Genomic DNA, 144,179 nt, shown 5'->3' with positions numbered 1-144,179 from the left:
GGAAAGACAGAGAGAGACTGTATATATACATAATATGACATTGTAATGTCCTTATTCTTTTGGGACTTCTGTGAGTTTTATGTTTACTGTTCATTTTTATTGTTTATTTAACTTTTGTATATTATCTACGACAGACAGACAGAGAGACAGACAGACAGAGAGAGAGAGAGAGAGACAGAAAGACACAGGGAGAGAGAGACAGACAGAGAGAGAGAGGCAGAGACAGACAGAAAGAGAGACAGAGAGATACACAGAGAGAGCAATAGATACAGAGAGAGAGGCAGAGATACACAGAGACACAGAGAGAGTCAGAGAGAGACAGATAGACACAGAGATGGAGGCAGAGAGAGGGTGAAAGAGCAATATGGAAAGAGAGAGAGCAATAGAGGCTGAGAGGCAGAGAGAGACAGAGAGAGAATTTAATGTAATTCAATTGACAGAGAAAGAGAGCAATAGAGACAGAGAGTGAGGCAGAGAGACACAGAGAGAGAGGCAGAGAGCGAGAGACACAGAAAGAGTCAGAGAGACACAACCAACAACAAAGAGACCCAGAAAACCTGAGTCTACGCCTTCACTATGGTGAATCACTAAAACAATACAGAAATACACTACGGAAAAAGAAGGAACAGCACGTCAGAAATCAGCTCAATGTAATTGAAGAATCCATAGACTCTAACCACTTCTGGGAAAACACTAAACAAACAACAAGATGAATAATTATCTTTTCAAAATGTAGATGTCTGGGTAAACCACTTCTCTGTTTGGCTCTATAACAAAGAACAAACAGCAAAAACATATACATGATCAAATACAAATCTTAGAATCAACTATTAAAGACGACCAGAACCTACTGGATTCTCCAATTACCTTGAATAAACTACAGGACAAAATAAAAACCCTCCAACCCAAAAAGGCTTGTGGTGTTGATGGTCTTCTCAATGAAATTATCAAATATACAGACAACAAATTGCAATTGGTGATACTAAAACTCTTTAACATCATCTTTAGCTCTGGCATCTTCCCCAAAATTTGGAACCAAGGACTGATCACCCCAATCCACAAAAGTGGGGACAAAATTGACCCCAATAACTACCGTGGGATATGCGTCAACAGCAACCTTGGGAAAATCCTCTGCATTATCATTAACAGCAGATGTGTACATTTCCTCAGTGAAAACAATGTACTGAGCAAATGTCAAATTGGCTTTTTTCCACACCCTAATTGACAAACAAACAAACCAAAACAAAGGCAAAGTCTTCTCATGCTTTCCACCTGGCTACCCCTACCCCAGTCATCAGCTCTGCACCCCCCACAGCAACTTGCCCAAGCCTCCCCCATTTCTCCTTCACCCAAATCCAGATAGCTGATGTTCTGAAAGAGCTGCAAAATCTGGACCCCTACAAATCAGCTGAGCCCAGCAATCTGGACCCTCTCTTTCTAAAATTATTACTAGCCTGTTCAACCTCTCTTTCATATCGTCTGAGATCCCCAAAGATTGGAAAGCTGCCGCGGTCATCCCCCTCTTCCAAGATGGAGACACCTTAGACCCAAACTGTTACAGACCTATATCTATCCTACCCTGCCTTTCTACGGTCTTCGAAAGCCAAGTTATTAACAAACAGATCACTGACCATTTCGAATCCCACCGTACCTTCTCCGCTATGCAATCTGGTTTCAGAGCTGGTCATGGGTGCACCTCAGCCACACTCAAGGTCCTAAACGACATCATAACCGCCATCGATAAAAGACAATACTATGCAGCCGTATTCATCAACCTGGCCAAGGCTTTCAACTCTGTCAATCACCCCATTCTTATCAGCAGACTCAACAGCCTTGGTTTCTCAAATCACTGCCTCACCTAGTTCACCAACTACTTCTCAGAAATAGTTCAGTGTGTTAAATCAGAGGGCCTGTTGTTCGGACCTCTGGCAGTCTCTATGTGGGTGCCACAGGGTTCAATTCTCGTGCTGACTCTTTTCTCTGTATACATCAATGATGTCGCTCTTGCTGCTGGTGATTATCTGATCCACCTCTATGCAGACAACACCATTTCGTATACTTCTGGCCCTTCTTTGGACACTGTGATAACACACCTCCAGACGAGCTTCAATGCCATACAACACTCCTTCTGTGGCCTCCAACTGCTCTTAAATGCAAGTAAAACTAAATGCATGCTCTTCAACCCATCGCTGCCTGCACCTGCCCGACCCTCATCACTACTCTGGACGGATCTGACTTAGAATATGTGGACAACTATAAATACCTAGGTGTCTGGTTAGACTGTAAACTCTCCTTCCAGACTCACATTAAGCATCTCCGATCCAAAATTAAATCTTGAATCGGCTTCCCATTTCGCAACAAAGCATCCTTCACTCATGCTGACAAACATACCCTCGTAAAACGGACCTTCCTACCGATCCTCGACGATGTCATTTACAAAATAGCTTCCAACACTCTACTCAGCAAATTGGATGCAGTCTATCACAGTGCCATCCGTTTTGTCACCAAAGGCAGAGAGACACAGAGAGAGAGCAATAGAGGCAGAAAGACACAGAGAGAGAGAGAGTCAGAGAGAGACATAGTGAAAGCAATAGAGAGACAGAGCCCCATGTCATGTACTGTAGGCCATGCTTGACTGTCCTCCCCAGCAGCAGACAGGCTGGTGGCCCCTGGGGGTCTGTTGGACTGGCTGGGCTGGAGCAGCGGGCAGCGGGCAGCAGGCAGGGTGCGGAGCCCCAACACCAGAGGGCCCCCACAGCACAGCCATGGCTAAAGCCCTACATAACGAATGGAGCACTAATGATCAGCCTGGAGACTAGGAGATTCTGGGTTTTACCCAGCAAGAGACTCAGAATACAGACTAAAGACATTACAATATACTGTATCCACAGAATGAACCGGAACACTGTTATCCTGTATTAAAATATATGGTGGTATCTCAATGGACTTCACAGGGATAATCTGCGGCGCTAGGCTGTTGTGCTGATCTCAGATCTCAGCTGCATCCTCTGTGATTACGCCATAGAGATAGATAAAGGACTCATCTCTGTATCAGTGCCATTATAGCTTCTGTGAGAGCATGGGCAGCGCAAGCATTCTGGGTGTGGTATGTTATTAAATGTCTCCCTAGTTAGGAAGCAAGCAGAGTGAAGAACTACAGTACAGGGCTGAGCCCTTATTGTGACTCAATTGGCCTGCTGATCCATTTCAATAAGTAGAGTTTATTGATATCTGACTGTCTGCCACTGAATCATGATCTTTCACACACACCCAGCTGCCCTCACATACACAGAGGAACGGAGGCGTTATCGACCAAATTATGTAACGTGCTGAATATTGATGAACATCACACACTGAGAGTGTTACATGTAACATTGTCCCAGTGTTTAAACGTGTCCACACTTTTCAGTGTTAAATTAACACTTTGCTTAGTGCTGATGCTGTTCAACTTTCTCAGTGTAAGAAATTAACACCTGTAGTGTTAGAGTAACTAATCATTGGGTGTTGTTTTAACACAGTATGATGTAAAGCCTTGCCTTTTCGACTTGATTTTAGAGTAACCACCCATGACTGTATTTCTAAGTGGCAGAGACATGGTTGTCGAATTTGTTCATTTTTAAGTCATGTGGCCTTCACCAAGTGAGTTCCTCTGCAAATGTTATAATTCAAATGAAACTTTATGACAATACATGACGTATACTGTATCATAAGGCCTTACTTTGATTGCCTAGTTTAACCCTAACATGGAACCCAAACCGGCTGCGCGCGTGCGCCATCGTGCAATATTGTGCATGAATGTATTTTGCCCCCCCCCACACCAAACACGATCACGACATGCAGGTTAAAATATAAAAACAAACTCTGAATCAATGACATTAATTTGGGGACAGGTCGAAACATGTATGGCAATTTAGCTAGTTAGCTTGCACTTGCTAGCTAACGTTAATTTGTCCTATTTAGCTAGCTTGCTGTTGCTAGCTAATTTGTCCTGGGATATAAACATTGAGTTGTTATTTTACCTGAAATGCACAAGGACCTCTACTCTGACAATTAATCCACACATAAAACGGTCAACCGAATCTTTTCTAGTCATCTCTCCTCCTTCCAGGCATTTTCATCTTTGAACTTATATGGTGATTGTACCTAAACTTTCATTGTATTACCACGACAACCGGCAACAAAATGTGTCTTTCAATCACCCACGTGGGTATAACCAATAGGGAGATGGCACGTGGGTACCTGTTTCTATAAACCAATGAGGAGATGGGAGACTTGCGTGATCTGCATCAGAAATAGGAATGACTTCTATTTTAGCCCTTGACGTCACAGACGCTCGTTGGCGCACGCGAGCAGTGTGGGTGCAATAATTGAATAACATGGTTTTCTAAATGTATTTTACGACGCTCGCGCACGCGATGTGTCCGGTCTGGTCAGCATGTAACACAGTGGTGCTAGGAAACCCCTGGTTTACAGGCCACATCAGGCCTGCAAGTCACATAAATCTGGTTTGCAAAGAGATGTGCAATTTCTATTGGAATCGAGCCAGTGTTATGATATCTAGCAGTTAGAATTGTATTCACCTTCAATCTGCATTCAGAATGACTGTCAGGATTAGGAACATTGATAAAGGAGAGTACCTAAACCATTTAAACTGAAACAACCAATAAACAACCAATACATCTAATTAACTGATTGAATTAGTTTAGATAAATGTATGTTATTAATCTTTGTATATCATAAGATTCATCAATCATTACACAGTGCATTCAGAATGTATTCAGACCCCTTGTCACGCCCTGACCATAGAGATCCGTATTATTCTCCATGTTTGGTTAGGTCAGAGTGTGACTCGGGTGGGAAAGTCTATGTTTTCTATTTCTTTGTTTTTTGCAGAGTGTGGTTCCCAATCAGAGGCAACTGTTTATCGTTGTCTCTGATTGGGGATCATATATACTGTAAGTTGTCATTTTCCTTTTGGGTTTTGTGGGGTCTTGTTTTCTGTTTAGTTTCGTTACCTGACAGAACTGTTCGCTTTTGTTTTCGCTTTGTTATTTTGTTGGCGTGTTTTTGATAATAAAATTCATGAACACTTTCCACGCTGCGCTTTGGTCCACTCATTTCGACGAGAGCCGTTACACTCCTTGAATTTTTCCACATTTTGTTACAGCCTTATTCTAAAAATCTTATCAAATTTTATTTGTCACATACACATGGTTAGCAGATGTTAATGCGAGTGTAGCGAAATGCTTGTGCTTCTAGTTCCGACAATGCAGTAATAACCAACAAGTAATCTAACTAACAATTCCAAAACTACTGTCTTATACACAGTGTAAGGGGATAAAGAATATGTACATAAGGATATATGAATGAGTGATGGTACAGAGCAGCATAGGCAAGATACAGTAGATGATATCGAGTACAGTATATACATATGAGATGAGTATGTAAACAAAGTGGCATAGTTAAAGTGGCTAGTGATACATGTATTACATAAGGATGCAGTCGATGATATAGAGTACAGTATATACGTATGCATATGAGATGAATAATGTAGGGTAAGTAACATTATATAAGGTAGCATTGTTTAAAGTGGCTAGTGATATATTTACATCATTTCCCATCAATTCCCATTATTAAAGTGGCTGGAGTTGAGTCAGTGTCATTGTCAGTGTGTTGGCAGCAGCCACTCAATGTTAGTGGTGGCTGTTTAACAGTCTGATGGCCTTGAGATAGAAGCTGTTTTTCAGTCTCTCGGTCCCAGCTTTGATGCACCTGTACTGACCTCGCCTTCTGGATGATAGCGGGGTGAACAGGCAGTGGCTCGGGTGGTTGATGTCCTTGATGATCTTTATGGCCTTCCTGTAACATCGGGTGGTGTAGGTGTCCTGGAGGGCAGGTAGTTTGCCCCCGGTGATGCGTTGTGCAGACCTCACTACCCTCTGGAGAGCCTTACGGTTGAGGGCGGAGCAGTTGCCGTACCAGGCGGTGATACAGCCCGCCAGGATGCTCTCGATTGTGCATCTGTAGAAGTTTGTGAGTGCTTTGTGAGCCGAAGTTTGTGAGCCGAATTTCTTCAGCCTCCTGAGGTTGAAGAGGCGCTGCTGCGCCTTCTTCACGATGCTGTCGGTGTGAGTGGACCAATTCAGTTTGTCTGTGATGTGTATGCCGAGGAACTTAAAACTTGCTACCCTCTCCACTACTGTTCCATCGATGTGGATAGGGGGGTGTTCCCTCTGCTGTTTCCTGAAGTCCACAATCATCTCCTTAGTTTTGTTGACGTTGAGTGTGAGGTTATTTTCCTGACACCACACTCCGAGGGCCCTCACCTCCTCCCTGTAGGCCGTCTCGTCGTTGTTGGTAATCAAGCCTACCACTGTTGTGTGCAGAGAAACCCAAAATGTATTAAATAAACGTTTCCCTCATCAATCTACACACATGAATTAATTCATAATGTCAAATCGAAAACAGGTTTTTAGAAATGTTTGCAAATGTATTAAAAATAAAACACAGAAATACCTTATTTACATAAGTATTCAGACCCTTTGCTACGATACTCAAAATTGAGTTCAGGTGCATCCTGTTTCCATGGATCATCCTTGAGATGTTTCTACAACTTTGATTGGAGTCCACCTGTGGTAAATGCAATTGATTGGACATGACTTGGAAAGGCACACACCACTCTACATAAGGTTCCATGGTTGACAGTGTATGTCAGAGCAAAAAACAAGCCATGAGGTTGAAGGAATTGTCCATAGAGCTCTGAGACAGATCTGGGAAGGGTACCAACAAATTTCTGCTCCATTGTTGGTCCCCAAGAACACAGCGGCCTCCGTCACTCTTAAATGGAAGCAATTTGGAACCACCAAGACACTTCCTAGAGCTGGCTGGGCAGCAAAACTGAGCAATTGGGGGAGAAGGGCCTTTTTTCAGGGAGGTGACCAAGAACCCGATGGTCACTCTGTCAGAGCCCCGGAGTTCCTCTGTGGAGATGGGAGAAACTTCCAGAAGGATATTCATCTCTGCAGCACTCCAACAATCAGGCCTTTATGGTAGAGTGGCCAGACGGAAGCCACTCCTCAGTAAAAGGGACATGACAGCCCGCTTGGAGTTTGCCAAAAGGCACAGAAAGGACTCTCAGACCATGAGAATCAACACTTTTCCCTAAATGCCAAGCATCACGTCTGGAGGAAACCTGGCACCATTCCTACTGTGAAGCACGGTGGTGGCAGCATCATGTTTTTCAGCGGCAGGGACTGGGGACTTGTCAGGATTGAGGGAAAGATGAACGGAGCAAAGTACAAAAAGATCCTTGATAGGAACCTGCTCCAGAGCGCTCAGGACCTCAGACTAGGGTGAAGGTTCACCTTCCAACAGGACAACAACCCTAAGTACACAGCCTAGACAACACAGGAGTTGCTTCGGGACAAGTCTCTCAATGTCCTTGAGTGGCCCAGTCAGAGCCAATCAAGGGGTCTGAATACTTTCCGAATGCATTGTACATGACAAAATACAGATAAAAAAATATATATTTCAAAAATAACTGCAGTAGTGCATGCTGAGACATGATAATGATGGTCGTTGTTTGGATGGAATGGTTTACTCTCCAAAGAGTAAGAATGGTAGAATCACACTCTCATACTCAACTCTGGTTATTAACTCTGGTTATTAACCCAAACACTAGAGTTATTTTACACCACTGAGTGTATACAGTATGTATATAATGTAAATGTATATACAGTAGAAATGTAATACTGAAAAATCAACACTATGCAACACTGGCCAATTTGCTATGCAGCTATTGAATAGAGTATGTTCAGTGTTCTTCTTATACTCTAGAACTAGAAAGATAGGATTTGATGAAACATTATTACAGACAAGTATGAATTAGATGGATATAAAATGGAATGAAAAGCCATTAACTGCATAATTAAAATTACACTCTATCATGAGTGTTAAAATTGTACTTTTCTTTGAGTTCAGATTGAAATAGCCTCCCCCCTCTGGGAAAACCATTATAATTCATCTCAAGACCAATTATTTTGTTTAGATGAATAGAAACTTTAAATGAAAATAAACACATTATGTTAAAAGCAAAAAGCAATACAATTTTCTGTAAAATAGTTGGATAACAACATCAAAGGTGACACATATGTCTGTGTGTAGTGCGAATTAGCATCAATCAATGTTAGAATTAAAAAAACTAATGTATTTTGGTTGCTAAATTATCTCCATGTTCTCTGCCGACAGGTCATAAGAGGAATTACAATTTTGAACTGGTTTCTAAACCAGCAGAGGGCCTGCAAAGTAAATGTGTTGAAATGTGTTTAGACCCAATCAGGAAGTAGAGACTTAACTGCGTCTTTAAATGTCTTTAAATGGTATATGTCTAAAGTTAATGTCCTATCTCTGGAGACAGAGCTGTCAATAAATGTAGAACTTGACAAAATCACATTAAAATATGAATTTAAAACTATTGTATCTTTACCAAGTCACCTTCTGTCAGATTAGGACGATAACAAAATTACAAATCATACTTAGGAGTGAGATCCAAAGCTCACCCACTGCTTGTGCAAATAAGATGTGAATAATTCAATTATTTGTAAACCCAATGTGTGGGGTTCTAAGTTCGTAGGCCACCTATTGAAGGATATAAGACGCCCCTCTCCTCTTGAACACACACATCAAGGTGGATGTGGTCAACCAGAAGATTTAAAAATATGCATAATATACAAATAAATTGGTCCCTTGCACATCCACAGAAGCCATTTTGCCTAGCATTGTGTGTGACAACAAAGGGATTTAACGTGGTCACCTAAAACAAGACATGTTATCTGTGTGTTAGTAAGCGTGTCAGTATATCTTTTGAGCAACACGTGAGGTTATTCTCAAGACAGGACAGAAAAATTCAACATATAACAATAGATAGAACATATAACGTGGACAAACCTAGGCCGATATCTGGGACAAAGTGAAGGAGTTGCCTTGGCGAAGGACTTCTATCAAAGTCAGCTCAAAAGTGGGAGAATCATAATCTCCTATTAAAAATGCATTAAACTCTACTGTTTCATATTGAGAGCTGAGTTTGGTATGGAGAACCAGACAGGCCAACATAATTCCCTTTTATAGGGCACATAAAAGGGGTGTCGAGCCGAAGCAAAGAAACTCATCCAAGGACACAGCTTTCCATAGTGTCAGTGATTAGCTAAAATGCTACAAAAATACAAAATAGGTTGAGTCAGAAAAAGTTACAATTTGAAATCAAAGCAATCTTTGCTTCTTTGCCATTTAAGGGAAATAAGTCAATCATCATTTTAACAACAAGTAAACAAATGTAAACATAGGAAACTCCTATCTTCTTCTTTTAGTTTTTATTGGCGGATTGCAACCAACTAACAGGTGCATACACCGCCACCTACTGTATTGGAGTGTGAGGCCGGTAACGACCTGTCTATATTATATTGTCTTAATCTCTTAATAACCGACCCTGAATTTAGAACAAAAACAACAAACTGTACTCTTTCAGTCAGATTTAAATGTCTATTCAGATCCACAGGCTCAGGAACTTGGGAGGGGGGAACCTCTTTATTCAGTGTTCCCTGTAATATCTCTGCTGTAAAGTCCTGGAGATCCAGAAACTATTTTCCGCCTTCACAATGATGTTTAATTTCTTAGATTTGTTATTAGTTTGACTAGTGCAATTTATCACTTGCGCAAAAAGTGGAGAAGTCCACCTTCTCCACTTGTAGTGTGTGGGGATCCTTCTCCTGTGTGTCACTGTAGACTGTGGGAGATCCACTACCATCTCATCTCTACTTTGGCTATTTTCACTGCCTTCACATAGGAGACCTGGTGGATTGACCTGATCTTAGCTACTGCGACCTCCTTCATCTTTACAGGGCACTCCTGGAACTCGGGAACATGATTCCCATCACAGTTACATCAACATGCTTCATCTGACTCTTCAACTGTGACATATTTATTACTTTGACCAGCACTTGCCACGTGTTCAAACTTTTTACAATTGTAACACTGCAGCAGCTTCTGTACATACAGTTTTATCTCATATCTCATATACCCAAATTTTACATGTCAGGAGAACCACTTCATCAAACCACAGTAAAACCTTCAGTACATACAGTTTTATATCATATCTCACATACCCAAGTTTTACATGTCAGGAGAACCACTTCATCAGTGAAACCAATAGACTTTGCTCCTTCTATCCTTCTATCATTCCATTCAATTGACGTACGTCTACCACTCCTGGCATGTTATCTCTAAACCACACAGCCTCCATGTCCAATGACATGCCAGAGATGACACCTTTAACCGGTGCCCTACTCTGAAAATTATAGCTTTCCACATCATGTAGTGCCACAGAGTTTTCTCCTTTTTGCCATCTTCGAGACCGAAGAACGGGTCACCCCAAAAAACATCCTTGCCAGTGAATCGCTCTCTAACCATAAACTGCTGTTCATTTGCAACTTTAGCCCTTTTCACTGCACTCTTCTTCCCCATCGTTCCCTCATTCTATTCAACTGTACTCATGCTTACAGAATCACACAAGTCTTCCAGAGGAAGGCCCTAAAATTGTCAAGATTTTCTATGGGGTTGAGATCTGGAGACTGGCTAGGCCACTCCAGGACTTTGAAATGCTTCTTACGAAGCCACTCCTTCGTTGCCCGGGCGGTGTGTTTGGGATCATGCTGAAAGACCCAGCCACGTTTCATCTTCAATGCCCTTGCTGATGGAAGGAGGTTTTCACTCAAAATCTCACAATACATGGCCCCATTCATTCTTTCCTTTACACGGATCAGTCGTCCTGGTCCCTTTGCAGAAAAACAGCCCCAAAGCATGATGTTTCCACCCCATGCTTCACAGTAGGTATGGGGTTCTTTGGATGCAACTCAGCGTTCTTTGTCCTCCAAATACGACGAGTTGAGTTTTTACCAAAAAGTTCTATTTTGGTTTCATCTGACCATATGACATTCTCCCAATCTTCTTCTGGATCATCCAAATGCTCTCTAGCAAACTTCAGACGGGCCTGGACATGTACTGGCTTAAGCAGGGGGACACGTCTGGCACTGCAGGATTTGAGTCCCTGGCGGCGTAATGTGTTACTGATGGTAGGCTTTGTTACTTTGGTCCCAACTCTCTGCAGGTCATTCACTAGGTCCCCCCGTGTGGTTCTGGGATTTTTGCTCACCGTTCTTGTGATCATTTTGACCCCACGGGGTGAGATCTTGCGTGGAGCCCCAGATCGAGGGAGATTATAAGTGGTCTTGTGTGTCTTCCATTTCCTAATAATTGCTCCCACAGTTGATTTCTTCAAACCAAGCTGCTTACCTATTGCAGATTCAGTCTTCCCAGCCTGGTGCAGGTCTACAATTTTGTTTCTGGTGTCCTTTGACAGCTCTTTGGTCTTGGCCATAGTGGAGTTTGGAGTGTGACTGTTTGAGGTTGTGGACAGGTGTCTTTTATACTGATTAAAAGTTCAAACAGCTGCCATTAATACAGGTAACGAGTGGAGGACAGAGGAGCCTCTTAAAGAAGAAGTTACAGGTCTGTGAGAGCCAGAAATCTTGCTTGTTTGTAGGTGACCAAATACTTATTTTCCACGAGAATTTGCAAATAAATTCATTAAAAATCCTACAATGTGATTTTCTGGATTTTCTTTCTCATTTTGTCTGTCATAGTTGAAGTGTACCTATGATGAAAATTACAGGCCTCTCTCATCTTTTTAAGTGGGAGAACTTGCACAATTGGTGGCTGACTAAATACTTTTTTGCCCCACTGTATATGTTACGTTTATGGGGGGTCAATTAAGGAAGACATCCTCTTCTGCAAACCACTGGAAACCAGGACAACATGAGAGGATATTTTTAAAGTACTGGACAGCTTTGTGACATCAAATGGACTTTGGTGGTCAAGATGTGTTGGTATCTGTACTGATGGCGCAAAATCCATGACAGGGAGACATAGTGGAGTGGTAACGCTCCCGACACCACTTGGGTACACTGCAGCATCCACCAAGAGGCTCTTGCTGAAAAAGGAATGCCTGACAGCTTGAAAGATGTTTTGGACACTACAGTGAAAATGGTTAACTTTGTTAAAGCAAGGCCTCTGAACTCTTGTGTATTTTCTGCATTATGCAATGATATGGGCAGCGACCATGTAACACTTGTGCAACATACTGAAGTGTGCTGGTTATCACGGGGGAAAGGTGTTGACACATTTTTTTAAATTGAGAGACGAGTTTAAAGTTTTCATTACTGACCATAATTTTCACTTGTCTGACCGATTGCATGATGACGAGTTTCTCACACGACTGGCCAATCTGGGTGATGTTTGTTCTCGCCTAAATTATCTGAATCTAGGATTACAGGGACTCTCCGCAAATATATTCAACGTGCGAGACAAAATTGAGGCTATGATTAAGAAGTCGGAGATCTGCTCTGTCTGCATTAACAAGGACCTCACACGGGTCTTTCCATCATTGGATGATGTTTTTGTGTGCAAATGAACTCAAGCTTACAGGAAATGTCAAATGTGATATAGCGAAGCACCTGAGTGAGTTGGGTGTGCAATTACGCAGGTACTTTCCCGAAACTGATGACCCAAACAACTGTATTCGTTATCTCTTTTATGCCCTGCCTCCAGTCTACTTACTGATATCTGAACAAGAGTGCCACATCGAAATTGCAGCAAGCAGTTCTGTGAAAATGGAATTTAATCACAAGCCACTGCCAGATTTCTGGATTAGGCTGCACTCAGAGTATCCTGCTTTGGCAAATCGCACTGTTAAGACACGGATGCCCTTTGCAACCATGTACCTACTGTATGTGAGAGTGGATTCTTGGCCCTCACTAGCATGAAAACGAATTACAGGCACAGACTGTGTGTGGAAAATGATTTAAGACTGAGAATCTATCCAATACAAACCAACATTTCTGAGTATAAATCATTGGGGTTGCGTCTGCACCGTTTCTCAAACAAGTCAGGATATTTATGAAATTGGATTTGCAGGATCATTTGCTCTACAATTACCAGCTCACAACATGCATTGAGAGGATGCCTATACATTGTAATTGCTAAAGTTGAAACCTGTCCTACGCGTAACCAAGACAACCACAGCATAATAAACCTCCAGTTTCCCAAAAATACACTACGGTGTGTTCGCATTGTCGGTTAAAACTTGCTATTCATGTTAAAAAAACAAGGAACGCTTCACGAATTAGCGTTTGAATTCATAGAAAAAAATGCTTAGCTCTGTAGCTTGGTTTGTTTGGTTGCTGGAGTGAGACACAAACAGACGAATCCTATTCAAGTCCACCTGTTTCCACTATGGTGTGAAGAACATTTCACTGAGAGTTGTCCAATATTATTTTGGTGAGAGGTGGCTTTACTGTTTGTTTACCGGCTGCACCTGCATTGTCTGTCCTTGTCTTAATGGCTGAAACATGACCTTCTGCTGCCCTAAATGGACTCGCTAGTATGAGAAGTGCGACAGTGGCTGGGAGTTTGAATATGGCGAAGGCAAAATGTGTGTTTTGGAGTGCGGCTTGGTTCTCCACACCACTATCGGTGTCACATCACCAGTACCTGTATGGTTGACCTCAAAGCACAGCTGTGGGCCCGGTGCTCCAATGTCTGGACAATCTTTTTCTAGTGCTTTACATTGCTGCTTCAAAAGTGTCCCCTCTCGTTCTGAGGAGGAAACATTCTCAACATTAAGCTCATGTTTCCTTTTTGCAACGGATCTCGTCGGAGAGATTTGCAAAACGTGTATCGCTTCCTTCTCCGCCTCCTTTTTATGCCAATTGTTTGCCAGCCATTGAGTATTTAATCGCTTGTCTAATTAATGTTAAGACCGTGTCTTTGTTGTTCAGCTTTGAGACAAATCATGAATACGAGATTCCCAGAACTGAAAAATATTTGTTGCCTGCATGTTCTCCATCATACATGTGTTCGTTATATATCGGGGAATCAATCTAAAATAAGTCATCAAAACTTCCTACATTAACACACCTGTCAATAAAACTCTAAATGATCTGTAAGATACAACAAGTTGAAGGTTGCCATTTACTGAACTGGGGTAATATTTGATGTGTATGCAAATGATATACACCTCACGTGACCCATAATAAGACAATGCAATTAATATGATTAAAGTCTATTAAACTGAATATCTGACTTACTTTAACATTATAGTAAAACCATGTGCAATCAAATATTATGTGTTTAAGTTGACTAAGATGAAGGAATGGTCATGAGAAGCAAACATCAAAGCAAATATTATTGAATAAAAAGAATTGATTCACATACAAGGCATAAAGCTTCAGTTACAAGCCAATACTGACATTAAAGCAATATTCTAGGCATATAGATCCTAGGTTAATTTACAAGAACAAAGAGATGAACCAAGAGATGCCAACTAGGCCAGATGCCTAAAAACCTAGGAAATTAGAATTGATAATACATCCTTCCTCCATGGACTGGATACAAGATAAGAGACAGAACAACGGAATCTCATTCCATTTAGAACAGCTGAAAACCAACCAGCATTGACCAATCAAACGATACCACGTTTACAGTAACCTGATCACCCAGGCCTCATATCTCCACAGGATGTCACAGAATCTAAAGGCCTGTGTGGGGGATGAGACCAATGGAAATAGACAATAAAACCCCCTTTGCATCGAGTAATTTACAGTTCACCCTGTACAGATACAAGTTACCACAGAGATCATACATCCATATCTTCAGAGTTTCAGATAGCTACCGAACATGGATACTGTAGTATTATTCTGTCTCGGGCCATTTGCCATTTGGTGACAGAGAGCATATAATGTAGGGCAGAGCCCAGAACAACTAGAAAAATAGGCTGACATTTTTGTAGTCCAAAAAGTGCCATAAACTTCCTTGTAATATGGCAATGTGATCTAATTTGAAACTTTTCTTCAGTGAAGTTAGTAGGAGACCATTAAACTAGACTTTAGTAAACTGAGAAATGCATAACTAGTTGCGTCCTCATAACATTGTAGACTATGATGAGGTTTCTGGTATTTTTTTGCCATGATCTGTGTTATTCTTTACTGTGTAAATGTGCCCACAGTAGCCTGTTGCTTGTATGCCATAGTGACTGTTTACTACCATAGTGCGGGAAGTCATTTAGGGGTGGTGGTGGTGCCACAGGTTTTTCTTGCCCACGTTACAGACGGATATATTGCTCTGCTAATACAGGACTGGTAAAGTCCCAGTGCTCTACCTTTGTGAAAAAATATTCTTTTCAATGTTTTATTTTGTATTATTATTTGCAGAACCCTCAGTGCCCCTACTACAGTAGTATCCTTCGGTCCTTTTCTGAGTCAAGATCACTTTCTGAGTCAAAATGCAAGCCAATATCTACAGCTAAAAATGGTTTTATGTAAGCCTATGCAACAAAAAAATGACTTTAAAGAAATGTAAGCCTATGTAACATTAACCAATAACAAACAGTTCTGGAGCAATGAGGTTGGTACAGTAGGGTATAGACCCAATAATAGACCCAATACATTATTACTGCATTTTGGCTATATGATCACACTGGTAAATAATGTGTTGTATTACTTATGAGGCACAGCTAAGTGAGTAAAATCATTTGTTATATTACTTGTGAGGCCTCTTTTTTTGGAGGACTGATGGCCTGCATCAGATGGTCAGTCTGAGGGGAGGGAGCAGCTGCGAGGCTGTCTCTCATCCGACTCCCCCCTCCCTCTGCCCTCCTTCCCTCCACTGAGAGAAAGGGACAAAGTCGTCCAGCTGATTGCGCACTGCATTACTTATAAAAGGCTTTACCGTAGTTTTTTTTACAGAAATGTTTGGTGATCGACTAGGAATGTCTTTGAAATCAACCAGTCTATCGCCATCGACCGATTGGTGACCACTGCTTTAGTCTATGTGTCTCCAACTCACATTTCATCCCATTATTCCCTCTCTCTCTCTCTCTCTCTCTCTCTCTCTCTCTCTCTCTCTCTCTCTCTCTCTCTCTCCCTCCTCCTCTCTCTCTCTCTCTCTCTCTCTCTCTCTCTCTCCCTCCCTCCCTCCCTCCCTCCCTCCCTCCCTCCCTCCCTCCCTCTCCCTCTCTCCCCCCCTCTCTCTCTCTCTCTCTCCCTCCCTCCCTCTCCCTCTCTCTCTCTCTCTCTCTCTCTCTCTCTCTCTCCCTCCCTCCCTCTCCCTCTCTCCCCCTCTCTCCCTCTCTCTCTCTCTCTCTCCCTCTCTCTCTCTCTCTCTCTCCCTCCTCCTCTCCCTCTCTCCCCCTCTCTCTCTCTCTCTCTCTCTCTCCCTCTCTCTCTCTCTCCCCCCTCTCTCTCTCTCTCCCCCTCTCCCTCTCTCCCCCTCTCTCTCTCTCTCCCCCTCTCCCTCTCTCCCCCTCTCTCTCTCTCTCTCTCTCTCTCTCCCTCTCTCTCTCTCTCTCTCTCCCTCCTCCTCTCCCTCTCTCTCAATATACTGGGCTTTATTGGCATGGGAAACATTGTCAAAACAAGTGAAATAGATAATAAGTGAAATTAATAATAAAACATGTGCAGTCAACATCACAACATTTCCAAAAGACATTTCAAATGTCATATTATGTTTATATACAGTGTTGTAATGATGTGCAAATAGTTAAAGTACAAAAGGGAAAATAAATCAACATAAATCTAGGTTTTTATTTACGATGGTGTTTGTTCTTCACTGGTTGCCCTTTTCTTGTGGCAACAGGTCACAAATCTTGCTGCTGTGATGGAACACTGTGGTATTTCACCCAATAGATATGGGCGTTTATCAAAATGTGATTTGTTTTCAAATTCTTTGTGGGTCTGTGTAATTTGAGGAAAATATGTGTGTCTAATATGGTCATATATTTGGCAGGAGGTTAGGAAGTGCTTCTCAGTTTCCTCCTCATTTTGTGGGCAGTGTGCACATAGCCTGTCTTCTCTTGAGATCCAAGTATGCCTTCGGCTGCCTTTATCAATAACAAGGCTATGCTCACTGAGTCTGTACATAGTCAAATATTTCCTTAGTTGTGGGCCAGTCACAGTTAATTGTGAGTCAGTCACAGTGGTCAGTAGACATGTGACTGCACGAGGATGCACTGCACCATTAGTGTCCCAGACTTATAGAGGTCGACAGAGGTTGGTTCAATTTCCTCAATGTCTAGTATTCTGGGCTTCAATTGGATGTTTGTCCCACATTTTAAAGTCCAGTTTATTGAGTGGCCCCCAAACCTCACTTCCGTAAAGAGCTATTGATAGGATTAAACTGTCAAATATTTTGGTCCAAATTCTAATTGGGGTGTTGATTTGGAATAATTTCATTTTTATTGCATACATAGCTCTGCAGGCTTTTTCTTTGAGTGGATTCATATTAAAGTTTCCCGATGCAGATATGGTCAGACCAAGGTATGAGTCATTTTTAGTGTGTCCAATTATGGTGTTGATCAGGGTGAATTTGTGTTTCTGAATTTGTGTTTCTGACATCTGTTTTTTTTGGGGTGGGGGGGGGGTGGAGAAATCATGATTTAAAAAATATATATGTTTTACTGCCAGGGCCCAATTATGGAAATAATGCTCTGGAATGTTACGGTCCTGTTGAAAACCGTCTTTGGTTGGTGATAGAAGTACCAAATCTTCAGCATATAGTTGTCACGCTCTGACCTTAGAGAGCTTGTTTATTTCTCTATTTGGTTTGGTCAGGGTGTGATTTGGGTGCGCATTCTAGTTTTCTATTTCTTTGTTGGCCGGGTATGGTTCCCAGTCAGAGGCAGCTGTCTATCATTGTCTCTGATTGGGAATCATACTTAGGCAGCCTGTTTTCCACCCGAGTTGGGATCTTGTTGGGATCTTGTTTTTGCACTGTAGCTGTAGAGCCCTGCAGAACTTTACGTTCGTTGGTCTTTTGTTGTTTTTTTGTTTTTCATTCTAAAATAAATGAAGAAGTACACTTTCCAAGCTGCGCTTTTGTCTCATGCCGACGACGGACGTAACAATAGTATTTTACCTCTGTGTCAAATAGAGTGAGTCCTGTGGCTGGAGAATGGTCCAACATGTCTGCTAACTCATTGATATAAATGTTGAAAAGACTTGGACTCAAACTGCAGCCTTGTCTCGCACCTCGACGTTGTGAAAATAATTTTGTTCTTTGGTTTTTGATATTTATTGCACACTTGTTTTCTGTGTACATACATTTTATTAAGTCATACACTTTACCACCAAGCCCACTTTGGAGAATTTAGTAGAATAGCCCTTCGTGCCAAATAGAATAAAATGCTTTTTTAAAGTCAATAAAACAATCAAAGATTTTGCCCACTTTTTTTTTTTTTGGGTGGACGTGCTTATTGATTAGTGTATGTAAGGTGTATATGTCACGACTTCCTCTGAAGTGGGTCCCTCTCCTTGTTCGGGCAACGTTCGGCGGTCGACGTCACCGGTCTTCTAGCCATCACCGATCCACCTTTCATTTTCCTTTGTTTTGTCTTGTCTTGTGACCCCTCAATGCGAGACGCATTGTCTCGGCTGTATGACACAGAGGAGCGGCCCATAGACCCCACCCCCATACTCCCCGCCTCCTAGCTGGACACGGACATTGAGCAGGCATTACGTGCAGAGCCCGCTCCCGTCCAGTGTCCGCTCCCGTCCAGTGTCCCGCTGGGTGTCTGTTCGTCCCGTCTGCTGTTTGTGACAAATTGATCTATTGGGTCCATATGTCACCCTCCTCTGGTCATCCTGGGATTGGTCGTACAGTGCTCTGTTTGAGCGGGAGGTACTGGTGGCCTACCTTGGCTAAGGACATGAGGGTTTATGTTTCCTCCTGTTCGGTGTGCGCCCAGTGTAAGGCTCCTAGGCACCTGCCCAGAGGTAAGCTACTCCCCTTACCCGTTCCACAACGGCCTTGGTCGCACCTGTCGGTGGATTTTCTGACTGATCACAGGGTAACACCGAGATCCTTGTCTTTGTGGATCGTTTATCAAAGTCCTGTCATCTCCTCCCTCTGCCCGATCTCCCTACGGCCCTACAGACTGCGGAGCCCTTGTTTACGCATGTCTTCCAGCACTACGGGGTGCCTGAGGATATAGTGTCTGATCGGGGTCCCCAGTTCACGTCTAGGGTCTGGAAGGCGTTCATGGAATGTCTGGGGCTCTCGATCAGCCTTACTTCAGGGTTTCACTCCGAGAGTAATGGTCAGGTGGAGAGAATAAACCAGGATGTGGGCAGGTTTCTGCAGTCCTATTTGAAAATAAAGGAGAGCCGCACACTCTATGTCACGGTTCATGAATCCACTGCCTCTCTCTCTCTCTCTCTCTCTCTCTCTCTCTCTCTCTCTCTCCCGTGTTTGTGTGGGCGTGGTTCCCAATCTCGGCCTGATTGTCTGTGCCAGCTGGAATCACTTATCTTCCCTTTATATGTTCTGTAACCAGTGTTTCTTGTTGTCAGATCGTTGTTACTTCTCTGAGTTTGTGTCGTGTGTCCGTACTCATCTCTCACCGCCCTTGTGTGGATTATCTGCTGTGCTCCCTCCTACACATCCGGACACACTCCCCTGGATTTCTCAGCACGCTATCATCGGAAGATGCGCCCTAGTCCCTGGGTCGGATTCCGTCTGAGTACAGTCAGTCTGTCCTGTTGCTGCTGTAAACTGTATTCATTAAACCATCGTTGCTTGCATCTTGCATCCGCCTCTGTATTGTCACAGAACGATCTGACCAGACCATGGATGCAGCGAGTTCAACGAGTCTGACCGAATTCATTTCCCGCAGTATCACGAGAATGGATCAACAAGAGGAGAACATCTCCAGCACAGGTCAGGCAGTACAAGCCCTTGTGACGCAGGTATCCCAGCTGACCCAACAATTACAACATCTGAGGGGTCTCGCTGCGCCACCTACACCGGCAGTTCAACCCGCCCCGCCAGAGCCGGATTCCCAGCTAGAGCCACGGCTACCGACACCAGAGGGTTATTCAGGTGATCCTGACTATTGCAGAGCTTTTCTTACGAGATGTTCCATGCAATTCTCGTTGCAGCCACGGACCTTCAACCGTGAACAGTCTAAGGTTGCATTCGTACTCACACTGCTATCAGGCAAAGCGGCTCTTTGGGGAACGGCGGTGTGGGCGAACCAGGACCCATGCTGCACCTCTTTCCAGACACTCTCCGAAGAGATGAGAAGGGTCTTCGATCGGGCCGTGGCGGGTAGGGAGGCGGCCAGACTACTCGCTGACCTTCGCCAAGGAGACCGTTCAGTATCGGAATACTCCATCCAATTCCGCACTCTGGCCGCAGAGTGTCAGTGGAACGAGGAGGCGCAGTGGGACATGTTCCTGCATGGGCTGGAGGACCGGATCCAGAAGGAGATTTATGTTCTGGACCTTCCCAGGAATTTAAATGGACTAGTGGAACTAGCCTTGAGGGTCGACGCTCGTCTGAGTCGTATTGGCCACCGAGCATGCCCTAACAGACCGTATAACGACACGGAGGGCTGGCATGCCAGCGGCGGGAACACGGCCAGTTCAGCTTCCGCTCACGAACCCATGCAGCTGGGGAGAGCTCGCCTCTCCCGGGAAGAGAGGGAGAGGCGGAGATCCCAAGGACTCTGTCTCTACTGTGGTAGAGCGGGCCACTTTATCCACTCCTGCCCGGTAAAAGATCAGGCCCGGTAGTAAGCATGAGGCTACTATCGGGTGGTGTCACCACAGAGAAGACCTCATCATCTACTCTCCTCCCGGTAAGACTAAGATGGGCCACCCACACGCACGACACCCAAGCCTTACTGGATTCAGGAGCAGAGGGTAATTTCATGGACTTCAAGCTCGCTCACAAACTCCAGATTCCTATCACCTCACTCTCGCACAAGATATCCGTCAACGCTCTCAATGGTCAAGAACTCCCTAACATTTCTCACACCACTGAACCTATCACACTCATCACTTCTGGCAATCACACTGAGACACTATCATTTCTACTCATGGACTCACCCCTTGCACCATTAGTTCTCGGCCACCCTTGGCTCACCCAACACAACCCCAGAGTTGACTGGGGTCATAACTCTATATCCATGTGGAGTAACAAGTGCCTTGAGTCCTGTTTGGTGTCTGCTTGTTCGTCTGTGTCTGATTCTGTGTTTCTAGAGGAGGCAGTGGATTTGTCTAACGTGCCCGTTGAATACCTCGACCTGAAGGAGGTTTTCAGTAAGTCCCGTGCTGCTTCTCTTCCTCCGCATCGTCCCTATGACTGTGCAATAGAATTATTGCCAGGTGAGTCTCCGCCTAAAGGCAAGTTATATTCACTCTCTGTTCCTGAGAGGGAGGCTATGGAGAGATACATCTCTGATTCTCTGGCATCTGGATTCATTCGTCCTTCCTCTTCTCCAGCGGGGGCCGGGTTCTTCTTTGTGGGGAAGAAGGACGGTTCTCTGCGTCCTTGCATTGATTACCGTGGGTTGAATAACATCACAGTGAAGAATACCTATCCCTTACCGTTGATGTCCTCAGCCTTTGAAAGGTTACAGGGAGCATCCGTGTTCACTAAGTTGGATTTACGGAATGCATATCATTTGGTTCGCATAAGGGGGGGGGACGAATGGAAGACCGCGTTTAACACCCCCAGAGGGCACTTCGAATATTTGGTCATGCCTTTTGGGCTATCCAACTCCCCAGCGGTTTTCCAGGCACTCGTCAATGACGTGCTGAGAGATATGATTGATCAGTTCATATATGTTTACCTGGATGACATACTGATTTTTTCTTCTTCTCTCCAGGAACACGTTCAGCACGTCAGACGAGTGCTTCAGAGGTTGTTGGAGAACGGACTTTTTGTCAAGGCGGAGAAATGCATTTTTCATGCACAATCCGTTCCATTCCTAGGTTACATCGTCTCGACTGAAGGTATTCGCATGGATCCTGACAAGGTTAAGGCTGTGGTGGATTGGCCAAGCCCAGATTCCCGTAAGGCCCTACAGAGGTTTCTGGGATTCGCCAATTTCTACCGGCGTTTCGTTCGCAACTTTAGCCAGATAGTCGCTCCTCTTACCGCCTTAACCTCCCCCAGAGTGACGTTCAGGTGGTCCGATACAGCCGAGGCTGCATTCACCAAACTCAAGAGCCGCTTTGTTTCGGCTCCCATCCTCATAGCTCCCGATCCCTCGCGTCAGTTCGTGGTGGAGGTGGACGCTTCAGAGGTGGGGGTAGGTGCGGTACTTTCCCAACGTTCCTCTTCTGACGACAAGATGCACCCTTGCGCGTTCCTTTCCCATCGGTTATCACCTGCGGAACGCAACTACGACATTGGCAACAGAGAGTTGTTGGCAGTGAAGTTAGCACTGGAGGAGTGGCGCCATTGGTTAGAGGGTTCGGGGGTACCTTTTATAGTTTGGACCGATCACAAGAATTTAGAATATATCAGAACCGCCAAGCGACTCAACTCCAGGCAGGCGCGGTGGGCACTCTTTTTCGGACGTTTTGACTTCTCTCTCTCGTATCGCCCGGGTTCCAAGAATGTCAAACCCGATTCCCTTTCTCGCATTTTTGACCATTCCGAACGCCCATCCACTCCCGAGTGCATCCTACCCGGGACCCTAGTGGTCTCCACACTCACATGGGAGGTTGAATCGAGGGTCAAAACGGCCTTAGAAGGGGTAACGCCTCCGCCCGGTTGCCCGCCTAATCGGTTGTTTGTGCCGGAGGGGTGTCGGTCCGATGTTATTCGGTGGGGACATTGCTCCAACGTAGCGTGTCATCCAGGAGTCAGCCGCACTAGCTTTTTGGTTAAGCAACGCTTTTGGTGGCCACTGATGGCTCGTGACATTCACAGTTTTGTCTTGGCTTGCTCGGTTTGTGCCACTGGGAAGACTTCTAATCGACCCCCAGATGGGTTACTCCAACCGCTGTCGGTCCCTTCGAGACCCTGGTCCCACATCGCGCTAGATTTTGTTACCGCCCTCCCGCCCTCCCAGGGCAAGACGGTTGTTTTGACCGTGGTGGACCGGTTCTCGAAGGCGGCTCATTTTATTCCCTTGCCTAAATTACCATCTGCCAAGGAGACAGCGGTAACTGTCGTGGATCACGTCTTTCGCTTACATGGCCTGCCGATGGACGTAGTTTCTGACAGGGGGCCCCAATTTGTGTCCAAGTTTTGGCAAGAGTTTTGTAGGTTACTGGGAGCGAGTGTCACCCTGTCTTCAGGGTTTCATCCCCAGAGCAACGGTCAAACGGAGAGGGCCAACCAAGATTTGGAGAGAGTGTTGCGATGTTTGGTTTCTAAGAATCCCTCTTCCTGGAGTCAACAACTCTCTATGGTTGAGTACGCTCACAATTCGTTGCCAGTGGCAGCCACGGGTCTCTCTCCGTTTGAGTGTAGTTTAGGTTACCAGCCACCTATCTTTCCCAGTACGGAGTCCGAGGTCACTGTTCCCTCCGCTCACGCTTTCATCCAGAGGTGCCGTCACGCATGGAGCAGAGCCCGTGAGACTCTTCTCCGGGTGGGGGCGCGCACCAAGGCTAAGGCCGATCGCCACCGGTATACGTCGTTGGCCAAAGAGTGTGGCTTTCTACTAAGAACATTCCACTCCGATCCGTTTCGAACAAGCTTGCCCCCAAATTTATCGGCCCGTTCAAAGTCACCAGGATCATTAGTCCGGTGGCGGTCCGGCTCAAGCTTCCTCCGGCGTATAGGAGAATTCATCCTACCTTTCATGTGTCTAAAATAAAACCTGTGTTTCAGGCACGCATTAACCCGCCGGTCCCGGTTCCCCCGCCGCCACGACTTGTTGATGGGGAACCCACCTTTTCTGTCAATCGTATTTTGGACTCTAGAAGGAGGGGACGCGGATTCCAGTACCTGGTGGACTGGGAGGGTTACGGCCCGGAGGAGAGAAGTTGGGTACCTGCTAGGGACATTCTGGATCACTCCCTTATCGATGATTTCAATCGACAGGTAAATTCGCCTGGGAACGCCAAGAGGCGTTCCTAGGGGGGGGGGTATTGTCACGGTTCATGAATCCACTGCCTCTCTCTCTCTCTCTCTCTCTCTCTCTGTCTCTCTCTCTCTCTCTCTCTCCCGTGTTTGTGTGGGCGTGGTTCCCAATCTCGGCCTGATTGTCTGTGCCAGCTGGAATCACTTATCTTCCCTTTATATGTTCTGTAACCAGTGTTTCTTGTTGTCAGATCGTTGTTACTTCTCTGAGTTTGTGTCGTGTGTCCGTACTCATCTCTCACCGCCCTTGTGTGGATTATCTGCTGTGCTCCCTCCTACACATCCGGACACACTCCCCTGGATTTCTCAGCACGCTATCATCGGAAGATGCGCCCTAGTCCCTGGGTCGGATTCCGTCTGAGTACAGTCAGTCTGTCCTGTTGCTGCTGTAAACTGTATTCATTAAACCATCGTTGCTTGCATCTTGCATCCGCCTCTGTATTGTCACACTCTAGGAGATCAGATGCAAAAATGTAATGTCCAATGTTTGGACAGCCAAGCTGTCTTCATCAGGGTGTGATCAAACACAGCGGTATGACTCCTTTATATAGTGTCAAAAGACACAGGTGTCTGTAATCATGGCCAAGTGTGGCCTAATATCATTGGTTAATTATCAAATATTAAAATAGCATACAAAGAACAGCATACAAAAAAACTAATGGATAGCATACCATCATAGATTCATTTTAGACCACACAAGCTTACAAACAATTACAATGGCAAAGTCACAATAATCACAAGAATGGCTGCAGATCTGCGGTCCTATTGCCAGGCCGGGGGAGTGGGCGGCGTTCATGTCCCGGGCTGAGATGGCACAGAACTCGCTTCGCAACTCCTCCACTAACCTCTCTCCCTTCCAGTGAGTACTGGGGTACCAGCCGGTTCTGGTGCTTTGGCATCAGAGTCAGACCGAGGTTCCTGCGGTGGACGACTGGTTCAGGCGCGCGGAGGAGACATTGGAGGCTGTCCGTGTTCACCTTCAGCAGGCTGTGACTTGGCAAAAGGAGAACGCAGATCGCCACCCGCAGTAAGGCTCCGGTGTTCGGCTCTCGACTCAAAACCTGCCCCTCCGCCTGCCCTGCCGGAAGCTGGGTCCGCGGTTTGTAGGGCCATTTAAAGTCCTGAGGAGAGTGAACAAGGTTTGTTAAAGGTTACAACTTCCACCAGATTACCGTATTAACCCCTTGTTCCATGTGTCTCTCCTCAGGCCGGTGGTGGCTGGTCCGCTCCAGGATTCTGAGGTGCGGGAGGTTCCTCCGCCTCCTCTGGACAACGAGGGGGCCCCGGCTTACTCCGTTTGCTCCATACTGGATCCGAGGTGCCGGGGCGAGGGGCCTTCAGTATCTTGTGGAGTGGGAGGGGTACGGTCCGGAGGAGAGGTGCTTGGTTCCGGTCAAGGACGTGTTGGACCCTTCAATGCTGCAGGAGTTCCACCATCTTCATCTGGATCGCCCTGCGCCTCGCCCTCCGGGTCGTCCACGAGGCCGGTGTCAGGGTGCTGCTTGAGCCGTGCGTCGAAGGTGGGTGGGTCCCTCTCCTTGTTCGGGCAACGTTTGGCTGTCGACGTCACCGGTCTTCTAGCCATCGCTGATCCACATTTAATTTTCCATTTGTTTTCTCTTGTCTTCCGTCACACCTGTTTCAATCCCATCAATTACATGTTGTGTATTCAACCCTCTGTTCCATGTCCCTGTCCGGTATTGTTGAGTTTAAGAGTTTGTGCATGTTATGTCTGGCGTGCGAAGGGTTTTGTCCCTTTGTATTTATTTATTGTTTTTGTTCACTGTGATTTTATTATTTACCTGCACCGTTGTAACATAGTCTTTGCTCTCCTGCGCCTGACTTCTCTGCCGCCAGTACGCACGCATTACAGTCTATATGGTCCTTAGTGGGATGGTTGGGGAGAAAGCTAATTTGACATTTACTTATTACATTTTTTTTCTTGAAGAAAGGTTTGAATTTTTTAATTCAAAATGCTACAGAAACCCTTTCTCAAGTTGCTGTTTACACAAATCCACTTGTAAATATTGGGTTGTGATTTGTCTACACTTTTGTGGATAGGGGAGATGAGATCCTGCTTCCAGACATCAGGAAGCAGCCAGAAGTTTATACCATGTTGAAAAATTTAAGCACAGCATTTTGCAACTCAGCTGTGCTGTTTTTCAACATTTAATTTCTGATGTTATCTAGACCACAAGCCTTCTTTGATTTTATTGATTTGAGCTTTTCATTTCGTTCTTGTTGTGTTATTGGGTAATCTAATGGATTTTGGTTGTTTTTAATGACTAATTCAAGGATGTTAAATTTTTCTTGAGTTTGAGTTTATTTTATTTTTACAGGGACAGTGCACATTAATCAACGTTTCTTGAATTTCTAATTGGTTATGTTGTGGGACGTTTTGTTGTGGGAATTTTTCCAAATTCCTTCCTATAATTCTTGTGGCTTTGTTGTGCTTAAAATGTTCCATATGTCCCAGAACAAGATTTTGGTCAATTGTGTTTTCAATTTCATGAAGTGTCTTATTAGCATATTTCAATTTCTTGCGTTTCAGTGCATGTTTCTACTGTTTCAGAGTTTCAACTCATTCATAGTGTAGCCCTGGGTTGCTGCTTATGTTTTTCATTTGACATTTGTCTTAGGTGTTTTCTAATTGTCTTACATTCATTATCAAACCATTTTTCAGAAACATTTTGTTTTTGTTTCTGATGTTGCATTTCTTTGGTTTGCTCAAATTTGCTTTTGATTTTTGGAATATGCTATTGATGTTTTGAGTAGCCGAATTGACACCTTCTTTATTGTTTTGGTATTCTAAGTTATTGAAGAACTGCATAGAGTTCATCATTTCATTTGAGTTCAATGTTTCGCTGAATCTCTCTGCACTGGAGCCCATCTGTACGATTGGTTTATGTTGTAGAGTTTATTGGGCTGTTTAATTTATGAATATTGCCGGTTCATTTCTTCAGAAACACGTTGATCTGACTGTGATCTGACAACGGTGACTGTGGTCTGAAAGTGAATGCACTAATGGAGGAGGGGTCGATGTCAGTGTAGGCATAATCGAATACACTTGTCCCAAGAGCTGAGCAGTAAGTAAACTGGCCTAAAAAGTCCCCTCTGATTCTACCATTAAGCATGTACAGGCCTAAGGCTCGACAGAGATGTACTAACTCCTTCCCATTCTTGTTCAGTATTTGGTCAGGAATGTTTCTATTATTGATAATAGGGCTACTGTACAAGGAGGGGTGTCCAAATATGTGGTGGTTACCTCCCATATCAGTGTAGTCAGGCTCAGAACCTGTTATTGCATTGAAATCTCCACAAAGAAGCACTTTACCCTCTGCCTGAAATTGAATGATTTCTATATGGAGATATGAAAACTGATCATCGTAATATGAAGAATCTGAAGGAGGAGCATAAGCTGCACATATGTATACATCATTGTCAAAATAGATTGTACATTTGTTAAGTTTTAGCCAAATGTGGACAGCACCTTTTTTAATTTAATTTTGTGCTAAGTCTTGATTATGCCTGACCCCATTTAACATTGTTATGTTTGATTGAAGGCGCGGTCGTCATAAAGAGGAGAACAAGCCTGGTGAGCGAACATAACTCTTTAATAAAGAGAGAACACTGAACAGAACTAAACAAAACAACAAAACGAACCGTGAAGCAATATGGCAACTAAACATAGAATAACAACCCACAAAATAACCAAGGAATTTGGCTACCTAAATATAGTTCCCAATCAGAGACAACGATAAACAGCTGCCTAGATTGAGACCCAATCTAGGCAACCATAGACATATAAACACTTAGACTAGATAAACCCTAGACATACAAAAAACCCTAGACAATCCAAAACTAAACAAACCACCCTTGTCACACCCTGACCTAACCAAATATTATAGAAAACAAAGATAACTAAGGTCAGGGCGTGACAGGGACACTGAGTATCTATGTCTCCACGACACCATGTTTCCAGTAGGATTATGATGTCCTGTCCCTTTATGTTTTTAAGAAATGTTGGATTTGTCTCAGACAGTCTGTCTGTCTCTGTCTCTGTCTCTGTCTCTGTCTCTGTCTCTGTCTCTCTCTCTCTCTCTCTCTCTCTCTCTCTCTCTCGATCTCTCTTTCTGTCTCTCTCTCACTCTCTCTGTCTCCTGGACTCTCTCCCTCTCGTTTCTGTCTCTCTCGTCTTTCTGTCTCTCTGTCTCTGTCTCTGTCTCTGTCTCTGTCTCGTCTCTGATCCTCTGTCTCTGTCTCTGTCTCTGTCCGCGTGGTACTCTCTCTCTCTCTCTCTCTGTTTCTCTCACTCTCTCTCGTCTCTCTCTCTCTACTGTCTTCTGTCTCTGTCTCTCTCCCTGTCTCTCTGTCTCTGTCTCTCTGTGTTCTCTCTCACTCTCTCTTGTCTCTCTATCACTCTCTCTCGTGTCTCTCTATCTCTTCGTTTATGTCCTCTCCTCTGTCTCTGTCTTGTCTCTCTCTGTTCTCTGTCTCTCTCTCTCTCTCTCTCTCCCTGTCCCTTCTCTGTCTCCTCTCTCTTTATCTCTCTTTCTGTCTCTCTTCTCTCTCTTATCTTAGTCTCTCTCTCTCTTCTCTCTCTCTCCTCTCTCTCTCTCTGTTCTCTCTCGTCTCTCTGTCTCTCTCTCTCTCTCTCTCTCTCTCTCTCTCTCTCTCCCTGTCTCTCTCTCCCGTGCCCTCTCATCGCTGTCTTCGCCCTCTGTCTCTCTCTCTTCTCTCTTCTCTCTCCCTCTGGTCTCTCTACTTCTCTCTCTCTCCCTGTCTCTGCTCTCTCCCTCGTCCTTCTCTGTCTCTCTCTCTCCCTCTCTCTCTCTCTGTCTCTCTCTCTCCCTGTCTCTCTGTCTCTCTCTCTCTCTCTTCTCCTCTCTCTCTCTCTCTCTCCTCTCTCTCTCTCTCTCTCCCTGTCTCTCTCTCCCTGTCTCTCTGTCTCTCTCCCTGTCTCTCTCTCTCTCTCTTCTCTCTCTCTCCCTGTCTCTCTCTCTCTTCTCTCTCTCTCCCTGTCTCTCTCTCTCTCTCTCTCTCTTTCTCTCTCTCTCCCTGTCTCTCTCTCTCTCTCTTCTCTCTCCTTGTCTCTCTGTCTCTCTCTCTCTCCCTGTTCTCTCTGTCTCTGTCTGTCAGATGCCACGTGTTTCTAAATGAGATCAATGCCCTGTTGCAGCCACTGACCTGAAAAGGCAGAAAAAGCCTCATTGGCCCCACTGTTATCAATAGATGTCTAATTAAGGACCTGATACTTCCTAAGAACTAAACCTACATATTCTACTGCTACTGATTTCCTGAGATAATATTAGAGGAAACTGAATTGTTGCTTTTTTGCTGTAATTCTGGTTTCAGCCTTTTGAGGTGGATTTGTGATAGTAAATAACACATATTTCAGTTTAGCCTGGCTGTTACAGGGGGGATGGGGATTGTATTATGTGGACCACATATTAAGGCTAGAGTGCTCATTTTGTCAGATTGGCATGAACGGGCAATGTGGCACCCCGCACAGGGGGTCCTAGTTTAATATCCGATTTGGGATGGTCCTGGGACAGATTGCCATGGTAGGGGGCCACTCATTTGGCCTGGATTGTTAACGAACTAGACTGGCTCTAGGTCAACCTGACTGGCAGAAGAGGACAGAATTGGGGATGAACACTCTAAAATCAGTGACGTGCACTGAGCAATGGTTCAGTCATTAATGCCAATTGAGAGAGTGAGGGAGTGCTGCAACATTTCCCCAATCTGTCTAGGTAGTAGCTACCATGCAGAGGAGCTCCAAGCTGACTGACCGGACAGGGACACCCTGCTCTCCCAGGAGGCTGGGCAGGCCATCCCCAGGCTTCTGGGCCTCCTCCACCACCTCTGGCTCCTGCCCTACATTCATGCATTTCTGTTTGGAGGAATCTGATGTTTCAGCCTCCTCTTCCAGCAGGTCCTCCCCATGCAGCCTGACATCCAGCCCCAGCCCTAGCAGTGCTCAGAACAGCAGCAGCCGGATCAGCAGCAGCAGTGAGGCTTACGACAGCATAGACAGCTGGAGCTCCGGGTCCACCTGCCTGCTCCACAGCTCCATCAGTAATCACAGCCAGGAGACCTTGCAGGCCAGACTCAGCAGCCCCAGCTCAGCCAGAGGGCCTCACGGCAGAACTTGTGCAGACAGACTCCAGGGAGGGGCATACTGCCTCGTGGGGCTACATGAGGGGGCAGCACAGGCAGCACTGGGAGGGGGAGCATGGCTGGGGAGAGGGAGGGGGAGGAGGGCTGGTTCTGTGCACAGCCTGACCTCCAGTAGCCAGTACACCACAACAGCCACCAGCATTAGCAGCAGTTGTAACACGATCAACGCGTCAGTGTGTTATTGTTGGCTGGAGCAAAAGTTTGAAGCCAAACTTAAGTTCTCACAGTTCCTGGACGACGTGAGCGGAAGAGTGCTGGTCCCAGGCAACCTGGAGGCTTTAAGGAAACTACCGCCGCCCCCTCCTCCCCAGAGATCCAGCTCCCTCAGCCCCAGAACCAGCCTCAGCACCACCACAGAGTCCAGAGATGTGATCCAAGTAGAGCGCCAGTGGAGCAGCAGTCCACCATGCTCGGTAGCCCAGCAGCGGAGCACCCGGCCTGGCGAGAGGAGGCAGGAAGAGCAGGGTTTCATTGAGACGCCCGTGGAGAAAACCTACCTGGAGACGGACATTGATAGCGTCCGTAGGGAGGATGAGCTGAAGGACATTAAGATCAAGAAGGAGAAAACGTTGTCAACGCTGGAGAGGGAGAGGAGAATGGGTGTGGGGGGAATAGCACCTCCTCCAGAATTCCGTCAGGACACATTGGGAAGGTGTAGAAATCCCAGTCCAGTTTTGTGGGATGAGGGATTGGTGATGAGATATCCCAACTGCTCTAACTCTCTCCCCAGAGGGATCAACATGGTGAGTGCCACATCAGAAATGTTATACCCCGTTGTGGTGTGCCATTTCTTTATACATATCTCGTATGTCTACTGAGCATGCTCAGTACATTACAGTGATTGCGCAATAGTGCATAGTACAAAGTGTGTCATTACAAAAATCCATAAATACATTTTCAAAAAGCTTGATGCACAATAATGTCAGATTGTCTTCAACTAAATTATGTCTGAAGCGAATAAAGGATAATATTTTATATGACATGCACTGGCAAAAGTTATGAATATACTGAAACAAATGATAAAATATGCGTGATTAATCTACTATTTTCATTGATGGACTATACATGTTTTTATTACACTGATTAACGGCAATGGGAAATGAGAGTAATGATATCTATCACCAAAGATAACTGAGCATGATGAAGTGTGTCTCATGCTATTAGAAGCTTTCGCCCATGGACAGCTACGAACCAATCGTATTAGACAGGGGCGTCATGCACTGTGGGGGCACAAAGTATGTGAGGATGGCTAGGGGGGTGGTCCGGGGGGGGGGGGCGTGCTAAGGTGGAGCATTTTGCCTTGTTGAAACACCTGAAACAGGTGGTTCCTGCAACCTAGAGCCATAATCAATATCCTTAATTCTATGTAAAAAATCTGTCTAATTTTTTGCATATCTAAGCATATCTCTTGAGCTGTCTGTATCCTGATGGTGATTTTTTTTAAAGAAACTACATTTGCTTCTATGCATCTCTGCTAAAGTCTGTGTGAAAGTTTTAAAGGAATGTGAGTCTTACTCAGTACATCTTTTATTGCTTACTTTGTAAAGTCTAGCAACAATGCCAGCAGGCATGCCAACTGAGATAAGCTAGCTACTCTATCTTCACTGATAGCCTGAAATGGCTTCTTGGTGGCTAGGTATTTATTTCATCTTTATTTAACTTGGCAAGTCAGTTAAGAACAAATTCTTATTTACGATAACAGCCTACCCCGGCCAAACCCGTGCCGATGCTGGATCAATTGTGCGCCTATGAGACTCCTATGAGCCTTAGACCACTGCGCCACTCGGGAACACTATATTATGAGGTTGGGAGATTGGGAAGCTATCTGGGCCAGCGAAAGACAACCTCATTAAATGCTTGGTGGTTAGTAGTTTTACAGAGAAAATATATATATTTATATATATATATATTCCATTTGTATTTTTTAACTGCACAAATCTGACTGGACACATGCCCCTCTGTCCCCTATGGGCATTATGCCTGTCATATTACAATTATATTTGTGCGTTTAATTATGGATACCACTAGCCATATTCATCACACTATTGAACCATAGAACCATCTAGTCACTTACTAATTACACAAACTACTGAACCATAGAACCATCTTGTCACTTACTAATTACATAAACTATTGAACCATAGAACCATCTAGTCACTTACTAATTACACAAACTATTGAACCATAGAACCATCTAGTCACTTACTAATTACATAAACTATTGAACCATAGAACCATCTAGTCACGTACTAATTACACAAACTACTGAACCATAGAACCATCTAGTCACTTACTAATTACATAAACTATTGAACCATAGAACCATCTAGTCACTTACTAATTACACAAACTACTGAACCATAGAACCATCTAGTCACTTACACATTTGCTAATTACATCCCTATGTATGTCGACTATCATTTGTGACTGGATAGAGCATGGCGCTTGCAGGGTCAGAATTGTAGGTTTGATTCCCCCTGGATTCTCACTTACCTTGGCACTTGCAGGGTCAGAATTGTAGGTTTGATTCCCCCTGGATTCTCGCTTACCTTGGCCTTGCAGGGTCAGAATTGTGGGTTTGATTCCCGCTGGGTCGCTTTAGATGAAAGCTTCTGCTAAATGGTATATATTGTTATTATTATTACCACTATTATAATTATTATTAGTACTATTATTATTAATACTATTATGAATACTATTATTACAATTGTAATTATTACTATTATTTGAATTATTAATATTATTATTATTACTATTATAATAATATTATTATTACTATTATTACGATGAATATTATTACTAGTATTATAATTATAATTATTACTATTATTACGATTATTATTATTACTAGTATTATAAAAATGACTCTTATTATCATTACTATTATAATAATATCATTATTACTATTATTTGTATTACTATTTTTTATTATTACTATTATGTTGTACTATAATTATTTATTATTATTATTATTAATATTTGTATTCTTGTTGTTACAATTAGTATTGCTATTATTATTGTTATTACTATTATTAGTATTACTACTATTATTTGTATTATTATTTGTATTATTACTATTATTATTATTACTACCATACTTGCTATTATTTGTATTGTTATTTTTATTATTAATATTATTATTACTATTACATTTACTAGTATTTTTACATTATTATTAATATTATTTTGCAATTATTTGTATTACTATTATTACTATTATTATTACTATTGCTATTTTTATTACCTTGACTATTATTTGTATTATTAATATTATTGCTATTATTATTACTATTATTCTTATTACTATTAATATTACTATTATTTCATTATTATGGTTATTATTACTATTATTACTATTAATTCATTATTATTGTTATTATTATTACTAGTGCTGTTACTATTATTATTAGTAGTATTACTACTAGTATTACTATTACTATTATTTCTATCAATATTGTATTATTATTACTATTATTACTGTTATTGTTACTATTATATTTACTATTATTATTATAATTACTATTATTGTTCCTATTATATTTACTATTATTATTATTATTATTATTATTATTATTATTGTTCCTATTATATTTACTATTACTATTATATTTACTATTATTATTATTATTATTATTGTTACTATTATATTTACTATTATTATTATTATTATTATTATTGTTACTATTATATTTACTATTATTATTATTATTATTACTATTTTTGTTACTATTATATTTACAATTATTATTACTTCAATTATTATTATTACAATTATTTTTCAATATTACTAATGTTATTATTACTATTACCATTATTGTTTTTATTACTGTTATCATTACTATTATTTGTACTACTATTTGTATTATTACTTGTATTATCGTTATTATTACAATTGTTATTATTATTAATACTATTAATATTATTATTATTGTTATTGTTACAACTGTTATTACTTTTGTTATTATTATTGTTATTACTGTTGTTATTACTATTATTATTACTGTTGTTTTAATTATTACTATTATTGTTGTTATTTTTACTATTATTTTTATTGTTGTTATTATTACTCTCAGCATGTAGGCTAATGTAGGAAGGAATGGCTTTGTAAATACTCACAGAACCAATTTAAACTGGCTGATATTTACTCCAACAACACAACACAGTGGTCTCCTCAAAGCTACTTTGATACTATATCTAATTACGAATTAAAACACCAGAACATGCATATCTATATATATATTATCTAATATTATACTAAATTTACCAAAAAGTTTAGCCAATCACTAAAACAACATGGAATGTCATGCGTTTGCAGCTTCCACCCCATGCTGCTAACCCCTTTCCGGAGAGTTATCAATATTAGCAAATTAACGATAATGCATTTTCTCTCTTGTGATTGTTAGCCTTTTTGCTATGAGTTGTGTAGCCACTCAGAGTGGCCCATTGTTTAGTCTGTGTCCTGTTAATGACACTCTCAATTGTTACACATTCATAATTAGACATTATTATAACATTAGACATAAGAATGTGCATATCTGTTATCCAACAGGTATAATCTCCAACCCCCAGAACTAGAATCTTGAAGTAATTGCGTCGGATGCTTGATTAGGTTCTGGGGGAGACATGTTAGAAAATATACTAACAAAATTAGCGAAGTATCCACTTCGTGAACAGAAATTCTCAGCCAGTTTCGGGCCAGTCCATGGGCCAAACGACCCTTGCCCTTCCAAAATTTCGAAGGTCTCAAGTGTAGTACGCGGTCCTTTACAGAACACCTGAAAAATCGTGATTTGTCTGAATGATCAATCAGTGACGAAAAGTCATCATACGACTATGGTGCTGCTATTTATGTTACACATCTGTCCATGAGAGTACAACACATCTGTCCATGAGAGTACAACACATCTGTCCATGAGAGTACAACACATCTGTCCATGAGAGTACAACACATCTGTCCATGAGAGTACAACACATCTGTCCATGAGAGTACAACACATCTGTCCATGAGAGTACAACACATCTGTCCATGAGAGTACAACAGATATTGCTGCTGTTGCTAGGTGCTTTATAATCAGAATTTCAGTGTTATCATGGGTTTAATTGGCAACAAGGGAAATATGAAATGTCTTATTCTGCAGTTATGCAGTAAGGATCATATGACATTTGCCTTTAAAGCGGCAATCAGCTGTTGAAACAATAACAATGCATGTTTCGGTAAGTTGTTTCGGTAACAAACATGGGCTGGAGAAATGTAACCACTCTAAAATTCATAGACAGATCTATGTGTGCAGGGACTGACCTTCCATTACATAAAAATGATAGTTTCAACCATGTTTTGAGGCTATATAGTGCATGTATATATTCACTTTGTTTACAAATATTGGACTAAAACAAACTTATATTCTGGGTTATGATAGGGTATGACAGTTGAACACAGCTAATGAGGCATTCATAAGTTATTTTCTTCAAGAATAAATGGGTCCAGATCGTTAATTGAATAAGTCCAAACATGGATGTAGCAACTGCAGGTTGCCCCTTTAAGGCAACCTGCAGTTGACATCATCTCACCATAGGTATCACAGACATTCAGTAATGAAAGAGAAAATAACATTGCCTTCATTTATTGTCTGATTAAAATTCAGTCTTTGCCGTCACCTTAGCAACTGCTTTAAAAAAGGTAGGCGGTGAGGGGGCTGAGAGACAAGTGTGTATGTGAGATTGTTTATGTGTTTGTGTCAGTGTCAGTGTGTGTGTGTGTGTGTGCGTGTGCGTGTGTGTGTGTGCTTGTTTATGTTTTTGTGTCAGTGTCAGTGTGTGTGTGTGTGTGTGTGTGTGTGTGTGTGTGTGTGTGTGTGTGTGTGTGTGTGTGTGTGTGTGTGTGTGTGTGTGAATGTGCACGTGTGAGTGTGTGGGTATGTGTATGGATGTGTGCTCACGTTTGTGTGTGCTCATACATACACGTATGCGTGTGTGTGTGTGTATCTGTAAAGTTGATTTCTCTCTCAGTAGTATTTCACAGGATTCCTTCTAGAGCATGGTGTTAGCTGAGAGCAGTGCCATCATGACAGGCACATGGCCTTCTGCTCTCATACCACTTCCTGTCAAATAACAATTGAACCCAGTAACTATGTTTCTTTTACGGCATTATTTGTTTGTTTGACTGCGCAGCAAAATAAATATTTTTTACAGTACCAGTCAAAGTTGGGACACAACTACTTATTCCAGGAGTTGGGACACAACTACTTATTCCAGGAGTTGGGACACAACTACTTATTCCAGGAGTTGGGACACAACTACTTATTCCAGGAGTTGGGACACAACTACTTATTCCAGGAGTTGGGACACAACTACTTATTCCAGGGTTTTTCTTTCTTTTAACATTTTAGAATAATAGTAAAGAAATAAAAACTATGAAATAACACATACGGAATCATGAAGTAACCAAATCCAAATATATTTTATATTTGAGATTCTTCAAAGTAGCCACCCCCGCCATGATGACAGCTTTTCACACTCTTGGCATTTTCTCAACCAGCTTCATGAGGTAGTCACCTGGAATGCATTTAAATAAATTTCAAGTTACTTTGTGGAATTTCTTTCCTTCTTAATGTGTTTGAGCCAATCAGTTGTGTTGTGACAAGGTAGGGGGGTATACAGAAGATGGCCCTATTTGGTAACATACCAAGTCCATATTATGGCAAGAACAGCTCAAATAAGCAAATTGAAACAACAGTCCATCATTACTTTAAGACATGAAGGTCAGTCAATCTGGAGAATTTCAAGAACTTTCTTCAAGTGCAGTTGCAAGAATCATTAAACGCTATGAGGAAACTTGCTCTCATGAGGACCGCCACAGGAAAGGAAGACCCAGAGTTACCTCTGCTGCAGAGGATACGTTCATTAGAGTTATCTTTAGCTCAGATTGCAGCCCAAATAAATGCTTCACAGAGTTCACCTCAACATCAACTGTTCAGAGGAGAATGCATGAATCAGGCCTTCATGGTCAAATTGCTGAAAAGAAACCACTACTAAAGGAAACCAATAAAAATAAGAGACTTGATTGGGCCAAGAAACACAAGCAATGGTATTTTAGACAGGTGGAAATCTGTCATTTGGTCTGATGAGTCCAAATGCTGTATGTCACCATGTCTAGATGAACGGAGATTAGGTGAACGGAGGATATCCGCATGTGTGATTCCCACCATGAAGCATGGAGGAGGAGGTGTGATGGTGTGGGGGTGCTTTGCTGATGACACTGTCTTTGTTTTATTTAGAATTCAAGGCACACTTAACCAGCATGGCTACCACAGCATTCTGCAGTGATACGCCATCCCATCTGGTTTGAGCTTAGTGGGGCAATCATTTGTTTTTCAACAGGACAATGACCCAACACACCTCCAGGCTGTGTGAGGGCTATTTGACCAATAAGGAGAGTGATGGAGTGCTGCATCAGATGACCTGGCCTCCACAATGCCCCAACCTCAACCCAATTGGGATGGTTGTGATGAATTGGACCGCAGTGAAGTGAAGGAAAAGCAGCCAACAAGTGCTCAGCATATGTGGGAACTCCTTCAAGACTGTTGGAAAAGCCTTCCACATGAAGCTTGTTGAGAGAATGCTAAGAGTGTGCAAAGCTGTCATCAAGACAAAGGGTTGCTCCATATGTGTTATTTCATAGTTTTGATGTCTTCACTATTATTCTACAGTAGAAAATAGTAAAAATAAAGAAAATCTCACCTACTTGAATGAGTAGGTGTGTCCACACTTTTGAATGGTACTGTATATTAAAACATTTATTTAATTACAGAAGTACACACACGCACGCACACACACACACACACACACACACACACACACACACACACACACACACACACACACACACACACACACACACACACACACACACACACACACACACACAAACGATACAATATATTTCAATGAATGCATCATGGTTTATATTACATGGTATATTAAACAGTGTTTTCCCCCATTGAAAACAATAGACAATGAGGTTCTACTAATATTCATGAGATAACTCCAACCTAAAGTGTTACTGCCACTTGGTTAGCACAGCACTCTAAATATGAATGGAGATGGGAATTCCATTGATTCCTAGGCCTAATCTGACCTGATACATCAAGTATGAGAGAGAGAGCGAGAAAGAGAGTGAGAGATGGGAGAGAGAGAGAATCCAAATTCAAGTCTCCAATTTAAAGCACTTCAAATCTAACAGCTGAGCCCAGAAACAAGCCCTCTCAGTCAGCTGGTGTTGGACCTCACCAACCAAGCTGACACCAGCACTGCTTCAAAATAAAGAAAACATAAACATGTTTACTATACTGGAGAAGCAAAACAGAATCTCAAAGCCGACTAAATTGCTATCTGACCCTAAACAGAGAATATGAACTGGCCAATTATCTCTACTCTGTTAGAGATACAAAGCAGAGACAGATCCTTACCAAGTTCAGGATGAGTGACCACCGATTGGCAATAGAAACCGACAGACATAAAAAGACATGGCTGCCCAAAGAGGAGCGTCTATGTGGTCACTGCATGACAGGGGAGGTAGAGACAGAGATGCACTTTATCCTCTACTGTGAGAAATATTCCTCACCAAGAGATTCTTTATTAGCAGAAATGACCAAATGTATTCAAAATGTTATCTTATTAAACCCAGAGGAAAAACCAAAACATTCTCATGGGAGAAGGAGCAATGGCTCCTCTTGCAGCCAAATATGGACAGTTTATTCGGAAATTATTCAGACCCCTTGACTTTTTCCACATTTTGTTATTTTAAAATGGATAAAGAAAGAAAATCCTCGTCAACCTACACACATTACCCCATAACGACAATGCGAAACAGGTTTTTAGAAATGTTTGCTAATTTATTTTAAAATATGTCGAGGCACAAATCCGGGGAAGGGTACCAAAATGTTACTGCAGAATTGAAGGTACCCAAGAACACAGTGGCCTTCATCAATAAATGGAAGAAGTTTGGAACCACCAAGAGGTCAAACCAAGTCCCTTCTCCCCACCAGGCCAAACTGAGCAATCAGGAAGGGACTTGGTCAAGAAGGTGACCAAGAACACAATGGGTACTCAGAAAGATCTCCCGAGTTCCTCAGTGGAGTGGGAGAACCTTCCAGAAGGACAACCATCACTTCAGCACTCCTCCAATCAGGCCTTTATGGTAGAGTGGCCTAACGTAAGCCACTCCTCAGTAAAAGGCACAGGACAGCCCACTTGGATTTTGCCAAAAGGCACCGAAAAGACTCTCAGACCATGACAAACAAGATTCTCTGGTCTGATGAAACCAACATTGAACTCTTTGGCCTGAATGCCAAGCATCACGTCTGGAGGAAACCTTATATCATCCCTACGGTGAAGCATGGTGGTGGCAGCATCATGTTGTGTGGATGTTTTTCAGCGGCAGGAACTGAGAGACTAGTCAGGATCGAGGGAAAGATGAACGGAGCAAAGTACAGAGAGATCCTTGATGAAAACCTGCTCCAGAGCGCTAAGGACCTCAGACTGGAGCGAAGGTTCACCTTCCAACAGTACAACTATGGTGGTGGTGGTAGTATTAGTAGTAGTAATGATGATGGTAGATGTAGTACTGATATAATGGTGATGATGACACTTAGTGATTAGTTAGCTATAGTTTTAATAAGCGGTAGGTAGCGATATTAGAGGTAGAAATTCTATTTGTGTTAATGATAGTAGTAGGGATGGTTGTAGTATTAGTGTTAATAACAGTAGCATGTTCATTTTCCATGTTTAGCCTTTTATTGTCCCTATTATTTATTATATTTTCCTATTACTATTCACAGTTACCATTATCTTATCTTATTGTTCTATTATTTATCTATTTTTTCAAATATTATATTATTATTATTCATTATATTTATTAAACCACCTGGTGAGAGTCTCATTCCTCCCCACCGCCTGGTGAGAGTGTCATTCCTCCCCACCGCCTAGTGAGAGTCTCATTCCTCCCCACCGCCTGGTGAGAGTCTCATTCCTCCCCACCGCCTGGTGAGACTGTCATTCCTCCCCACCTCCTGGTGAGAGTCTCATTCCTCCCCACCGCCTGGTGAGAGTGTCATTGCTCCCCACCGTCTGGTGAGAGTCTCATTCCTCCCCACCGCCTGGTGAGAGTCTCATTCCTCCCCACCGCCTGGTGAGAGTGTCATTCCTCCCCACCTCCTGGTGAGAGTCTCATTCCTCCCCACCGCCTGGTGAGAGTCTCATTGCTCCCCACCGTCTGGTGAGAGTCTCATTCCTCCCCACCGCCTGGTGAGAGTCTCATTCCTCCCCACCACCTGGTGAGAGTCTCATTCCTCCCCACCGCCTGGTGAGAGTCTCATTCCTCCCCACCGCCTGGTGAGAGTCTCATTCCTCCCACCGCCTGGTGAGAGTCTCATTCCTCCCCACCGCCTGGTGAGAGTCTCATTCCTCCCCACCGCCTGGTGAGAGTCTCATTCCTCCCCACCGCTTGGTGAGAGTCTCATTCCTCCCCACCGCCTGGTGAGAGTGTCATTCCTCCCCACCGTCTGGTGAGAGTCTCATCCCTCCCCACCGCCTGGTGAGAGTCTCATTCCTCCCTACCGCCTGGTGAGAGTCTCATTCCTCCCCATCGCCTGGTGAGAGTGTCATTCCTCCCCACTGCCTGGTGAGAGTCTCATCCCTCCCCACCGCCTGGTGAGAGTCTCATTCCTCCCCACCGCCTGGTGAGAGTGTCATTCCTCCCCACCGCCTAGTGAGAGTCTCATTCCTCCCCACCGCCTGGTGAGAGTGTCATTGCTCCCCACCGTCTGGTGAGAGTCTCATTCCTCCCCACCGCCTGGTGAGAGTCTCATTCCTCCCCACCGCCTGGTGAGAGTGTCATTCCTCCCCACCTCCTGGTGAGAGTCTCATTCCTCCCCACCGCCTGGTGAGAGTCTCATTGCTCCCCACCGTCTGGTGAGAGTCTCATTCCTCCCCACCGCCTGGTGAGAGTCTCATTCCTCCCCACCCGCTGGTGAGAGTCTCATTCCTCCCCACCGCCTGGTGAGAGTCTCATTCCTCCCCACCGCCTGGTGAGAGTCTCATTCCTCCCCACCGCCTGGTGAGAGTCTCATTCCTCCCCACCGCCTGGTGAGAGTCTCATTCCTCCCCACCGCTTGGTGAGAGTCTCATTCCTCCCCACCGCCTGGTGAGAGTGTCATTCCTCCCCACCGTCTGGTGAGAGTCTCATCCCTCCCCACCGCCTGGTGAGAGTCTCATTCCTCCCTACCGCCTGGTGAGAGTCTCATTCCTCCCCACCGCCTGGTGAGAGTGTCATTCCTCCCCACTGCCTGGTGAGAGTCTCATCCCTCCCCACCGCCTGGTGAGAGTCTCATTCCTCCCCACCGCCTGGTGAGAGTGTCATTCCTCCCCACCGCCTAGTGAGAGTGTCATTCCTCCCCACCGCCTGGTGAGAGTCTCATTCCTCCCCACCGCCTGGTGACATAATATGAAATTCAACAGATGGTGCCACCTGTTCCCCTCTCCCCCCTCTCTCTTTGTTCTCGCTCTTTTTTCTCTTCAGCTCAATACATATACAGTCACTGCCAGCAACTCTCATGGAGGGGGGGGGGGGGGGGGGGTGCAGTTGCCATGTATCTGCAGTCTGGCTGATATTGAGGTTTCTGCTCTCCCACTCTCTCTCTTTCTCTCTCCCTCTCTTAATATGACAGGATTGTTCTCTTTACAGATGTACACAGACTCTGTAGCCTGACGGGCTCTCTGCATGAGAGAGAGCAAGAAGGAGAGAGAGACAAATGGAGGGAAAGAGACAGGGAGAAGGAGATAGAAGAGAGAGTGAGAGAGAGAAAAGAGATGGAAACAGAGAGTGCAAGTGTTAAGTGAAATGTATGTGTGAGTGAGTGTTTGTGTCTCCTATGTTCCTCTAATCTCCTGTGATTTTCTTTTAGGTTCCTGATGAGGAGATGAATACCATAAGGTAAGATGACATTCTCTCTCCATTATTCCCTACCTGCCTCCTCAGCCAGGTCACCCATGATACAAGTCATTATTACACGTCCATCCATGTCTGAGGACGTCGGGAGATGACGTGGAAACCGGCCACTAGGGGGCAACAGTGAGCGCTGTTACCTTCAAGTAGGTTTCGGTTTTGCTAGGGTTTTGTGGACGCGGATGGGTGTAAGGATCTGACGCATGTTTGAATCTAGCGATAGAAAGTTGTTTTTGATTGTTTTTAAATGAAGGTTATCCTAAACCTTAACCCTTACCTTAAACATTCAGAGTTAATACCAATCCTTAAACATTCAGAGTTAAAACCCAACCTTAAACATTCGGAGTTAATACCTAACCTTAAACATTCAGAGTTAATCTCTAACCTTAAACATTCAGAGTTAATACCTAACCTTAAACATTCAGACTTAAAACCTAACTTTAAACATTCCGAGTTAATCCCTAAATTTAAACATTCCGAGTTAATACCTAACCTTAAACATTCAGAGTTAATACCTAACCTTAAACATTCAGAGTTAATACCTAACCTTAAACATTCAGAGTTAATACCTAACCTTAAACATTCAGAGTTAATCCCTAACCTTAAACATTCAGAGTTAATCTCTAACCTTAAACATTCGGAGTTAATCCCTAAACTTAAACATTCAGTGTTAATACCTAACCTTAAACATTCAGAGTTAATACCTAACCTTAAACATTCAGAGTTAATACCTAACCTTAAACATTCAGAGTTAAAACCTAACCTTAAACATTCGGAGTTAATACCTAACCTTAAACATTCAGAGTTAATCTCTAACCTTAAACATTCGGAGTTAATCTCTAACCTTAAACATTCAGAGTTAATCCCTAAACTTAAACATTCAGTGTTAATACCTAACCTTAAACATTCAGAGTTAATACCTAACCTTAAACATTCAGAGTTAATACCTAACCTTAAACATTCAGAGTTAAAACCTAACCTTAAACATTCGGAGTTAATACCTAACCTTAAACATTCAGAGTTAATCTCTAACCTTAAACATTCAGAGTTAATACCTAACCTTAAACATTCAGAGTTAATACCTAACCTTAAACATTCAGAGTTAATACCTAACCTTAAACATTCAGAGTTAATCTCTAACCTTAAACATTCAGAGTTAATACCTAACCTTAAACATTCAGAGTTAATACCTAACCTTAAACATTCAGAGTTAATCTCTAACCTTAAACATTCAGAGTTAATACCTAACCTTAAACATTCAGAGTTAAAACCTAACCATAAACATTCGGAGTTAATCTCTAACCTTAAACATTCGGAGTTAATCCCTAAATTTAAACATTCAGAGTTAATACCTAACCTTAAACATTCAGAGTTAATACCTAACCTTAAACATTCAGAGTTAATACCTAACCTTAAACATTCAGAGTTAATACCTAACCTTAACCCTTACCTTAAACATTCAGAGTTAATACCTAACCTTAAACATTCAGAGTTAATCCCTAACCTTAAACATTCAGAGTTAATCCCTAACCTTAAACATTCAGAGTTAATACCTAACCTTAAACATTCAGAGTTAATCCCTAACCTTAAACATTCAGAGTTAATACCTAACCTTAAACATTCAGAGTTAATCCCTAACCTTAAACATTCAGAGTTAATCCCTAACCTTAAACATTCAGAGTTAATCCCTAACCTTAAACATTCAGAGTTAATGCCTAAACTTAACCCGAACCTTAAAAATTCTCAGTTAATGTCTAAATGTAACCTTAAAAATGTCAAAATTTGACGTTTGAGAAACATAGCTTCTGAAGTGAGACTGTGAGAGCTTGTTGTGCCTCTTTCCCTGCCTGCCCAGTCCTCCGTCTCTCTCTCTCTCTCGCTCTCTCGCTCTGTCTTTGTCTAGCTCTCCTGCTCTTTCTCTCTCTCTCTCTCTCTCTCTCTCTCTCTCTCTCTCTCTCTCTCTCTCTCTCTCACTCTCTCTCTCTCTCTCTCTCTCTCTCTCTCTCTCTCTCTCTTCTCCTTCTCTCCACCTCTCCTCTGCTACTGGGGGTTTCTCCAAGCTTATCAAACCTGGGTAAGCCAGCCCTCGATCACACGGAAGGGCTTTCACCAGCAGCCCCAGCACACACAAACACATACACATACAGACTCAGCACCGCTCCCCTCACACATACAGCAAAGAGTGGAGGCAGCAGGCAGGATTTCTGTGTCATCATCACCAGCACCAGCGATTCACAATGAGACTCTGTGTGAGCACCAAGGGAAGGTACTGCTCCTTCAACAGAGGGAACGTCTTTCATTGGGATCTGGGGTTGGCATTGTGTGTGTGTGTCACTGTGTGTGAGATTTATCGCTACTGTATGTTTGCGCAGTTTTCAATTTGCTTTACATCGGTGTAGCCTAGAGCTTAAATGGTATTTGGAATTATCATACATGTCATTCTTTGCAAAGGATAGTAGTAAAATTCCTGAATAGAACATGTAGTTCCACTGCACTGGTACAGTAGTTATACCACAGAATTATTTTCAGGCTTATTGTTCAATACAGGGAACATGTCAAATAAAAACTGCCGTATATTGTATTTAAACATTTCCTCCTTGGACAGCGAGAGAGAAGGCTTGGCTAAAAGGTGTTTAAAGGTTTGATGAGTGAACTAGGATGTTGCTGTGGTGTTTTATCACTCTGATATGTCTGATATAATTCTGGGAAGTCACCTGTAGTTTCAGGGAAGCCACAAATACCTTTTCAGTGTACGGTCATTTAGAGGGAGAAAAATAGCTATTTACCCTGGTTCCTCTTTAGGTTTCTTCCTAGGCTCCTGCCTTCTAGTGAGTTGTTCTAGCCCCTGTGATTCTGCCTCTGCATTGGGTGTCTGTAAAGGATTTTGTGACAGCTGCTGATGTTATATAATACATTTGATTGATTGATTGACATGGATATTTAGCTATCCAACGCTTTTTATCCTATGAACATTTCTTATAAACCTCCCATACCCCTCTGATGTTATAAAATTAGTACCATGTTCAATGCTATTACGATTGTATTTTCTGGGAGAAATAAAACCACCCTCTTATACCTCTTTAAAATGGTATTGCTCTTCCCTCCATCATATTGCTATTAACTTTCCATCAGATCAGCTACAATCTTACTGTCAGAATAGTTTTTGTTCAACCAGTCCTTAATTTAAGGAAATAGCCTATAGATAGCCTGGAAATAGCCTGGACATAACCTGGAACACATAGTACTATATACCTTGGCTATATGGTGTAATGATGTTCAGATGAGTGAGGCTAAATGTCTTTTTTAAATGCCAGGGAGGGTCAATTCATTTGATGGGCTGTTTTTACCAACACCCTGTATTGATTATCATCACCTCTGTGACCGACGTTAGCCGCTAACCATTTGGCTCTTTAATTATATAGTACAACGACACAAGTGCCAAATCTACATTACGATGGACTAGAATATTATACTCCATTCTAGATTTAAAAAAATATGGTCCATAAAGTTTGAAATTCTTCTTTGTCTTCACAATACATGATTGATTTAAAGACACATTTAATCATCAGGAGCAGGAACTGTGGTTCAATCCCTTCTTATTTACAGTCACCTGTGGCTGTCCAACCCCAGAGAGATAGAGTAGTAGGGTAAAGGGAAAAAGAGACATGGACCTACAGATTTGACACCAACCCCCAGAGTGAATCACTCAGCGCTCCTGTCCCAGTGACCCCAGTACTCCCAAGTATACCAGACAAAGAAAATGATGAAATGTGTTGAAATCTCTTCAATGTGTGTCCTCATTTGTATTTGTATTTATTATGGATCCCCATTAGCTGCTGCCAAGGCAAGGCAAGGCACTCTTCCTTGGGTCCTGCAAAATGAAGGCAGTTGTACAATTTTTGAAACACTACAATACATTCATAAGCCCCTTATTCTGGCTCAAATTTCCTGTATGTATTTTGACCTCCGTCTTATGTAGTAAATGTATATTTTATTGTGAGACAAATTTGAGGGATAGGTAAAGGGAGAGAGAGAGAGCTCCATATGGCCCCATGTCCCTGTCATGGTGTGTAGGAGTGAGGAGTCATGCAGTGTTAAATGCAAAAGAAGTGAGTTGGGTTAGAGACTGTCTCCCAGGCTCGAATGGACTGGGCTGGATGGCTATTCGCTAATGATCTACTCAAACATGGTGAATGGCTCATTGCAGAAGAAGACAGACCTGCCAGGGGTTGATCTTTTCTCTTTCTCTTTCTCTCTCTCTCTCTCTCTCTCTCTCTCTCTCTCTCTCTCTCTCTCTCTCTCTCTCTTTTTATCTCTCTTTCTTTCTTTCTTTCTTTCGCTCTCTCTCTCTCTCTTTCTCTCTATCTCTTTCTCTCTCTCTTTCTCTCCCTCTCTCTCTCTCTCTCTCTCTCTCTCTCTCTCTCTCTCTCCCTCTCTCTCTCTCTCTCTCCCTCTCTCTCTCTCTCTCTTTCTCTCTCTGTCTCTACAACTCTCTCTCCATCTTCCTCTCTCACACGCAGGCCTCCTGGCAAATCTTTTGTATTGTTGTTGTCCATTTGAGTTAGTCACTAACAATGTGTTGTGAAGGCCTGGTAGCTCATTGTGAGTGTGTTCTATTTTTAATGACTTGAACCAGTTATTTAGTATATTTTTGTATCTCACTGGGTCCAAGTATCTTATATTTTCCAACATATCCTGCCATTTGGATTAACAAACCACTGTTTTCATAATGTGTGAAAAGCAAAACGTATCATGTCCTCCTTTTGATAAAATGACTTGTTTTCACAATCTGTGACTCCATCATCCTCTGCCAGAAGAAGTTCTGCATCTCAACACAAGTGTAACTTTGGGAAAACAAATCACATTCCGGTAAAGAATGGAGAATTCCCTGTGGGGTTTGCTCGGCACCATAACAGGTTTTATATGCCTGCGAGTGGAGGCTGTGTTAATTTCAGAACAGCATGTGTATGTGTGTATGTGTGTATGTGTGTGTATGTGTGTGTGTGTGTGTATGTGTGTATGTGTGTGTATGTGTGTGTGTGTGTGTGTTGTTTTCTGTCGGTTGTGTGTGTGTGTTGTTTTCCGTCGGTTGTGTGTGTGTTGTTTTCCGTTGTGTGTGTGTGTGTGTGTGTGTGTGTTGTTTTCCGTTGTGTGTGTGTGTGTACTCGTTCATGTTGTTTTTTTGCTCATGTTGTTTTTCGACATTGGCGCCATCAGGTTTCCCACTTTCCGTTGATCCCAAATCCCTTCCAGGGTACCTTCAACAGTGTAGGAAATCAATTATTTCAGCTAAGTACCATCAACAGTGTAGGAAATCCATTCTTTCAGCTAAATACCATCAACAGTGTAGGAAATCACTTCTCCCGGTAACTAGCCCAGTGCTGTTGGTAATGAAGCAGTTGGGGGTGGTGGCTGGGAAAGGGAAACTTGTAGGTTTGTTCTGAGTGGATCAATGCTCTCAGGTGTGGGTCCACTGTGGGGACTGTACCGCCCGTAGGAATAGAGCTAATTGGACATTCTAATTCCACGCTACCACTGGTCTTACAGACAGAGCCTACTGGGAAGTGGGGACAGGAGTTTTTCCTGCTTAGGTCAAAATAATAATAATAAGAAGAATTTAAAAAATTATATATAGTGCTTTTTATGCGGAATCATAAAATCTCTTTTAAAAAATCACATTCAGGGAGCTGGCAGTTGATCTTCCACAGCCAGACGATGATGCATTTCAGTAAAGGAGTAGCTCGAGTGGAGGAGGCGTTAATGGTAAAGCCAGGGTGTGAGAAACATCAATCAGACAGGCCCCTCTGTCAGTCACAGCTCCTCTGTAGGTAGGCTGGAACATCCACCACTGAACGTGTAGCACCTGCCTAGGTGGTAATTTGGTAGCTGTAAACGCCCAAGAGACCATCACACCTCAGCAGTAATCAGCAACAGTGTCCTGTGAGGTGAGCCTCTGTCATCCCCTCACGCAGTCCACATCTTTCCAGAAACCAAGCTGGAATAAAAATATGAAAATGTGTTTTTCAGGTGTTGATTGATCATTCAGATTAGATTAGCTAGCTAGCTATATCATCAGTCCTGCAACTCCATGGATCATCACTCAACAGGTTATCAAAAAAAATACACAAAATAACAAAAATATGTACAATACTTGCAGAGTTCTCAGCCAAGGTCTCCTTACAGCACCATGGCAACCATAGGTGACACAGGCCCTCTGATCAGAGCCTGACTCAGATCTGGTCCATCAGTTAATAAGTGTAGTTACTTTTAGTAAGCCAGGTAGGAAGGACAAGCAACAGTACTACTGACACATTAATAGCCCTGCTATAACTGGTCAAGTTATGTGGTAAGGAAACCACTCCTGGCCGATCCTGCCGATCGTCTATGGTCGGCTCTGTGGCTCTGTCTGTCAGAAGGCAAGGCACACACAGGCAGCCTGCTCATGCTGCTACTGCTCTTCCTGCTGCTCATCATCCTACTCCTGCTCCTGCTGCTGCTCCTCCTCCTGCTACTGCTACTGCTCGTACTCCTCCTGCTTCTCCTGCTTCTACTCATCCTCCTGCTCTGCTACTTCTCCTTCTGCTCTTACTCCTCCTGCTCATACCCCCTCTGCTACTGTTCCTGCTCCTCCTGCTCATACTCCTCCTGTTACTGCTACCTCTCCTCCTGCTACTGCTCCTCCTGCTACTGCTCCTCCTGCTGCTACCCCTCCTCCTCCTGCTACTGCTTCTCCTCCTGCTTACTGCTCCTTCTGCTGCTACCCCTCCTCCTCCCACTACTGCTCCTCCCGCTACTGCTCCTCCTGCTACTGCTCCTCCTGCTGCTACCCCTCCTCCTCCTGCTACTGCTCCTCCTCCTGCTACTGCTCCTCCTGCAGCTACCCCTCCTCCTGCTGCTACCCCTCCTCCTGCTACTGCTCCTCCTGCTGCTACCCCTCCTCCTCCTGCTACCCCTCCTCCCCCTGCTACTTCTCCTCCTCCTGCTCATACTTCTCCTGTTACTGCTCATCCTGCTCCTGCTCCTCCTGCTACTGCTCCTCCTCCTGCTACTGCTCCTGCTTCTACTCATCCTCCTCCTGCTACTGATCCTACTCCTGCTACTGCTCCTCCTCCTGCTACGGCTCCTGCTTCTACTTATCCTCCTCCTGCTACTGCTCCTGCTTCAACTTATTCTCCTCCTGATACTGCTCCTCCTCCTGCTACTGCTCCTCCTGCCGCTACTGCTCCTCCTGCTACTGCTCCTCCTCCTGCTCCTGCTACTGATCCTCCTCCTGCTACTGCTCCTCCTGCTGCTTCTGCTTCTCCTCCTGCTACGGCTCCTGCTACTGCTACTTCTCCTCATGCTACTGCTACTGTTACTTCTCCTCCTGCTGCTTCTACTTCTCCTCCTGCTGCTTCTACTTCTCCTCCTGCTACTGATACTTCTCCTCCTGCTACTGCTACTTCTCCTCCTGCTACTGCTACTTCTCCTCCTGCTACTGCTACTTCTCCTCCTGCTATTGCTACTTCTCCTCCTGCTACTGCTACTTCTACTTCTCCTCATGCTACTGCTACTGTTACTTCTCCTCCTGCTGCTTCTACTTCTCCTCCTGCTACTTCTACTTCTCCTCATGCTACTGCTACTGTTACTTCTCCTCCTGCTGCTTCTACTTCTCCTCCTGCTACTGCTACTTCTCCTCCTGCTACTGCTACTTCTCCTCCTGCTACTGCTACTTCTCCTCCTGCTACTGCTACTTCTCCTCCTGCTACTGCTACTTCTACTTCTCCTCATGCTACTGCTACTGTTACTTCTCCTCCTGCTGCTTCTACTTCTCCTCCTGCTGCTTCTACTTCTCCTCCTGCTACTGCTACTTCTCCTCCTGCTACTGCTACTTCTCCTCCTGCTACTGCTACTTCTCCTCCTGCTACTGCTACTTCTCCTCCTGCTACTGCTACTTCTCCTCCTGCTACTGCTACTGTTACTGATCCTCCTACTGCTACTTCTCCTCCTGCTGCTTCTACTTCTCCTCCTGCTGCTTCTACTTCTCCTCCTGCTACTGCTACTTCTCCTCCTGCTACTGCTACTTCTCCTCCTGTTACTGCTACTGATCCTCCTCCTGCTATTGCTCCTCCTGCTGCTACTGCTACTTCTCCTGCTCCTCCTCCTCCTCCTACTACTACTACTACTGCTCCTCCTCCTACTACTACTGCTCCTCCTCCTCCTCCTCCTTCTCCTCCTCCTCCTGCTACTGCTCCTCCTCTTCCTCCTCCTCCTACTACTGCTCCTCCTCCTCCTCCTACTACTGCTCCTCCTTCTCCTACTACTACTGCTCCTCCTCCTACTACTACTGCTCCTCCTCCTCCTCCTGCTACTTCTCCTGCTTCTACTTATTCTCCTCATGCTACTGCTCCTCCTACTGCTACTGCTCCTCCTACTGCTGCTATGCCATCCTCCTCTTTCATGTTGCCTAAAAGGTCTATGGTTTTGTCAAACAGTACACACTTTTAGTTTTTGTTGTCCTAGGCTACCTGGCTAAAATTCTTGCTTGCTAGTATAACTTCCTTTCATGGGCAACGACGTGCCAGGCCAGTTAGTTAACATTAGCCTACTATGTCTAGTTGCATACTGAACACCCATCCTCTCAGGCCAGGGGAACAGTGTATTCATTTGTGGTTGGATCAGAATCACTGTTACAATCATTGGCCAGTAGGAGAATGAAGTAAATACACAAGTTGAAATCCCTATCTCCCTCCAAGGCTAATTTAGGAAAGGGGTGGTTTTAGCTAGCTAGTTGGCCAATGAAGGTCAATGAAACAACGAGATCCTGCAACAATTCAAGTTTTTTTCTGTCAATGTCGTTTGGCTTCTGATGTGTTGTGATTGGTGTGAAGCCAAATTCAAACCGGCGCTGGGACCATTCACAGCTGAGCTCACTCAGTTTAGCTCAACACTGATTGGCTATTATTTTATTTAAAAAATGATCAAGGGAGGCCATTGCATTCAATGCTACGGGCAGCAACAATGTCACACTCTTTTTGACCAGACAGCATCAGATAGATGGGCTACACATACAGAGGCAGAGAGGTGCTGTTTCGCTCAGATGCTTTACCGGTGAGATACATTCAGCCTCTTGTGAATTTGGGGGGAAGCCTGGCTTCCCTTGGAATCCATTATATGCCACTGTGCATGAGTCAGCCAGGCAGCCACTCAGGGCTCACCCCCTTTAATGCTGAGTCTGAGCCTGCCATTAGGGCTTTCTCCTTTAATGCTGAGTCTGGGCCTGGGCTTTCCTGACAGCTAATCCGTCTACCGAGGTAGACGAGTACATGGAGGGGTGGAGAGATGGAGTGATGGACAGATGGAGGGTTTGAGAGGAGGGGAGAAGGAGGGGTGGAGTGGTGGAGAGATGGAGTGGTGGAGAGATGGAGGGGTGGAGTGAGGGAGAGATGCAAGGGTGGAGAGGTGGAGGGGTGGAGTGATGAAGAGGTGGAGGGGTGGAAAGGTGGAGGTGTGGAGGTGTGGAGAGATGGAGGGGTGGAGAGGTGGAGAAATGGAGGGGTGGGGGGGGTGGAGAGGTGGAGAGGTGGAAGGGTGGAGAGGTGGAAGGGTGGAAAGGTGGAGAGGTGGAGAGGTGTAGAGGTGGAGGGGTGGAGAGGTGGAGGGGTGGAGAGGTGGAGTGATGGAGGGGTGGAGAGGTGGAGTGATGGAGAGGTGGAGGGTGGAGAGGTGGAGTGATGGAGAGGTGGAGGGGTGGAGAGGTGGAGGGGTGGAGAGGTGGAGAAATGGAGGGTTGGGGGGTGGAGAGGTGGAAGGGTGGAGAGTTGGAGGGGTGGCAAGGTGGAGGGGTGGAGAGGTGGAGTGATGGATAGGTGGAGGGGTGGAGGGTGGAGAGGTGGAGGTGTGGAGAGGTGGAGAGATGGAGGGGTGGAGAGGTGGAGGGGTGGAGAGGTGGAGGGGTGGAAGGGTGGAGAGATGGAGGGGTGGCAAGGTGGAGGGGTGGAGAGGTGTAGAGATGGAGGGGTGGAGAGATGGAGGGGTGGAGAGGTGGATTGATGGAGAGATGGAGTGATGGAGAGATGGAGTGATGGAGAGGTGGAGGGGTGGAGAGGTGGAGTGATGGAGAGGTGGAGGGGTGGAGAGGTGGAGTGATGGAGAGGTGGAGTGATGGAAAGGTGGAGTGATGGAAAGGTGGAGTGATTGAGAGATGGAGGGGTGGAGTGATGGAGAGGTGGAGGGCTGGAGAGATGGAGGGGTGGAGAGGTGGAGGGGTGGAGAGATGGAGGGGTGGAGAGGTGGAGTGATGGAGAGATGGAGTGATGGAGAGATGGAGTGATGGAGAGGTGGAGGGGTGGAGAGGTGGAGTGATGGAGAGGTGGAGGGGTTGAGTGATGGAAAGGTGGAGTGATTGTGAGATGGAGGGGTGGAGTGATGGAGAGGTGGAGGGGTGGAGAGATGGAGTGATGGAGAGATGGAGTGATGGAGAGGTGGAGGGGTGGAGTGATGGAGAGGTGGAGAGGTGGAGGGGTGGAGTGATGGAGAGGTGGAGGGGTGGAGAGATGGAGTGATGGAGAGATGGAGTGATGGAGAGATGGAGTGATGGAGAGGTGGAGTGATTGAGAGATGGAGAGGTGGAGTGATGGAGAGATGGAGGGGTGGAGAGGTGGAGTGATGGAGAGATGGAGGGGTGGAGAGGTGGAGGGGTGGAGAGATGAGTGATGGAGAGGTGGAGTGATGGAGAGGTGGAGTGATGGAAAGGTGGAGTGATTGAGAGATGGAGGGGTGGAGTGATGGAAAGGTGGAGTGATTGAGAGATGGAGGGGTGGAGTGATGGAGAGGTGGTGGGGTGGAGGGGTGGAGTGATGGAGAGATGGAGTGATGGAGGGGTGGAGGGGTGGAGAGGTGGAGTGATGGAGAGGTGGAGGGGTGGAGTGATGGAGAGGTGGAGGGGTGGAGAGGTGGAGTGATGGAGAGTTGGTGGGGTGGATAGGTGGAGGGGTGGAGAGATGGAGAGGTGGAGTGATGGAGAGGTGGAGTGATGGAGAGGTGGAGTGATGGAGAGATGGAGGGGTGGAGAGGTGGAGTGATGGAGGGGTGGAGAGGTGGAGTGATGGAGAGATGGAGGGGTGGAGAGGTGGAGTGATGGAGAGGTGGAGTGATGGAGAGGTGGAGTGATGGAGAGATGGAGAGATGGTGATGGAGAGATGGAGTGATGGAGAGGTGGAGTGATGGAGAGATGGAGAGGTGGAGTGATGGAAAGATGGAGGGGTGGAGAAGTGGAGTGATGGAGAGGTGGGGTGATGGAGAGGTGGAGGGGTGGAGTGATGGAGAGGTGGAGGGGTGGAGAGGTGGAGTGATGGAGAGTTGGTGGGGAGGATAGGTGGAGGGGTGGAGAGATGGAGAGGTGGAGTGATGGAGTGATGGAGAGGTGGAGTGATGGAGAGGTGGAGTGATGGAGAGGTGGAGTGATGGAGTGATGGAGAGATGGAGAGGTGGAGTGATGGAGAGATGGAGTGATGGAGAGATGGATGGGTGGAGAGGTGGAGAGATGGAGGGTTGGAGAGGTGGAGTGACAGAGAGATGGAGGGGTGGAGAGGTGGAGTGATGGAGAGGTGGAGTGATGGAGAGGTGGAGTGATGGAGAGATGGAGGGGTGGAGAGGTGGAGTGATGGAGAGGTGGAGTGATGGAGAGATGGATGGGTGGAGAGGTGGAGAGATGGAGGGTTGGAGAGGTGGAGTGACAGAGAGATGGAGGGGTGGAGAGGTGGAGTGATGGAGAGGTGGAGTGATGGAGAGGTGGAGTGATGGAGAGATGGAGAGGTGGAGTGATGGAGAGATGGAGAGATAGAGTGATGGAGAGATGGAGTGATGGAGAGGTGGAGAGATGGAGAGGTGGAGTGATGGAGAGATGGAGAGGTGGAGTGATGGAGGGGTGGAGAGGTGGAGTGATGGAGAGATGGAGGGGTGGAGAGGTGGAGTGATGAGAGATGGAGAGGTGGAGTGATGAGAGATGGAGAGGTGGAGTGATGGAGAGGTGGAGTGATGGAGAGGTGGAGTGATGGAGAGATGGAGAGGTGGAGGGATGTAGAGATGGAGTGATGGAGAGATGGAGAGGTGGAGTGATGGAGAGATGGAGTGATGGAGAGGTGGAGAGATGGAGAGGTGGAGTGATGGAGAGATGGAGGGGTGGAGAGGTGGAGTGATGGAGAGGTGGAGTGATGGAGAGATGGAGAGGTGGAGTGATGGAGAGGTGGAGTGATGGAGAGGTGGAGTGATGGAGAGATGGAGAGGTGGAGGGATGTAGAGATGGAGTGATGTAGAGATGGAGTGATGGAGAGGTGGAGTGATGGAGAGATGGAGAGGTGGAGTGATGGAGAGATGGAGTGATGGAGAGGTGGAGTGATGGAGTGATGGAGAGATGGAGGGGTGGAGAGGTGGAGTGATGGAGAGGTGGAGTGATGGAGAGGTGGAGTGATGGAGAGGTGGAGTGATGGAGAGATGGAGGGGTGGAGAGGTGGAGAGATGGAGGGGTGGAGAGGTGGAGTGACGGAGAGATGGAGAGGTGGAGTGATGGAGAGGTGGAGTGATGGAGAGGTGGAGTGATGGAGAGATGGAGTGATGGAGAGATGGAGTGATGGAGAGGTGGAGAGATGGAGAGGTGGAGTGATGGAGAGATGGAGGGGTGGAGAGGTGGAGTGATGGAGGGGTGGAGAGGTGGAGTGATGGAGAGATGGAGAGTTGGAGTGATGGAAAGATGGAGGGGTGGAGAGGTGGAGTGATGAGAGATGGAGAGGTGGAGTGATGGAGAGGTGGAGTGATGGAGAGGTGGAGTGATGGAGAGATGGAGAGGTGGAGGGATGTAGAGATGGATTGATGGAGAGATGGAGTGATGGAGAGATGGAGAGGTGGAGTGATGGAGAGATGGAGAGGTGGAGTGATGGAGGGGTGGAGAGATGGAGTGATGGAGAGATGGAGAGGTGGAGTGATGGAGGGGTGGAGAGGTGGAGTGTTGGAGAGATGGAGGGGTGGAGAGGTGGAGTGATGGGAAAGCCATTCTTGGTTATTTCTTCAACGCTCCCTTTAATTCTTTCTTTCTCTGTCTTTCTTGTTCATTCGTTCTTTTAATCGCCTCTCTCACTCTCTCTCTCTCTCTCTCTCTCCTTGTCTCTCTCTGTCTCCCTGTCTCCCCCTCCCTGTCTCTCTCTCTCTCCCTGTCTCTCTCTCCGTCTCTCTCTCCCTGTCTCTCTCTCCCTGTCTCTCTCTCCCTGTCTCTCTCTCTCTGTCTCTCTCTGTTGCTCTCTTTCTTTCTTTCTCTCTCTCTCTGTGTCTCTCTCTCTCTCCCTGTCTCTCTCTCCCTGTCTCTCTCTCCCTGTCTCTCTCTGTCCCTCTCTTTCTTTCTCTCTCTCTCTGTGTCTCTCTCTCTCTCTCCCTCCCTCTTTACTGCAGGAGGGCAGATCTGAGAAGCAGGTCCTTTACTCTCTTTCCCTGCAGCCCCTGCTGTCTCTCTCTCTCTCTTCCCTCCTACCTCATTCCCTCATCACCCCTCCTCCTCTCGCTGCTCTCAATATCTTCATTTTCAGCCCCCCTCTCAAATGTCAGGATGGCACATGAGTGGGAGGCAGCAGCAGTTCCATCTGAATCGAGAACAGTCTATGTTTTCTCCGATATGAGAGGATTGGGTCAGGGAGGGGATTTAGAGGAGAGAGGGAAGATCTCAATTGCATACTCCTCGCGTCCTCTGTCCTCGTCTCCTTTTCAAAACCCATTGGATGAGAAAGCCAGATATCCCTCCCCTCTGACCTTCTCCTCCAATGAGTTTTGAGGAGGATAGGAGAGAGGAGAGAGAACGTAAGGAGTATGCAATTGAGATTCTCCCAGTGTGAGGGTGTTTGACACCATGAGAAATGTGTGTGTGTTTGTGTGTTGGGGAAGGTTGTCCGTTATGTCGCAGCTAGAAGACATTGTTAATTTATCTCCCAGGGAGGATTAGATTGAGTGGGTAGAGTCTTGCTGAGATACTGAGAAACACGCACACACACAAACGCATGTGCACACACAAGCAAACAAGGAAAAGCACACACACACGGACACATACACATACACACACGCACACACACACACACACACACACACAGACACACTGTGTGTGATGACTCAGAGGGGTGCAGCTGGAGTTGATAAGGTCCCAGTCGTGAGGATGAGCTGTCAGCACAAATGATCTCTCTATGACAGTGTGTGTGTATGTATCTGCGTGCGTGCGTTCGTTTGTGTGTGTCTGTTTGCATCTGGGTGCGTTCTTTTGTGTATGTGTTTGTGTGCATGTGTGAGTTTGCATCTGGGTGTGTTCGTTAGTGTGTGTGCGTGTGTGTGTGTGTGTGTTTGTGTCAGCCATAACATTTCATTTGTAAGGCACAGTCTTGCCCACCACCGCTGTGGCTCTGAGTCTCGCTGTGCTCACTGCTTGACAGTCCATCTTATTCTAAGCCCGGAGGTGCTTTGATCAAGTCGCAGTCTGTCTCCTCTCATTACCTACAGTTTTTTTGCCTGATGACAGCTGCACCTGTGCTGTGGACCCAATCGAGACAGGAGCTGAAATATTTACAGAAGTGGCCTCTGTCATAGTGATTTAATGCTAGAGAGTGAAGATGTGAAAATGTTTCCTCCTGTGTGTACACTGCACGTCCACTTGAGAAATTCATTTGGTTTGATGATTCGGGAGTCAAATATCTGATCACTGTGGTTGGGTTTCAATCAGTGACGTAGGCAGAAATCCATTGAAGGCAGGTCCAGCTAAAAATTAGATGGGACAAAATTTGGCCTCTCAAATCATCATTAGATGATGATAAAAGCATAGCCTACACTATATTTTACTGTAATCTAATGTGATTTGCATTACAGACCAAATAGTCTTGTAGGCGTAAGAAACATTTAACATGAGACTCACATAGACCTACACATATTAAACCAGAGGCCTATAATGAATGGACTACAAGACTAGAACATAGTTCCCTGACAGAGCAGTAATAATCCAGGGCTGGTGTCCTGACAGAGCAGTAATAATCCAGGGCTAGTGCCCTGACAGAGCAGTAATAATCCAGGGCTGGTGTCCTGACAGAGCAGTAATAATCCAGGGCTCGTGCCCTGACAGAGCAGTAATAATCCAGGGCTGGTGTCCTGACAGAGCAGTAATAATCCAGGGCTCGTGCCCTGACAGAGCAGTAATAATCCAGGGCTAGTGCCCTGACAGAGCAGTAATAATCCAGGGCTAGTGCCCTGACAGAGCAGTAATAATCCAGGGCTAGTGCCCTGACAGAGCAGTAATAATCCAGGGTCGGTGCCCTGATAGAGCAGTAATAACCCAGGGCTAGTGCCCTGACAGAGCAGTAATAATCCAGGGCTAGTGCCCTGACAGAGCCGTAATAATCCAGGGCTCGTGCCCTGACAGAGCAGTAATAATCCAGGGCCCGTGCCCTGACAGAGCAGTAATAATCCAGGGCTCATGCCCTGACAGAGCAGTAATAATCCAGGGTCGGTGCCCTGATAGAGCAGTAATAACCCAGGGCTAGTGCCCTGACAGAGCAGTAATAATCCAGGGCTAGTGCCCTGACAGAGCCGTAATAATCCAGGGCTCGTGCCCTGACAGAGCAGTAATAATCCAGGGCCGGTGCCTTGACAGAGCAGTAATAATCCAGGGCTAGTGCCCTGACAGAGCAGTAATAATCCAGGGCTCGTGCCCTGACAGAGCAGTAATAATCCAGGGCTCGTGCCCTGACAGAGCAGTAATAATCCAGGGCCGGTGCCCTGACAGAGCAGTAATAATCCAGGGCTCGTGCCCTGACAGAGCAGTAATAATCCAGGGCTCGTGCTCTGACAGAGCAGTAATAATCCAGGGCTCGTGCCCTGACAGAGCAGTAATAATCCAGGGCTCGTGCCCTGACAGAGCAGTAATAATCCAGGGTCGGTGCCATGATAGAGCAGTAATAACCCAGGGTTAGTGCAGTGACAGAGCAGTAAAAATCCAGGGCTAGTGCCATGGCAGAGCCGTAATAATCCAGGGTTTGTGCCCTGACAGATCAGTAATAATCCAGGGCCGGTGCCCTGACAGAGCAGTAATAATCCAGGGCTTGTGCCCTGACAGAGCAGTAATAATCCAGGGCTAGTGCCCTGACAGAGCAGTAATAATCCAGGGCTTGTGCCCTGACAGAGCAGTAATAATCCAGAGCTCGTGCCCTGACAGAGCAGTAATAATCCAGGGCCGGTGCCCTGACAGAGCAGTAATAATCCAGGGCCGGTGCCCTGACAGAGCAGTAATAATCCAGGGCTAGTGCCCTGACAGAGCAGTAATAATCCAGGGCTAGTGTCCTGACAGAGCAGTAATTATCCAGGGCTCGTGCCCTGACAGAGCAGTAATAATCCAGGGCTCGTGCCCTGACAGAGCAGTAATAATCCAGGGCTCGTGCCCTGACAGAGCAGTAATAATCCAGGGCTCGTGCCCTGACAGAGCAGTAATAATCCAGGGCTCGTGCCCTGACAGAGCAGTAATAATCCAGGGCTTGTGCCCTGACAGAGCAGTAATAATCCAGGGTCGGTGCCCTGATAGAGCAGTAATAACCCAGGGCTAGTGCCCTGACAGAGCAGTAATAATCCAGGGCTAGTGCCCTGACAGAGCCGTAATAATCCAGGGTTCGTGCCCTGACAGAGCAGTAATATTCCAGGGCCGGTGCCCTGACAGAGCAGTAATAATCCAGGGCTCTAGCCCTGACAGAGCAGTAATAATCCAGGGCTCGTGCCCTGACAGAGCAGTAATAATCCAGGGTCGGTGCCCTGATAGAGCAGTAATAACCCAGGGCTAGTGCCCTGACAGAGCAGTAATAATCCATGTCTAGTGCCCTGACAGAGCCGTAATAATCCAGGGCTCGTGCCCTGACAGAGCAGTAATAATCCAGGGCTCGTGCCCTGACAGAGCAGTAATAATCCAGGGCTCGTGCCCTGACAGAGCAGTAATAATCCAGGGTCGGTGCCCTGATAGAGCAGTAATAACCCAGGGCTAGTGCCCTGACAGAGCAGTAATAATCCAGGGCTAGTGCCCTGACAGAGCCGTAATAATCCAGGGTTCGTGCCCTGACAGAGCAGTAATATTCCAGGGCCGGTGCCCTGACAGAGCAGTAATAATCCAGGGCTCATGCCCTGACAGAGCAGTAATAATCCAGGGCTCGTGCCCTGACAGAGCAGTAATAATCCAGGGTCGGTGCCCTGATAGAGCAGTAATAACCCAGGGCTAGTGCCCTGACAGAGCAGTAATAATCCAGGTATAGTGCCCTGACAGAGCCGTAATAATCCAGGGCTCGTGCCCTGACAGAGCAGTAATAATCCAGGGCTCGTGCCCTGACAGAGCAGTAATAATCCAGGGCTCGTGCCCTGACAGAGCAGTAATAATCCAGGGCTCGTGCCCTGACAGAGCAGTAATAATCCAGGGTTTGTGCCGTGACAGAGCAGTAATAATCCAGGGCTCGTGCCCTGACAGAGCAATAATAATCCAGGGCTCGTGCCCTGACAGAGCAGTAATAATCCAGCGCTTGTGCCCTGACAGAGCAGTAATAATCCAGGGCTCGTGCCCTGACAGAGCAGTAATAATCCAGGGTCGGTGCCCTGATAGAGCAGTAATAACCCAGGGCTAGTGCCCTGACAGAGCAGTAATAATCCAGGGCTAGTGCCCTGACAGAGCAGGAATAATCCAGGGCTCGTGCCCTGACAGAGCAGTAATAATCCAGGGCTCGTGCCCTGACAGAGCAGTAATAATCCAGGGTTGGTGCCCTGATAGAGCAGTAATAACCCTGGGTTAGTGCAGTGACAGAGCAGTAAAAATCCAGGGCTAGTGCCCTGGCAGAGCCGTAATAATCCAGGGATTGTACCCTGACAGATCAGTAATAATCCAGGGCCGGTGCCCTGACAGAGCAGTAATAATCCAGGGCTTGTGCCCTGAAAGAGCAGTAATAATCCAGGGCTAGTGCCCTGACAGAGCAGTAATAATCTAGGGCTTGTGCCCTGACAGAGCAGTAATAATCCAGAGCTCGTGCCCTGACAGAGCAGTAATAATCCAGGGCCGGTGCCCTGACAGAGCAGTAATAATCCAGGGCCGGTGCCCTGACAGATCAGTAATAATCCAGGGCTAGTGCCCTGACAGAGCAGTAATAATCCAGGGCTATTGCCCTGACAGAGCAGTAATAATCCAGGGCTAGTGTCCTGACAGAGCAGTAATTATCCAGGGCTCGTGCCCTGACAGAGCAGTAATAATCCAGGGCTCGTGCCCTGACAGAGCAGTAATAATCCAGGGCTCGTGCCCTGACAGAGCAGTAATAATCCAGGGTCGGTGCCCTGATAGAGCAGTAATAACCCAGGGCTAGTGCCCTGACAGAGCAGTAATAATCCAGGGCTAGTGCCCTGACAGAGCTGTAATAATCCAGGGTTCGTGCCCTGACAGAGCAGTAATAATCCAGGGCTCGTGCCCTGACAGAGCAGTAATAATCCAGGGTCGGTGCCCTGATAGAGCAGTAATAACCCAGGGCTCGTGCCCTGACAGAGCCGTAATAATCCAGGGCTAGTGCCCTGACAGAGCCGTAATAATCCAGGGCTCGTGCCGTGACAGAGCAGTAATAATCCAGGGCCGGTGCCCTGACAGAGCAGTAATAATCCAGGGCTCGTGCCCTGACAGAGCAGTAATAATCCAGGGCTCGTGCCCTGACAGAGCAGTAATAATCCAGGGTCGGTGCCCTGATAGAGCAGTAATAACCCAGGGCTAGTGCCCTGACAGAGCAGTAATAATCCAGGGCTAGTGCCCTGACAGAGCCGTAATAATCCAGGGCTAGTGCCCTGACAGAGCAGTAATAATCCAGGGCTAGTGCCCTGACAGAGCAGTAATAATCCAGGGCTAGTGCCCTGACAGAGCAGTAATAATCCAGGGCTGGTGCCCTGACAGAGCAGTAATAATCCAGCGCTCGTGCCCTGACAGAGCAGTAATAATCCAGGGCTTGTGCCCTGACAGAGCAGTAATAATCCAGCGCTCGTGCCCTGACAGAGCAGTAATAATCCAGGGCTAGTGCCCTGACAGAGCAGTAATAATCCAGGGCTGGTGTCCTGACAGAGCAGTAATAATCCAGGGCTTGTGCCCTGACAGAGCAGTAATAATCCAGGGCTTGTGCCGTGACAGAGCAGTAATAATCCAGGGCTCGTGCCCTGACAGAGCAGTAATAATCCAGGGCTCGTGCCCTGACAGAGCAGTAATAATCCAGGGCTCGTGCCCTGACAGAGCAGTAATAATCCAGGGTCGGTGCCCTGATAGAGCAGTAATAACCCAGGGCTAGTGCCCTGACAGAGCAGTAATAATTCAGGGCTAGTGCTCTGACAGAGCAGTAATATTCCAGGGCTAGTGCCCTGACAGAGCAGTAATAACCCAGGGCTAGTGCCCTGACAGAGCAGTAATAATCCAGGGCTAGTGCCCTGACAGAGCAGTAATAACCCAGGGCTAGTGCCCTGACAGAGCAGTAATAATCTAGGGCTAGTGCACTGACAGAGCAGTAATAATCCAGGGCTCGTGCCCTGACAGAGCAGTAATAATCCAGGGCTCGTGCCCTGACAGAGCAGTAATAATCCAGGGCTCGTGCCCTGACAGAGCAGTATTAATCCAGGGTCGGTGCCCTGACAGAGCAGTAATAATCCAGGGCTCGTGCCCTGACAGAGCAGTAATAATCCAGGGCTCGTGCCCTGACAGAGCAGTAATAATCCAGGGCTCGTGCCCTGACAGAGCAGTAATAATCCAGGGTCGGTGCCCTGATAGAGCAGTAATAGCCCAGGGCTAGTGCCCTGACAGAGCAGTAATAATCCAGGGCTAGTGCTCTGACAGAGCAGCAATATTCCAGGGCTAGTGCCCTGACAGAGCAGTAATAACCCAGGGCTAGTGCCCTGACAGAGCAGTAATAATCCAGGGCTAGTGCCCTGACAGAGCCGTAATAATCCAGGGCTCGTGCCCTGACAGAGCAGTAATAATCTAGGGCCGGTGCACTGACAGAGCAGTAATAATCCAGGGCTCGTGCCCTGACAGAGCAGTAATAATCCAGGGCTCGTGCCCTGACAGAGCAGTAATAATCCAGGGCTCGTGCCCTGACAGAGCAGTAATAATCCAGGGCTCGTGCCCTGACAGAGCAGTAATAATCCAGGGCTCGTGCCCTGACAGAGCAGTATTAATCCAGGGTCGGTGCCCTGACAGAGCAGTAATAACCCAGGGCTAGTGCCCTGACAGAGCCGTAATAATCCAGGGCTCGTGCCCTGACAGAGCAGTAATAATCCAGGGCCGGTGCCCTGATGGAGCAGTAATAATCCAGGGCTCGTGCCCTGACAGAGCAGTAATAATCCAGGGCCGGTGCCCTGACAGAGCAGTAATAATCCAGGGCCGGTGCCCTGACAGAGCAGTAATAATCCAGGGCCGGTGCCCTGACAGAGCAGTAATAATCCAGGGCTGGTGCCCTGACAGAGCAGTAATAATCCAGGGCTCATGCCCTGACAGAGCAGTAATAATCCTCTGCCGGTGCCAGAATGAATCAGTTGAACGGACATTTCTATACCTCATCTCCGTTTTTCCCCCTGTGTGCCTGTGCAAGGGTTTTATAATGGGTGTCAAAATAAAGACAATTCCTACCTATCTGCACACCAGTATTTTTATATGCGCATTTCCTTGGAACAATCTAATTTCAATAATAACGGTTAATCGTAAAAAAAATATGAATTTAAATTGTAAAAATCTAAAATACAACTAATGCAATAGCACCAGCCTTTGCTAAATGGACACATTGACAGCCTACACCGTGATTCATTGGCAGCTGTCAGTTTCTCCCTAGGAGAGGTGGGTGTGGAGTCAGACGCAGGAGAGAGCAAATTGCAAGAAAGAGCGTTTTATTTACAAGTCCAAAGAACAGGAACAGGGCCACAACAGTAGCCACAAAACAACAGGAACATAGTCCCAAAAGGAAAACACCTGTTCAACAGAACAAACCAAAACGCAACCCAAACAAATGATAGCTAAACGAACAATCTCGCACAAAACCAAGAGGGTAGGGTGAGATTAAATACCCCACTAATAACCTAAACTATACACAGGTGAACATCAAGACAGACAAAACCAAACGAAAACGAAAAGGGATCAGTGGCAGCTAGTAGACAGACAACGACGACCACCGAGCGCTGCCCGAACAGGGAGAGGAGCTACCTTTGGTGGAAGTCGTGACAGCGGCTAAATAAAGAGGCATTGCACTCAGAGATAGCCTACAGGCCAATGCAGCAGTAGGCCTATACAGCGGCTAAATAAAGAGGCATTGCACTCAGAGATAGCCTACAGGCCAATGCAGCAGTAGGCCTATACAGCGGCTAAATAAAGAGGCATTGCACTCAGAGATAGCCTACAGGCCAATGCAGCAGTAGGCCTATACAGCGGCTAAATAAAGAGGCATTGCACTCAGAGATAGCCTACAGGCCAATGCAGCAGTAGGCCTATACAGCGGCTAAATAAAGAGGCATTGCACTCAGAGATAGCCTACAGGCCAATGCAGCAGTAGGCCTATACAGCGGCTAAATAAAGAGGCATTGCACTCAGAGATAGCCTACAGGCCAATGCAGCAGTAGGCCTATACAGCGGCTAAATAAAGAGGCATTGCACTCAGAGATAGCCTACAGGCCAATGCAGCAGTAGGCCTATAACTTCCATCTTCAACTAAGTGAAATACATATAGGCCTAAAGCAGACAAATTAAATCAGTTGAAAATATCCTGATGAAAATCCAGGTTCTTTCTATCGGATTAATCTCTTTACTCCACCTGTCTGTCTCCATTTTTATACGTCTTGAATTGAGCTATTGCTAGTGATGTGCAACATTGTATAAACTCAGCTGGTTGCCATGCTTCCTCAACCTTATCAGGACAGAAACCACCGGTGGCAATTTTAGCATGTAAATCTTGGTGGGGCAAAAAAAAAAAGAAAGTGGGCTGTATGCCAGCAAAGCCACTACACAACATCATGCTAAACAATACATGAATTGGACTATAATGGTGACAAACAGTGCCCACAAACGGTTAGGGCCTACATAAAGCTGTCCCAACAGCAGAGTCCACAAAGCAGTTCCAACACCTTACCACCACCACTACGACGGACGTAGTCAATATAACTATTTGTTCAGCACTTTTGAAATTCAGAACATGGGCCGTTCTTACAGTGTTCTCCCTGTACACCAAGTCAGAACCGTAGGATAGATAAAGGGGACATATAAGCAGACAATGAAAGCTCTTGAAATATTCAGTGATTACATTTCTCTTAAACAGGTTATAGGCTACATGTGCACCACCAAGTCAGAACAGTAGGCAAAATTAAGAGGTGAAAATAGAACAAATTATTAGGGTGAGGCACATGGGCTACTAACAGCTTACTACACAACATACACTTAGTATTACTTTTACTTAGCTACAGTATGCATATCTCCCTGGAATATTACATAATTTATGCAGCAGCATACAAGACATTTTTGGACTCACCTTGTTGTGTTGTGCTCACTTGAACAGGAAGGTGGCGCGGCAGTCCTTCGTGGGCAAATTTTGTCATCAAAGTTTGCCATTCTCTAGATATATGGTGCTTTCAAGACAACTGGGAACTCAGGAAAAAAAGTAGAATCATTATGAAGTCAGTGATCTTCAGGTCATAGCTCTAGAAAGAGGCCCAAGTTCCAGATTTACAATTCCAAGTTGGATGAAAGTATTTTGCAGTCGTAGCTCATTTTTCCCAAGTTCCTAGTTGTCTTGAACTCACTAAAGTCAGTGGTTTTTAGCACGGCACTAATCATGATTCATTGACAGCATGGCTAATGTTGAATGTTTATCATTTTAAACTAGGAATAGAGACCCTTAATCTTAGACTTGGTACCGCACAGCCACTCCACTGAATAGCAGGCTAATGATTGCTTTGCAATGCTTGCAATAAGCCACTGATTCCTTCCAAACCTCTCATTGTTGAATTTGCGATTTCCAACTTGTTGTGTAATGTTTATGTCCAATGGCCGATGAGCACTGATACATTTTATCTATAATTTCTCTTAATTATTACTCTTCAAATGACAAGGATTAATAAGGATTTGCCAGTGGATTGTCGACTTGATTCATGATGAAGCCTGCTAGCTAAGATATTGAAAGTATGATGTTGACATGATCAGTGCAATCAAAGCTACTGTAGATACAACATGAGTTGAAGTAATTTTATCTGTGACCAATGAACTTGAGCCTTCTTGGATGGGCACTTCTAATGTAACTCTATGGCAGCACCCAAGGGGCTGGACTCTTTGAAGTCTACACTTAGACTTGGCTATGACGTAGTGTCCCCATGAGTGACAGAACACTGAGACAATCACGGCGCAACGCTTCGTATTTTCTGCTGGCCCACCCCACCACCACAGAAAGCACTGAGCTTGGATGAAACACCTGCATTTTAGATCTGCCTTACTCAAGAAAACAAAAAGAGACCATGTTTGTATGCGGCTTTATTAACTCATTAATATATATATATTTTTTACATTGTTTGCAAACTGATATGTGACACATATTAATGACAAAATAACATGAAAAATAGACAAGCCCCTTTTTAATTTAAAATTGTATTTATTTTTTCTAAAAATGTTGCCACTATTTACCACACATGCTCATTGCTCACATGAAGCACACCAAACAAAAGACAATGAAACAATTTACTAAACTCCTAAATTATGGTTAAGAAATAAACCAAAATGTGTTTCTCAGAAGTGTAGCAGGTTGGGAACTGCAAACAATGTTTCCAGAAAGATAAAGGTAAATGACTGTAATACATGCGTTAACAGAAATTAATCGAACCAAATTACCGGGATTAGTGGTACATTTACTAGGCCTACTGGTTACATATGTCATGGGGAATTGATTAAAAAACAAAAACAAAGGACAAACAATTCACATAATGAAACAATGAATGTGCAAAAATTGGTGGGAGACAGTGGAGCACATTCTGGAGAGCTGAGCGCATGTATTTTGGAGAGAGATGCCCATATCGTCCCCACACATCCCTCCCCTTCTTCTTGTCTCAACATTTTGAATTATACTCAGGACACATTATCTTCACATATGTTAGATGCTTTTCACTGACCCGTCCAACTCAATAATCAGCTAGGCCTATTGCCATACGCGCTGCCCAAATTGCTGGCTTCCCAAATACTAGGTATAGGCCTACATGTATGCACTTATGATTTGAAACAATCCACAGCTATTTATTTTAAGAAGCTAATGATCCTCTATGGCTAAGTCAAGCTCTCTTGTAATATATTTTGAATTATTTTATTTAGACAGGAGTAATTCTATAATTTTGGCAAAATATCAATTGACTTTAGGGGAAGCCAACATCCGAGCCAACTTTCCTTTCCAATTCGCAAGTGACTGAAACGAGAGATCTGTATATAATAACGAGATGCTCATGTCTCCGCACAAACAATGCGAGTTGTTGTCCCAAAGGCGGGAATGCAGGCGACAAGCAAAGGTCTGCATATTATGCCCATACAAACACATTGGGCTTATTCAGGACAGATTTAGGCGAGAGTGAACCCTCTCGCTTCGCCTCTTCCTCTTTGCCGAAACTAGCGAGCAAAACAGCGCCGCTCTCTCTTACTATAGTCCATGTATCTGATGCTGTCTGTCCAGAAACAGTATGACATGCCATACACCTTTTGTCCAGACAGCATCAGATACATGGTCAACACATACGGAGACAGAGAGGCGCTGTTTATCTCACTTGGATTCTTTATCTGAGATTTATGCGTCTTTCAGTCAGTGCATGTCTCGGTCAAATAAATATTTTATTTGGACGGGCAAGGAGGTACGGTATGGCAGCCCATAACACCTGCCCGGTAATAATCTCAATAGGCAGACATAGCCTATATAGACTAGAACAGCCTTTTCTTAGTAATGGAAATCCATTCTATCATAGTCCATGTGGGTTTTAATGACATTATTAAGGGCAGTTCTGAAAAGTTGAACCTGGATTTTAAAGAGTTGATTGACTCTCTCCTAAACACTAACAAAAGACCCATCTTATCTGGCCTTCTGCCATCTCTGAATCGTGGCATTGAACTCTTTAGCAGGATTCTGGCCACGTGATTATTGCAGCTCATTGGGTGTAACTTTAGTTGACAATGTCGATACCTTTTGGAAACAGAACATGTTTTATAAGGAGGATGGGATCCACCCAAATCATTTGTGTTCCTGGATCCTTTCACAGCATTATAAGGTTGTGTTGAGACAATGACCCAAGTCCAGCTCAATTAATCCCTACCATTGTGATGCAGAGTTGTCATAATGTTTCAGCAATTGTACATTACACCAGGGGCATCAGTAGACACAATGTAAGTAACCTAATGTATGTCCCTTTAACTGGCCTGAATGCCTCTGCTGATCCTACAGCTATTGTATGCAGTAATCATGTGTCTATGAACCAGATTTATACTGTTAGCACTAAACTGGTGTTCCCTAGGAGGAAGTCCACTGTGAGCAGCTCACCCTGCACTAACATAAAGAACATGAGCACATCTACTGCTGCTAAGCTTCCCAGTAAAGCAATGAAAGCAAGTAAGCATTCCAGAAGAAAAGTGCTCAAAATAGCCCACGTTAATATATGTAGCTTAAGAAACAAGGTTCATGAAATCAATAATTTGCTAGTAACAGATGACATTCTGACTATCTCTGAAACTCACTTTGATACTACCTTTGATGATACAGCAGTAGCAATACAAGGTTACAACATTTATAGAATATATTCAGAGCCACATTCCTGTAAAGATTAGAGAGGACCTCATGTCAAATACTGTTGAAGTAATATGGCTACAGGTACATCTGCCTCACCTAAAGCCCATTCTGATAGGAAGCTGCTACAGACCACCAAGTCAGTATCTGGATAACATGTGTGAAATGCTTGATAATGTATGTGATACCAACAGAGGTATATTTTCTGAGTGATTTAAATATTGACTGCCTTTCATCAAGCTGCCCACTCAAGAAATATCTTCAAACTGTAACCAGTGCCTGAAACCTTCTTCCGGTTATCAGTGAACCTACCAGGGTATTTACAAACAGCAAAGGAATGAAATCATCAACATGTATCAATCACATCTTTACTAACGCTGCAGAAATGTGCTTGAAAGCAGTATCAAAATCCATTGGATGTAGTGATCACAATATAGTAGCCATATATAGGAAAACCAAAGTTCCAAAAGCTGGGCCTAATATAGTGTATAAAAGGTCATACAAGAAGTTTTGTAGTGATTCCTATGTTGCTGATGTAAAGAATATTTGTTGGTCTGTGGTGTGTAATGAGGAGCAAACAGACACTGTACTTGACACATTTATGCTTATTCCAGTTGCTAATAAGCATGCACCCATTAAGAAAATGACTGTAAAAACTGTTAAATCCCTGTTGATTGATGAGGAATTGAAAAATTGTATGGTTGAGAGGGATGAGGCAAAAGGAATGGAAAATAAGTCTGGCTGCACAACCGATTGGAAAACTTCTTGCAAATTGAGAAATAATGTGACTAAACTGAACAAAAAGAAGAAGAACTACACTATGAAACCAAGATTAATTAAATAAAGAATGATAGTAAAAAGCTTCGGAGCACCTTAAATTAAATTCTGTGAAAAAAGGCAAACTCAGCTCCATCATTCATTGAAACAGATGGCTCATTCATCATAAAACCAACTGATATTGCCAACTACTTTAATGATTTCTTCATTGGCAAGATTAGCAAACTTAGGCATGACATGCCAGCAACAGATGCTGACACTACACATCCAAGTATAACTGATCAAGCATTGCAATTTTAAATTCTGTAAAGTTAGTGTGGAAGAGGTGAAAAAAGAATTGTTGTCCATCAACAATGACAAGCCACCGGGTCTGACAACTTGAAAATTACTGAGGATAATAGCGGACGATATTGCCACTCCTACTTGCCACATCTTCAATGTAAACCTACTAGAAAGTGTGTGCCCTCAGGCTTAAAATTCATTCCGCTACCTAAGAATATTAAAGCCCCCTTTACTGGCTCAAATAGCCAACCAATCAGCCTGTTACCAACCCTTAGTAACCTTTTGGAAAAATGGTGTTTGACCAGATACAATGCTATTTTACAGTAAACAAATTGACAACAAGCTTTCACCATGCTTATAGGGAAGGACAGTCAACATGCACAGCACTTACACAAATGACTGATGATTAGCTGAGAGAAATTGATGATAAAAAATATTGTGGGGACTGTTTTGTTTGACTTCAGTGCGGCCTTTGACATTATTATCGGAAAAATCCGATCAGGAAGTGACTCTTATTTTGAAACCTCTGCGTTCCTATGCATCCCTATTGACCATTGAAAGGGATATCAACCAGATTCCTTTTTCTAATGTGTCACTAGACATAGTTTCAGGTTTTTATTTTGAAAAATGAGCGTGAACGACAACAGAGTGATTTGTGCGTAATAGACAAAGGCGGCCATTGTTCCTCTCGCTCCTAGTGAAAAGCCAATTGTCCCAGTTGATATATATATTTTACCTTTATTTAACTAGGCAAGTCAGTTAAGAACAGATTTGTACCTTGTCAGCTCGGGGATTTGAGCTTGCAACCTTCCAGTTGCTAGTCCACCGCTCTAACCACTAGGCTACCGCTCCAAATAATAGATATTTGAAAAACACCTTGAGGAATGATTATAAAAAACATTTGCCATGTTTCTGTCGATATTATGGATCTAATTTGTATTTTTTTCTGCGTTGTCGTGACCGCAATTTCCGGTGGATTTCGCAACAAAACGTGAACAAGAAAAGGATGTATTTCGGCTATAAAAATAATCTTTATGGAATAAAATGAACATTTGCTGTCTAACTGGGAGTCTCGTGAGTGAAAACATCCAAAGCTCATCAAAGGTAAACGATTTAATTTGATTGCTTTTCTGATTTTCGTGACCAAGCTTCCTGCTGCTAGCTGGACATAATGCTATGCTAGGCTATCAATAAACTTACACAAATGCTTGTCTTGCTTTGGCTGTAAAGCATAATTTCAAAATCTGAGATGACAGGGTGATTAACAAAAGGCTAAGCTGTGTTTCACTATATTTCCCTTTTTGATTTCATGAATATGAATATTTTCTAGTAAGATTTTTTGGCCGTTGCGTTATGCTAATTAGTGTTGTTGATGACAATTCTCCCGGATCCGGGAGGGGTAGTTCTAAGAATTAACAAAGAGTTGCAGTTAGTTTCAGAGTGGGTGGTATGGAACAAGTTAGTCCTAAATATTTCTAAAACTAAAAGCATTGTATTTGGGACAAATCATTCACTAAACCCTAAACCTCAACTAAAAATTGAGCAAGTTGAGGTGACTAAACTGCTTGGAGTAACCCTGGATTGTAATCTGTCATGGTCAAACATATTGATACAACAGTAGCTAAGATGGAGAGCAGTATGTCCATGATAAGGCGCTGCTCTACCTTCTTAACAACACTATCAATAAGGCAGGTCCTACAGGCCCTAGTTTTGTTGCACCTGGACTACTATTCAGTCATGTGGTCAGGTGCCACAAAAAAAGGATGTGCCACAATTTGTTTAAATTGCAGTTGGTTCAGAACAGGGCAGCATGGCTGGCCATTGGATGTACACAGCGAGCTAATATTAATAATATCCATGTCAATCTCTCCTGGCTCAAAGTGAAGGAGAGATTGACTTCATCATTGCTTGTATTTATGAGAGGTATTGACATGTTGAATGCACTGAGCTGTCTGTTTGAACTACTGGCGCACAGCTCAGACACCCATGCATACCCCACAATACATGCCACAGGCCCAAGTCCAGAACAGACTATGGAAGGCTCACAGTACAAAATAGAGCCATGAGTACAACTCTATTCCACATCAAGTAACTGATGCAAGCAGTATATTTAAAAAACAGATCAAAAAACACCTTATGGAAAAGATGGGGACTGTGAAGCAACACAAACATAGGCACAGACACATGCATACACACAAACACGATGCACTATACACACATGTACACATAGATGTTGTACACTATATACTGTATGTGGTAGTGGTGGAGTAGGGGCCTGAGTGTGAATGTATTGTAATGTTTTTAAAATTGTATAAACTGCCTTAATTTTTCTGGACCACAGGAAGGGGCAGCAGCTAATTGGGATACATAATAAATACAAATACAAATTAATGAGTCACAATGCAGGAGATCAAGTGCACCTACAATGTATTATGTGATATCAATTAATTGAGTAGCTTATAGGGACAGTGCATGGGCTATTTACATTGACTGGAAATAAATATTGTTTCATGCATTTGCCTATTTTCATATATAATAAGAGAGGCGTGAATTTCTCCATGTAGGCCTACCCTTTGTTATAAATAACATAGAGTTCCCTTATATTTCAAAACTCGAGTCTCAAGCTAGGCTGTATGATGAAGCTGGTAATATGTCAGTTGTTATAGTCTATTACTTGCAAGGCACATTGGAGCATAAATTGAAAAATAAATATATATATTTTTTTTCACTGGACTGATGTTCATGTCTCAGCTGAAGGATGGAGGCGAAGGGTGTGAAGTGGAGGGGTTCGAAGTGGAGGGGGTCAAAGTGGAGGGGGTCGAAGTGGAGGGGTTCGAAGTGGAGGGGGTCGAAGTGGAGGAGGGAGGGGGTCAAAGTGGAGGGGGTCGAAGTGGGGGAGGGAGGGGGTCGAAGTGGAGGGGGTCAAATTGGAGGGGGTCAAAGTGGAGGGGGTCGAAGTGGAGGAGGGAGGGGGTCGAAGTGGAGGGGGTCGAAGTGGAGGGGGTCGAAGTGGAGGAGGGAGGGGGTCGAAGTGGAGGGGGTCGAAGTGGAGGGGGTCAAAGTGGAGGGGGTCAAAGTGGAGGGGGTCGAAGTGGAGGAGGGAGGGGGTCGAAGTAGAGGGGATCGAAGTGGAGGGGGTCGAAGTGGAGGAGGGAGGGGGTCGAAGTGGAGGGGGTCGAAGTGGAGAAGCATGTTTCATGATTTGTAAAAGTGTTGAATAAAAACAGTGTTGTAGTCTCTGAATGTCCTGAAACAGTTTTTAAGGCCCTCCATTAGATTAATGCAATCAGTGATTGATATAAAGGGTCACTGGAGGCCCTTCAAGGCGAAATCACTGATATCAAATAACTTGGCAAATGCTCCAACATCCTCTTCAATACACAGTCTCTTTGTTCAGACATCTTACTTGTTTTTTCGAACCAAGTTGGCTAGTGAGTCTTAGCTAGCTAGCTAACGGCGAATAGCCTACACTGTGTAGCCTAGTCTACACAGCAATAGCTACTGTTTACTGCACATGGTATAAGTGCGAAGTGACTTGCATTAACCCGCCTATTACTTTAAAATTGAGAACCCATTAAAAAAATATATGATCAAGCATAATTCAAATTCATTACATCGGCCTAAATGAAATATATTTTATGTACAGCACTAGATTTGATGTAAGATGTCCTTGAGTGTCTTCAAAGGCATCTGCCAAATAAAATGTATAATTATTATTGTCAAAATACACTCAGTGGTCAGTTTATATCGTTTACGAAAGTGGTTTGCTCCGAAAGACAGTAAGTCACATCACGTGGCCATGGCTTGCTATATAAAGTCAACAGACAGGCATGGAGGCATTCAGCTACTGTTTGATTGAACTATAATTGGAAAAACGATTGACTTAAGCAACTTTGAGCGTGATATGATCATCAGCGCCAGTCACGCCGGTTCCAGTATTTCAGAAACGGCCGGCTTCCTGGGCTTTTCACGTACGACAGTGTCTAGTGTTTACCGAGAATGGTGCGATGAACAAAAAACATCCAGTCAGCGGTAGTTCTGTGGGAGAAAACAGCTCATTGATAAGAGGTCTAAGGAGAATGGCAAGAATTGAGCAAGCTAACAGGCAGGCCACAAACAGGCAAATAACGCTGCAGTACAACAGTACAACATTGGTTCTTGTCACGGATGGGCTATTGCAGCAGTCAACCACACCAGGTTCCACTCCTATCAGCTAAAAACAAGAAGAAGCAGCTCCAGTGGGCATGAGATCACCAACACTGGACAATTGAGGAGTCGGACAAATCCCGGTTCCTGCTGCGTCAGGATTTGGCAGAAGCAGCATGGCCCCATCCTGCCTGCTGTCAATGGTACAGGTTGGTGGTGTAATGGTGTGGGGAATGTTTTCCTGGCACATGTTAGGTCCCTTGATACTCATTGAGAAACGTTTCCATGTCCTGAAAAATTCTGTCTGTTCTGGGGGCAAAGGGGGGTCCGACCTGGTACTAGATTGGTTGACCTAATAAACTGGCCACTGAGTGTATATCCTTTTTGTTTACCCACCCCTCCCTACTTGTTGCTTTGAATTCCATGTGACGGTGTATGCATGTATAGGCCAGTGCTTGACTTGACTTGGATTGAAATACAGTTGAAGTCGGATGTTTACATACACTTAGGCTGGAATCATTCAAACTCGTTTTTCAACCACTCCACAAATCTATTTTTAACAAACTATAGTTTTTGCAAGTCGGTTAGTACATCTACTTTGTGCATCTCATTTTCCAAACAATTGTTTACGGACAGATTATTTCACTTATAATTCACTGTATCACAATTCCAGTGGGTCAGAAGTTACATACACTAAGTTGACTGTGCCTTTAAACAGCTTGGAAAATTCCAGAAAATGATGTCATGGCTTTAGAAGCTTCTGATAGGCTAATTGACATCAGTTGAGTGAATTGGAGGTGTACTTGTGGATGTATTTCAAGGCCTACCTTCACACTGTGTGCCTCTTTGCTTGACTTCATGGAAAAATCCAAAATAAATCAGCCAAGACCATAGAGAAAAGTCTGGTTCATCCTTGGGAGCAATTTCCAAACCCCTGAAGGTACCACATTCATCAGTACAAACAATAGTATGCAGAATAAACACCATGGGACTCTGCAGCCGTCATACCGCTCAGGAAGGAGACGCATTCTGTCTCCTAGAGATGAACGTACTTTGGTGGAAAAAGTACAGAAAAACAGCAAATGACCTTGTGAAGATGCTGGAAGAAACAGATACAAAAGTATCTTTATCCACAGTAAAACAAGTCCTATATTGACATAACCTGAAAGGCCGCTCAGCAAAGAAGAAGGAACTGCTCCAAAACCGCCATAAAATAGCCAGACTACGGTTTGCAACTGCACATGGGGATAAAGATCGTACTTTTTGGAGAAATGTCCTCTGGTCCGATGAAACAAAAATAGAACTGTTTGGCCATTATGATCATCGTTATGTTTTGAGGAAAAAGTGGGAGGCTTGCAAGCTGAAGAACACCATCCCAACCGTGAAGCACGGGGGTGGCAGCATCATGTTGTGGGGGTGCTTTGCTGCAGGAGGGACTGGTGCACAAAATTGATGGCATCATGAGGAAGGAAAATTATGTGGATATATTGAAGCAACATCTCAAGACATCAGTCAAGTTAAAGCTTGGTCGCAAATGGGTCTTCCAAATGGACAATGACCCCAAGCATACTTCCAAAGTTGTGGCAAAATGGCTTAAGGACAACAACGTCAAGGTATTGGAGTGGCCATCACAAAGCCCTGACCTCAATCCTATAGAAAATGTGTGTGCGGAACTGAAAAAGCGTGTGCTAGCCAGGAGGCCTACAAACCCGACTCAGTTACACCAGCTCTGTCAAAAGGAATGGGCCAAAATTCACCTAACGTATTGTGGGAAGCTTGTGGAAGCTCACACAAAATGTTTTACCCAAGTTAAACAATTTAAAGGAAATGCTACCAAATACTAATTGAGTGTATGTAAGCTTCTGATGTGATGAATGTGATGAAAGAAATAAAAGCTGAAATAAATAATTATCTTTACTATTATTCTGACATTTCACATTCTTAAAATAAAGGGGTGATCCTAACTGACCTAAGACAGGGAATTTTTACTCTGATTAAATGTCAGGAATTGTGAAAAACTGAGTTTAAATGTATTTGGCTAAGGTGTATGTAAACATCCGACTTCAACTGTAGGTGCCGATACTCATTTCGGTGCCAAGATTGTTTAATTTTAGGTGCAGGAATTCCGCAATACTTTTGAGCTAATGTTCTATAGGAGGTTCAGGAACTCAAGCAGAAGAAAATTGTAGGTGCCGTTACTCAGTTCCGGTGAGCTCCTGGCCAAGTCAAGTACTGTAGTGTGTTAAGGTAAAAATACAAATAATCTCCTGTTTGAAACACTGACAAGGAGAGAATAAAATATATATATATATATCCTGTATATATATATATATATATATATATATATATATATATATATATTAGTGTATTCTTTTGTTGCTCAATCTGATTACCTGGGCCTGGCTCCCCAGTGGGTGGGCCTGAGCCCACCCAAACCCACACGTGCCTATGCCCCTGGTTTGAATGTTTTTTAATGGCTGCCGAACTGTCTCTTTGCTCTGTTGACAGGACCAACACAGGTAGACAACTCCCTCAGACAACTCACTCAACAGGTCAAACTTAACGAACCTGACCTATGACCTCTGCCCAGAAAAATAGATGCACTCCCACTAACCATTTGAAACACAAAACACATGAGAGGGAGCGAACACAGCAGACATGAAAAAGATATATATCGGCAAAACGGCCCTAAAAGTCTCCCGAAATGGCAGTAAACATCAGAAAAAGAGGTAAGAGAGAACAATTCAGAAGCTATTCATCCCTCCATCTCTCCATCTGCCCACTGAGTTCATTTCATCCTCCCCATCTTTGTCAAGTGGTCGTGAACAACTCGAACGTCCGTCCTCCTAACAGAATCATTATCCTGCCTCATTGTTTTCTCACCGCCGACCGCCATCTAAATGAAAACACTCATTACCGTGTGACTCAGCTGCTGTTTCCAGAGGTCACTAATGTGTGATTCCCATTGGGAGATTGACTTCATAAACTCATTCTATTGTCATGTAACAAACACCTGTGGTGAGCCATGCATCATGTTGTTAGTACCTGGCAAGGGGGTTGTTATACAGTAGCATGAAAAGCATTCAAACAGTGCCCCCCCAAAAACATTTTACTAACCATTGGTTACAGAATGGGATGATATTCAAATATTAGGATATTGTTATTCCATTTAGTCATAAACATGTTAGGTGTGAAACTTAGAGCAAGTAGGAAGGTAAACTGGAGATGAGTAATACTAAACACAGGAGGGAATAACAGTATTCTAACTCCACTTACTGTACCTTCTTTCATTTATTTTTTTATCTCAGCAGCAATAGCTTAGTTTTCAGTCATATGTTAAGAGCACGTTCTGCTTACCTTAATGGGAATCTGAAACCTTGTTGCATGTGTATCATGGGCTTTGGTGGTTGTGTTTTGTCTGTGTTCTGTAGGAGTGTGTGTGTTTGGAATGTGGATTGGAGCATTTGTGTGTATGTGTTTGCGTCGTTCTGGTGAATTCATGTAATTTGCACAGTCATTGTATTCAGTTTAATTCAAGATATTATCTCCAGGATTAAAACCCCCCAAAACGTTGAAATGATAATTGGATTGCCCTTTTAATTAAGGGACGTCACCTTGAAAAGGAAACATCTTCATTTTCATCAGCTAAATATGTGTATGTGACAATACATTTGATTAGATTTGGCCTCTACTCGCAACCTCTTCCTCCTTCTATGATCTTGTTAAGGAGATAGAGGGATGAGAGCACAGTGGCCACATCTCTCACCTCTATCTCCTTCTCTTCCATTTCTCTCTCTCTCGCTCTCTCTCTCTCTCTCTCTCTCTCTCTCTCACTCTTTCCCTCGCTCTCTGTTATTGGTGATCTCCCAGCAGATAGAGCCATTACCATACTTCCTCCATCTGTCCATCAATACAGGCCCATTAGCCTGCCATGGAAACTCAGACCCATCAAAGGGGAGAAGGATACATGTATTTTACTTATCACACCTACTTGTTATTAGATTGGGTCTCAGGTTGTGCCGGGGATTATTAATAGTCCACATTGTGCTGTCTCGTTGAATTACACATGGGAGATCACTACTCAGTGAATTGCACATGGGATATTATTATTCAGTGAATTACACACAGAAATCACTATTCAGTGAATTACACACAGGAGGTCACTATTCAGTAAATTACACACAAGATATCACTATTTAGTGAATTACACACAGGGATCACTATTCACTGAATTACACACAGGGATCACTATTTAGTGAATTACACACAAGATATCACTATTTAGTGAATTACACACAAGATATCACTATTCAGTAAATTACACACAAGATATCACTATTTAGTGAATTACACACAAGATATCACTATTTAGTGAATTACACACAGGGATCACTATTCAGTAAATTACACACAGGGATCACTATTCAGTGAATTACACATGGGGGATCACTATTCAGTGAATTACACATGGGAGATTACTATTCAGTGAATTACACATGGGGGATCACTATTCAGTGAATTACACACGGGGATCACTATTCAGTGAATTACACATGGGAGATTACTATTCAGTGAATTACACATGGGAGATGACTATTCAGTGAATTACACATGGGAGATTACTATTCAGTGAATCCAAGCCGTCTAAATCTTTTCCTGTGATTGATTACAGATCATAGAGCCATATTTCATAGTAGGTTCCGTCCCAAAAGGCACCCTATTCTCTATAGGGCACTGCTTTTGACCGGAGACTTCTGGCTAAAAGTAGTGCACTATATAGGGAATAGGGTGCCATTTGTGACAAAGTCTTAGTTTAAAGTGATCCTGTAAGTCACTGTAACCACTCTGGCTGATTATGGTGGTGGTGTTCTGTGCTATGCGTCAAGGTTGTAAAGTATTAGGTACTAGAGCTGAATGTTACTGGAAGCTAAAGGCAGCCTGAACTTTATATTCTTTAAGTGCATATAGAATATATGATTTGGGAATTCAAAACGTTTTCATCACCACTGTATGATGTATATTGTTCATGGGTCATCACACAAGACTCCCATTCCATCTTATTTATACTCAATGTAACATATAAAATATATGCATATAATATAACATGAAGTTACTCCAGTAATATGTCTTTCACTATGTCTGATGCCTGGTGTGTGTTTGTGTCCCTCACAGCTCTTTGCAGGAACAGAAAGAGGACCTCCGAAAGCGTCTGTCCTACACCACCCACAAGCTGGAGCTGCTAGAGAGCGAGTTTGACTCCACCCGACAGTACCTGGAGACAGAGCTACGCCGTGCCCAGGAGGAACTCGACAAGTTCACCGACAAACTACGCAGGTAATCCTAACCACATAACCACACCTTTTTTAATCACATTCTATTGATTTTGTGCTTTTCTGTCTCGAAATATATCAGACTGGATAAATATACTAGACTGGATACCTATCAAGGTAAAGCCCTAAAACTAACACAGGATACCTATCAAGGTAAAGCCCTAAAACTAACACAGGATACCTATCAAGGTAAAGCCCTAAAACTAACACAGGATACCTATCAAGGTAAAGCCCTAAAACTAACACAGGAATGCATTATCATGATGGACACATAGCATAGACATCATTAATCCAAAGGGTGCAGAATGTGTTCAATTATTAATAGTGTGAGTTGGTAAGCCAGTGTCATTGTGTGTCTCCTGGTAGAATACAAAGCAGCTACTCAGCACTGCAGAGGATCAACCAGGACCTGGAGGATAAGATCCATAGAAATGTAAGTGAAGTGTGCTTGTGTGTGTGTGTGTGCGCACATGCGCATGTATGTGCTTGTGTTTGAGTGTGCGAAAACGTTCATGCATGTTTGTGTACACCTGTAGGTGTGAGTCCAGGCATAAATGTGTGCATATTTGTGTGTGCGTGTTGTGTGTGTATGTGTGCACGCACATATGTACCCATACGTGCATTCATGTTTGTGTACACCTGTAGTTGCGTGTGCATGCACACGCCTCTAAGCAAGCAGTGGTCTTTACTCTTTAGAAAAGGCAATGAAAAGCACTGAGCAATGGATTTGAATATGAATACACTAGCTGTTGGTACCACTGACGTTAATTGCAGCCTATTTCAATAGCCTGTCCTCCTTCCTATGGCAGTTGGATAGCAACCCCATTGTTCTGAGCTAGCCTTGCGACTTACATCTTTTGTCAGATGGCAAAAGGAAGGATACAATTAACCATCCTGCCATTCCATCATTGTACGATCATCATGTGTCTTCTTCCTCGCTATGAATAGACAGCTGAATATCTCCCTCTCTGAATCTGTTAAGGAAAAGATAATCATGATCACAAAGAGCTGGAACTTTAAGATGTTGCAGGCTGATAGCGAGGAGAAGTGGAGAGGGTCTTTGTTTCATGGAACATAGAGGGACTGAATAATTTATCAAAATGCATATGTCTTTTTTTTATTGGATGTTAAGCTGTGAATCCTTATCAGTTGTATGTCTATTCAGCTCAGATGCTCCCTCTTTAGGGGTTACCAGGGTGATGATGTAGTTATCCTGTGCTCAGTAGATAATTGACTAACTTCTTTTTACACTTCACAAACCCCTGATCTGAGTTTATTGCAGTTCGATAGGGAAAAAAAACTTCAACAGTCTCTCTCTTTCTCTTTAAAAAAAAGCTTTAATAAAAATGTCAAACAAAATATAACCCACAATAAAGAGACACACACAAATTCCAACAAACATCAATGACATCACAGCTGCTCAAAACCACATGTTTCTACAGCATCCATACCCATCCCATTTGTCTCCAACTTTTACTCTCATTCTTCATACCTTGGTCGTTTCCAGTGTATGTAACACTCTATGTCATTATGCCCTCAAATTGCACTATTCTATCTCTCTCTGTAACCAACACTTTTTCAATATTTAAATAATAATGCATTTGATTTATCTACTGTCTTAACGATGGAGCTTAAAAGTATTTTCAAAATGATTGAGGAGAAAAGTATAGTCCTACCCATTGGGTATCTCACTGCCCCCCTCATAAGCCATGTTTTGAAATATGCAAATAGACCGATTTAAAAGTCATCTTAAATTGTAAAACTTTGGAAAACCAACTGTTGGACTTCATAGCACTCCCAGAAGGAATGAATTATTCAGTCATTGTTCATTTTACACTTAAGACATGACTGCCATTCTGCTGTAGGATTTGTGAATTTTGTCTCTTGGACAATTCATGACTATATAATCTCCCTCCATCTTGTGCCAATGTCAGTTTTTTCTGCTATTTAAGTCTTGGTTCCAATAGTTTATATTTTCAGTTGGATAGGCTCTCTGCGAGGATTTGTATATCTTTCCTATCATATTAGTATCCTTTTCCAACTCAAATAGGATTTTCTCGTCATTGCTCTGATGTCCAAATAAAATAACAAAGCAATGTTTTCCAATCTCGAGGTAAAATATATATTTTTACTATTGTAAGTGCCAAATAAAGTAACAGGGTTGACCGTAACAGGGTTGACCGGACTGTAACAGGGTTGACCGTAACAGGGTTGACAATTTCATCCTAAATCAGCCATAAATCCCCTTGTGATAGGGGGAATGGAAGTGTGTTGTGTGCAACAGGGAGGGACAATTGAATGCAACCTTCACATTTTAATTTTTTATTGCTACAACATTTTGAGCCTGTCTATCTATGGGTAACAGAGTTGACATGTTATGCTCGACCCGCTCAGTTTTCCACCACAAAACACCAGAAAGTGGCCAAAAAGAGTAAAACCTGCTCACCTCCCTTTCTACTATGACTTGACTACTAGATGTTCAATGTTTCTTTTGAAAAACACATTTAAAAATGATTATTTCACCATATTAAAACAAGAGTTCGGGTTCACATAACAGCATTCTTCGGCTTGTAAAATCCAATATTTGTGGACAATTCCTACTTAATATATCAAAGGGAAGCAAAGGTACTCATTTTGCGGAATGACCCAACAAAGGTACTCACTTTGTGGAATGACCCAACAAAGCATTTACATACCTTTTATGCACTTACTTCAAAAATCACTTTGCGGCCTCCGGTAAAAAAAATAGGTCAACTGTGTTTCTGGGATAAGTATAAAACATGGGCAAAAGTAAAGCTTGAAGTTATTGGACTCTTAATCCTCCTGTTGTGTTCCTTTCATGTTGATTAATTATGTGTACCTGGTCCAAAATGACAGCCCCATTACAGCTGATTATAAATCCATAATAATACATATATTAGCACCTAATGTTGTTAGATCTTTTTATCAACTTAAGTTCTTGTGAACATTACAAGTTTTGAACTTCTATTTGCTATTTATGGCCTCTATGGCCTTTAGTTAAAAAAGCATAATGTATGGATTATTTTGACTATAACAAATACTCAGATGAAATATATTGTGCTATTTATCACAGGCTACTTTGTGTCAAAGTTTAACAAGGACTCTCTCCTCATCACCAGTGTCATGATCAAATATATGAACAAGAGTCTCACATACAGTATATCGTTTGGTCATTCTGCTGCCACAGAATGAATTGTGAATAAGGCCTCAAAATAGCATTATATACCAGAGCTGCGAGAAAAGTTCAATATATTATTGAAAAAATGTTGCGATTGTTTGTGAGAATGCCAACAGGTGTGGTTCCCGGGGGGAAAGATTCTATTGGGGAAAGGTTCCCGTTGGGGTTGCCATGGAAGCCAAGAAGGGGAGTGAGGTGTGTGTGTGTGTGTGTGTGTGTGTGTGTGTGTGTGTGTGTGTGTGTGTGTGTGTGCTCAAACACACATGCATGTGGGGGTCTGGGAGAGGAAGTGTATCCATCTGATGAATGGGCATGTGCCTGAACTCAATTTTCTACACTAATTGTAGTCTCACCCATTCGTTTCTAATGACCCGTCAATGACTAGTAAGACCACAGGTGTACAAAAGTTAAATAAAACACCCAAAATGTAATGAAAATCATCCAAATGTATTTTGTGTGTTCAGATGCCCTGTGTGGACAAAGTCATGGAACCTTATATGACAATCAGATTAAATGAACTACATTTTTCAGAGAGAAAACTTCTAAAAAGGTTCAATTCGACCGGAACAAAGCAGGAGGGTTAAAAAAAAGGGTTCCGAAAACGTTCTTCGGCTGTACCCATACCACCCTTTTTGGTTACAGGTAGAACCCTCTGTGGAATGGTTCTACATTGAACCCAAAGGGGTTATACCTGGATCCAAAATGGTTCTTCCTGGAACCTTTTAGGTATATAGCTCAACAGAACAATATTTAGTCTACAATGTGAGACGGTTCCACTAAAAAAAGTTATTGTTTGTTATACATGATTAGACTGGAATGTTCCAGGGAAAAACCTGATTTAAAAAACAAAACAATCTACAGTACAGTTTGGTTAATCTTCCACCATTACTATGATCCACTTTCATATTCAGATTCCTGCCTTCATGATGTTCACATTCCTTTTCCCTTCAGCCTCATCAGTAGTCGGGTGGTTCTGTTCTCAGATCTCAGGAAGCAGGAAGACCAGAGCCCCATCAGTCAATGACAGGCTGCTGAACACTGCTGTAGGGATGCACCAGTGGTACATGGCCAATAGATAGAGCACTGAACATCAGCTGTACCAGAAAGATGTCCAAGCCAAATGTACCAACATTTACAGAGGCAGAAGTAGCCAAAGATTAATGCAAACCGTGCAAATGATAAAATAAGGGAATATTTTCTTAGCACAGGTGAAGCAAATAGAACCTTTATTCCTCATTTATGTATTTTCCTCACCTCAGTCACCTCCAGTAGAGGATCTGTATTTTCCTCACCTCAGTCACCTCCAGTAGAGTATCTGTATTTTCCTCACCTCAGTCACCTCCAGTAGAGTATCTGTATTTTCCTCACCTCAGTCACCTCCAGTAGAGTATCTGTATTTTCCTTACCTCAGTCACCTCCAGTAGAGGATCTGTATTTTCCTCACCTCAGTCACCTCCAGTAGAGTATCTGTATTTTCCTCACCTCAGTCACCTCCAGTAGAGTATCTGTGTTTTCCTCATCTCAGTCACCTCCAGTAGAGTATCTGTATTTTCCTCACCTCAGTTACCTCCAGTAGAGTATCTGTATTTTCCTCACCTCAGTCACCTCCAGTAGAGTATCTGTATTTTCCTCACCTCAGTTACCTCCAGTAGAGTATCTGTGTTTTCCTCATCTCAGTCACCTCCAGTAGAGTATCTGTATTTTCCTCACCTCAGTTACCTCCAGTAGAGTATCTGTATTTTCCTCACCTCAGTCACCTCCAGTAGAGTATCTGTGTTTTCCTCATCTCAGTCACCTCCAGTAGAGTATCTGTATTTTCCTCACCTCAGTTACCTCCAGTAGAGTATCTGTATTTTCCTCATCTCAGTCACCTCCAGTAGAGTATCTGTATTTTCCTCACCTCAGTTACCTCCAGTAGAGTATCTGTATTTTCCTCACCTCAGTTACCTCCAGTAGAGTATCTGTATTTTCCTCATCTCAGTCACCTCCAGTAGAGTATCTGTATTTTCCTCACCTCAGTTACCTCCAGTAGAGGATCTGTATTTTCCTCACCTCAGTCACCTCCAGTAGAGTATCTGTATTTTCCTCACCTCAGTCACCTCCAGTAGAGTATCTGTATTTTCCTCACCTCAGTCACCTCCAGTAGAGTATCTGTATTTTCCTTACCTCAGTCACCTCCAGTAGAGGATCTGTATTTTCCTCACCTCAGTCACCTCCAGTAGAGTATCTGTATTTTCCTCACCTCAGTCACCTCCAGTAGAGTATCTGTGTTTTCCTCATCTCAGTCACCTCCAGTAGAGTATCTGTATTTTCCTCACCTCAGTTACCTCCAGTAGAGTATCTGTATTTTCCTCACCTCAGTCACCTCCAGTAGAGTATCTGTATTTTCCTCACCTCAGTTACCTCCAGTAGAGTATCTGTGTTTTCCTCATCTCAGTCACCTCCAGTAGAGTATCTGTATTTTCCTCACCTCAGTTACCTCCAGTAGAGTATCTGTATTTTCCTCACCTCAGTCACCTCCAGTAGAGTATCTGTGTTTTCCTCATCTCAGTCACCTCCAGTAGAGTATCTGTATTTTCCTCACCTCAGTTACCTCCAGTAGAGTATCTGTATTTTCCTCATCTCAGTCACCTCCAGTAGAGTATCTGTATTTTCCTCACCTCAGTTACCTCCAGTAGAGTATCTGTATTTTCCTCACCTCAGTTACCTCCAGTAGAGTATCTGTATTTTCCTCATCTCAGTCACCTCCAGTAGAGTATCTGTATTTTCCTCACCTCAGTTACCTCCAGTAGAGTATCTGCATTTTCCTCACCTCAGTTACCTCCAGTAGAGTATCTGTATTTTCCTCACCTCAGTTACCTCCAGTAGAGTATGTGCATTTTCCTCACCTCAGTTACCTCCAGTAGAGTATCTGTATTTTCCTCACCTCAGTCACCTCCAGTAGAGTGTCTGTATTTGATGGCTAGAAAGGCCTGAAGGCATGATGGCTAGAAAGGCTTGAAGGCTGAAGGCATGATGGCTATAAAGGCCTGGAGGCTAAAGGCATGATGGCTAGAAAGGCCTGGAGGCTAAAGGCATGATGGCTAGAAAGGCCTGGAGGCTAAAGGCATGATGGCTAGAAAGGCCTGGAGGCTAAAGGCATGATGGCTAGAAAGGCCTGGAGGCTAAAGGCATGATGGCTAGAAAGGCCTGAAGGCTAAAAGGCAAATATTTCTTCTGAGTCTCAAGATTATATAGTCATTCTGAGTTGTGTATACATGCATCATTACAGATGTTGGTAGATATGAAACTGATGCAATTTTCAATGAAATAATGAGAACACCTACTATGCTGTGATGTTGTCCGGAAGAGAGAGGGGAATTCAGCTGTTTTAGCCAGTTAAAGGTTGGATTGTCACGACGAGTTGAGGGCCTCTGCGATTTCTATGTCCTGTGTGATCTGGGGCACAGAGAATTACACTTGAATACTTTAGGAACATTTTAAGTTATGTGTAAGCAATTAAGCAGTTTACTCATGATATGGTATCTGGCGTGGGTTCTCCCCCGTCCTCAATCTAATTTACTCTCTGAGGCACAGCAAATCTCATCTGACCCCACAGCCCTCCAAACCAAGTGGGAATTAGCTACATTACATGAAATCAAAGAAAAAACAATAATGTATTTGCAATGTGATTCTGATTTGAATCTGACATGAGTCTTTGTTTTCCTCAGTCTCAGCACCATGACAACGAGAAGAGAGCCCTGAGCAGAGAGATCATCGTGCTCAACAACCACCTGATGGAGGCCAAGCTGACCATTGAAAAACTACAAGAGGACAATGTAAGGGCCTGGCTAGTATGGACTCTCTCTATCAACACTCTATGAGGTCAGATGTAGAGGTCATCAAAAGTGTAGTCCCAACCCTCAAAGTGTATTGCAACGACCGTAGTACACATCACCTATAGCGTCTTCGCCAAGAGGTTATGACTACTTTGTGAAATAGCGAAGGTGTTGCACTGAGACAGACCTGAGTTCAAGTCCCGGTTCTGGCTCCTCTCCTAAGTCAGTGCTGTGTGTTCTTTAGATGAACTCTTTAAAGCATGTTTTCTTCTAACACAGTGTAACACATTCTGTCCTATAGGACCTGTACAGGAAGGACTGTAACCTGGCCGCCCAGCTGCTCCAGTGCAACAAGTCCCATTATAGGACACAGCTTTCTGAGGTGAGTCCTCCACCAACAGCACTAACAATCAGACCAACTGGGTTCACATTTAGAATTAGCTTTGTATCAAATACCTTGAGCATTTGAGGTATGGGCACGATGTGCAGGGCTGCAAGTATATGCATGAGTCTTGATCCGTTCACGTCGATCAATGCATGAGCAAGGGTTAAGGGCTAAAACCTGGGCTCTTGACACAAGCTCATGCAGTTCTAAACTTCCAATACATCAACAGTCTGAATCATGATAACTCCACTGATGGATTGCTAATTAAGCAAATGTTTGACAGGGATTAACAATTGAAAGCTGTAGCTGCACTATGTGACAGGTGGGTGAGTAATTGATGGAAGATAGATACACATACATACAGGACCGGCTCTATTTGAGTGTGCCCAACAGTGCCCATGCTACTTTTGTTGCCCAGCAGCAAAGGAACAAGTGAGAATTAATCAGTGCGTTAGTGCCAGGGCGGATTGGCAAGGCTTTCCACTGTATTAGCCCTGGGCCTCGTGCCCGGCCAGCATGGCAAGAGCAGATTCCAAAGCTGGCACGTTGCCTATACCATTAAAAAAATGCCTTATCACATTTGGCACAATGAGGACGGAATGGAAATATCAATGCAACCACAATTTATCAGTTACATAATAAACTAGTGATGGGTCCCCTGCGGGGTGTGTGTGTTCGTATGTGTGTGTGTGTGTGTGTGTACTCTATCACAGGAGGTTGGTGGTACATTAATTGGGAAGGACGGGCTCATGGTAATGGCTGGAGTGGAATAAGTAGAATGGGTTCCAATACATCAAACATGTGGTTTCCATGGTTTCCATGTTTGATGCCATTCCATTTGCTCCATTCCAGCCATTATTATGAGCCGTCCTCCCCTCAGCAGCCTCCACTGGCCTATATGAGTGTGTGTGTTGTTCCTATGTGGAGTGAAAACAATAAACAGATGACACCTCGGATATATACAAAGGTTATAGTCCTACTTATGTCTTTTATCCTGTTTATTTGTGGGCTGGAAAGTAATCAAACAATCACTGATGGCGTGTGGTGCAACACGGTGTTGCAGTATTGAAAACAGAGGATCCAATAACTCTGACTCCTATCTTTTTGATATATTTTTTTAATACTTGTTTTTCTCTGATGTTGGTATAAAATAATTGACATTCAAAAAAAAATGTGCATAAAATATAACTCAGTATTTGTATTATGTATTTTATACAATTTTTTTTGCCATCTTTGTCAGGGATCCAATAATTACAGACCTCACTGTACGTGTTGACAGCGAAATGTCTCATGGTAATTGGGTATTTACATAAAAAGTGAAAGTGTGATGCAACTTCCTATTAGCCAATGCAGATATAATTAACTACCTTCTTACTAGCGATAGTTGACTAGATTCATGTTGATAACGTTCTGCAATTGGCTTAATTCTTGTTGCAATGGAGAGGTGGCAGCAACAGGTTTCTAGTGCATTTCAGTTTGCATCGAGAGCTGCCCAGAAGAATAGAACCTCGGTAGAAATATCAAACTAATGATCTCATGATGTACAGTGCCTTCAGAAAGTATTCAGACCCCTCGACTTCTTCCATATTTCCTTACGTTACAGCCTTGTTCTAAAATTGATTAAATATATATTTTTCTCAGCAATCTACACTCAATACACCATAATGACAATGCGAAAACAGGTTTTTAGGATTTTGGGGGGAATTTATAAAAAATGATAAATAGAGGCCCCCTCAGTGGCGCAGCGGTCTAAGGCACTGCAGTGCTTGAGGCTTCACTACAGATCCTGGTTTGATCCCAGGCTGTGTTGCAGCCGGCAGCGACCGGGAGACCCATGAGGCGGGGTACAATTTTCCCAGCGTCGTCCGAGTTCGGGGAGGGTTTGGCCGGCCGGGTTGTCCTTGTCTCATTGCACTCTAGCGACTCCTGTGGCGGGCCGGATGTAATGCACGCTGACACGGTTGCCAGGTGTACAGCGTTTTCTCCAACACATTGGTGCGGCTGGGTTCCGGGTTAAGCGAGCATTGTCTCAAGAAGCAGTGCGGCTTGGTGGGGTCGTGTTTTGGAGGACTCACGGCTCTCGACATTCACCTCTCCTGAGTGCGTACCGGAGTTGCAGCGATGGGACAAGACTGTAACTACCAATTGGATATCACGAAATTGGGGAGAAAAAGGTGTAAAAAAATATGAATAAAGACCCGATGGTCACTCTGACGGAGCACTAGAGTTCCTCTGTTGAAATGGGAGAACCTTTCAGAAGGACAATCACCTCTGCAGCACTCCACCAATCAGACCTTTATGGTAGAGTGACCAGACAGAAGCCACACCTCAGTAAAAGGCACATGACAGCCCGCTTGGAGTTTGCCAAAGGGCACCTAAAGACTTTCAGACCATGAGAAACAAGATTCCCTGATCGGATGAAACCAAGATTGAACTATTAGGCCTGAATGCCAAGCGTGGCATCTGGAAGGTCCCTGGAAGCATCCCAACAGTAAAGCATTGTGGTAGCAGCATCATGCTGTGTGGAGGCTTTTCAGCGGAAGGGACTGATTGAGGATTGAGGCAAGGATGAATAGAGCAAAGTACAGAGAGATCCTTGATGTAAACCTGCTCCAGAGCGCTCAGAACCTCAGACTGGGGTGAAGGGTCACCTTCCAACAGGACAACAACCCTAAGCACACAACCAAGACAACGTAGGAGTTGCTTCGGGACAAGTCTCTGAATGACCTTGAGTGGCCCAGCCAAAGCCCGGACTTGAACCTGATCGAACATCTCTGGAGAGATCTGAAAATAGCTGTAGAGCGACGATCCTATCCAACCTGACAGAGTTTGAGAGAATCTGCAGAGTTGAATGGGAGAAACTCCCCAAACGCAGGTGTGCCAAGCTTGTAGCGTCATACCCAAGAAGACTCAAGGCTGTAATAACTGCCAAAGGTGCTTCAACAAAGTACTGAGTAAAGGGTCTAAATACTTATGTAAATGTGATATCTGGTGGGGGTTTTTTATACATTTGCAAAAATTTATAAAAACCTGTTTTTTCTTTTTCATTTTGGGGCATTGTGTGTAGTTCAATTTTGGAATGAGGCTGTAATGTAACAAACAAAACAATTAAAGGCAAGGGATATGAATACTTTCCGAATTCACTGTACGTTTGTTCGACAACAGTTCCACCTTTTAACTTCAGGTTATGGTTTAAAGTTGAATTCCTGTCTGTTCTCCATATGGTGTCATTATGTGTTAAAATAATGTTTGTCGTTTCTATGTCTTTTTTACATCTTTCATGAACTTTGCACTCTCTCACCACTGGTCGCTTTATCACAATTTTCTATATCTCTCTCTTTCTCAGTTGCCTGCTGAATTCCAGGAACGAGTGACCATGCACATGGATGGCTCACCTCTTTGCCACACCGTCTACGCTGACTCCGTCCCCGCCTCCGTCATCGCCAAGGTATTGGAGAAGCCCGACGAGGCCTGCAGCGGCAGCCAAGCTTCCAGTTCGCCTAGCCCCCAGCCCCAGGACCAAGGCTTCCTCCTGGACACCCTGGACAGAGACGAGCGCCTGGGCCTCCGGGCAGCATACAAGTCAGACCTGTACAGCAGTGACACAGCCCTCTATTGCCCGGTCGATCAGAACCGCGAACGCAGGCCAAGCATGGACGTCCACAGCCAGAGGAAGCTGCTCTACGGCCCCCAGATCTCCACGGACAGTAACCCAGAGGAGGGTACCTTGTTGGGGCTGAGGTCTGGCTTCTCCCAGGAGTGCTTCGCCAAGTTCCCCACCTCTCTGGGCCCCGCCTCAGGCAGCTCCTACTCCAGCTTCAGCGGAGGGGGCTCAGATGACAACAAAGGCAATGGCCCTCCCAGCAGCACAGCCTCCTCTCCCCACCACCACTCCCTCTACATGGACTGGAGGGATGGGGGAGACTATGAGAGGAAGAGCGACTCCTCCTGGGAGAAGGACAGTCCCAGCGGTGGAGGCTTCGCTAAGGTCCACGCTGTCTTCCAGCAGGCCGGCGATCATGGTGGAGCACACCACCAGAACGGCAGCTCACCCGTCTACAGCCGCACCATGTCCTCGTGCTTCAGTGAGCCCTACGAACCCCTCCCTCCCTCCTCCTCACCAAGCGTTGCCTACGGAGACAGCCGCCGCGGCAGCACACTGGCACCTGAGGAGGAGGAGCCGATTGGCCGCTGGAGACAGCTGAGCGCGGAGGATCTAAACTCCCACTCGTACTGCTCGCCCGGTCGGGCCTCGCCCTACAGCTTCTCTGAGCAGCACTTCTCAGTTCGGCCCGCCAAGATCCGCCTTGGACCCCTCTACAGCAGCTTCCAGGAGGGGCCCGACTACTACCAGGGAGGGGTAGGACCCATCATGGACCCCCCGGTGTGCTTCTCCACACCCAGCCCCGAGTGCAGCCCTGTGGGGGGCCTCCGTCAGTCCCATCAGTCCCACAACCAGCAGGCCCACCAGACCTACCGGGCCAAGGAGGACAGCCAGGAGTCGGAGCACATACTTTACCACTCAGGGAGCCCCGAAAACAGGGAGGGCAGCTTTGATGTGGCGGGGGCCGGGGGAGGAGTTGGAGGAGCGGGACAGACCAAGGAGTACGTGGACATCAGCCCCAACAGCTCCAATGAGTCCCTAAACCAGAGGTCCCTGGAGATGGCTGCCGAACTGCAGCAGCACTACCAGTCCGAGATGGAGCCCCCTTCGCCCCCCCAGGGCAGTCCACCACCGCCCCCGCCACCTCCTTGTCCCCCTCCACCGCAGTATCACAATTTTGGCACATTGGGACTTTCGAGAAAGGACAGTCTCACCAAAGCCCAGCTGTATGGAACACTTCTGAACTGAGAGAAGAAGGTATTCTGACTTACTGGTCTCTCTCTTTTTATCCATCTCTTTCCCTGGTGGGATGTGAGGTAAGAAGTCTTGGTGAATCTAGCAAAACATATTGATTAGTGTGAGGCTAGCCAGTTGTTCAGTTTAAGGACATCCATTTTGAAAGGACAGTTGGAAGATACAGTAATTAAGCATGAATTTATCAGATTGTTGCCACAGCTGTGAAAAACTGACAAACTAGTGGTTCGCATCACTACAATGAATGTGTAAGTTTGTCTGGGTCAGGTGAATTGACAATTCATTACTGTGCCAAATGAGTGGGGACTATTGGAAAATACTTTGCTACCTTTGGTACATTTGGTACATGAAATAGTCTTTGGAGGTACCAGAGACCAGTTGTTCCATGTGCTGTACACAAAGCACAGTGAGCTTGTAGACAAAGGAAACATTTAAAGTAACTGTTGAAATATATTAATATATTTAATTACAACATCAAAAATGTAATAGAAATGACTACAATTCAATCAGGTGTGGGCAGCAACACATTGTAAATATGTCTGGTTAAGAGCATCTACCAATCAAAGAGAGATACTTGGGGCTCTATTCAATCTTTAAATATTCCGCCATAGAAATGTAAAGGTGAATTCCGATTGACCCGACAAATGCAGCGTTTAGCGTGAATTCAGCCTCCCTTAAAGAGAGAACATTGCCTTTAAATTTCAATCACGCTTTAAAGCTGAACTTCCGCAATGTGGATTGAATAGAGTCCTTAGAATGTTGAAGATTCAGAGGACTGTCTAAACTACAATTATAGATTTGTTTATTGTCAATCACAGGCTGAAAACTGTGCTGCATTTATGCAGAGTAAAATATGTATGACCAATGGAGTATCCTGGTAAACGTTTGCAGTACTATACAGTAAAGGTCCTGGGGAATGGGTTAAAGTTGTAGAACTATACCATAAAGGGCCTGGGGAATGGGTTAAAGTTGTAGAACTTTACCATAAAGGTCCTGGGGAATGGGTTAAAGTTGCAGCACTATACTGTAAAGGTCCTGGGGAATGGGTTAAGTTGCAGCACTATACTGTAAAGGTCCTGGGGAATGGGTTAAAGTTGCAGCACTATACTGTAAAGGGCCTGGGGAATGGGTTAAGTTGCAGCACTATACAGTAAAGGTCCTGGGGAATGGGTTAAGTTGCAGCACTATACTGTAAAGGTCCTGGGGAATGGGTTAAGTTGCAGCACTATACTGTAAAGGTCCTGGGGAATGGGTTAAGTTGCAGCACTATACTGTAAAGGGCCTGGGGAATGGGTTAAGTTGCACCACTATACTGTAAAGGTCCTGGGGAATGGGTTAAAGTTGCAGCACTATACAGTAAAGGTCCTGGCGAATGGGTTAAAGTTGCAGTACTATACTGTAAAGGTCCTGGAGAATGGGTTAAAGTTGCAGCACTATACTGTAAAGGTCCTGGGGAATGGGTTAAGTTGCAGCACTATACAGTAAAGGTCCTGGGGAATGGGTTAAAGTTGCAGCACTATACTGTAAAGGTCCTGGGGAATGGGTTAAGTTGCAGCACTATACAGTAAAGGTCCTGGGGAATGGGTTAAGTTGCAGCACTATACTGTAAAGGTCCTGGGGAATGGGTTAAAGTTGCAGCACTATACAGTAAAGGTCCTGGGGAATGGGTTAAAGTTGCAGTACTATACTGTAAAGGTCCTGGAGAATGGGTTAAAGTTGCAGCACTATACAGTAAAGGTCCTGGGGAATGGGTTAAAGTTGCAGCACTATACTGTAAAGGTCCTGGGGAATGGGTTAAGTTGCAGCACTATACAGTAAAGGTCCTGGGGAATGGGTTAAGTTGCAGCACTATACAGTAAAGGTCCTGGGGAATGGGTTAAGTTGCAGCACTATACAGTAAAGGTCCTGGGGAATGGGTTAAAGTTGCAGCACTATACAGTAAAGGTCCTGGCGAATGGGTTAAAGTTGCAGTACTATACTGTAAAGGTCCTGGAGAATGGGTTAAAGTTGCAGCACTATACTGTAAAGGTCCTGGGGAATGGGTTAAGTTGCAGCACTATACAGTAAAGGTCCTGGGGAATGGGTTAAAGTTGCAGCACTATACTGTAAAGGTCCTGGGGAATGGGTTAAGTTGCAGCACTATACAGTAAAGGTCCTGGGGAATGGGTTAAGTTGCAGCACTATACTGTAAAGGTCCTGGGGAATGGGTTAAAGTTGCAGCACTATACAGTAAAGGTCCTGGGGAATGGGTTAAAGTTGCAGTACTATACTGTAAAGGTCCTGGAGAATGGGTTAAAGTTGCAGCACTATACAGTAAAGGTCCTGGGGAATGGGTTAAAGTTGCAGCACTATACAGTAAAGGTCCTGGGGAATGGGTTAAAGTTGCAGCACTATACTGTAAAGGTCCTGGGGAATGGGTTAAAGTTGCAGCACTATACTGTAAAGGTCCTGGGGAATGGGTTAAAGTTGCAGCACTATACAGTAAAGGTCCTGGGGAATGGGTTAAAGTTGCAGCACTATACTGTAAAGGTCCTGGGGAATGGGTTAAAGTTGCAGCACTATACTGTAAAGGTCCTGGGGAATGGGTTAAGTTGCAGCACTATACTGTAAAGGTCCTGGGGAATGGGTTAAAGTTGCAGCACTATACAGTAAAGGTCCTGGGGAATGGGTTAAAGTTGCAGCACTATACAGTAAAGGTCCTGGGGAATGGATTAAAGTTGCAGCCGTATACAATAAAGGGCCTGGGGAATGGGTTAAAGTTGCAGGCGTATACAGTAAAGGTCCTGGGGAATGGGTTAAGTTGCAGCACTATACAGTAAACGTCCTGGGGAATGGGTTAAAGTTGCAGCCGTATACAATAAAGGGCCTGGGGAATGGGTTAAAGTTGCAGGCGTATACAGTAAAGGTCCTGGGGAATGGGTTAAAGTTGCAGCACTATACAGTAAAGGTCCTGGGGAATGGGTTAAAGTTGCAGCACTATACAGTAAAGGTCCTGGGGAATGGGTTAAAGTTGCAGTACTAGGTGTTTTTACAAAAACATATAGATGCCCCTAGGCTGAATCCATTTCAGTGCAGCTCTGTCCACTCATTCAGTTTTTGCTTTGACATGATTTTAACATACCCAGAGCACTTAAAGAGACCGTTCAATGTAGGTATTACTTTGTTAACAATGGACTTCTATTGAGATGTAACATTTGTCCTACCCGTTGATACTATTTTTTTCTCTATAACCTTTGGATAAGTTTTCCTGTCCCACTCTACCTCAGATTCTCATTCTCACACCCCCCCATCAAGCAACTGCATGCTTGTTACTATCACATCATTATGCATGTTTCTATATTTCTGTTGTGTTTCCTTTAACCTAATAAAGCACAAACTACGCATTTTGATGCGCCAAGGCTGCCTCAACTGTTTTAGTGTGTGTGGGACATAAATATAATGTCATTTAGTGTAAAAGATCACAGATACAATGTCACTGTAATGGTTTTAAAAGCATTCAAATCAAACTGTGTGTGTGCGCACATACACACGTGTCTAGAAATTATCTTTGGATTGTCGACTATTTTGTTTGACTATATAATTCATAGCATTAGCCATACCTCCGCATTGACATTCAAAACACATTCCCCCCTCTCACTCACTCTGGAGCGAAAAGGGAATTACTTGAGAGATAGCATCTAACCAGAGGAAGGAGACACCACAGCATCAACATCATCTGACTGAATCTGAATCTCATTGTCAACTTTATTGTTCCCGTCCATCCTGTCACAGCAGAAGGTGACGAATTTACACTTCAAACACCTCATGAGAGGAAAACTGGATTAGGTAACGCAACACAACCAGTCTCCTATTCCTTTTTCTACTGCCAAGTGCATGCTGCAGGATGCATGAGCTTAGCCGCCTTCGCATTTACTTACAGCTGCTGAACTACATACCTGTTGGCTTTTCAAACCACCCTGGAGATATTTCTATAGCACTATAACCAATCATGTTCGCACTCGGTAAAAGCAAATATGACAGTTCAGCTCCCCTTTGATAATCGCTACTGGGAATTAGCTCCCCTCCACTTTGACTGTGTGAACTTGTGATTCAGTGAACACTGGTGAAGACAGTACAGAAGATAGAATAGCTGGTTCCTATGGGAACGGATATACTTAGTTACACATTCATGGAAGACTGCAGTTCTCAGTTTCACAGGCACATTGCACACCTCCAATCACACTCACACTCCATCCACACCTCATTTGCACATCACACAATTATATGTGCACACAAGGACCCACGCATGCACGCGCCCACACACACACACACGCACCCACATACCGAGGTTAATTAAAAACAGTGGAAACTTTACCCACTGACCCCAGTTCCAATGAAACCCCAAGAAGTCTCAATCAATCATCTCCCAATTCACTTGATTCCCAGGGCAAGTCTCTCATATGGTCTCTATAAGAGAGTCTGGAACCCAGGTCTCTTATTGAGTTTTTATCCCCACCATGGTCTCACTCAGGTCCCACAGTCTCTTGGCCACCTGATCGTCCGTCGCCTTGGGCATCAGCTCCTCCTCCTCGCAGTTAGCGAAGCACTTCCCCGCCACGCCCTCCACGTCGGGTGAACACGCCAGGTAGAGTGGCGTCTGAGCTCCCTCCAGTGGGCTCTTGAAGAAGAACAACGAGGCCAGGTAAAAGAGAGGTTTGGCCAGGAAGGGGATGTGGATGTGCCTGCCCAGCCTGGTCCTCACGATGCCTGGGGTGAGGGCATTGACCGTTACCCCCGTGACGCCCTCCTCCTCCAGGCGCCGGGCCAGCTGGTGGGTGAAGAGCAGATTAGCCAGCTTGCTCTGGCTGTAGCAGAAGGCTTTGTTGTAGCTTCTCTCACTGTAGTGGTGATAGAAGTAGAAAACATTATCCCTCAAGGGGAGAATCATCCATAGAAACACAACAGACATTACACAAGGGTTGTGTTCATTAGGCACCAAAATAAAGAAAACTGACCGAAACAGGGAAAGACTAACTTGAACTATTGTCCAATAATAAACAATAGGGTTTTTTGTGCAAACCGTTTTGCTACAGTCTGCACTAATGAATGGAATCCAGGTAAAAACACAATACACAAAACATAACATGAACCAACCGCACCTGTTGAGGTCGTCGAAGTTGATGCTGCCATACTTGTAGAGCTTGGAGGAGACCACCACCACGCGGCTGGGGGAGGAGCGCTTGAGGAGGTCCAGGAGGAGGTGGGTGAGGAGGAAGTGACCCAGGTGGTTGACCCCCAGCTGCATCTCAAAACCCTCCTCTGTCTTCGTGTAGGGACACTGGTAAATGCCTGCGTTGTTGATGAGCACGTCAACTTGTTGTTCTTCCTAACAGGGGCAGTCAGAAGAAGACAGGCATGTATGAGGCAGACATACTGTACCATTAGTAGAGAGGTTTTGCTTAGTGGTGGCTGGATAACTGTGTCATGTTGGTCTCTTTATCTCAATCATTCATGAGTAAGAAACTACAATCAACGCAAGTGATTTCAAGTGAAGGAATTGTAATAAGGAAGAACCTTATCTATAAATGTAATCCCTTTACAATTGAATTGATGTTGATAGCTTTTGTAAAAAAAAAACGTTCAATGAATGTGTACATGTGATTGTTTCAGAACGTTGGACAGCTCACTATGGCGCTTTGAAAGGTAACCTTCATTTAAAAAAAATAACAGCCCCAGAATGATGGTATGGAATGAACGAGACGAGACCCTCCAACAGCTCAAACAACATAATATTCCACTGCATCAGTCTTTTATCTTCGCGGACCAGATACCATTTGGACATTTTTGCCTTATGTACAATAGTTATTTAGCCTAGACTGACCTCAATAAAGTTCAGCAAAATGCACATTTACCTTCAGGATCTCCTCGCAAAAGCTCCGCACAGACTGAAGCGAGGCGAGGTCCAGGTGTTTGATCACCACCTCTCCGTGCTCTGGCCCCGCTTGCTTCTTGATGTCCTGCGCTGCTTCCTCAGCCATCTGCTGATCCCGACAGGCCATGATCACCCGGGCCTGGAGTTTGAGCAGCTCCCCGGCCGCGGCCTTCCCTATGCCGCTGTTCGCCCCGGTCACAATGACCGTCTTTCCCCGCATCATATCGGCCGGGTACCGGAGCAACTCGACCGCTTTCTTCCGGGGGAACATTCTGCGAACAATTAGCAGTATTCCACCGCCGACGACAGCGGCCACAATAATCGCAGCTGACATTAAAGCGAAGACTTTTATGTTTCACTTACAATATTTATGTAACACAGTGAGAAAGGAATGAACAACAACATCCACAAGGCTTTGCAAAACCTTCACGTGCTCGTGACACCTCGCTACAAACGAGTAGTCGCACCCTGCTGGTAGAAATTGGTGATGTCACGTAGGGGGCTGTGTTGTACACTGTAATTAGACTGTAGCTACCAACATGTAATACATTTACAGCTTCCTGTAAAGTAACACCCTTACTAATTTCCCCAAATAAGACACAAAACAACCTTTCATGTTCTCACAATTTTATTGTAGAAAACCTCTGATGACCACTGTTCTTCTCAGTAACACACATTTGGTGCTCAAAGACCCAAAGTACAAAACATATTCAATCACCAACAACAATAAGCTAATACTAATGCACATTCCTAGTAGGCGTATGTTCTATCTATCTACTCTGTCTCTATACTGCAGGGTGAAAATAGGCCCATAGCGGATAGCTTGGAAATCAAGCAGTTGTGTCAGCCATGTCATTACAGGTGCACAACAAAGGACATAGTTTTCAGGGAATGACAAACAGTAGGCCTACCACACCCAAGTCTTCCCCTATAGGTGTGTGCTGTATTGTGTAGAGTCAAACCATACGGCGACTTATCATTTAATAAACAATGTACTGTACATCTTACACACAACTGTTCATTTGACACGAACAACGAGGTAGGGGACACCCATGAACCTACTGTGTATTTCACAGGGAGAAGCTATAAAGATGAAATTTCGTACACAAAATTGATGTAGAAATACAACAGAACATTGTAAATAGGCCTACACTATGCATGATTTAACATGTGGTTTTTTCTGTAGATGCTGAATAGCCTAAAGGAGACAATACTATTTAATCAGGGCATGTGTGAACATAGTCGAAGGTGTAGGCAGAGGTTGGAAATACAGACAGGGTGAGTCGATCTACGACTGGGGTTAGTAAAAAGGCCAGGGTAAGGGAGGCAATGTTGAAGAGGTCTGGGTGGGGGTGGAGGTGGGTATGGGTAATCTCAAGGCTGGGCCTCAGTCTCTGCCTCAGTGCTGGGTTCATGGTAGATGTAGCTTCCTACACCTCCAGTGTTCACCCCTGGAACGGGCCAATAGAAAGACGTCAGAATACGGTGAAATACAGTGTATGAAATATCATAATAATTGTAAACCATAGCAATAAGGCATTTTATCTTTCATGTGGTTAAGAGGAAGAAAGTTTTGAGTGAGTGAGCCTACCTTTGGGCCCAAACAGGGTGGCGTAGCACGGTTTGTGGCAGTAGGCCTGCCCATCATGCTGTAACAGAATGGAATGAATATAATGTACTCTACTGAGACAGTTCCAGACACAGCTTTAAAGGCATCTGTATCTATCTATGGCCACATAAATACTATATAAAAACTCAGCAAAAAAAGAATATATATATATATATATATATATATATATATATATATATATATATATATATATATATTGCCATAGAAATACTGTATCTAACTATGGCCATAGAAATACTAAAATACCAAATAAAACTATGGCCATATAAATACTATATATATATATATATATACAGTGCCTTGCGAAAGTATTCGGCCCCCTTGAACTTTGCGACCTTTTGCCACATTTCAGGCTTCAAACATAAAGATATATTCCACTGTAAATGGTATAGTCTCAGTATATTCCACTGTAAATGGTATAGTCTCAGTATATTCCACTGTAAATGGTATAGTCTCAGTATATTCCACTGTAAATGTTACAGTCTCAGTATATTCTAATGTAAATGGTATAGCCTCAGTATATTCCACTGTAAATGTTACAGTCTCTGTATATTCCACTGTAAATGGTACAGTCTCAGTATATTCCACTGTAAATGGTACAGTCTCTGTATATTCTAATGTAAATGGTATAGTCTCAGTATATTCCACTGTAAATGGTACAGTCTCTGTATATTCTCAGCACATTTTCAACTATCATTTAGAATCTACTCTTCTATCATGTGTGATTGTTCTATGTTTATTGTTTTTATATTATATATACTGTATGTAGATTATGGGTAAATCCCTTTTTATACATTCTCTTTGTATATTTTGTATATTGCTAGCAGCACCACTTCATGTCAAATTCTGTGTATGTGAAAATGTACTTGGTGGAAAAAAGGTGAATCTGACTCTGATTCCGATTCAAGTCAGTGTTACTGTATGTGAAGGGTGGCCCAGCAGCCATTGTCTAACTGTATTTCTATGGTTCTGCATTCCTGGAATCTTTCTAATAACTCCCCTCCCCTCCCCCACACCCCCCTCTCCCTCCCCCAACCCCCCCTCTCCCTCCCCCACACCCCCCTCCTCCCAGTCTTCTGTCTGTCACCTCTGCGTGACTGCCTGGGGCCAGGGTCTTGCTGCACCTCTCACAGCGCAGACAGGGTCGATGCCAGTCCTTCCCCAGGGACGTCACCTTCTCAGCTGCATACACACACACACACACACACACACACCAATGTCAGACATATCACCATGGAAACAACATTCCTCCACCTCACCATATTCCCCTGGACACCCACTCACAGAGGATGTGAGTGGGAGGATGTGAGTTTGTGTCCACACACACATTAGCATATACAGTAAGAGCTCCAATATGGCATGGGCAGTAACATAACACACGTACCGAAATACACTGTCTTGCTGCACCTTGGGCATTTACTGGGTTCTCCAGAGAAAGTTGAGAAGCTTGCGGCTGTGTCAAAAAGAGATTGAGAAGATGAGGCTTGTTACAGCCAGTGGTTATCTTCATACGGGATATAATAACACGACAGCAGATCTGTTACTCTTTTCTTTCATGTTGCTTACCCTTCACTGGGCCTCTGGCATGAGCTTTCTTCTCCTCAGGTTTGGCCTCTGTTTCCGTGGAAACGCTGGCAGGGGTATCATTGACAGGCGCCTCGTAGACATAAGAGCCAGCACCTCCGATATTCACACCTACAGAGAGAAATGCTTAATTCAGTCAACATACAAACACATTGATCATAGTTTCCTTTTATAAGTCTCTCTGCAAACGCATACATTGGGCCTATCTTATAGGCTTGCTGTGAATAATTAAAATGTTTTTATAACCACATAAAGCACACATAACTAAATAATGGATGGCTATAAAGTTAATGTATTGCACCTTTTGGTCCAAAGAGGGCAGCATAGCATGGCTTGTGGCAGTACGGAGTTCCATCATGCTGTGAACAGAGGGAAAGACAATGAGCAGAAGAAGTATCTGGGAACAAACACATTGGACTTTGTTGGGGTGGATCTTGGTATAACTTGAAGTAAAAATGCCACTACAACATATTGACGCCCACTCTAGCATTGAATGCTACATGACTGACTTGAGTTTAAAACAGCCGGTGTAGCTTTAGAGGGATCTTTGGATCTGTGAAACATGCAACAGAAATGAGATGAAACAAATGGATTTTAGATGCACTGCACACTACACATGATAGCACCCCATACTTTAGTAGCCTACTGTACCCTAAATGAACTATAGAAGGCAATCCTCTCTGTTCGTAACTGGCCTAGGTCCCTGTGTAGTTCTGTACAGTACCTATATTGATGAACAGGCTATGTCAGAATACTCTCTCAGAATGACGATACTCTCCCCGTGAGACCTTAACCCTCCATAACCTTCCCAGAGATCTATGGGAACAGAGCCAAAATGTCCTCTTAGTTACTCATCTTTATTGTACACAACACTTCCTGCAGTTTCTGACTGTTTCTGTGTGAAATAATTTAGAAACCTTCTTGGAACCAAAAAGGGTTATTCAAAGGGTTCTCCGTTGGGGTCAGCCAAAGAACCCTTTTCAATTCTATTTTGTATTTTTTAAATTGAACCTTTATTTAGCTAAGGAAGTCAGTTAAGAACAAATTCTTATTTACAATGACGGCCTACCCCGGCCAAACACTAATCCGGACGACGCTGGGCCAATTGTAAGCCGCCCTATGGGACTCCCAATCACGGGCGGTTGTGATACAGCCTGGAATCGAACCAGGGTCTGTAGTGATGCCTCTAGCACTGAGATGCAGTGTGCCACTCGGGAGCCCACTCTAGATAGCACCTATTTTTCTATGATTGTAAGGTACTGAATCCTCTTACCTCAGCATGGCCCCCTGGGTTCAGGGTCTTGTTACAACGCTCACATTTCAGACAGAACTTATGCCAGTCTTTCCCCAGAGATGTCACCTTCTCCGCTGTGTGGGGGATGGGGGGGATGGGGGGGGGGACAGCGGTTACATTACTGTGCAGGAAACTGACATTTGGAGTTGAATTTACCCATTTAGAGGGACATGTCAATTCAGTATAAGATGTTACAGAGTGAGCTGCTTCAGTCGGAAGGGTTCTTCATGGAACCTAAAAGGGTTCTACCTGCAACTAAAAAGGGTTCAAAAGGTTCTCCTATGGGGACAGCTGAAGAATCCTATAAGGTTCTAGATAACACCTTTCATTCTAAGAGTGTTGGTCAATACAGTATATAGAAATGTAGTGAAGATAAGGCTGTTATCTCTAATCTCAGCTATCCCATCCTCTTTAGATTGGCGACCTGTCACTAATGCAAGACACAGTTAAGTGGGAGGCTGTGAGCACTTTGTGCTGTCCCTGCAGGGTGTTTTCTCTCACTCCCTCTCTCTCACTCTCTCTGTCCGTCTGTCTGTCTTTCTCTCACTCTCTCCATCTGTGTCTCTTCCTGCCCTTCCAGTCTCTCTCTTGTTCTCTCCCTCTACTTTGTCTAGCTGCACAAGCATAGCACACACACACGCACGCACACAGGGAGAGGAAGTGAGAAAGGAGGCTGTGGGGGGTTGTTCATTCTAAATAATCAATGTTGATTAAGGGGTATTTTGTTTGCCCTTTGGTACAATATGTGATTATGTCTCATCCTGTATCTGTTGATGAGATCCATCCAGTGGCAGTGTAGGAGCAGGACTCTATGGCTGAATCACAAATGGCACACTATTCCCTATGTAGTGCACTACTTTTGACCATGGAACAGGTAGGCCTCTGGTCAAAAATTGTGCACTACATAGGGAATAGGGTGTTAATTGGGACAGTCGAGAACTCTGACAGTCAGAGAGGAGTGAGGATTATTATTATCAGTAGCATTCAAGGACAGCAACGGGCAACACTAAATTACCCACAAAGTCAGTACACTTTCAGAGATAAGGGTGATGACTATTATGTAATGACCCAGATTACAATGTTAAAATGAAGAGAAGTCATGGGGCATGAATCAAAGACTGGGAATTACATAACATACATCATCTAAACTCCTGAGGCAGAGGGACACGGACAGAATATGAGGTATTTCGTAATGAGAGTGGGAGTAGACGGAGAGAAGTAAACACTGTAGATATAGCAGCACTCAAGGATACCATTAAGCAGACAGGGACTAAAGGAACTAGGAACCTAAGGGGGGGCAGTGTGTAAATAATGGGAACAAACAAAAAGAGACTGACAAGCTACAAAAGTATGGCTCAGAGGGGCCATGGCTCAGAGGGGCCTTTCCATAAGTGAAAGTACTAAGATGCTTAGTTTTCAATGTCTCAGACAGCGAGCAGATTTCAAGTGAAAGGCTACCAGGTATTTATTCAGTCGTTCATTACCAGATGGAAAACCCAAACCATTGCCCATTTGGGGACTAATTAGGCAAAAGAAACAGATGCTTCAAGATGAGTGAAAAGTGTTGCAAGGTTTCCAGAGGTTTCATTCTGACACACTGCCACTGACTATCAAACACAAAAAATAAAGAACCCGAGAAGCAAGTACCATCTGCTTACTGTTTTTAATTTATGAATGAACAAAAAATTATTCTAATATAGTCTAAGAAGAACTATCAAAACGATTTATTTAGTTTTTTACTGTGGTGTATAGGGGCTTCCTATGACAGGAAAGTGGGATAAAAAATTAATGATAATGGGTTGAACCATGTACAGTATGTTTCAGTTTCAACAGAGACCAACAGGTCTGGATCGACCATATGAATGAACATGTTGAAACCGTTTTTCTTTTAGAGTGTCTCACACTACACGCATGCTCTGTCATTTTAAGGGTGCGGTTTGGCCGGCCGGCTCGTGCGCGGCTCCATTCCATTTCATTCTTTGGGAGGCTGGGAGCTGTCCATGCCAGTTAGTGCTGAAATGGGAATCCTATTGTTCTCCAGAGATAGATCAGGGCAAAGTCGATCCATCACACATATGCTACGAATTAATAATGTATATGCAAGGTATAATGACAATCTATCTGCGCAGCAACATTAATAGCCTATACCTTATTAATTGCATTAGCTCAATCTCTTTATTGTGCCACGGAGCTAGGCTAAAGGCTATCTCAAATCTTTTAAAACTACGAACACATTCCCTGAATAGGCATACTGTAAACAGGCTATCGGTTAAGGATAAGAGATTGCTTTTAGATCCACCTAATAGCCATCAATGGGATAGTCTGCTTATGTCACTAATCTGGGGACAGATGTTTTCACTTTATATCCCTCCAAAAACCCAACTGGTCAGCTGCAGGTAAGTGGTGTGCGCGCGGAAATCCTATCGCACCGCTGGCGTTTTATTGGACTGATATGACCGATGTATAGCCACGAGCTACATGAAGTCATACAGTAGGTTTCCCATATGACCTCATGAAATAATAAATGATCACACCTGCAAGGACATGGCTTTGGTTTGTCAATCAACACAAAGACTGCATAAGCACATGTAGACTATACCACACAGAACGTCTGAAGTCATTTACAGTCAGGAACCAGGCATAATTGGTTTAGTCTCTATAGGAACGCCAGGCGGACCAATACTTATAGTAAATAGCCTAAAACTGGTTCATTCTTATACAATATATCAAAGGCAGTACAACTGTTTATTAGGCCTACCCCCAATCTATAGGTTAATATGCATACGGTATCATTATAACGTTACAACAGTTGGCTCAGATTTGAGACAAAATGACGGTGACTACAATAGTCATTACATAGCTGACTCGGGGTGTGGGGGGTCGTACATAAAACACATGGAAGGATATGCACGATCATATGAAAAATGCACTTACCAAAATAAACTGTCTTGTCGCATTTAGGACATTTCGATGCCATGTTAATTGTATTCTGGACTAATGCCCCCTTGAGAATATTATTTCCTTTTTTCTTTTTAATTCAGTAATTTGAATCGGCTAGCTTTTATTGATGGAAAAGTGGAAATAGCAGACAGCATCCTCCCTTACATTACTCTACGAAATCTACATAGCCCCTCCTATACGATGACGTATATGCTGCTGATTCTGGCCCAGTCCCAATACTGTTTATTGCTCCCTTGGCCACTGCACCGCAGACTTGAACCTAGTCCACTAGGACAGGCATTTAATTTAACCTAAATGTACTAAATGAACTAAATGAACTAAATAATACCTAGTAGCAGTAGTATATCTGTGCTTATTTATATTTGCGAGCAAATTGTAAATGTGACAGCAGGCTCAGGCTTACAGTGAATTAGTTCAATGAGAGACAATGTAATCACTTGTATGTCATTTGAAGTGTGAGAGTTCCCCTCTCGCACTTTATCTTTCAACAGACATGTTTGTTTCCACTTTGTGTGGTTGTTAGGATACGCTCTTCTACCTCTGTGCTACTCAGACGGAATGTTAAGTGATGCTCTTACAAGTCCCTAGAATATTGAGTTGAGGGGAAAGATTAATTCATTTTCGAAAAATTCAAAAGTTCAGCCAAGGCTATTAGACATGACCAATGAGACAAGCCTCATAAGAGGACTTTAGTCCAACTCATTATTCACAACGATTTACATTCTTACTCTTGATTCGATTCCAAGAGAAATAGCCTTCCATTAAAATCCCACTAATGCATGCTCTATGTTTATAATAAGATAAATACCCTTAAAGAGCAGCAACGTAAATGGAAACGGTGTTGCTATTTTCCACAGAAGCTTGCTTTCCCTCTGGAGCCTGGGAATGCACTGATCTTAAAATAAACACTTCCAGAATGGTCTGTCCAGAACCAAAGTTTTGGCTCAGCAACCAAGAATGGGTGAAACTGGTCTGTTGGGGAAATGTTTGTCTCCGTAACATACAGTCAGACGTCACCCGAGCTCCATTCCCCAGTCTCTGTACAGTAGAGACTGATGTCTCTCATGGTCCCATCTCTACTATTCCTCTGCTATGTACCCTATATTACACCATACCTTAATTAACAATAACAGCGTCCCTATGTGGTATTTCAAGTGTTAGTGTTACAAATACTACTCGTCCAGTGTTGCCCATTTCCCCTTGGTGATAACTTGGCAGAGCAAACAGTACTGGTAGCCTTATCCCTGGGCTTATCAACCAGTCCCTCTCATCCTCTATTTTAACCGGCCACATCAGCAACGGGACATGACATGCCTACCTCTGGGTGCAGAGGAGGTTCTTATCTCTCTGGTGATAAGGGAGAACCCTGCCATGATGGCCCAACATGGGCCTCCATCACACCCCAGTCACTCCAAATAATAGACAGGATTGATACAGACACAGGCTGGGGGAGATGGAGACTCTCAAGTTAAGAAACAGTGAAGAATTGCAGGAAAATTGTTTTAAAAATGCAATCATTTCCAGAGGAAGGTCACCTCACTTTTTGCACCCCCACTTTCAGTCAAAGTCAGGTGCCCATGGATGGAGTGATGGGGTCTAGACAGAGAGAGCAAGAGGGAGACAGAGAGATGATAAACAGGGAATAATTCATATGTAATGGGTTTCTGCTGCGGTCTACTTTACAGTCCCACCACATCACAATAACACAATATGTCCACTGTATTTCATTTGAAAGAATGTGTTTTGTTTATCTGTTTTCTTGAGAAATGCATCAGCCCGGCCCAGGCCTAAAAATTGTGCATCAAAGTATGGACCCAGTGCAGTGTGGTAAGAGATACTTCTGAGGAGATGGGAAACTATATTGGGATCGAATTAACGGCCATTGTGTACGTTGCCCAAGTGTCGTCAATGGGCCTGCCCGGTGCATTCTGGGCGATTCTGGGACAAGGAGATCTCCTCCAAGGAGTGAATGGGAGTCAATTGGGTACTGGCTCAAAAACCCAACATTAGCATGAATTTTGTGAACAAGAAGTACAACATTAGAAATATTTTCAGATGTGAGATAATGAACTTGTTCTCTGTAATATCATATTGCTTTGGAATTGTGCATTTTTTTTGAGGAAAATAGGCAGGTTTGTCGACTCATACCCTGAGTTTGAGAAGGGATTGCGTGATGATTAGCTTAGCAACCGCGTGACGCGGCATGACAATGTGAAAGCAATTGGTCGACAGTCTGCTGGGTGGGGTGTTACATGTTCCTTCATTCATTGCCAAATGAAATGGCTAATTTCCCCCTTCGCTAATATCTCTGGTGTGGTTTTGACAGCCCCATATACTGGAACTACATTTACAAAAATGCAAAGCTAAGTGGAGGTAAACTTTTTTTCTGTCACACACTGCTGTCTAGGCAACAAAACGTATGTAGCTTGCGAACGTGGCGTGGGAGGCAAGGAACAAGTTCAGCATTTCCCAACTTTATGCAAATCACCAGTGGCAAACGCTGGGCAATTTTTATTTATTTTATTAATTTCACCTTTATTTAACCAGGTAAGGCAAGTTGAGAACAAGTTCTCATTTACAATTGCGACCTGGCCAAGATAAAGCAAAGCAGTTTGACACATACAACGACACAGAGTTACACATGGAGTAAAACAAACATACAGTCAATAATACAGTATAAACAAGTCTATATACGATGTGAGCAAATGAGGTGCGATAAGGGAGGTAAAGGCAAAAAAAGGCCATGGTGGCAAAGTAAATACAATATAGGAAGTAAAACACTGGAATGGTAGATTTGTAGTGGAAGAATGTGCAAAGTAGAAATAAAAATAATGGGGTGCAAAGGAGCAAAATAAATAAATAAATACAGTAGGGAAAGAGGTAGTTGTTTGGGCTAAATTATAGGTGGGCTATGTTCAGGTGCAGTAATCTATGAGTTGCTCTGACAGTTGGTGCTTAAAGCTAGTGAGGGAGATAAGTGTTTCCAGTTTCAGAGGCGGCCAAAGAAAAAATTGGTTTTGGGGGTGACCAGAGAGATATACCTGCTGGAGCACGTGCTACAGGTGGGTGATGCTATGGTGACCAGCGAGCTGAGATAAGGGGGGACTTTACCTAGCAGGGTCTTGTAGATGACCTGGAGCCAGTGGGATTGGCGATGAGTATGAAGCGAGGGCCAGCCAACGAGAGCGTACAGGTCGCAGTGGTGGGTAGTATATGGGCTTTGGTGACAAAATGGATTGCACTGTGATAGACTGCATCCAATTTATTGAGTAGGGTATTGGAGGCTATTTTGTAAATGACATCGCCGAAGTCGAGGATTGGTAGGATGGTCAGTTTTACAAGGGTATGTTTGGCAGCATGAGTGAAGGATGCTTTGTTGCGAAATAGGAAGCCAATTCTAGATTTAACTTTGGATTGGAGATGTTTGATGTGGGTCTGGAAGGAGAGTTTACAGTCTAACCAGACACCTAGGTATTTGTAGTTGTCCACGTATTCTAAGTCAGAGCCGTCCAGAGTAGTGATGTTGGACAGGCGGGCAGGTGCAGGCAGCGATCAGTTGAAGAGCATGCATTTAGTTTTACTTGTATTTAAGAGCAATTGGAGGCCACGGAAGGAGAGTTGTATGGCATTGAAGCTTGCCTGGAGGGTTGTTAACACAGTGTCCAAAGAAGGGCCAGAAGTATACAGAATGGTGTCGTCTGCGTAGAGGTGGATCAGAGACTCACCAGCAGCAAGAGCGACATCATTGATGTATACAGAGAAGAGAGTCGGTCCAAGAATTGAACCCTGTGGCACCCCCATAGAGACTGCCAGAGGTCCGGAAGGCAGACCCTCCGATTTGACACACTAAACTCTATCAGAGAAGTAGTTGGTGAACCAGGCGAGGCAATCATTTGAGAAACCAAGGCTGTCGAGTCTGCCGATGAGGATGTGGTGATTGACAGAGTCGAATGCCTTGGCCAGATCAATGAATACAGCTGCACAGTAATGTTTCTTATCGATGGCGGTTAAGATATCGTTTAGGACCTTGAGCGTGGCTGAGGTGCACCCATGACCAGCTCTGAAACCAGATTGCATAGTAGAGAAGGTTTGGTGAGATTCGAAATGGTCGGTAATCTGTTTGTTGACTTGGCTTTCGAAGACCTTAGAAAGGCAGGGTAGGATAGATATAGGTCTGTAGCAGTTTGGGTCAAGAGTGTCCCCCCCTTTGAAGAGGGGGATGACCGCAGTTGCTTTCCAATCTTTGGGAATCTCAGACGACACGAAAGAGAGGTTGAACAGGCTAGTAATAGGGGTGGCAACAATTTCGGCAGATAATTTTATAAAGAAAGGGTCCAGATTGTCTAGCCCGGCTGATTTGTAGGGGTCCAGATTTTGCAGCTCTTTCAGAACATCAGCTGACTGGATTTGGGAGGAGAAATGGGGAAGGCTTGGGCAAGTTGCTGTGGGGGGTGCAGTGCTGTTGACCGGGGTAGGAGTAGCCAGGTGGAAAGCATGGCCAGCCATAGAAAAATGCATATTGAAATTCTCAATTATGGTGGATTTATCAGTGGTGACAGTGTTTCCTATCTTCAGTGCAGTGGGCAGCTGGGAGGAGGTGTTCTTATTCTCCATGGACTTTACAGTGTCCCTGAACTTTTTTGAGTTAGTGTTGCAGGAAGCAAATTTATGCTTGAAAAAGCTAGCCTTGGCTTTTCTAACTGCCTGTGTATAATGGTTTCTAGCTTCCCTGAACAGCTGCATATCACGGGGGCTGTTCGATGCTAATGCAGAACGCCATAGGAGCTTTTTGTGTTGGTTAAGGGCAGTCAGGTCTGGGGAGAACCAAGGGCTATATCTGTTCCTGGTTCTAAATTTCTTGAATGGGGCATGCTTATTTAAGATGGTTAGGAAGGCATTTAAAAAAAATACCCAGGCATCCTCTACTGACGGGATGAGATCAATATCCTTCCAGGATACCCCGGCCAGGTCGATTAGAAAGGCCTGCCCGCTGAAGTGTTTCAGGGAGCGTTTGACAGTGATGAGTGGAGGTCGTTTGACCGCTGACCCATTACGGATGCAGGCAATGAGGCAGTGATCGCTGAGATCTTAGATGAAGACAGCAGAGTTGTATTTAGAGGGCAAGTTGGTTAGGATAATATCTATGAGGGTGCCCATGTTTAAGGCTTTTGGGAGGTACCTGCTAGGTTCATTGATAATTTGTGTGAGATTGAGGGCATCAAGCTTAGATTGTAGGATGGCTGGGGTGTTAAGCATGTTCCAGTTTAGGTCGCCTAGCAGCACGAGCTCTGAAGATAGATGGGGGGCAATCAGTTCACATATGGTGTCCAGAGCACAGCTGGGGGCAGAGGGTGTTCTATAGAAGGCGGCAACAGTGAGAGACTTGTTTTTAGAGAGGTGGATTTTTAAAAGTAAAAGTTCAAATTGTTCGGGTCCAGACCTGGATAGTAGGACAGAACTCTGCAGGCTATCTTTTCAGTAGATTGCAACACCGCCCCCTTTGGCAGTTCTATCTTGTCTGAAAATGTTGTAGTTTGGGCCGCGCCGTACAAAACTGGCAATAGATTTTCGAGCTAAACCGTGGTTAGCTGAATACTAAAGATTAGCCAGTAAAGAAGCTAACTAGCTTCTGATTAGCTTCAGGCTATCTTCTGGCTAGCTTCTGGATTAGCTTCTGGCTAGCTTCTGGTTAGCTTCTATGGAGGATTACAGATTTGAGGTAAATAATACTTTCTTTTTTTATAAATATAAATTGGTGAGGCGGGTTACAGGAGAGTGTTTTGAAGATGAGTTTATGGAAAATAAAAAAATATATAAAAAGGTATGCGAAGAAAGTTGTAAATATATATATATATGGGACACGACAAGACGAGGACAAAAGACGTCTGTGCCATCTTGGAACGATCACCTATCATATCGAGTGGTTCCCATGACAAATTTGATGTTATGCAACCCAACGCTGGAGACTTTCTTCAGTAAAGATGGCTGACAATAGCGCTTGCAAGGAAGCAAATGTAAGTAATTATAATGTCATAACGAATCATGCAAAAAACATGTACAGTTGAGAGGAATAATAGTTCATTAAGAGACAAGCGATTATGTATATTTTTTGTCATGAAGTTCATTTAGAAAAATCGCTATTTAGTAAGCTAACTGACTAGCCAACATTAACTTGCTTTATGTTCTGACATGAGAATACAATTGTAATTCGTGTTGTTTAATGTTTTAGGGTCTCCTGAGAAAACCAGCAAATCAGGCTGCCGTCTTGTGAAACAGGGGCTGCAAAAAATCTAGCTAGATAAAGCATTTACTGCAAATTGAATATACAATTTTGTAAGCTTGCCTTGCTGATATTTGCTACACTAACACAAAAATAACACATCCTAGATCTGAATGAATGAAATATTCTTATTAAAAACTTTGTTCTTTACATAGTTGAATGTGCTGACAACAAAATCACACAAAAATTATCAATGGAAATCAAATTTATCAACACATGGAGGTCTGGATTTGGAGTCACACTCAAAATTAAAGTGGAAAACCACACTACAGGCTGATCCAACTTTGATGTAATGTCCGTAAAACAAGTCAAAATGAGGCTCAGTAGTGTATGTGGCCTCCACGTGCCTGTATGACCTCCCTACAACGCCTGGACATGATCCTGATGAGGTGGTGGATGGTCTCCTGAGGGATCTCCTCCCAGACCTGGACTAAAGCATCCGCCAACTCCTGGACAGTCTGTGGTGCAACGTGGCTGGTGGGTGGAGCGAGACATGATGTCCCAGATGTGCTCAATTGGATTCAGGTCTGGGGAACGGGCGGGCCAGTCCATAGCATCAATGCCTTCCTCTTGCAGGAACTGCTGACACACTCCAGCCACATGAGGTCTAGCATTGTCTTGCATTAGGAGGTACCCAGGGCCAACCTTACCAGCATATGGTCTCACAAGGGGTCTGAGGATCTCATCTCGGTACCTAATGGCAGTCAGGCTACCTCTGGTGAGCACATGGAGGGCTGTGCGGCCCCCCAAAGATATGCCACCCCACATCATGACTGACCCACCGCCAAACCAGTCATGCTGGAGGATGTTGCAGGCATCAGAATGTTTTCCACAGCGTCTCCAGACTCTGTCACGTCTGTCACATGTGCTCAGTGTGAACCTGCTTTAATCTGTGAAGAGCACAGGGCGCCAGTGGAGAATTTGTCAATCTTGGTGTTCTCTGGCAAATGCCAAACGTCCTGCACGGTGTTGGGCTGTAAGCACAACCCCCACCTGTGGACGTCGGGCCCTCATACCACCCTCATGGAGTCTGTTTCTAACCGTTTGAGCAGACACATGCACATTTGTGGCCTGCTGGAGGTCATTTTGCAGGGCTCTGGCAGTGCTCCTCCTGCTCCTCTTTGCACAAAGGCGGAGGTAGCGGTCCTGCTGCTGGGTTGTTGCCCTCCTACGGCCTCCTCCACGTCTCCTGATGTACTGGCCTGTCTCCTGGTAGCGCCTCCATGCTCTGGACACTACGCTGACAGACACAGCAAACCTTCTTGCCACAGCTCGCATTGATGTGCCATCCTGGATGAGCTGCACTACCTGAGCCACTTGTGTGGGTTGTAGACTCCGTCTCATGTTACCATTTTACCACTAGAGTGAAAGCACCGCCAGCATTCAAAAGTGACCAAAACATCAGCCAGGAAGCATAGGAACTGAGAAGTGGTCTGTGGTCACCACCTGCAGAACCACTCCTTTATTGGGGGTGTCTTGCTAATTGCCTATAATTTCCACCTGTTGTCTATTCCATTTGCACAACAGCATGTGAAATTTATTGTCAATCAGTGTTGCTTCCTAAGTGGACAGTTTTCACAGATTTCACAGAAGTGTGATTGACTTGGAGTTACATTGTGTTGTTTAAGTGTTCCCTTTATTTTTTTGAGCAGTGTATTTTGGTTAGGTCAGGGTGTGACTAGGGTGGGTACGCTAGTTTTTGTATTGTCTAGGGGTTTTGAATTGTCTAGGGTTTTTGTATGTCTAAGGTTTTGTAGGTCTAGGTACTTGTATGTTTATGGTGGCCTGATATGGTTCCCAATCAGAGGCAGCTGTTTATCGTTGTCTCTGATTGGGGATCATATTTAGGTAGCCATTTCCCTTTGGTGTTTGTGGGTTCTTGTCTATGTGTAGTTGCCTGTCAGCACTCATAAGTATAGCTTCACGTGTCGTTTTGTTATTTTGGTTAGTTTGTTCAGTTTTCATTCTAATATAATAAATAATCAAATCAAATCAAATCAAATTTATTTATATAGCCCTTCGTACATCAGCTGATATCTCAAAGTGCTGTACAGAAACCCAGCCTAAAACCCCAAACAGCAAGCAATGCAGGTGTAGAAGCACACCATGTACGCATACCATGCTGCGCCTTGGTCCGATTCATACGACGAATGTGACAGCATGTATGTCGTACAATATACACTTCAACAGTGTTTACCAATCCTGATCCTGGGGCACATTGTAACATTATTTAATTAACTAGTTAATTAAAGGCTGATTTGTAATTCATATACAGAAACAGAATTTAAAAAACAGTACACTACACTTCCTATGCATCATGTAAATACTCTAAAACAGATTAATCTCAATATTTAATTTCCTTCATCTGCACTGATCTGAGGACACAGGATAGGTGTACTTTTAAACTCGGACAAAACAGAGAATCTTGATCTAGGTCCCATGAAACAAAGAGATCTTCTCCTGAATCTGACAATTAATCTCTTTTTTTGTACAGTCGTCTCAAATAAAGCTCTGAAGGACCTCGGCGTAACTCTGGACCCTGATCTCTCCTTTGACGAACATATCAAGACTGTTTCAAGGACAGCTTTTTTCCATCTACATAACATTTGCAAAAATCAGAAACCTTCTGTCCAAAAATGACGCAGGTTAGACTACTGCAATGCTCTACTTTCCGGCTACCCAGATAAAGCACAAAATAAACTTCAGTTAGTGCTAAATACGGCTGCTAGAATCTTGACAGGAACCCAAAAATGTTATCATATTACTCCAGTGCTAGCTTCTCTACACTGGCTTCCTGTCAAAGCAAAGGCTGATTTCAAGGTTTTACTGCTAACCTACAAAGCATTACATGGGCTTGCTCTTACCTATCTCTCTGATTTGGTCCTGTCGTACACTACGGTCACAAGACACAAGCCTCCTTACTGTCCCTAGAATTTCTAAGCAAACAGCTGGAGGCAGGGCTTTCTTCTATACAGCTCAATTTTTATGGAATGCTCTGCCTAACCATGTGAGAGACGCAAACTCGGTCTCAACCTCTAAGTCTTTATTGAAGACTCATCTCTTCAGTAGGTCCTGTGATTTTGTGTAGTCTGGTCCAGGAGTGTGAAGGTGAACGGAAAGGCACTGGGGCAACGAACTGCCCTTACTGTCTCCGCCTGGCTGGTTCCCCTCTCTCCACGGGGATTCTCTGCCTCTAACCCTATTACAGGGGCTGAGTCACTGGCTTACTGGTGCTCTTCCATGCCGTCCCTAGGAGGGATGTGTCACTTGAGTGGGTTGAGTCACTGACGTGATCTTCCTGTCTGGGTTGGCGCCCCCCCTTGGGTTGTGCCATGGCGATCTTTGTGGGCTATACTCGGCCTTGTCTCAGGATGGTAAGTTGGTGGTTGAAGATATCCCTCTAGTGGTGTGGGGGCTGTTCTTTGGCAAAGTGGGTGGGGTTATATCCGGCCTGTTTGGCCCTGTCCGGGGGTATCGTCGGATGGGGCCACGGTGTCTCCCGACCCCTCCTGTCTCAGCTTCCAGTATTAATGCTGTTTATAGTTTATGTGTCAGGGGGCTCGGGTCAGTCTGTTATATCTGGAGTATTTCTCCTGTCTTATCCGGTGTCCTGTGTGAATTTAAGAATGCTCTCTCTAATTCTCTCTTTCTTTCTTTCTTTCTTTCTTTCTTTCTTTCTTTCTTTCTTTCTTTCTTTCTGTTACGAATCCCTTTGGCCCGGAAGTCTAGGGGGGGATGGTAACGAGACCAATAACATAACTCATGCAAATTATAATAATGACAAAGTAACAGTGAAACGAAAAAAACACAGACAACTAAATTACCGTCAAACACTCAGGGTTTATTTTCAAACACACGGTAATGGGGGGGAGCAGGAAAAGGGGCTGAGCTGGACCCAAGGAAAGAAACAAATAAGCTAGGCTAGCCTACTTCAATACAGCTAACTAACTAACCAAAAATATAGTGGGTGGTCCGCCCAGTTCTAAATAGTGTTCTTAAACAAAGTTTACCTACGGGTAGTGTATGCCCATGGGCGACTTGTCTTGGTACCCCCTTTTCCCACCATCAAACACCATAACAAAACAATACTCACGGGTTTATGGACAAAGTGACATGTAGGTGCAAAAATTAAAGGAGAGCTCAATAACGAGAGAGAGTGTAACGGCAGATTTCCTCCTCGTCGTCTGAAGAGGAGGTGTAGCAGGCATCGGACCAAAACGCAGCGTGGTAAGTGTCCATTTAGTTTATTATAAAACATAAACTGAACACTAAGAAATACAAAACAATAAATGTGAACATGAATGAAAACCAAACCGAAACAGTCCCGTGTGGTGACAAACACAGACACGGAAACAAACACCCACAAACCAACAGTGAAACCCAGGCTACCTAAGTATGATTCTCAATCAGAGACAACTAACGACACCTGCCTCTGATTGAGAACCATACTAGGCCAAAACAGAAACCTAAACATAGAAACACAAAACATAGACTGCCCACCCCAACTCACGCCCTGACCATACTAAATAAAGACAAAACAAAGGAAAATAAAGGTCAGAACGTGACAGTACCCCCCCAAAAGGTACGGACTCCGGCCGCAAAACCTGAACCTATAGGGGAGGGTATGGGTGGGCGTCTGTCCGCGGTGGAGGTTCTGGCGCGGGACGTGGACCCCACTTCACCATAGTTCTAATGCGCCTCTGCGCCCGCGTCCGTAGCCTCTTTGGAACGGCGATCCTCGCCGCCAACCTAGGACTGGCAACCCTACTAAAGGGCCAAACTGGACTGAGGGGCAGCTGCGGACTGAGGGGCAGCTCCGGACTGAGGGGCAGCTCCGGACTGAGGGGCAGCTCCGGACTGAGGGGCAGCTCAGGACTGAGGGGCAGCTCAGGACTGAAGGGCAGCTCAGGACTGAAGGATAGATCAGGGCTGGCTGGCGGCGCTGGTGGCTCTGGCGGCTCCTGGCTGGCTGGCGGCTCTGGCGGCTCCTGGCTGGCTGGCGGCTCTGGTGGCTCTGGACAGACGGGAGACTGGCGGCTCAGGACAGACGGGAGACTCTGGCAGCTCAGGACAGACGGGAGACTCTGGCAGCTCAGGACAGACGGGAGACTCTGGCGGCTCAAGACAGAGTGCCAACCTAGGACTGGCAACCCTACTAAAGGGCCAAACTGGACTGAGGGGCAGCTCCGGACTGAGGGGCAGCTCAGGACTGAGGGGCAGCTCAGGACTGAGGGGCAGCTCCGGACTGAGGGGCAGCTCAGGACTGAAGGGCAGCTCAGGACTGAAGGATAGCTCAGGGCTGGCTGGCGGCGCTGGCGGCTCTGGCGGCTCCTGGCTGGCTGGCGGCTCTGGGGGCTCCTGGCTGGCTGGCGGCTCTGGTGGCTCTGGACAGACGGGAGACTCTGGCGGCTTAGAACAGACGGGAGACTCTGGCAGCTCAGGACAGACGGGAGACTCTGGCGGCTCAGGACAGACGGGAGACTCTGGCAGCACTGGAGAGGAGGAAGCACCTGTAGGCAGAAGATGGAGAGACAGCCTGGTGCGGGGGGGATGCCACCGGAGGGCTGGTGCGTGGAGGTGGCACTGGATAGACCGGACCGTGCAGGCGCACTGGAGCTCTTGAGCACCGACCCTGCCCAACCTTACCTGGTTGAATGCTCCCCGTAGCCTGACCAGTGCGGCGAGGTGGAATAGGCCGCATTGGGCTGTGCTGGTGAACCGGGGACACCATGCGTAAGGCTGGTGCCATGTACGCCGACCCAAGGAGACGCACTGGAGACCAGATGCGTAGTGCCGGCTTCATGGCACTTGGCTCGATGCCCACTCTAGCCCGGCCAATACGAGGAGCTGGAATGTACCGCACCGGGCTATGCACCGGCACTGGGGACACCGTGCGCTCCACAGCTCCACAGCATAACACGGTGCCTGCCCGGTCTCTCTCGCTCTCCGGTAAGCACAGAAAGTTGGCGTAGGTCTCCTACCTTGCTTCGCCACACTCCCTGTGTGCCTTCCCCAATACATTTTTTGGGCTGACTCTCAGGCTTCCAACCGCGCCGCCGAGCTACCTCCTCATACCAGCGCCTCGCTGCCTTCGCTGCCTCCAGCTCTGCTTTGGGGCGGCGATATTCCCCTGGCTGTGCCCAGGGTCCTCTCCCATCTAGGATTTCCCCCCAAGTCCATGTGTCCTGTGTCTTCGGCCGCTATTGCTGCTGCCCATTACCACGCCGCTTGGTCCTCTGTTGGTGGGTGTTTCTGTAACGGCAGATTTCCTCCTCTTCGTCTGAAGAGGAGCTGTAGCAGGGATCGGACCAAAACGCAGCGTGGTAAGTGTCCATATCGTTTATTATAAAACATAAGCTGAACATTAAGAAATACAAAACAATAAATGTGAACATGAACGAAAACCAAACCGAAACAGTCCCGTGTGGTGATTAACACAGACACGGAAACAAACACCCACAAACCAACAGTGAAACCAAGGCTACCTAAGTATGATTCTCAATCAGAGACAACTAACGACACCTGCCTCTGATTGAGAACCATACTAGGCCGAAACAGAAACCTAAACATAGAAACACAAAACATAGACTGCCCACCCCAACTCACGCCCTGACCATACTAAATAAAGACAAAACAAAGGAAAATAAAGGTCAGAACGTGACAGAGAGATGGAGAGATCGAGCTCCTGAGAAAACAACTGACAGGGTTTTTAAACCAAGGGAAAGGGAATGTGATAGGGTAAGGAAACAGGTGGAGATGTGTCTTCTGATTGATGACTGATTGGTGACTGATTGGGGGTATGATGATTGCCACCTGTGAGGGGAGAAGTAGAGAAAAGAAACACAGGATACACACACAGGATACCTGTATCCGTAACACTCTCTCTCGGAAGACCTGAGCCCTAGGACCATGACTCAGGACGACCTGGCTTGATGACTCCTTGCTGTCCCCAGTCCACCTGGCCGTGCTGTTGCTCCAGTTTCAACTGTTCTGCCTGAGGCTATGGAACCCTGACCTGTTCACCGGACGTGCTACCTGTCCCAGACCTGCTATTTTGAACTCTCTATAGAGAGTTGGTCATCTATGAACATTTGAACATCTTGGCCATGTTCTGTTATAATCTCCACCCGGCACAGCCAGAAGAGGACTGGCCACCCCTCATAGCCTGGTTCCTCTCTATGTTTCTTCCTAGGTTCTGGCCTTTCTAGTGAGTTTTCCTTGCCACCGTGCTTATGCACCTGCATTGCTTGCTGTTTGGGGTTTTAGGCTGGGTTTATGTACAGCACTTTGTAACATAGCTGATGTAAGAAGGGATTTATAAATAAAATTCATTTGATTTGATAGTATTTCATGAAATGAGAGACTTAATTTCAACCAGTAGAGAATGTGAACCCATTCCAGTAGACAAGAAGTTCATTATTAAAGTGTTATATATACATAATACATTATTTATAAATATTATAATTGTAATATTATATTATGAATACAAGTTCAATCTGGACTTCAATGCACATCTGGTGTGCACTATAAAAACTGAGGAAGAAAGAGGAGGATGGAGAGAGGTGTGAGAAAGAGTGTCAAAGACAGAAAGGGAAAGAGATAAGAACATAGGAGCAGGGATGACAGCATATGATTAATGAATTACAGTGTTACTAGGGAAGAACGCATATGATTAATGAATTACAGTGCTACTAGGGAAGAACGCATATGATTAATGATTTACAGTGCTACTAGGAAAGAACGCATACGATTAATGAATTACAGTGTTACTAGGGAAGAACGCATATGATTAATGAATTACAGTGTTACTAGGGAAGAACGCATATGATTAATTAATTACAGTGTTACTAGGGAAGAACGCATATGATTAATGAATTACAGTGCTACTAGGGAAGAACGCATATGATTAATGAATTACAGTGTTACTAGGGAAGAACGCATATGATTAATGAATTACAGTGTTACTAGGGAAGAACGCATATGATTAATTAACTACAGTGTTACTAGGGAAGAACGCATATGATTAATGAATTACAGTGTTACTAGGGAAGAACGCATATGATTAATGAATTACAGTGCTACTAGGGAAGAACGCATATCATTAATGAATTACAGTGCTACTAAACTTCATATTCTGTCAGTTCATCACAGTTACATAATAGTGACTCTAGCGGTGTCTCCTAACCAGCCTTGGGCCCCTAGTTGGCCCAAAGCATATCTTGAGAGCGGGTGAGGTGGCGATGACGAGACTGGGGGGTTGGCATTTCTCACATCAAAACATAGCTGCAGAAGAGAGACAGATGGAGAAAGAGAGAGAGATAGCGTGATTAAGCCTTGTTTATTTTTTATTCTAACACTGTCAGTCATCATAATCATCAGGAGGTGAAATGACATTGGATCATTAACTCTGGGACTACTACATCTCTATCTGTATTTCAATGTAAAGCATATTTTTAATAATAATTCCAGTTGACCCGACCAAGTGACCTTTAACCTCTGATCATGCTGTGACCTTTATGTGGCCAGTTCAGATGCGGGAGGGGTTCACCGACATACCTGATATAACCTAGAGGATTTAGGGAGAAGGAGTAAGAGGGATGAAGTGAACGAGAGAGACAGTGGTTGAGAAATAAAGGCAGTGAAAGAGACAGTGTAACCTTGATGAAGACAGCTTGTCTGTCCAAATGTTGGATATTAGGTTATTCAATCATTGCATCTGAGCTCCTAGAGATTGCGGCTCTCCTTTTCTTTTTCAAGTGTTCTATTTCTCCTATTTGCCACATCTTCAATGTAAGCCTACTAGAAAGTGTGTGCCCTCAGGCCTGGAGGGAAGCTAAAGTCATTCTGCTACCCAAGAATAGTAATGGGGATCCCTAAAAAATACTATGACAAATCCAAATCCTTGTCATATGAAGAGAAATAATGAAGAAAAATGTAAGATTAAAGGTATCGATGCTCATCGGCCATAAACATTACACAACAAGTTTGAAATAGTAAATTCAACAATGAGCAGTTTGGAAGGAATCAGTGATAGTGGAAGGAATCAGTGATAGTGGAAGGAATCAGTGATAGTGGAAGGAATCAGTGATAGTGGCTAACTGCAAGCATTGCAAAGCAATCACTAGCCTGCCATTCAGTTGAGTGGCTGTGTGGTTTCAAATCTGGGATTACAGTAAGGGGCTCTTTTCTAAGTTTAAAATGATAAACATTCAACATTGGCCATGCCATGCCATGCTCAAAACAACTGTTAAATCGGAACTGCAAAAACTTGACTTCAGTGAGTTCAAGACAACTGGGAAGTCGGGAATAAACAAGCTCCATTTTGAACGTTTTGAATGGTGATCTAACTCGTTCTGGTAAATCCGACCTCTTTCTAGAGCTATGACCTGACGGTCAATTGCGTCACCAGGATTCCACCTTGTTTTTCTCCGAGTTCACAGTTGTTTGGATGTCCCTCTCCCTGGCATTATGCAATATGCCAGGGAGATATATATACTGTAGCTAAGAAACTAACACTAAGTGTATGTGGTGTAGTAAGATGTTAGTAGCCCATGTGCCTCAACCTAATAATTTGGCCATTAGAGGGACATCAATTAAGTTACTTGCATTGTGAATAATAGTTACATGTCGTGGAGTTACTTTTAGTCATTTCCATATTAATTCAACATTTACCCAAAAATGTTTTGGCAACATCCATATATATGTCATTTTCATTCATGTTATACTATATTAACATATAGATTCATATGTAAACAGAGCTTTTCAAAAAATGGATCTACATGCACAAAGAAAAGAGAGAGAGCCCTCCGTGTCATGCAAGCACATCACAAGACTTCGGGGCCTTTTAGGATCTGATAAGAACCATCGTCGTGCGAGTTCTGTATGTTCTGTATAAATACTACTCTATTTTATAAAGCTATTCATTTGAAATGTTTTTTATTTATTTTTTGATGGCCGTGAGGTGTTTTGGGATTTTGAGTTCCTCCTGTGTGCATTTTTGTTAAGACTTTTGTCATCTTCAAATAATATTTTTGCAGGAATGTCCTTGCGAAAGATTGTATCTCTGCCGCGCTGGGCACCCTGAGCTTTTGCTATCTCATCCGCCATGGCGCTAGACTTTGGTCTTTGTAGTATGCCATGTTTAGTTCATATTTATTTATCTTTTATATTTAATTTGATTTAAATACGCCCCTAGGATAATGTACATTTGATGCAGCATTATGACGACTTTTTGTCACAATGGTAGGGATAAACTGAGCTGGTCTTGGATCATTGATAAGTCATTGTTTCAACGCAGACATGAAATGCGTGTGCAGAGTCCAGGAGCCAAGATGATTTGGATGGACTCTGTCATTCCTGTAGAGTATCTTCTGTTTCCAGAAGGTGTCAAAGTTATCTATAAAAGTGACTCCAACAGAGCTACAGTTGTCTTTTAGCCAGATGTGTAATGCCAGCAGTCTGTTGAATCTTTCACATCCGCGGCCCAACAATGGTACTGGACCTGAAATGATAGGCTGTTTTTTGGAGTCTTTTAATGCTAAAATCAGTTCGTTAAAATCAGATGATCAGAGCTGAGCCCTCCTGATGTTGTTTGACCCCACATGGACTACGACAGTGTCAGTTAACGGCATCTGTGGTAGAATAGTCTTGTTATGCCCTGTATTCGTGCTCCTGGGTAGCACAGGGTTTTTGCCCTGGGGACCGAGATGTTTCCCACCATAGAGCTGCCTATGATGACAGCTGGTGACGTTGAACCTCTTTCCCCTCCTTCAGGTGATAGGCCCCTCGGGTTGTGGGAAGACCTTGATGTGAATGAAGCTCAGTGTGCCGGCCACTCTGCCCAAGAACATGGGTGGCCTTGACAGATGTGTCATCTACATAGATACAGAGTCTAGATACAGGGTATTTCTAAAGTACAATGGATAATCAAATCAAATGCATTTGTCACATGCGCTGAATACATTAGGAATACCTTACAGTGAAATGCTTACTTACAAGCCCTTAACCAACAATGTAGTTTTAAGAAGAAAAAAAATACAAATTAAAAAAATAAAAGTAACAAATAATTAAAGAGCCGCAGTAAAACAACAATAGTGAGGTTATATACAGAGGGGACCGGTACAGAGTCAACATGCAGGGGACTGGTTAGTCCAGGTAATTGAGGTGATATGTACATGTAGGTAGAGTTATTAAAGTGACTTTGCATAGATAGTAACAGAGGGTAGCAGTAGGAGGGGGGGGGGGGGGGGGGGGGCAATGCAAATAGTCTGGGTAGCCAGTTGATCAGATGTTCAGGAGTCTTATGGCTTGGGGGTAGAAGCTGTTTAGAAGCCTATCTGAGGACATTTAAACTGGAAAAATAATCATTAGACGTTCAGGACCACCACTTCTCATGCCTAATATACTGTAGAACTGCCATTCAGACACTAGGTGTCAGAACTATCCCATAAAATAAGCCAAGAGAAAAGAAGCTGCCAACGGTGTGGGATGTGGAAAGGCAATAGTGCAATGCACTTTGTAGGAAAAGTTAAATAAATACAAATAAATCATATATTTTTATTTTTTCTTTCGTCAGGATAGTGGGTTCGATTCCCGGGACCACCCGCACTTAAAATGTATGCAGGCATGACTGTAAGTTGCTTTGGATAAAAGAGTCTGCTAAATGGCATATATTATTATTATATATTAATACAATATAATACAATGTAATATTATGAATCTACAATGTATGTTCTTAGCCCTGGGCAGCATGGGCCTGGGAGGCTCACAGGGATATTGGTATCGACAGTACTCCACCAATTATTCATTTTTAAACTCAATACTATCTCCGATGCCAAGAGGTCTTTTAAAATTAATTCTCTGGGCCTTAGACTTGGTTCGTCCAGCCATGCACTGCAGACATCATAGTAAAACTCCCTGTATACAATTTGTATAGCCCTTGAGTTGTGTTCTGATTATGAGGGGGTTCCTGATTCATTTGCTCTCGCAAAAGGGGTCTTCAGCCAAGAACGTTTGAAAGCCCTGGAGTATGCAATATCTGATCAAATCATCTACTAGATTATATTCTCCAACTGCTAGCCTGGCTAGCCTACTAGCACTAGGTAGTGAAGTCCGTTATTACTACAGCAACAACTCTGAATTCATCCCCTGTAAATCCCTCAGTGCCTGGCCTGTGTTACTCAGACTTTCCTCCTTAGTCTTCTGGGAGAGTGTATGGGTTCCAACATCCATTCCCCTCTAGTAACACGACTCAATTTCCCCCAAGTAACACGACTCAATTTCCCCCCAGTAACACAACTCCATTCCCCCCTAGTAACACATGACTCCATTCCTCCCTTGTAACACATGACTCCATTTCCCCCTAGTAACACATGACTCCATTTCCCCCCTAGTAACACATGACTCCATTCCCCCCTAGTAACACATGACTCCATTTCCCCCATAGTAACACATGACTCCATTCCCCCCTAGTAACACATGACTCCATTTCCCCCTAGTAACACGGCTCCATTCCCCCCTAGTAACACATGACTCCATTTCCCCTTAGTAACACGACTCCATTCCCCCCTAGTAACACATGACTCCATTTCCCCCTAGTAACACATGACTCCATTTCCCCCTAGTAACACATGACAACATTTCCCCCAAATGACATGACTCCATTTCCCCCTAGTAACACATGACTCCATTTCCCCCTAGTAACACATGACTCCATTCCCCCCTAGTAACACATGACTCCATTCCCCCCTAGTAACACAACTCCATTCCCCCCTAGTAACACATGACTCCATTCCCCCCTAGTAACACATGACTCCATTTCCCCCTAGTAACACATGACTCCATTCCCCCCTAGTAACACATGACTCCATTCCCCCCTAATAACACGACTCCATTCCCCCCTAGTAACACATGACTCCATTCCCCAGGTAACACATGACTCCATTCCCCCCTAGTAACACATGACTCCATTTCCCAAGTAACACACGACTCCATTTCCCCCTAGTAACACGACTCAATTTCCCCCCTAATAACACATGACTCCATTTCCCCCCTAGTGACACATGACTCCATTCCCCCTAATAACACACGACTCCATTTCCCAAGTAACACACGACTCCATTTCCCCCTAGTAACACGACTCAATTTCCCCCCTAATAACACATGACTCCATTTCTCCCCTAGTGACACATGACTCCATTCCCCCCTCATGACACATGACTCAATTTCCCCCCTAATAACACATGACTCAATTTCCCCCCTAATAACACATGACTCCATTTCCCCCTAGTGACACATGACTCCATTTCCCCTTAGTAACACGACACAATTTCCCCCCTAATAACACCACTCAACTTCCCCCCTAGTAACACAACTCTATTCCCCCCTAGCAACACATGACTCCATTTCCCCCCTAATAACACACAACTCCATTTCACCTTAATAACACATTACTTAATTTCCCCCCTAATAACACACAACTCCATTTCCCCCCTAATAACACACAACTCCATTTCCCCCCTAATAACACACAACTCCATTTCACCTTAATAACACATTACTTAATTTCCCTCTAATAACACGACTCCATTTCCCCCTAGTAACACATGACTCAATTTCCCCCCTAGTAACACATGACAACATTTCCCCCAAATGACATGACTCCATTTCGCCCTAGTAACACATGACTCCATTCCCCCTAGTAACAAATGATTCCATCTGACAGCCAGAGGTGAACAGGTGGTGTTTCGCACAGCTGTGGCCCAGAAGCTTGTCCTTTCATCATGATTGACAGCTTATTTACTGGTGGCTATTTTTGGTCTATAGAGGATGTAGTTGCCGCTACTGTCATAAAGGTGTAGACAGGGCTGTTTAAAACTAGTCAGAATGTCATGACTGTATTTACACATGTGAACATACTTGGCGTTACATTGCAGTGGGATCCTCCTGATGGTTACTGAACCCTGTAAGCTTCTGCTTACATACCGACTGCACTATACACCATACTCTAGGCCAGGGGTATTACAACATTATCCTACGAGCTCCGGAATAACTGATAATATAATGACCTCCAACTGGTGTGTCTCAGGTCTAAATCAGTTCCTGGTTAGAGGGGAAGACTGATAAAAGCATTGTAATTGGCTTTGAGGTTCAGATTTGACAGCTCTTGTACTTTCCTGTCCATCTTTAAACTCATTTGATTATGTATTTGCTAGCTAACATTGTCTTCTTTATTTTATCTGTGTACCTTTGTGATCATTGAGCTTGTGTGTAAGTCATATACACCATGTTTACATTTCAGTCATTTAACAGATGCTCCTATCCAGAGTGACTTACAGGAGCAATTAGGGTTAAGTGACAGGATTTGTCACCTAGTCGGCTTGGGGCCCAACGCTCTTAACCACCTCTGCTGGACTTGACAGAGCGTGCTGCCTTCACCCCCTCCACAGTTAAAGTGAGAGCTGTTTGGACTTGACAGAGCGTGCTGCCTTCACCCCCTCCACAGTTAAAGTGAGAGCTGTTTGGACTTGACAGAACGTGCTGCCTTCACCCCCTCCACAGTTAAAGTGAGAGCTATTTGGACTTGACAGAACGTGCTGCCTTCACCCCCTCCACAGTTAAAGTGAGAGCTTATTTGGACTTGACAGAGCGTGCTGCCTTCACCCCCTCCACAGTTAAAGTGAGAGCTGTTTGGACTTGACAGAACGTGCTGCCTTCACCCCCTCCACAGTTAAAGTGAGAGCTATTTGGACTTGAGTGAACGTGCTGCCTTCACCCCCTCCATATTATCAACAGAAATGTGCCCTGACTAGAGACCACAGCGAGGTTAGCCTACCTTGCTAGGGGCCCTGACTAGAGACCACAGCGAGGTTAGCCTACCTTGCTAGGGGCCACTTATGAGGGCTATCATGATTAAACAAGTAAAGACTTTTGATATTAGCACCCAGTGCCAAACCACTAGGGTCATTACATTTACCAGTTCTTGTTTGTATGACACGGTGCCAAATTTTGCGAGACTGGATGACTGTGGTAGATTGGAGCCCATTGCCTCCACTCCGCTCTTAGGTTGTGTGGAATTGTTGATTTGGTGTAAGTTTACAGGATGTAGCCGAGGCTATGGGTTCTAAGTTCAACTGTGTTGTTTCTCTGGATTAGAACAACACAGGAGAGCCCATTGCTTGTCCAAACATGAGCTTATTATTGGAGCCTTTTTGTTGACCAATGGACTTATGTCAGCCGCAGCTGGCTACAAGGCACCATGTAGCTTTCTCAAGCCAGAGGCTGGAGGCTTTAAGACAACTATGGCTCTTTTTATGACACTGTTGTATTGGCAACCGATTTCTCATGTTGTTATTTCATTAAGGCTGATTTGATTTACAAGGTGCTGCTTTGCGATGGCACCACTGATTATTTGAGTGAATTTACTCAAAATTCTGCTGTGTCAGTCTCAGACTCAATGGAATTCAGAATGCATTTATCTAAGACCTGTTTTGGTTTGGATACATATTAACCTTCCACATTGTCTCAATGTTTTTGTTTTCTGACCTACTACTGACAATTGTGTATCAGTCTTTTAAGGTCAAGTAAAAGCAATCTCCCATTTTAATGACAGGTCTTATCAAAGAAGGATTTGGACTATTTTGTGTGCATGATCTAAAGTTCACTGCTTTCAGATTAAAAATCATGAAATTAACATTTAGCATGACAAACCAGCGCCCTGTGGAAGGTATTATCTTCATGGTATTACTGTATCTTCATGGTATTATCTTCATGATATTACTGTATCTTCATGGTATTATTGTATCTTCATGGTATTATCTTCATGATATTACTGTATCTTCATGGTATTATCTTCATGATATTACTGTATCTTCATGGTATTATATTTATGGTATTACTGTATCTTCATGGTATTATCTTCATGATATTACTGTATCTTCATGGTATTATCTTCATGATATTACTGTATCTTCATGGTATTATATTTATGGTATTACTGTATCTTCATGGTATTATCTTCATGATATTACTGTATCTTCATGGTATTATATTCATGATATTACTGTATCTTCATGGCATTATATTCATGGTATTACTGTATCTTCATGGTATTATATTCATGATATTACTGTATCTTCATGGTATTATCTTCATGGTATTACTGTATCTTCATGGTATTATATTCATGGTATTACTGTATCTTCATGGTATTATCTTCATGATATTACTGTATCTTCATGGTATTATATTCATGATATTACTGTATCTTCATGGTATTATATTCATGATATTACTGTATCTTCATGGTATTATCTTCATGGTATTACTGTATCTTCATGGTATTATCTTCATGCTTCTCCGTTTTCTCCCTCCGTGGTCTTGACCAACCAGATCACGACGCATGTGAGCAATCGAGGAGAGAGAAGTGCCGCGTCATTCAGAGGAGGTAAGCAAACGCAAAAGAAATAGCCTCCATGTTAGCTGACCACATCTGAATGCAGCTCTGTATATAATGCTAGCCACCCTATTGAACAGAACGTCCTGTCCAGGGGTGAACTTGTACATCAAGCTGTCTCACTCTACAGAAACAGGAGATGGGCTCCTGACTTGTTTAAGGCTACTTACCACTACTACTCTCCCTACTACTACTACCCTACTACCACTACCACTACTACTACTATCCCTACTACCACTACCACTACTACTACTATCCCTACTACCACTACCACTACTACTACTATCCCTACTACCACTACCACTACTACTACTATCCCTACTACCACTACCACTACTACTACTATCCCTACTACCACTACCACTACTACTACTATCCCTACTACCACTACCACTACTACTACTATCCCTACTACCACTACCACTACTACTACTATCACTACTACCACTACCACTACTACTACTATCCCTACTACCACTACCACTACTACTACTATCCCTACTACCACTACCACTACTACTACTATCCCTACTACCACTACCACTACTACTACTATCCCTACTACCACTACCACTACTACTACTATCCCTACTACCACTACCACCACTACTACTACTATCCCTACTACCACTACTACTACCACTGCTACTACCACTACTACTACTTACTATTGAACAAAGGCATTACACCACATACTGATTTAGTGACGTGTGTAGCATGTCCCCTTGCCTGTGACTGTCTGAAACATATCAAGTGTCAATGATAGGTCACTGAGATTTGTTTTATCCTACTGTATACCATCGCCTTGGTAACACAGCTCTTCTATTATCTTTATCAACCATCGGCTTGGTAACACAGCTATTCTATTACCTTTATCCACCATTGCCTTGGTAACACAGCTTTTCTATTTCCTTTATCCACCATCGCCTTGGTAACACTGCTATTCTATGACCTGTATCCACCATTGCCTTGGTAACACAGCTATTCTATTTCCTTTATCCGCCATCGCCTTGGTAACACAGCTATTCTATGACCTGTATCCTGTATCTCTCTCCATCACTCCCTCAGCATGTGTGTGAATACGTATCTGTGTCCTGGCGGAGTAGTCAGAACAGTGAATGTTGGATCAACATTATGCTGTGGCTAGCCTTTGAGTAAAGGGATACGGGATGATTCTCTTACGTCATCTAATAGAGTACATGGAATTGACCTGTAACAGTACTCTCTCTTTCTCTCTCTGACAAACTACTCTCTCTCATTAAATACAAATATGCCCCTCGAAGAAAGGCTGCAGCTCTCTCTCTCTCTCTCTCTCTCTCTCTCTCTCTCTCTCTCTCTCTCTCTCTCTCTCTCTCTATCTCTCTCGTCATAGAGAGGCTTTTATTCTCTATTTTGGTTAGGCCAGGGTGTGACTAGGGTGGGCATTCTAGTTTCTTTATTTCTATGTTTTCTGTTTCTAGGGGCGGCAGTGTAGCCTAGTGGTTAGAGCATTGGACTAGTAACCGAATGGTTGCAAGTTCAAATCCCCGAGCTGACAAGGTACAAAATCTGTCGTTCTGCCCCTGAACAGGCAGTTAACCCACTGTTCCTAGGCCGTCATTGAAAATAAGAATTTGTTCTTAACTGACTTGCCTAGTAAAATAAAGGTAAAAAATAAAATAAAAAATGTTTTGGCCGGGTATGGTTCTCAATCAGGGACAGCTGTCTATCGCTGTCTCTGAATGGGAATCATACTTAGGCAGCCTGTTTTGCCACCTTAGTTGTGGGTAGTTGTCTCCGTTTATACATGTATAGCCTTACGGAGCGTCACGTTTGTGGTTGTTCTTTATTGTTTTGTAGGGAGGGATCGAGTCTGGTTTCTACCTGATTTAGGATCAGTACTGTGACTCAGGTGGGAGAGGATGAGTCTGGTTTCTACCTGATGTAGGATCAGTACTGTCAGTGGTGCTGCAGAGGCCTGGTGAGTGTGTAGAGAAACTACTGGGTAGAGATGAGCTGGTTGCTGTACTGACCTATACATGCTGCAACGTAGGGTTTCCCAAACTCGATCCTGGCCCCACCCAGAGATTGGGAATCCCTGCTCGAAGCCAGCACCCGCTCTAGCCCAGCTATCTGTGCAGAAATACTCTACTGATGTCATACTGTGCTTGTCTTCAGATACGCCTAACTGCCTAACTTCTGAAAATGTCTGCATCTGTTTTTGTATGTTGTCATAGACAATATTAGAGAAAGAAAGTTTTAAATCTCTGAGGGACATGGGATCCCTTTAAGTCCTGTCCCAGCTCTGTCTTTAATCTAGTGAAACTGCAGTTGTCCAACTGAAGCTCCCTCTGACCTCATTTTGATGAAAACTCAATAGCCAGCCCAGTGCCAATGCCAATGGTAGTTTGGTGCCAACAGTTGAGACAGGCAATCCCCAAGGCAGGGCACAGAAAATCCCCCAAACCCTTGGCTGGCTGTTCACAATGGCAAGCGTAAAGCCTAAAGTTATGGATGAGGGTTGGTGTTCCTAGTGAATGCTTGTGTGATGTGTGTGTATGCATGTGCACTCTTGCCTCTGAGTGGGGTGTTTGTGTGAGGGAGGGATGTAAATAAAAATAGGCTTTAATAGAGGTTCAACGGAGCCATCCGGTGTGGTTTAACCCCTTGTGCTCCCTCTGGGGCTAGACGGGAGAGAGGGGGTCATAAGTCAGTCACTGTGAGAAAGCAGGGCCCAGCGGACAGACAGACTAGTTTCCAAAATGCTATTTGAAATCATTTTGAATAGTTAAGCTATGTGTGCACTGGTACAATTTAATCAATAGAATAGTATCAAAGGTGCAAACCCTGTCCAGACTCCATACAGGATTAAGCAAAAGCACAAAGCATTTGAAATAATTTCTAATAGTATTTGAGCCCAGGTCTGTAACGGACAGACAGACAGACACTCTCTTTGTCAACAGCAGGGCCCAGCAGACGGACAAAAAGACAGACAGACAGACTCCCTTTGTCAACAGCAGAGCTCCTTCATTAACTGTGTGTGACAGAGGCTCCAGTGATCTGCCTCTGATAAGGGAGCCACTGTGTGCAGCCAGCCAGCAACACACTGAGACACTTTCCATGCCCTCACTCGGGCCTTATCTGCATTATTGGGTTGTCCTCCGTCCAAATCGGTCGCCCTAATCAAACCGCCGCATCCTACCCTCGAGGTTTGGTCACACACAGCCACACAGCACAAAGACTGCCCAGCCACTAGACCACTTTTCCCTCGCTGTCCTTATTTTTGAATCAGCTCAGAAACTCAGCGAAACACTGCTTGTGTTAATGAAACCTACAGTAATGGTTAACTAGATGCACCAAGGCCCCATGCTTTAGTTTCAGTTGTATTACACTTTGGTTTGACTCTGAAACCGCTGGTCTTATAGTGCTGTATGTTCTATGTCCTTTAGTTTATTCAGTCATCTTTCAACTTCTTTGCCTTTAACCAGTGTCTTTCTCTGTAGTCCGATATTAAAATCCACCACCTCCTCCTGGCTGGGGAAACTTCCATCACATCCTGGTGTGCCTATTTTATTTGCTCGGTCTTGCAAAACAGGAAATGTTTTGAGGAAGTGAGAGTTGCTGATAGGACACTTGTGCGAGCCGAATCCCCAATGAATCCATGGAAACAACATTCAGGAAGGGAATAAAAAGGACATGGTTACAACAGGCATGCAGGCAATACACACATACACCATCAGAGTGTTTTCTATCCAATACTAATAATAATATGCAAATATGAGCAACTATGACTGAGGAGCAGGCCGTTTGATATGGGCACCTTTCATCCAAGCTACTCAATACTGCCCCTGCAGGCATAAGAAGTTAAGCATACACAATTAGCTCTCCCAAGCTCAGCCTTACGCATACACAATTAGCTCTTCCAGGCTCAGCCAAGGCTTATTGGTGCCATGGGAGCAGAGAGAATCATGGTCACACAAAAGCAAAAGATGATAACAGTGTGTCAGGTGGCTGGGGCTGTGTTCTGGACTGGTTAATCGGTGTTAGACAGCTTGCACAGTCTCGCACGCATGCACACACACACACACACACACACACACACACACACACACACACACACACACACACACACACACACACACACACACACACACACACACACACACACACACACACACAGTGCTTGTTTGGTGACTTTGAACCCTCTTGGTGGGGTTATAGGCTATATATGTGTCTCTTGAGACAGCACTTTTTCACGAGACAACGTTTACCAACTATGACAGGGATGAGGGAAATCATTCACTTGCTGCTTGTTATAATCAATGACGTCAGACCATGTGTAAAGTGGAAATAATTATGAATTACGGTGTAAACAATGAAGATCCGTAGTTCCTGCAGTCATGGCCAAATCACCCTTTAGTGGCCTCATGGGTGGAATGATATTCATATTAATAAACATTCATTTCTTTTGAATGCTGAAAATCCGGTGTTTCCATGTGAAACAGTTTGTTATATTTCAGTGAAAACATGCCAGGTCTTTATGCAGGGATTCGTGTCTCTGTCAGAGTTAATGACATGTTACTGTGGGCTTCATGGTCTGGTAACTGTTACCAGACTTTCACAGAACACACAGTTAATACTACTGAAATATGACCAGGCTTAGATGATCTCTTGGGGAAATAGTGTGGACAGACTAATTCATGTATATGAATGGACAAAGCCACCGATCATGTGACACCATTCATTCCTATTTGAAGACTCAAAAGTGCATTGAAGCAAAATTAAGTCAGTTAAGAGGCGTCTCATGGATACATAGCATGCGCAGTTTGAAATATTTCAGAAAGTTCCAGGAAGTGGAACGCTAGCTCAGTGCTGCCCACTCTCATTTAGTAACTCCAGTTGAAGGCCAACTGGGGTACTGCAGGCTGCCATTAGCAATTACATTATCCTTATAACTTGTTCTGTGTGTGATTTAAACATAATCAGTTCAAGGACATACATCTGGTGTATTAGAAGCAATGATTGGTACCATGATTGTCTTCTAATTTGTATTTATTTACCCAAAGATTGACTACAAAGATTTACATTTTCCCATTAACTATAATGGGAGATCCTGTTTTCTGCAAACAATTACTGCAGTACCGTGGTTGGCCTTGAACTTCCGTGGTTTCAATCAGAGCAGGCAGTTGATCTCCCCTGGGTCAGACAGACACACATACATAAACATACAATAATCTCCCTCTAGTCTCATCCTGCACGACTCAGAGCTGCTGGTGCATTCCACAGTCAACTCCCAAAAGCCCCGGAGGCCCAAACGAAAGGCTGTGAACTTTTCTTTTTACGATCCAAATCCCCCCAAAAGAAATGAGAATGAAAGGAAAAGCAGCAGTCCACAGCTTCTGGTCCGTTAAGGCTTCACTCTGGTGCCTGGGTCCACTGAGTCCATCGGCTGGTTCACTGACACTGTGTGTGCCTCTGCCTTCTGGTTGTCTGCATGTCTGTCTGCTTGTCTGTCTGTCTGTCGGTCTGTTTCCCTCTCTCTGTATGCTTTGTCTTTCTGTTTGCTTGTCTGTCCATTCGTGATTTAACTGATTAGTGAAAACATGAGAGGTCTTTATGCAGGGAGACATGTCTCTGTCAGAGTTAATGACATGTTTCTGTGGGCATTGTGGTTTTCAAAACAGAGTTGACTGGTTGCTGTTGTCCGTGGAGCCCTGCATGCCTGTGAAAATCACTGAGATGGCATTAATTCACACTGGTCCTAATTTGAGTGGGTTTAGCGAAAATGACTGATTAGCGATTACAAGTACTCTAACACCCTCTGTGAAATTGCACTCAGCTTTATTTTAAACTGAAATAAAGAAATGGAAGTTACAGCAGACATCTGCAGCTGGTTTGGCCCTAACTAAAGATAAGTGCTCGAATTTGGAAACTGCACCTCAGGAAAGCAAACGTTTAGAATTCTTAGATGCCATTGGGGTTGTTTCTTCTACTAGTGCAAATCTGAGGTTCATTAGGGCAAGGCATCCCGCTAGCGGGACAACTTCCAGTGAAACTGGAGGGCACGCAATTCAAATAAATAATCATACAAATTATGGATACTAATACATCTTTTTAGGGAAAAGGGGCAGTATTCGGAAGTTTGGATGACTGAGGTGCCCAAAGTAAACTGCCTGTTACTCAGGCCCAGAAGCCAGGATATGTATACACGTGGTAGTATTGGATAGAAAACAGTCTAAAGTGTCTAAAACTGTTAAAATAATGTCTGTGAGTATAACAGAACTGATTTGGCAGGCGAAACCTATCCAAGGAGGAAAATCCATCCAATAATATTTTTGTTTCCAATGCTTTTCTATGGGAAAGCCTAATTATTAGGACCCAGATTGCAATTCCTATGGCTTCCAGTAGATGTCAACAGTCTTTAGAAATGTTTCAATGTTTTATTTTTTTTAAATGAAGAAGTATTCGTATTCTTTTTAAGTGTCACTCAGAAGGACTCTAGTCTTTTGGTGCGAGTGAATGAGTGTGCGCTCCTCCTTGTTTTTCTCCGGTATTGGAAACAGTTAATTCCGTCTTAAATTGTATTGATTATTTACATATTAGGGTACCTGAGGTTGGATTAGAAACGTTGTTAGAAGTGTTTGGACCAAGTTTACAGGTTACTTTTTACATTCCTTTGTAGGCATGTTGGGCGAGTTGAAACAGGTGTATTTCTGAATCACGCGCACCAAATATACAGACATTTTTGGGATATTTAAGAAGGACTTTATCGAACAAAACAACCATTCATTGTGTAACTGCGACCTTTTGGATTGCAGAAAGATGAAGATCTTCAAAGGTAAGCAATTTATTTTATTGCTATTTCTGACTTTCGTGATGCATCTGCTTGCCCAACCAAGCACTTGGTTATTTATCTCCGTCATTGAATATACTATTTTCCATCTTAAATTGTATCGTTTATTTACATATTAGGGTACCTGAGGATTGATTAGGAACATTGTTTGACATGTTTGGACCAAGTTTATTGGCTACGTTTGGGATTCATTTTGTATGCATTTTGAACAAGGGGAAACAGGTGGATTATTGAATGAAGCGCGCCAAATAAAGTTAAATTTTTGGGATATTTAAGAAGGACTTTATCGAACAAAATAACCATTCATTGTGTAACTGCAACCTTTTGGATTGCAACCAGATGAAGATCTTCAAAGGTAAGGGATTTATTTAATCTCATGGTGTGCTTTCGCCATAAAGCCTTTTTGAAATCTGATAACTTCTTGTTAATCCAGCCGCGTTAAGCTTTTAAATGATGTATGACACTTGTATTTTCATGAATGTTTAATATTACAATCAAACTATAATATTTCATACGGAAAGAAGTATGTTCAATAGGAAACCGATATTAGCAGCTGCGTCTTGTCTTCATCGCGCGCCCAAACACGAATTTCCAAGAGTGTGTCCCTGTACTAAAACTCATATTTCTTACTCGTTTTGGAAGTTACAAGCCTGAAACCTTGAACATAGACTGCTGACACCCTGTGGAAGCCATAGGAATTGCATCCTGGGAGCTAGAATTAATTATTTCCCTTATACTTTCCATTTTAAGAGCATGGGCTCTTAAAATCCTCTCTTCCGGTTTTGGTTTCTTTGGATTTTCTCCTAGTCTCCTACATTATTTTAACATTTCTACAAACTTCAAAGTGTTTTCCTTCCAATGGTTCCAAATATATGCATATCCTGGCTTCAGGGCCTGAACAACAGGCAGTTTACTTTGGGCACATCAGTCAGGCGGAAATTGAGGGAAAAGGAACCTAGCCCTAATTATTTAAAAAAATATTTGGGTTGTTTTACCCATCGACCACATCTTTGGAGGACACATCTTATTTTTGTGTTATTTTCCAGCTTTTCTGCTCAATATACATAAATATTACATAAATACAATATACATAAATATTACATAAATATTACATACATGTTACTTTTATATACAGCAATCACATAATAATACATGACCAAACAGATTGTGAGATAAAGATGAAAACCTTTCCTACCAGTATTATTATATTACTTATTGACTGATTTTGGCTTTCCAAATCGCCCAACACTGCTATTTGTAAGATTCATTTTAAATTCATTTTGTGATTTTTTTTAACCATTCCTGAAACTGTGACCAGAAACGAGCTACGTAGGGACAATACCAGAATAAATTATCTAGTGATTCTGTCTCTTTGCAGCAAAATCTACAGAGAGATTTTTGTATGCCCCATATACTTTTTATAGCCTTCTGTTGGTTGAAAGAATTTTGTGTAATCATTTAAATTGAAAAACTCTAAGCGTTGAATCGAGTGTTTAAAAAAAAATCGGTTCATAAACCATGTACCATGGAATTAGTACATCGGAAATCTCATCCCATTTATTTTGCAACCTGTATAGCGCAGCTGTCAACATTTTTGTCTTCTTCTTCTGGTATATTTTTCTAACTATGCCAATTCTTTTCAGCCAATTTGTATTTGTAATATATGGCAGACAAACAAGTTCCCTACCTTCTCCCTCTTCCACTTAACTCCTCAATCTTTGTGGTAAATCTGAGGTTTAAGTAAATGCTTAATTTACTGCTCGAACTGTGAGGTTTGAGTAAACGCTTAACTGAGTGGTCGTACGTGAGTTTTGAGTAAACGCTTAACTGACTGGTCGTACTGTGAGGTTTGAGTAAACGCTTAACTGAGTGGTCGTACTGTGAGGTTTGAGTAAACGCTTAACTGACTGGTCGTACTGTGAGGTTTGAGTAAACGCTTAACTGACTGGTCGTACTGTGAGGTTTGAGTAAACGCTTAACTGACTGGTCGTACTGTGAGGTTTAATTAAACGCTTAACTGACTGGTCGTACTGTGAGGTTTGAGTAAACGCTTAACTGACTGTTCGTACTGTGAGGTGTAAATACACATTTAACTGACTGGTCGTACTGTGAGGTGTAAATACACATTTAACTGACTGGTCGTACTGTGAGGTGTAAATAAACATTTAACTGACTGGTCGTACTGTGAGGTGTAAATAAACATTTAACTGACTGGTCGTACTGTGAGGTGTAAATAAACATTTAACTGACTGGTAGTAATGTGAGGTGTAAATAAACATTTAACTGACTGGTCGTACTGTGAGGTGTAAATAAACATTTAACTGACTGGTCGTACTGTGAGGTGTAAATAAACACTTAACTGACTGGTCGTACTGTGAGGTGTAAATACACATTTAACTGACTGGTCGTACTGTGAGGTGTAAATACACATTTAACTGACTGGTCGTACTGTGAGCGAAAGTAAAGAACCATCAGGCCAAAACTCACAGGGATTCAGCATGGCTAGAATGACCTCTCGTTCAACCCACCAACAGTCTGTCCAGCCTGATGAACAAAAACACTGATCCAAGCCAATTTAACTTCCTTGTTTTGACGTTCCTTGTTATTTCGGCATTGTTTGCACCAATATGTGCTGCAGGAACCTCAACCGTCTTGTTTTGGCCTCTACTAGTTCCTCCTTTGAATTTCAATGGTAACCGCTAAAAGGCCTAGGCTGGTTTGAACTAAGCCAGGCCATGCAGCACTATCCAGGTACCACATCTGTTTGTATTGAATTACCTGGAATAGGCAAGACGGCACAACAGATCTGGGACCAGGAAAATGCAACACAACACCACCACCATGACCCATGTCATATTATCAGCTCTTATCTGTGGTTGGGTGACAAAGGGGACAGATCTGGGACGTTGGAATCTTCAAAAGGCGTGAAGCAAACTCTTAGGAGCCTCTGGGCAATTCATGTAACCTTACAACCCCTACACCTCCCTCTTCTCCTCTGTCATTGGTAACGTGCCACGTCATTTCGCTCAACGGTGCCTAACTTTCACACTGTCTCCAGATTCACTGTCTCCAGATTCAGGCATCGTGTTGGAGAGATCTCTCTCTTTGTGTTATGTATAACATGTCTCACTCTCTCGTTGGAGAGATCTATCTCTCTCTCTCTCTGTTATGTATAACATGTCTCACTCTCTGGTTAGAGAGATCTATCTCTCTCTCTCTGTTATGTATAACATGTCTCACTCTCTGGTTAGAGAGATCTATCTCTCTCTCTCTGTTATGTATAACATGTCTCACTCTCTCGTTGGAGAGATCTATCTCTCTCTCTCTGATATGTATATCATGTCTCACTCTCTTGTTGGAGAGATCTCTCTCTGTTATGTATATCATGTCTCACTCTCTTGTTAGAGAGAGCTCTATCTCTCTCTCTCTCTCTGTTATGTATAATGTCTCACTCTCTTGTTGGAGAGATCTCACTCTCGCTCTCTCTCTGTTATGTATAACATCTCTCACTCTCTGGTGAGAGAGATCTCTCTCTCTCTCTCTGTTATGTATAACATCTCACTCTCTCGTTGGAGATCTCTCTCGCTCTCTCTGTTATGTATAACATCTCTCACTCTCTTGTTGGAGATCTCTCTCTCTCTCTCTGTTATGTATAACATCTCACTCTCTCGTTGGAGATCTCTCTCTCTCTCTCTGTTATGTATAACATGTCTCACTCTCTTGTTGGCGAGATCTCAGTCTTTCTCTCTCCCTCTATTTTCTTTCCTCTCGCTATCTCTCTCTTTCACTCTCTAATTATCATCTCTCCCCCTGTCTCTTTTTCACAGATTGTGATACACAAGTAATCTGTGTCCCGTTCGCTGTTCTAAACTATTCTTTCCAGAAGTAGGGCATCCGTCTAGAGGTTGAGTGGACAGACAGTCTGTTTCCAGTTGTAGTTCTCTCTCTCTGACACTTCCACCAGGCCAGGGTGATGGTCAACACCATGGAAACAGCAGCTGGCCATGCAGATGGCCTCATTGTAATGAAGATTACCTTCCAGCCAATGGGCACGGATTTCATACAACGGTTCTTTTTTGTGGTTAACTTAATCTTCACCCAATGTACAAAATCAGTGACCCTGTCTTGCATTCGGTCTAATAAGAGGAAATAGTGTTTTATTAAGGCAACTGAGAGGTTTTCAGGCAGGCCACATCTCCATCTCCTTGGAGCAGCTCTCTTGGAGCAGCTTGCTGTTACTTATTCCAGCAGCACGTTCGGTGAACTGGAGAACAGACCCCCCCCCCCCGAAGACCCCCATCTGTATTATCTGACCACTGCATAAACCATAGATTCCCCTCAGCACAGATGTGCCTTAAAGCTGCTCACCATAACTCATTGGGCTGTTTTCACTCTGAATCTGAAACTTGAAATCTTATTGGAACATGGTAACGTAAATCAAAGCCTAGAAGACTACATGGTGACTGTTAGGAGCTGAACCTTGAGGGGATGGGGGGAGGACATTTTGAGATGTGTATGCCAGAGGTCTGTGTGTGTGGTTTCGATGTCGTAAACTTGTTTAACCTGTTGGCTCTCTGTCAAAGTTCATTAGTTGATTTACCCACAAACCATCAGGCCTTTGTTGATATTTGTGGGGACTAGACACCGCTAAACTTTTATAGGAAATGTAATATCACAAAATAACATTCTGTTTAGGAAGGGGGTACACACACACACTTTTATATTCAGCGTTGCACTGAAGAAATAGTCCTAGGTGTTGTTATTCTTCACAAGGAGATGTATAATCACTACAAAGTACTCCCTCTAACTGATTTTCACCTCATCATAACCATGTGGGATTGTAAGTAAGCATTGTTAGTCTCTCTCCCTGTGTGTGTGTGTGTGTGTGTGTGTGTGTGTGTGTGTGTGTGTGTGTGTGTGTGTGTGTGTGTGTGTGTGTGTGTGTGTGTGTGTGTGTGTGTGTGTGTGTGTGTGTGTGTGTGTGTGTGTGTGAGAGAGCGCGTTAGTATCCTCTTGTCGTAGTCCAGTATGGCTTTCTTTAAAAGGCTTTTCTCTCTCTCTTCTTTCCCGTTCCTGGGTCGTGTTAATCTGGCCTTCTCCTCACAAGTGTCTCTTTGATGTGATGGGATTGCTGCTTCCTGCCAGCCTCCAGAACAGAGCTCTCCAACCAGGATGGTGTTTCTTCTATCTCCTCTCTGAATACACAGGGCTTTGATTGGCTTCATGATAAGGAGGGTAGACGGGTACAAACTCCTCCTCAGTGCTCACTGCTCGCTCTCTCTCTCGACCCGCTATCGCATCATCATGCCAACAACAGTGCACACTGAGTAGCTGAGTAGCTGACACACAACTGACCGTGGAGGGTACTGACCGTGGAGGGTACTGACCGTGGAGGGTATTCATATGCCGTCATGATCACTTGGGAATGCTGCTTTGAGAAAGGATGTTGCTATGGATTGATTTGCAGATGTCAATGGAACTGTAAATTGTTGCTGGAGATGAAGAACCACTGTAGATTGTTGCTGGAGATAAAGAACCGCTGTAGATTGTTGCTGGAGATAAAGAACCACTGTAGATTGTTGCTGGAGATAAAGAACCGCTGTAGATTGTTGCTGGAGATGAAGAACCGCTGTAGATTGTTGCTGGAGATAAAGAACCGCTGTAGATTGTTGCTGGAGATGAAGAACCGCTGTATATTGTTGCTGGAGATGAAGAACCGCTGTAGATTGTTGCTGGAGATGAAGAACCGCTGTAGATTGTTGCTGGAGATGAAGAACCGCTGTAGATTGTTGCTGGAGATGAAGAACCGCTGTAGATTGTTGCTGGAGATGAACATCCGCTGTAGATTGTTGTTGGAGATGAAGAACCGCTGTAGATTGTTGCTGGAGATGAAGAACCGCTGTAGATTGTTGCTGGAGATGAAGAGCCGCTGTAGATTGTTGCTGGAGATGAAGAACCGCTGTAGATTGTTGCTGGAGATGAAGAACCGCTGTAGATTGTTGCTGGAGATGAAGAACCGCTGTAGATTGTTGCTGGAGATGAAGATCCGCTGTAGATTGTTGCTGGAGATGAAGAACCGCTGTAGATTGTTGCTGGAAATGAAGAACCGCTGTAGATTGTTGCTGGAGATGAACATCCGCTGTAGATTGTTGTTGGAGATGAAGAACCGCTGTAGATTGTTGCTGGAGATGAAGAACCGCTGTAGATTGTTGCTGGAGATGAAGAGCCGCTGTAGATTGTTGCTGGAGATGAAGAACCGCTGTAGATTGTTGCTGGAGATGAAGAACCGCTGTAGATTGTTGCTGGAGATGAAGAACCGCTGTAGATTGTTGCTGGAGATGAAGATCCGCTGTAGATTGTTGCTGGAGATGAAGAGCCGCTGTAGATTGTTGCTGGAAATGAAGAACCGCTGTAGATTGTTGCTGGAGATGAAGAACCGCTGTAGATTGTTGCTGGAGATGATGAAGATATTGATGGACCATTACACAACTTCGTAATAACAATAATAATATCTGGTCTAACCCCATCCTTTATGACTCGACTGGTTAAGGACCCAGTTTCATTGTGCTGCTTACATTTCCAGCAGATTTGAAGGTCTTAGCTGGACCTGCTCAAAAAGCTGCCAAATGTTTTTCTCTCCCTTTTTAAAAAGAACAACACGTTTAAGCAAGGAGGGGAAAGTGCGCTTTACGGGAAAAAACAACACTCCGCACCCGACCCAGGCAGCAGCCGTCTGCTCCTCCTCTCTATTATATGATCTCATTATCTTTCCATCCATCGCACAATGCTCTCATCAGGAGCAGCAGCTAGCTATTCTATAGGCGTTACGAAACTTTCCCTCAGCTTTTGTCAGGAGACGGTTTCGTGACCGGGGTTTGGGATAGCCCTGCCAGAAAGTCAAAACCCTCATCCACCGGACCTGGCCTGTCAGATGGGCTCTCTGTTTCTGTTTCCCAGACAGACAGACAGACAACCTTCCTCTTCACAACATTCTGCATGCCTGGGAATTTACTTATTGTTATTGCTGTCAGATTACAGCATTTAGGGGCCTGGATTGGCCAACCTGGCAGTTCACTATGGGGGAAAAGTGCTGTCATTGCACAACCCTGTGTAACTATAAGGCTATGGACGCTATCTCTGCTAGCGTGCTGTGCTTAGAAATAAGAATGAATAGACCGGACTTGGAACCTCTAACCCTGGCAATTTGACTGGTAAACTAATTAATGGGTACACGTGCAATTGGCAGCCTGTTATTGTGATGCAATAATATGCCATGGTAGTGTAGAATGTTCTATCAACTGATGCTGGATTGCCATGGTAATGTAGAATGTTCTATCAACTGATGCTGGATTGCCATGGTAATGTAGAATGTTCTATCAACTGATGCTGGATTGCCATGGTAATGTAGAATGTTCATTCAAATGATGCTAACTGGGCCTCCCGAGTAGCGCATCGGTCTAAGGCACTGCAAAGCTTGAGGCGTCACTCCAGATCCGGGTTCGATCCCGAGCTGTGTCGCAGCTGGCTGGAGGTCCATGAGGCAATGCACAATTGGCCCAGCTTCTTCAGGATTAGTGGAGGGTTTGGCCAGCCGGGATGTCCTTGTCCATGTCTAGCGACTCCTGTAGCGGGCCGGGCGCATGCACACAGACATGGTGCCAGTTGTACTGTGTTTCCTCTGACACATTGCTGCGGGTTAAGTGAGCAGTGTTTAAAGGGTCGTGTTTCGGAGGACACATGGCTCTCGACTGTCGCCTCTCCCGAGTCCGTATAGGAGTTGCAGTGATGGGACAAGACTAACTATCAATTGGATATCAAGAAATTGGGGTAATAAAAAATACAAGAAATACAAAAATACAAAAATGATGCTAACTGATGTGGCTCATGCAATGGAATGTATATGTTGTCATGTCAGATTAGTTCACTCAACAAATCACAGCACAGTTTGAAGGGTACACTTCCTGCTTTTACTTCCTGGCATGGGTACACTCATAATGGCTGCCATTATTGATTTGAATGGAGACGCCCTTTATATTCATTCCATGGTGCTGTGTCTGTGCCATTCCATGTGGTCACATTCAGTCCTATGCAGTTACGGCCACTTAACAGTGTAAAGGTGCAAAATGCAGAAATTGCTCCGCCATTTCCTGGTTCTAAAATTCAAATAATTTGCTTAATTTAAGTTTGTGACAAAACAAGCAATGTAAATGATCTAAACCTCTGTGAAATATATTTTCAATAACCTAAAATATTGTATTTTCATCTGTTTGAAGCTGGTGTACAAAACCTAAAGTAAAAGACCAACAACTCAACTTAAAGGAAAGGTTCACCCATTTTGAATGTTATACTGTTTTTGTGCATCTCTGAGTGATGTTCTATCGATTCCCTGGGTGATTTGCTTGTTTTCATGTGTATCTGAGTTATTGCTGTTGAAGCAGGCAGAAATCTGCCCGGTATGACATTGTGATAAAGTCTCTCTCACTACACTGGAAGTTAACAGGAATACGACTTTTTGATCTAAAACGTCTATCAAACGTGTCAGACTTCACTACTGGCTGATGTCATAATGACAGAGGATGTCTTCACTCCAATGAGTCATTGATCATATTTTTTGCGATATTCCTAACTTACAAAATGGATAATTTAACAGAGAGTCTGGTACATTCCTATTTGTCTGCCTCTTTAGTCCAGGGTGCATTGCATGGCACCATTGCCATAGATATTATAGAAAGGAGATGGGAATCCAATGAATGAAGGAACCTATAACACCCCACCCAGCAGACCGTCGACCAATCGCGTTTACATTGTCATGCTGAGACACGCGGTTGCTAAGCTAATCGTCATGCAATCCCTTCTCAAACTCAGTGTATATGTCATGTTCTGACCTTTATTACCTTTGTTTTGTCTTTATTTAGTATGGTCAGGGCGTGAGTTGGGGTGAGCAGTCTATGTTTGTGTTTCTATAATTTTTCTATTTCTGTGTTTGGCCTGATATGGTTCTCAATCAGAGGCAGCTGTTTATCGTTGTCCCTGATTGAGAACCATATTTAGGTAACCTGGGTTTCACTGTTGGTTGGTGGGTGTTAGTTTCCGTGTGACTGTTTGTCGCCACACGGTACTGTTTCGGGTTGGTTATTTCACATATTAGTTTTTGTATTTCATAGTGTTCAGTGCTTTTCTTATTAAAATCGTCATGAACACTTACCACGCCGCATCTTGGTCCGATCCTTACTCCTCTTCAGACGAAGAGGAGGAAATCTGCCGATACAGTATATGTATTTTCCTCGATAGTACGCAAAGCTATACGATACTACAGAAAGCAAGTTGCACTTCTTGTCGACGAAATTCATGCTAATGTTTGGTTTTAGAGCTAGCGCTCAAAAGACTCCCATCCACTCCTTGGAGAGCGCTCCTTGTCTCAGAATCACCCAGAATGCATTGTGTGAACCATTGACATAGCATGGGCAACGTTTCCCATCTCCTCAAAAGTATATCTGCAGCTGCGAATGTTAGACTCCACACTGAGGCTGCAGGTCAACATGTTGAAATTGTAGACAACTAAATTGATAGTGCAGTTTGTTTAGCTGATTGTACAGCTAACTTGCTACGTTATATGCTGATATTGTCTGTGGTATTATTGTGTGTAGCTACATCCAGCCAGCCCATATAGAGAGCATTGCATTGTGTACTTGAGCTGCAATAGATTTCCACATCAATTGTCCATGTTGCTCCCAACCTTATAACGGCAAAATGAAACATTTGTTAATAAAAAATATTGTTCTCACATATTAGTGTTATTCAACACTGTCACTGAGTGGTTTTGGGTGGATTTTTCCTTTAAGAACGGAAAGCATAGAAATAGCGCACACAGAACAGATCTACCACTTCTAAAACTTGCAGTCAATGAGAGTGACATACCTATAACTCACATTTCTATGTGAATTTCATAGGGTTGCTCAAAAAGTGATATATTACAGCTATAAGCAGTCAGTCTCACAAACCAACGTTTCCAGCTTTTTCTTGCTGGTTTAATTCCAAGATAAATACTTACAGCGTGTTTACTTATACACTCACTTAGGGAATTGTTATGTTCCATCTTAAGGAGGACTGGTTACATTATGTTGTCTTCTTGTGTAACCCAACAGACAAATCTCTGCTAATCAGATCCCAGCCGTGTGACATCCACATGTTCTGACTTGCATAAGTGTCAAAGACATGGGTCATCGAGTGCGTTTATGTGTGTGGGACGCAAAGGAGACATATTCAGCTTCTCTTTCCGGATTTAACCTAGGACACAGACCTCTCCCTCCCCTGCCTTTCAGACGACCGAGGCCCAACCACGCTTCTCTGATTCCCGACTGTTATCGTCCTGTAATCTTAGTAAACCATGTCAACTTATTGTCTAGGCCTTTCTGGGCCTCTTTTAACATCACAGTGACAATGGGAG

At 44.0% G+C, this 144,179-nt stretch overlaps 4 protein-coding genes across 4 annotated transcripts; 1 reads left to right on the top strand and 3 right to left on the bottom strand.

Moving 5' to 3' along the window:
• Positions 1–44,231: 44,231 nt before the first annotated feature.
• On the top strand, positions 44,232–94,184 carry LOC109866680 (brain-enriched guanylate kinase-associated protein). The gene is made up of 7 exons (XM_020455464.2): positions 44,232–44,435; positions 75,706–75,926; positions 78,370–78,531; positions 78,894–78,960; positions 85,437–85,544; positions 85,846–85,926; positions 89,276–94,184. Exons 2-7 carry the CDS (start codon positions 75,856–75,858, stop codon positions 90,779–90,781), a joined length of 1,995 nt encoding a protein of 664 aa, XP_020311053.1. The 5' UTR covers positions 44,232–44,435; positions 75,706–75,855; the 3' UTR covers positions 90,782–94,184.
• On the bottom strand, positions 48,347–49,780 carry LOC116356195 (sperm protamine P1-like). The gene is made up of 3 exons (XM_031800509.1): positions 49,654–49,780; positions 49,159–49,299; positions 48,347–48,405 (listed from the first exon to the last, which is right to left on the bottom strand). Exons 1-3 carry the CDS (start codon positions 49,778–49,780, stop codon positions 48,347–48,349), a joined length of 327 nt encoding a protein of 108 aa, XP_031656369.1.
• Positions 94,185–94,497: 313 nt separating the features above from the next.
• On the bottom strand, positions 94,498–97,152 carry rdh14b (retinol dehydrogenase 14b). Its single transcript, XM_020455172.2, has 3 exons — positions 96,679–97,152; positions 95,926–96,152; positions 94,498–95,664 (listed from the first exon to the last, which is right to left on the bottom strand). The coding sequence occupies exons 1-3, from the start codon at positions 97,030–97,032 to the stop codon at positions 95,262–95,264; spliced, it is 984 nt and encodes a 327-aa protein (XP_020310761.1). The 5' UTR covers positions 97,033–97,152; the 3' UTR covers positions 94,498–95,261.
• Positions 97,153–97,308: 156 nt separating this feature from the next.
• On the bottom strand, positions 97,309–104,358 carry LOC109866484 (cysteine-rich protein 2). The gene is made up of 8 exons (XM_020455173.2): positions 104,141–104,358; positions 101,186–101,280; positions 100,214–100,271; positions 99,895–100,023; positions 99,713–99,781; positions 99,416–99,510; positions 98,290–98,347; positions 97,309–98,149 (listed from the first exon to the last, which is right to left on the bottom strand). The coding sequence occupies exons 1-8, from the start codon at positions 104,181–104,183 to the stop codon at positions 98,073–98,075; spliced, it is 624 nt and encodes a 207-aa protein (XP_020310762.1). The 5' UTR covers positions 104,184–104,358; the 3' UTR covers positions 97,309–98,072.
• Positions 104,359–144,179: the final 39,821 nt, after the last annotated feature.

Source organism: Oncorhynchus kisutch, linkage group LG21 (genome assembly GCF_002021735.2).
Source record: "Oncorhynchus kisutch isolate 150728-3 linkage group LG21, Okis_V2, whole genome shotgun sequence".
Classification (NCBI taxonomy): domain Eukaryota; kingdom Metazoa; phylum Chordata; class Actinopteri; order Salmoniformes; family Salmonidae; genus Oncorhynchus; species Oncorhynchus kisutch.
Note: the sequence above shows the minus strand (reverse complement) of the source record. Positions and strands in the feature narration are given on the sequence as shown.

Bases quoted from the DNA above. Each gene is read 5' to 3' on its own strand.
- LOC116356195 (XM_031800509.1), bottom strand. From the start codon at position 49,780: ATGAGGAGAAGTAGAAGTAGCAGGAGGAGAAGTAGAAGCAGCAGGAGG. The intron at 49,300-49,653 runs GTAGCAGTAGCA...GGAGGATAAGTA, and splicing joins TAGCAATAGCAGGAGGAGAA to GAAGCAGGAGCCGTAGCAGG. The intron at 48,406-49,158 runs GTATGAGCAGGA...CTGATGGACCAG, and splicing joins GATGAGCAGTAACAGGAGAA to ATCTGAGTCAGGCTCTGATC.
- LOC109866680 (XM_020455464.2), top strand. From the start codon at position 75,856: ATGAAAAAGATATATATCGGCAAAACGGCCCTAAAAGTCTCCCGAAAT. The intron at 75,927-78,369 runs GTAAGAGAGAAC...TGTCCCTCACAG, and splicing joins AGTAAACATCAGAAAAAGAG to CTCTTTGCAGGAACAGAAAG. The intron at 78,532-78,893 runs GTAATCCTAACC...GTCTCCTGGTAG, and splicing joins TTCACCGACAAACTACGCAG to AATACAAAGCAGCTACTCAG.
- rdh14b (XM_020455172.2), bottom strand. From the start codon at position 97,032: ATGTCAGCTGCGATTATTGTGGCCGCTGTCGTCGGCGGTGGAATACTG. The intron at 96,153-96,678 runs GTAAATGTGCAT...TGCCCCTGTTAG, and splicing joins TTTGCGAGGAGATCCTGAAG to GAAGAACAACAAGTTGACGT. The intron at 95,665-95,925 runs GTGCGGTTGGTT...TCACCACTACAG, and splicing joins AACTTCGACGACCTCAACAG to TGAGAGAAGCTACAACAAAG.
- LOC109866484 (XM_020455173.2), bottom strand. From the start codon at position 104,183: ATGGCATCGAAATGTCCTAAATGCGACAAGACAGTTTATTTTG. The intron at 101,281-104,140 runs GTAAGTGCATTT...TCCCCCACACAG, and splicing joins CGACAAGACAGTTTATTTTG to CGGAGAAGGTGACATCTCTG. The intron at 100,272-101,185 runs GTAAGAGGATTC...CTCTGTTCACAG, and splicing joins ACCCAGGGGGCCATGCTGAG to CATGATGGAACTCCGTACTG.